The 103,397-nt window shown below is 46.2% G+C and overlaps 2 protein-coding genes and 1 pseudogene across 4 annotated transcripts; 1 reads left to right on the forward strand and 2 right to left on the reverse strand.

Moving 5' to 3' along the window:
• Positions 1-24,820: 24,820 nt before the first annotated feature.
• Positions 24,821-94,624, forward strand: DNAJC11 (DnaJ heat shock protein family (Hsp40) member C11). The gene is made up of 16 exons (XM_061185043.1): positions 24,821-24,906; positions 50,457-50,586; positions 52,611-52,684; positions 61,388-61,489; positions 81,325-81,453; positions 82,387-82,509; positions 83,397-83,470; positions 86,127-86,316; positions 86,855-86,940; positions 87,247-87,363; positions 89,696-89,851; positions 90,947-91,016; positions 91,748-91,805; positions 91,936-92,078; positions 92,772-92,901; positions 93,312-94,624. The coding sequence occupies exons 1-16, from the start codon at positions 24,835-24,837 to the stop codon at positions 93,335-93,337; spliced, it is 1,680 nt and encodes a 559-aa protein (XP_061041026.1). The 5' UTR covers positions 24,821-24,834; the 3' UTR covers positions 93,338-94,624.
• LOC133088984 (protein tyrosine phosphatase type IVA 1-like) lies at positions 56,128-56,647 on the reverse strand (annotated as a pseudogene).
• Positions 94,625-95,010: 386 nt separating the features above from the next.
• THAP3 (THAP domain containing 3) lies at positions 95,011-101,547 on the reverse strand. 3 transcript variants are annotated; one of them, XM_061185046.1, is made up of 6 exons: positions 101,424-101,500; positions 100,967-101,032; positions 98,659-98,851; positions 96,402-96,464; positions 95,951-96,055; positions 95,011-95,716 (listed from the first exon to the last, which is right to left on the reverse strand). In XM_061185046.1, exons 2-6 carry the CDS (start codon positions 100,981-100,983, stop codon positions 95,456-95,458), a joined length of 639 nt encoding a protein of 212 aa, XP_061041029.1. In that variant the 5' UTR covers positions 100,984-101,032; positions 101,424-101,500; the 3' UTR covers positions 95,011-95,455. The 3 variants fall into 3 exon arrangements, with proteins under 3 accessions (XP_061041029.1, XP_061041028.1, XP_061041027.1); XM_061185045.1 differs by lacking the exon at positions 100,967-101,032 and having other exon boundaries at positions 101,424-101,547; XM_061185044.1 differs by lacking the exon at positions 100,967-101,032 and having other exon boundaries at positions 95,011-96,055; positions 101,424-101,547.
• Between the last annotated feature and the right edge of the window lie 1,850 nt (positions 101,548-103,397).

The following is a 103,397-nucleotide window of genomic DNA, read 5'->3' on the forward strand; positions in this document are numbered from 1 at the left end:
CACAACATTGTAAATCAACTATATTTTGCTATTTAAAAAAAGAGAAACTATAGGGCTGAGAGAAGAGGGCCGTTAATGTTCAAAGTTGAAGTTTAAACATGGCAACAGAGAAAGAAGTCAGAGAGGCCACACTGGGTCTTGTGCAAATGAAGTGATGAGGGAGAAGAAAGCGTGGATAAGCAGAAACCGTAGAGGAGAGAAAAGATGTTGACTAAAGGGTGAGAAGCACGAGAGGGTAACAGAGAGGCCCTGAGTGGCCTGGCTGACTCATGTTAATGGCAGTAACCAGAGTAAAACCTACAAACTACTGCTCCTGAGATCCCTAGGGCAGCCCTGGGTCAGAACGCCCCGCTCTCTGCTGGAATTCCTGAGTCTGAGTACCCAGCTTTTCCTGGGCTCCTTGCCCGGGCATAGCCCTCTCCTTCCTCTCCCACCCCCATTCTTTGAGTGTTTTTGTTTTTCCTTACCACCAAAGGAGCCCTGTCTCAAACAAGAAATCTTAGATTTAACTGTACTTGTCAGCTGAGTGAGAGGCAAGAAATACATGAAAATAGCCATTCATTCATTCATTCTTTCTTTCTTTCTTTCCTTCATTCATTCATACTGAGAACCCTATACTCCAAGCTACTCCACCAGACTTTGAGGACATCGGCAATGAACTGCGGTCCTTCTCAGGGACATCACAGTCGGGTTGGGGGAAGGGAGAAGAAGGCAGACAGGTAAACAAGTAATTATGCTGTGATGTGATGGGCATGATCAGGAGAGGAAGGAAATGATGGAAACGGTCCCGAGAACTCAGCCACCTCAGAGGGAAGTGTGTCCAAAGCTTAAACCACATTCGAAATTTATGCTCTGAGTGAAGATGAGATGTAAATGTCTTTTTTTTATTTGTTTGTTTTTTAATTTTATTTATTTTTGGCTGCATTGGGTCTTCGTTGCTGCCCGCGGGCTTTCTCTAGCTGCGGCGAGCGGAGGCTACTCTTCGTTGCGGTGCGCGGGCTTCTCATCGCGGTGGCTTCTCTTGTTGTGGAACACAGGCTCTAGGCACACGGGCTTCAGTAGCTGTGGCTCGCGGGCTCAGTAGTTGTGGAGCACGGGCTTAGTTGCTCCGCGGCACGTGGGATCTTCCCGGACCAGGGATCGAGCACTTGTCCCCTGCATTGGCAGGCGGATTCTTAACCACCGGACCAGTGGGGAAGTCAAGATGCAAATGTTTGACAATAAACAAGCATATGGCAGATTTGTCTCAGTTCCCCTCCCCACTGTTTCCCCTGGATCTGTAATCCTTCCACTCCCATGAAAAAGAAAACAAACAAACCAGGTTTATCCTGAGAGGTTTGCACAGATTAGTTCTTACAGTGGGTTGAAGCCCACAGAAGTACAGCTTGTAGTTACTAAGAACTGTGATAACCAGAGCCATATTCATGGTAACTGATCAGAAACATAGGAAATCTATGGCATAGGAATCCCTGATGAAACAGAGTAATCGGAATAGATGATACTGACATAAATCTAGTTATGGAATTTTATGAGGAAAAGAATTATACCTGCAGAGAGAAGGAAGTGGTACACATATCAACATAACATCCATCTGCGTCAGAACAAATAACTAAACCTTGATTCCAAGGGAATTGTCCTTTTCTCTGAAAAAGTCCAGGGATCTGAGACTCAAAAGCTGTGTGTTGATTGGTAGGGTGGGGTAGGGGAGCAGAGAACAAGGGAAAACTTGTGTATATCTCTGGGGGGAGGGGGAAGATATAGCCACATTTTCCTGACTCATTCCATGGGCATTCAATAAATCTACTGCAGATTCACAGATTGACACTTCATATTAAAAGGCTACTTTAAGAAAGCATTAAGTCCAGGACTTCCCTGGTGGTCCAGTGGTTAAGACTCCATGCTTCCATTGCAGGGGGCATGAGTTCAATCCCTGGTCGGGGAACTAAGATCCCACATGCCATGCAGCGTGGCCAAAAAATTAAATTAAATTTAATTTAATTTAAAAAAGAAAAAAAGAAAGCATTAAGTCCTATGGGTAGGAAATCTTCTGGCCAGGTCTCTGAAGCAAAAAGGTTCAAGGACCTTGTTGTTTAACCATTCTATATATACTAATTTGCATCTGCTAATCCCAAGCTCCCAACAAGGTCCTACTGTATAGCAAAGGGAATTATATTCAATATCTTGTGATAAACCAGAATGGAAAAGAATAGGAAAAAGTATATATGTATAACTGAATCACTTTTCTGTACGGCAGAAATTAACACAACATTGTAAGTCAATAAAAATTTTTTTTTTAAAGCAAAAAAAAAGAAAAAAAAGGTCGAAGGAAATTTGCTCTAAACTTTGGAGAAGGACCTTAGCTTAATGCTCAGAGAGAAATAATTATAGACCATCCCTTCCCTGCCTCATTGGGACCTCACTAACCTACAAGATGTGCCATTAACTTCTGAAAGAAATAGCACTGGATAAATCATAAAGACTGAAATTTAATTTTTATATTACAACAGAGAAAAGCAAGCTAAGAAGAGGGCCCTAAGGTCAGCTGAAGGGAACAGAAATTGATTTCTTCATGAAGCCATCATGCCACAAACCCCTGGCCAGATGTGACCTGGCCAGTGTCCACATCTGTATCAGAGAATCCAAACTGCCCTCCTTTCGTACTTAGAAAATAGATTAATAACACTGCAAGCCGTGATTGCATTAACGGTGTCACAGCTGCCTGTCTGATGAATTGCAACGGGCAGTAGTATATATGGAAGTTACATTTTCGGAGTCAATGAGTTTTGATAATTGAGTTTATCCCTCGCAATGAGTACAGTTCTAGGAACTCTAGATAAAAGCGTTACAGGCTTTGTTCGCTTAAGTATTTCCTGAGCAAGGACCACTAGCTTCCTATGACTTTTTTGGACATTTTGTTGTCATTACATCCTGGATAGGATTTTCAGCAGAGCTCTCCAGCATCGTTTCCACCCCACAGAACGGTTTTTGAATAATATATGGAAAAACAAACAAATCACACAGGAAGAAGTCAGCCAACTCTGTTCAGTGGATGCCAAGGAGAGCCTGGCCTTTATCCCCTTGTCATCCCCCCTTACACACAGAGTAGCCCCTGAGAGAGGGTCCTGGGGGGCACAATTTGAAAACCACTGCACGATCCACGATAAACCTCCATGTCTCTTTCTTAGTTAATAGAACGTCACTGAAGCTTCAGGGAAGGGTTGGACTTGGGTTGGCCTTGGTTTGGGTCTTCATGGCTGGACGAGGTGAGCACTGCCCAGGAAGAGAATGCGCTTAGGCAAGGGGCAGGGATGGGAGGGAATCTGGGATGGGAGGAGCCTGGGAGTCGACCAGATGGGGGGACAGGAGGATAGGGACAGGACAGGAAGAAGACAGACTGGGAAATGGGATGGGACAAGGACACACAGGGTCTCAAATATCAAGAACTTTGGCCGTTGTCTTGTGACTAGTTGACTGTATTGCTTTGTTTGGGCCGCCATAACAAAGACCACAGACTGGGTGGCTTAAACCACAGAAATTTATTTTGCCACATTTCTGGAAGCTGGAAGTCCAAGATCAAGATGTTGGCAGGTTGATTTCTTCTGAGGCTTCTCTCCTTGGCTTATAGATGGCCGTCTTCTCCCTATGTCTCCACGTGGTCTTCCCTGTGTGTGTGTGTGAGACTCTGTGTGTGTGTGTGTGTGTGTGTGTGTCTTAATCTCCTCTTCTTAAGGACACCAATCATATTGGATTAGGGCCCACCCCAATGACCTCTTTTTAGATGAATTACCTCTTTAAAGACCCCATCTTAAATACAGTCACATTTTTAGGTACAAGGGGTTAAGACTTCAACATACGAACTTGGAAGGGACACATTTCAGCCCATAACAATGAGATTTATATTTGTATTATGTATGTATAAATACATATTTGGGGGGCTTTTTAAAAAATCATCTGGCAATAGGGCACAATAAATTGGTTGGCTCCAGGTATAGTGCAGAAGTGGAGAGAGTGAGACATACCTCTGCAGAGCTGTAAAATAGTGCACATGCAATAAGTAGGGAATAAAAGGCAGTTGTAATTAAATGCTGCCTGGGATGGTGCAGTCCAATCCATAAGTACCACAGGAGTTCAGGGGAGGGCAGAAAGTGTGGCAGGGGGCTTATGGATGGCTCACACCTCTAATGGTGAGTGGGTTTCGGAGAGAATTGAGGGAGGGTCTGCCTTAAAAAGGAGGTGAAGGCAGAACCACAAGTACGGCCTTTGCAACTGGAACCAGCTTGTAGACCTCCATCTGTAAGGTCTGGACAAGACTGCATTGCTGGGGGCTTCTCAGCCAAATTTATTACATTAGGAAGCTGCTGCTCAGAGCATGATATTTAAATATGAAGGACTTTGCCCTTGCATCTTAACTGATCCTGAAGAGATGCCCAGAGTTAATGCTGAAGGAGAACTTGCTTCCTTCAGTGGTTTGGGTTTTTGCCTTTTATTTCCTGTTGGAATATACTAGGCGACCTCTCAGGGCCTCCAAATCCCAGCTAGGCACGAACAGCAACCCCCAACGGAGGATGGGGGAGAGGCACCTCCCATCTGAGCAAGTCACACGGAACCTAACATCCCCCATCATGTGTGTGTTTCAATGGGACTGATTTTTATAAAAGAATTTTTAGACAAGCTCAAATAACAATCTCAAAAATCCAGACTCTAGAGAACAATGAGAAAATGTAGAGAAGCCAAATATAAAAACACCGGCACACGTAGAAGAAAAGAAAAGAAAAATCAATTCACTTCCACAGATTACAACTGGTAATTCCCAGAGGGACAGGTAGATTTTGGAAGAGAAAAAGAGATTACATTTTATGGGAAGAGATACAATAACCATTCTCTTCCCATAAAGCAAGTGATGGAAGATTGTCTCTGCTGTATAGATACACACTGCACATTTTCGGGATAATACTAACAGGAAATCAATAGGATCTTTTATATGTGAAAAGACATTATCTCTCTGGAATCCCAGCCTGGTTAATCGGGCTACAGAAGGTCTTCACAAAAGCTTGCCATTCACCATTAATCTTTGTCCTGGGATAGTAAGTAGCCTTTAAATCCAGACCTTTGTTTATTTAAAAATTATCCCCATTTTTTTTTTTTTTAGAAGTAATCATATCCAAAGCCTTACCCTTCCTTAGAGCCAAAGAGCCTTTAGATCACGCTCCATAAGTGTCTCCACGGTGGGCCAGATGCTCTCCAGAAAGCCCCCTCCCGCCCACGTCCATGCCAGGTGAAGAGCCGTAAAGTTAGCCACTAGAAGTTTTACCAGGGTGTAATGTGGCAGCTATGCCCCAAGCACAGTGGGATTTATGGGATCTCCTGGTTTTTACCTCCATGGATCTGAAAGAGAACCAAAGTTAATATTAACAAAAAACCCTTTGTGCTGGGGTAATTTTCCCAGGAAAGGCTTTGGTGGCTGGTGGGTTTGAACACGTATTATACACGCCCTTGGTCAGGCGTCTCATAATACCCAAGAGACTGGACATCCTTGTCTCTCCTGCCTCAGGAGGATGTAACCCCCATCCTGGCAAAGACTCTCATTTTTCCAAAAACTAATTTGATTGTCACAGGGTATAGACCCCATTCACATCAAGTTTGGATTTAGCATTGGGTCTGCCCTTGTAGTAGTTTCCTAGGGCTGCCCTAACAAAGTACCAAAAACTGGATATTTTAAAACAACAGAAATTTGGGTGGAGGCTAGAACTCCAAAATCAAGGTGTCAGCAGGGCCATGACCTCCCTGTGGGAGGATCCTTCCTGGCCTCTTCCACCTTGGGAGGCTGCGACAATCCCTGGCATTCCTTGACTTGTAGCTGCATCACATTTCCAAAGAAGGTCACCTTGTGAGATACTAGGGTTTAGGACTTTAACATATCTTTTTTAGAGCACACGATTCAAGCTGTAACAGCCCTCAAGGAACTTACCTCTTAATAAATGCAGACTAAATAACTCCTAACATGGTTAGGTTAAATCAGGGTTTCTCAACCTTGGCGTAAATGACATTTTGTCAGGATAAGTCTTCACTGTGGGGAGGACGTTTAGCAAGCTCTCTGGCCTCTACTAACTAGGGATGCCAGAACACCCCTCCTCCCCCTTGTGTCTCTAGATATTGCCAAAAGTCCCCTGACTGGGCAAAATTGCCCCTGGTTGAGAATCACTGGCTTAAATGAAATGAAAGCCAAACTCATAAAGACGCTTCAAGTAGACTGAACACGTATAAAGAGGTTGGGTTGGTTATGCATCAATCAAAGAAGGTTTCCTAAAAGAGATGGACCCTGAGTTACTCCCTTAACGTCTGGATTCTTTCATTAAGTTAACAAATATTTATTGCGTGCCAACTATATATTGGGTGCTGATCTGACCACTGTGAGAAAAGCAGAGAACCACATTGATTTGAAACCTCTGCCTTAAACATCATGTATTTCAAGGAATTCCCTGGCGGTCCAGTGGTTAAGACTCCGTGCTTCCACTGCAGGGGGCACGGGTTTGATTCCTGGTAGGAGAACTAAGATCTCACAAGCTATCGGTCTATTTCAGTGGGGAAGACCGAAAATAAACAAGGTAAATAAAATATACACAGTTGACCCTCGAGCAACACAGGTTTGAACTGCATCCAACTACATGCAGATTTTTTCAATAGTAAATACTACAGTACTACACGAGTCCCAGTCGGTTGAATCTGTGGATGCCCAAGCGGGGATACAGAGGGACCGTGTGTACCAGAGGGCCAACCATAAGTTACATGTGGAATTTGCAAGGAGGGTTGGCAACCCCCAACCCCTACACTTTTCAAGGGTCAAATGTAGTATCATAGATAGTAATTCATGTGAGTGCAAAAAAAACTAAAGCTGGCAAGGAAGATAGGAAGTGTTGGGAGGATGCTGAAATTTCCAGAGTGGCCTGGGAAGGGCTCACTGAGACATGGATGCAAGCCTTAGAAATGGGGGGCCAGCCATGCAGATCTGCGTGAGGATCATCTCAGGCAGACAGGACAGCAGGGGCAAAGGCCCTGAGGCAGGGACATTCCTGAGGTGTCTGGACAACAGGAGGCCTGGGGACAACAGAGAGAGCAGTGGGAGATAACTTCAGGGAGGTAACGGCGGGGGGACAGATGATGCAGTGTTTGCGGTTCATAGTAAAGACATGCTGTCACTCCGAGTGATGGGAAAAGTCAATGGAGGGCTTCCCTGGTAGCGCAGAGGTTGCGAGTTTGCCTGCCAATTCAGGGGACACGGGTTCAAGCCCTGGTCCAGGAAGATCCCACAGGCCACGGAGCAACCAAGCCTGTGTACCACAACTACTGAGCCTGTGCTCTAGAGCCCGTGAGCCACAACTACTGAGCCCGTGCACCACAAATACTGAAGCCCACGCACCTAGAGCCCATGCTCCGCAACAAGAGAAGCCACCGCAATGAGAAGCCCGCGCACCACAACCAAGAGTACCCCCACTCGCCGCAACTAGAGAAAGCCCGCACGCAGCAACGAAGACCCAATGCAGCCAAAAATAAATAAATAAATAAATTTATTAAAAAAAAAAAGTCAGTGGAGATGTGTGTGGAGGGATGATCCATGGACCAGCATGTTGGGTGATGTGAGATGTGGTGAGATTCCAAATGCATGTGTTTGAAGGTAGAGCCGAGAAGACTTACTGATGTGCTGAACGTGGGCTGAGAAAGATTCTGTCTTTGGCTTCAACAAATGGAAAAATAGAGTTGGTATTAATTGAGATGGGAAGTCTGCAGAAGGAGAAGGTTCGGAGGGAGTATCAGAGGATTAGGGTCTTTTAATGTGGTAAATATACATAACAAAATGTACCATTTTAACCATTTTAAAGTATACAGTTTGGTAGCGTTTCATTCATTCATTGTTGTACAACCATCACCACCATCCATTTCTGGAACTTTTATATCTTCCCCAACTGATACTTTCTACCCAATAACCCCCCTTCTCCCCAGCCCCTAGCAATCACCATTCTACTTTGTCTCTATGAATTTGACTAGTCTAGGAATCTCACATAAGAGGAATCATACAGTATTTGTCCTTTTGTGACCAGCTTATTTCACTTAGCATAATGTCTTCAAGGTTCAGCCACATTGTAGCGTGTCAACATTTCCTTCTGTTTCCAGGTTGAATGATATTCCACTGTGGGTAAGTACCGCATTTTGTTTATCCACTCATCCACCTGTGGACACTTGGGCTGCTTCCACCTTTCGGATATTGTGAATAACGCTGCTATGAACTTGGGCGTACAAACATGTTTGAGTCCCTGTTTTCAGGTCTTTTGGATATACATTTCGGAGTAGAATTACTGAATCATATGGTAATTCTCTTTAAGTTTTCAAAGAACGGTCCTGCTATTTACCACGGCAGCTGCACCATTTTACATTCCTCTAAGCAATGCACAAGGGTTCCAATTTCTCCGCATCCTCAGTCTGGATTTTAGCAGAGTGGTTGGGCCCGCTAGACCAATTTGGGAATCAGGGCCTACAGATGGTTGTAAAGCTATGACACTGGAACTTCCCTGGTGGCCCAGTGGGTAAGACTCTGCACTCCCAATGCAGGGGGCCAGGGTTCGATCCCTGGTCGGGGAACTAGATCCCACATGCCGCAACGAAGGGTCCGCATGCCACAACAAAGAGCTCATATGCCGCAACGAAGACCTCTTGTGCCACAACTGAGACCCAACACAGCCACAATAAATAAGTATTAAAATGTTTTTAAAAAGAATAAAGAGGGAAAACTTAAAAAAACAAAACAAAACTGTGACACTGGGTGAAATCATCTAGTCCGTGTCATGCAGTACAGGAGCCTCTAGCCACATATGGTCATTTACCTTTCTACTAGTTAAAATTAAATAAAATTTTAATTTTAATTCCTTAGCCACACTAGCCACATTTCAAGTACTCAGTAGCCACATGTGACTAGTGGCTATTGTATTGGACAGCACAGATACAGAACATTTCCATCATCGCAGAAAATTCCACTGGACAGCACTGGTGTAGGAATATGGAAGATATAAAAAAGAAACATCCAAGCCCGGAGTCCCAAGGGTACTTCAACACTGAGATCTGTAGTGGAGCTAAATACACGTCAGCCTAAAGCTGGTCACCCTCTTCCCCAGGGACAGTCTAAGCTGTGCTCATGGTCCTGGTATAATTAATAGTGGCTCCTTTCACTCTGAAAAGTGCTCCAGTGTGGGTGATAATATGGTCACCCCACCTACTCTGAAGTAAGAATTACCAGGAGGTGTCTCCTGTACAGGAAGGATGCAGAGCTGCAGTGACTCAGAATCCCCACCTGGGCTGCCCCACCAGGTGCTCATCTCATTACTGGGAGCTATTTAGAGGATTGGTTAAGGTCTGCTTCTCCCTATGACTAAACCATCTTGGAGAAATCGGTGCACGTCAAAGGCTGTGCCTTGGACTTCCCTGGTGGTGCAGTGGTTAGGAATCCGCCTGCCAATGCAGGGGACACAGGTTTGAGCCCTGGTCTGGGAAGATCTCACATGCCGCAGAGCAACTAAGTCCGTGCACCACAACTACTGAGCCTGCGCTCTAGAGCCCGCGAGCCACAACTACTGAGCCCACGCGCCGCAACTACTGAAGCCCGCGTGCCTAGAGCCTGTGCTCTTCAACAAGAAAAGCCACCACAGTGAGAAGCCCGCGCACCACAACAAAGAGTAGCCCCCCACTCGCCGCAACTAGAGAAAGCCCGCGCGCAGCAACAAAGACCCAATGCGGCCAAAAGTAAATAAATAAAATAAATTTATAAAAAGAAAAAAGGCTGTGCCTTTGGTGCTGCAAGAAGCGGGTGTGAACTCTGGGCCCCTGTCCTCAGGGTTAACGAGGGCAAGCACATAGCCTTGGGTCCTCTCTCCTCTCCTGCTCACTGGTTCTGATGCACTGACACAGGATGAGTTTAGACTGGTAAAGGCTTTGCCTCTGATATCTCCTGCTAGAATTTTCATCTCACCCACAGCCTACCCTGGGGGGACCATCTGCTTATTTACAGCAAATCTCTCCTCACCTGTTGACATTTACATGCACATGCCAAAACTAAAAGAAAGCCTGAAGAATGAGGGCCATGAAGATCTGGGGTGTTTCCATGCCACTCCATGCTTCCTTAGCTAGATGGGCTGGAATATGGTAGAAAAGCAGGAAGTTAGGGGTATGCATTCCAAAACCCCCTATGACATCTTCAGAATGAATGAAACTCCATGGTAGGCAAAAACAATAGCCCTTGTTTAATTCTGAAGTTTACATGCACATTCTATCTCAACCTTTCATTTCCATGGAAACCATTTATGATGCTACAAAAAGAGGATTCTGACCAGAGTGAGAAAGGAGCAGTAGCAATGAAACTAGCTTTCAGATAAGCTTCTGGTAAAGGGAAGGACAGGAAAAAACCAAGGAGCTGTACCTAAAGCTACTGTTAGGGAGAATGATGGTCTCAAGACACCCAGGATGAGAAGTTGTAGCCCAAGCAGAGCCCGCGGACCCCAGAATTGATTCTGATGATCTAGATGGTTTGGTGGTTCATCCAAAACTGCTTTATATTTTTGTTTTCTTTTCTTAAGAAAAAAATATGTTCTTCAGTCAATGGCAAGGAGCTCTCTGCTATAACTCAAGCATGGAAAGTCATAGGATGGGAGAACAGAAGTCATCCACGGTATTAGTTTCCTGTGACTGCCATACAAAGTGTCACAAACTGGGTGGCTTAAAAAGCAGACATTTATTCTCTCACAGTTCTGGAAGCCAGAAGTCTGAAATCTGAGTGTCAGCAGAACCACAGTCCCTCTGAAGGTCTAGGGAAGGATCCTCCCTGGCCTCTGCCAACTTCTGGTGTCTCCTGGCATCCATTGGCTTATGGCAGCATCACTCCAACCTCTGCCTCTGTGTTCACATGGACGCCTTCCCTCTGTGTCTGTGTCTCGAATCTCAAATCTCAAATCTCCCTCTGCCGTCTTCTCATTAGAGTTAGGCCCCAACCAAAATCCAGGATAATATCATCTTGAGATCCTTAATTATATATGCAAAGACCCTTTTCCCAGATAAGGTCACATTCACATGTTCCAGAGATTAGGACTTGAACATATCTTTTTGGGGGACCACTATTCTACCCACTACACCCACATCCCAGGAAACTTTGCCCGGGGTGCTGCAAAAATTCATTCTCTGCACCAGCTGGGTGACGCTGTGAGTCTTGAGGCTTTGGTCAGTTTCAGAGGAATGGCAAGACCAGTTCCTATCATTCTGAGACCGGGGCACAGCAGGGAATCTGAAGTGTTGCCATGGTGATTCCAAACCTTGAAACTTTGGTCCTTTTGTATTGTTTGCAAGGAACTAATTGCTCTAACATCACATGGCACTCATGAATCAAATAAGTGGGCTGTTTCTGGAGGAAAATTGTTGCTCAGAGTGGGAAATTTCGTCTTCATCGAACAAACAGAATCTGTGACATTCTTTGGATTTTTTCCCAAAGGACCATTGTCCTAGACTTAGCAACAACCTTAAACTCAAAACGTAATCAGACACATTTGGTAGAAGGGGAAAGAAGTGCTTCCAATACTCACCTCCCTCCACCACTCCAATTCAGAAGAGATTTTGAAAATGCTGGTCCCTACAGAAATGCTGGTGGTAACACAGACAGGAAAGGAAAAGCCTCTGTATAAATAGCTTATCATGATGGATATGGCTCTGCCAGGCACAGAACTCATTACAAGGAGCTGGCAGAGGGGCCAGGCAGCAGGTGGAAGCCTAGTTCTCCAGGATACTTAACAAACTTGGAGAAACCCTGGCTTTCGTTCACCTTCCTGGGATTTTCATGCAGATAAGCATGTAAAAGGGAAGATTTTAGTAAATGCATCAGAGTCTCAGCCTGGACAGAATTTTGGCTAAAGGTTCTGTGGGTGATTTCCTGCTCCATGAATAAAGACAGCTGTGACTGCTCTCTTTCGATACATCCATCACCTTGTGGATTCAGCACCCTGCCTTGGTAGCGTGCTGGGGCCTGAACACATGGCCTTACATGGCAGTCATGGCACAGAGCCCCCGAGAACCTACCCAAAAGGAAGATGAAGAGGAAACCCCCTCCTTCTTAATAGTATTTCACAGCAGAAACAGTTTTTGCTCCTATCACCTTACAGACTGAGATCAGCTTCAAAATGAAACGTCAGGAATAGGAAAACAAAGCTAAGGTGGTCTTCAAACTTCAGGTTCTCTTTATGGAAGGAGGTTGTGCATTTTTAAAAGAATAGGACAATTAAATATATTATCTACAAAAATATAAAAAAGACCCCACCTCTGGACAAGGAAGTGACGCAGGTACCATTTTCCTGAAGCCTTTCCCCCTCTCTGTTCCAAACCTTCAAGAACAATTTGCTTTGCCCACTTCTGTCGATTGGGACCACAGGTCTGCCCTCTGCTGGCTAAGGGACATTTGAGCATTATTACAACCGGGAAGGGGATGGATGTTGGGTCCCTTCACCAGCTGCCTTGCCACGGATGCAGAAATGTACTTAATGTCCTAATTCATAGAGACTTTTTAAAATATAATTTTTATTGCAGAATAGTTGATTTACAGTGTTGTGTTAGTTTCAGGTGTACAGCAAAGTGAATCAGTTATATATACACATATATCCACTCTTTTTTAGATTCTTTTCCCATATAGGCCATTACAGAGTATTGAGTGGAGTCCCCTGTGCTTTACAGCAGGTTCTTAATAGCTACTTATTTTATATATAGTAGTGTGTTTATGTCAATCCCAATCTCCCAATTTACCCCTCCCCCTCTAATTCGTCCAGACTTTATCTCGGAGTCAGAGCTATTGAGCGGGCAATAGAATATTCCCTGCCTTTGTGGGTGACTGATAACATCTTTACACACCACATATCTGAAACATCATTATATAAATTAATCTGAAAGAGAAACAAACATAAAGGCAGTCATAAAAGGAGTCAGACCTTCGTTGGAACCCTGGCTTCGCTATTTACTTGCTCCATGAGTTGGGAAAAAGCACCTAACTTCTCCAGACCCAGTTTCCTTATCTGTAAAGTGAGGTTACTAATACTTACATCAGAGAGTTTTCCGAAAGATTCAATGAGGTAAAGAATTGGTTGCCATAGTGTCTGGAACACAGTCAATGTTCCACAAATGGTAACGTAAATATTTTTCTTTTCTCTGCAGTAGAAGCCAATGTCGGAGAAGAAAAGTGGGCATTGAGATCCTTGTGGTTTGTGAATAACATCGTCACCTCCAGCCTAACAGTTCTCGACCTGGGCGATCGTGTTCCCCAGGGGATTTTCGGCAATGTCTGGAGATGTTTTTGGTTGTCCCAACTGGGGAATGGTACCACTGGCATCTGGTGGGTGGAGGCCAGGATGCTGCTAAGCCTCCCACAGTGCACAGGACAGACCCACAGCAAACACTTAGCCAGAACCAAATGTTATTAGCACTGAGGTTGGAAGCTGCTCCAGCCTTTCTAGAAGTGTCTTTAGCTTTAACACTGAAGAACAAAGGCCTCAGCCAGCCACTGTCTACAACGGAAGCTCAAGTTGAAAACTCATTCAGAGATGTAAGCTACAAGCCCTCACTATGTGTCAGGTGTGGCCTCAAGCAGAAGTGACTCTCTGCTGAGTTCTGGAACTTTCAATACCTAATGGATGGGTAGCATTTCTGCTTACCGCTCAGCTTCCTAGATGACACTGAGATCAGGAGCAAGGCCTCTGGATTCAAAAGCCACCCAAAGTCAAGAGGTCAAGACTCCCAATATGTATATATTATTTTACTTTTAAAAATTGTGATAAATATACATAACATACAATTACCACCTTAACCACGTTTAAGTGTATTGTTCTGTAGTGTTAAGTACATTCACATTGTGTGCGACCCATCTTGAGAACCCTTTCCATCTAGTGACCCTGAAACTCTGTCTTCAATAAACAACAATTCCTCATTCCCTTCCCTCCAAGGACTTCCAGTATTTTTGTAAGATAAAATACTCATCTTTTTAAACTGACCTTTGGCAGCCATCTGGGTACCATAAGAGCATCCAGTCTAAGCAGACACGATTCCCAAGACCGGAAAGAGGCAACGTGGAAGGAACCTCCCTCCTTGATGATGTAGTGGAGTGGCTGACCCATCTACTTCCTGAACTGCCTGGCTTTGGGCTGCCTGCTATGTAGGATAATAAACTTCTTACCACTGGGGCAGGGCGGGGGGGGAATGTAAAAACAAATTAAAACAAAACAAAAAACTGACAAAAAACCCCAGAGGTTTTTCTTTGAAGTTGGCACTTCATTTAAAAGGAGCCATTTCTTCAATCCTGGCCTGACTCTGTGGTCAAGGCCGGTGCCCACTCAACCACCCTCAGTGCCAAAGCCCCCCTGGCCTGCCTCTTCTTAGGATTCCCACTGGAAGGGAAGGGAGATGGATAGCGACCGAATTGCAGAGCCATGCACTTCCTGAGATCAGGGATGCTGGGGAGAGAGCTGGTCTACCCCAATTCGGAGGGACTGAGGGCTTTCCTTGGCATTGTTCAGCTCCCGGGGGTCCTTGACACTCCCACCTGAACTCTGTTCCTCTCTCAGTGGATGAAAACATCGCTCTGCTTCTCCATCTCCATCACCTTTTGTTTCCAGCTCCTCCACTCCTCCTAGTTTTAGCAAAGCTTAAATACATGCATGTGCCTGAAGCACTTCTTATATGCCAAGTACACAATACTGTTGGAGATGTTGACACAAAATACACTTGCCTCGAGGAGCTTAGAGTCTATAGAGGAAATAAATGCGTAAATGATGGAAATTTGTCAGTGGAATATAAGTGGTACACATGGGGAAATACCATAACATTTTTTCGTACAAGGGGACTTAGATGAAAACTGAGAGAACACATGTAGAAGTCTGTCTTTGCTCCCTCCAGAAATCCCAGTAAAATGATAATAAACGAATTAAACAGGTACAAATGCATATGGACAAAATGAATGGGAGAGGAGGTGACATCAGACAAAAGATGTCAACAAAATTTTGGAAAATGGAACCTGGAGGGACCCTTGGAAATGACTTAGGCTACAGCTGTCTCCACTCTGCTAAATGCCCATGGGGTATGGGAAGACAACTGGAAAGTGGGCTGGTTTGTGCTGGAAAGGATCCAGAAGTGGTTCATGAATTGGAGACTGGACAGGGCTGTTGATAGTGTATATAAAGAATAGTTAATAACCCCAGATCCCCCTCCCCAATCTAACCAGCCAGGCAACGATAGCACCCCTACCCCTATTGGAGATTTATTATCGGTAAGAAAAGGCTTTGGGGTCTAGATACCGGAGCACAAGTAGACACCAGATGTTGTACTAAAAAATGGAAATTTTGTGAATGTCTAGGCACTGAAATGCTATTCCTGGCCCCTTCCTCTGTAGGGCTTTTACCTATCCCAGGCAGGAGAAAGGAGGACTCCTCTCTGGGAAAACCAATCCACCTAAGAGAGAAAGCCTACAGATCTGACATCTGGGGGACCTTACCTGACAACTCTCCAATAGGCCCACCAGAAGACTAGCCTTGAACATGTAAATGGAGCTCCCATCAAGAGACAGGCAAGGATCATCAGAGTTATGAGGGAAGCAACCCCTCTCCGCCCCCCCCCAAAAAAAACAGGAAAAAAATAACTGGGAGGAGATAGAAGCAGTGAGGGAATGGAATAAAACTAGGTACATCCTCAGAGATATGAGGAGACAACTATTGCATCCACGAAACTATTATAAAGAAAAAAATCAGAGAAAAAGAAAGAACTCTAGAAAATCAAAAAATGTTATTACAGACATTTAAAAAAATCAGTGAAAGTAATGGTATTGTTGAGATCTCCAATAAAGACTAGAAGGGAAAGAATGGAGATTAAAAAAAGAAAAATACATTAGGAAATCAGTCCAAGAGGTCCAACATCACAATAAACTGAGTTCCAGTAAGAACAAACCAAGAAAATCAATGGAATTAAGTTATCAAACAATCAAATGAAAATTTCCAGAAGTGATGGATAGAAGTTTCCTGGTTAAGAGAGCCCACTGAGTGTGTGGCACAATAATTTTTTTTTTTTTTAATTCTTGGTTTTTTCCGGCATGTACTCCAAATTTATTTATTTATTTATTTATTTTTGGCTGTGTTGGATTTTCGTTTCTGTGCGAGGGCTTTCTCTAGTTGCGGCAAGCGGGGGCCACTCTTCATCGCGGTGCACGGGCCTCTCATTATCGTGGCCTCTCTTGTTGCGGAGCACAGGCTCCAGACGCGCAGGCTCAGTAGTTGTGGCTGATGGGCCTAGTTGCTCCGCGGCATGTGGGATCTTCCCAGACCAGGGCTCGAACCCGTGTCCCCTGCATTGGCAGGCAGATTCTCAACCACTGCGCCACCAGGGAAGCCCCACAATAATTTTTTAAAGACCCAGACAAGGTATATCATCATGGAATTTCAGAACACCAGGAATAAAAACAATATATCCAAAGGAAAAAAAAGAGAGTTACAAAGCCTCAGGAATGAAAAAGAATCAGTGCCGTTGCCAGCAATACTGGGAACTGAAGATGGTAAAACAATGCCTTCAAAATTCTGAGGAAACATTTTTACAACATAGACTTTTATACCCAGCCAAACTATCTACCTATCAAATTAGCCATCAAATATAAAGGTAGGATAAGGGCATCCAAGTTCTCAAAAAAAAAAAAAAAAACTGTGGGAGCAAGATTTGCTGCATCAAACCAATGGAATAAAACAAAAATAGGAAACAGGGCATTGGGAAACAGGGGTACCAACACTGAAGAGAGGAAAAGGGTCTTCCTGCAGTGATAGTATAGGGAAGATACAGGATGATAGCTTCGGAGCAGATTGTATGATTCCACATATAAAATTCTAGAAAATGCAAACTAATCTATAATGATAGATAGTGGATTTGTGTTTGCCTGGAGATAGGAGTAAAGAGAGGGATAGATTATAAAAGGGTATGAGGAAACTTTTGGAGGTGATGAAAATATTTAGTATTTTAATTATAGTAATGGATTTATCTGTGTATATATGTGTCAAAACTCATTAAATTGTTCACTTTAAATATATGCATTACATTTGCAACAACATGGATGAACCTAGAGATTATCATACTAAGTGAAGTAAGCCAGACAAAGAAAGACAAATGTCATATGATATCGCTTATATGTGGAATCTAAAAAAAAAAAAAAAAAAAAGTGATACAAATGAACTTATATACGAAACAGAAGTAGACCCAGAGACACAGAAAACAAAATTATGGTTACCAAAGGAGAAAGGAGGGGAAGGGATAAATTAGGAGTTTTGGATTAACAGATACACACTACTATACATAAAATACATAACCAACAAGGACCTACTGTATAGCACAAGGAACTGTACTCAATATTTTGTAATAACCTATAAGGGAAAAGAATCTGAAAAAGAATAGATATATAAATGAATCACTTTGCTGAACACCTGAAACTAACACAACATTGTAAATCAATTATACTTTAATTAAAAAAGAAAAAGTATATACATTATACTGGACCTAAACTATACTCAATAAAGTAGTTTTAAAAATTTAGGGAAAAAAATTTAAGAAAATGAGAGAATTAGTGAAGTGGAAGATTGGTCAGAGGGAGCAATCCACAAAGAAGCCATAGCGATAAAAAGAAGGAAGACAACAGAATAGAGAGAATACACTGAGACGGTGTGATTGGAGTCCCCAAAAGAGAAAAGAGAAACACTTCACAACAGCAATAGCAAAAGCCTAAAGGAAGTGAAATGATATTGCCAAAGTGCTGGAAATCAAAATAACTGCCAAACTAAGCTTCTCTACCCTGAGAAAACATCCTTCAATATTAATGACGTCACATAGAGAGATTTTCAGAAGAACAAACGCCAAGAGAGTTCTCAACAACAAACCCACACTCAAAGCAATTCCACAGGGACTTCCCTGGTGGCGCAGTGGTTAAGCATCCACCTGCCAATGCAGGAGACACAGGTTCGAGCCCTGGTCTGGGAAGATCCCACATGCCGTGGAGCAACTAAGCCTGTGTGCCACAACTACTGAGCCCACGTGCCACAACTACTGAAGCCCACACGCCTAGAGCCCATGCTCCACAACAAGAGAAGCCACCGCAATGAGAAGCCGGCGCACCGCAGCAAAGAGTAACCCCCGCTCACCGCAACTAGAGAACGCCCGCACGCAGCAACGAAGACCCAACACAGCCAAAAATAAATTTAAAATAAATAAATAAATTTTAAAATTTAAAAAAAAAAAAAAAGCAATTCCATAGGGTGTTTTTTTAGACTAAGGGTCACTGACCCTACATGGAAGCTCAGAGATGCAGCAAAGGCAAAGAGCAAAGAAGTTCAATATTTTTTTTTCTGGCTAGAACCAAGGATCCATGAAGGAAAGTCAGGAGGTGGAAGGCTGAAAGATCCATGAACCCAGAACACAAAGGTCCTGAATCCCAGGTGGGAGGAAGAAGAAAGGGAGATCAACACAGAAATATGGAAGTTAAGCGAGAGGAAAAGTCAAGCCTTCAAGGACGGAGGGAAAAGTTACAACAAAGAAGGTGGGTAACATTGAAATACTGGCTAGAGTCCAGACAGACAGTGATTCAACAAAAGCCATTGGGTTTGGGGTTCAAGAAGCCATAGGAATCTCTGAGAAGAGAATTTTAAGGAAATGATGGGGATGAGAGCCTGATTGCATAAATGAAAGCGTGAACAGTAAAGGAAGCAGAAATAGCAGGTGCCATTTCCACGGGGAGACCTAACAAAGACCTACTTCCCCTAAATAGAACTCTTGGTTCCTCCCCTTCCAAGCCTGCCTCTTCCATAGTCTTCCATACATGGCCTTACTACCCAGTAGCTCAAGCCAAAATGCAGGCATAACCGTTCATTCCTCTCTTTCCCCCATACCCCAGCCCCAACCAATCAGCAATTCCTGCTGACTGAGGTCCAACTTGCATTCTACACCTGACCATCCCATCGCTTAGTCCAAGTCCGAGTCTACCATCTTCTCTTCCCGGAATAACCTTGAACAGGATAGGGGTGAGGGGATGCTTCCATTCCTGCCCCCTCTAACCCAGTCTCCCTAAAGTGATCCTTTGGGGGGGAAAATCAGACCATGTCTCTTCCCTGCTTAAAATCCTTCAATGCTCCCCATTGTGGTCAGAATAAAGCTTAAATTCCTGACCACCGCCCTCCCCTCCATGAGCCCCCCCAACCCCGCCCGACTGAGCCTCTCCATCTCTTCCGACTGTCCTCCCCCACCTGCACCAGCTTCGTGCTCGCTGGCTCTCTCTCCCCATCCCTGGAGCACACCAAACTTGTTCTTGTCTCCAAGCCTTTGCACTGGAAGTTTCTTCCTCTGGATCTTGCAAAGCCAGATCCTCCTTGTCATTTGGTTCAAAATTACCTCCCCAGATAAATCTTCCATAACCAGCCCACTTCACATGACCTCCCTCCACCTGAGACGTTCCAGTATCACGTCACTGTGTTTTATTTTACTCATAGTACTTAGCATCTGTAGTCATCTTGCTGATCAACTAACTTGTTTATTGTCTGCGTCCCTCCCCCACATATTGGAGTGTTAATTCCACTAGAACAGAAATCACTTCCCTCTTGCAAATTGCAGAAAGGCCAATGCCCATTCCTGCATATTGTCTCAAACTTAAAGATAAGCTGAATAGACACTGTGGGGGAAGGTACAGGGTATTATAAGAGATGAGTATAATAGGACTGCCAAGTAACACTGGGGGCCAGTTAAAGTCAGATAATGAAACCGAGCAGGACCCCGTGGGGCTCCTGGGCACGGGAGCCTTTCTGTTCAGCCTCGAGGACCTTCCCTGAGTTCCAAAAGGCAGATTCAAACAATTGCTCATCAGGAAAGGGAGGGGATGCAGAGACAAGGGAGGAGCAGCCTTGGGGCAGGGTCCTGGGTCCCCCTCAAGGGATGCACAAGACAATATCTTTGAACCCTTTATAGAACTAAAACCCCCAACAAATGGAAGATGTCTGCAATTCTTCATTCCAGAGAAGACCACCTGAGGCCAGATTAAAGGAACCAGAGAAGTTTATCAAGAGATTACCTGAAAAAAAATAAAATAAAATAAAAGAGATTACCTGAGACCAGATTAAAGCAGTACAGGTCCCTGCACACACCCTAATCCTTATCAGTAACCCCACCCTTGAACCATTGCTATAAAACTCCACACCAAGAATGCTTTGAGGTCATTTAGATTGTTTTTAAAACTGCTTGGTCCTTACATGAAAAAAAAAAAAACGTGTTATGACTTCGTGGTGCTAAGGATTGATGTTGAAGGTTTATTCAGTCTACAGTCAGGTGATACTAAATTTTATTTTGGGATGTTGGCATTTTAGGAAGATTTAAAGTTGAGGTAAAAATCTTTAGCAGACAAAATAGCAAACCCTCCTTATTCATGTAAAATTTTGAATACTTGTATCCTCTACTATTTTAATTATTGGTCAGAGTTAGGCCAGATTATTCCATTCTAAATGAAAATTAAGCACTTTGGCCATTTGTTTTCTTAACAAATGCTAATCAAGTGAAAGAATAAGTATGACTAATATAGTGTATCTATCGAATGTTTATGCTGTTTTATACATTTTGTGAGAAATTTTTGTTAATACCGCAATTAGGGAAATAAAGATTTAGTAAATTCTTATAAAAAAAAAAAAAAAACTCCTCACCAAATCCTCCCAGGTTGGGACATGCTGTTTTGAGAGGCACGAGCCCGCTGTGTCCCCCTTTGCCTGGCAAAGCAATAAAGCTGTTCTTTGCTACTTCACCCAAAACTCTGTCTCCAAGATTTGATTCGACACCGGTGCACAGAGGTCGAGCTTTCGGCATCAATAAGCATCAACTTTGCATCTTCCAAGACTTTCCTCAGCTACTCTCGACAGCCTGGGAGGAGTGTGGAAAGGTAGATAAGAGAGACAAACTAAACTGGGAATGGATGTGATGGCCAGAGCCAAAGGCCAAAGAATTATGACATCACTGAACGGCCGAGAAAGCAGATTGGAATGGGACCCCGGCTGGGAGCTGACGGATTAGGATAGATGAACACATAGGGACCACGGACGTGAAGTTGCAAACAGCCGGAAAAACCAGTAAGTACACGGGCACAACAAATGGATGACATCGTAGGTGGAATGTTGAGTTGCAAAGGCAGAAGATCTGAATTGGAGATTTTGGAGACGCGTACTTTGACAGGAATGGCAAGGTCTAAAACGGGTGAGTCCCGAGGCCTCCAGTCTATCCCTGAACTGCTGCCTGCACCTCCTGCCACGCTGCCCTATCTCACTCAAGCAGGTGTGGATCTTCCTCTGGGTGACTCGACCCTCCTGCAATTATCATCTTGGCTAAAGAGGACAATGACCAGTCACTGAAATGCTAAGGGAAGAGATAACATCAAGAATATTTAATTCTTGAGTGCCTGCAGATTCTCCCTTCTTTTCTTTAGCTAAGGTTTTTTTTTTTTTTTTTTCTTAACTCCTCTTAACAGGGTTATCAGAGCTCACGAGGGGAGAGGGAGAGCAAGGCTATGAATGGCTGGCAAGCAAGCATGACAGCCCAATCTGGGCTCAGTGACAAGAGAATAAGAAAAAGATTATAGGTGACTTTTCCTCCTGAATTACAGAGAAGGGGGTGTGGATTCAGGCTGCTCACCTCATCTCTCCGTAGCATCATTCAAGAAAAGGGGAAGGATTGTAGGGTTTCTAGTTGAGGCTGCCAGATGCAGGACATATAAAAATACAGGACACTCAGTTAAACTTGAACTTCAGATAAACAATGAATTTTTTTTTAGTATATGTGTATGCCCCATGCAATATTACTAGCAATTACTCATTGTTTATCTGGAATTCAAATTTAATGGGCATCCTGTATTTACTCTGGGAACCCTAACCCTACATGCTAGACGGGAGGGCCCAGGGTCGAGCCCTTAAACAGAGGAAACTTCCTGGGTGGCTGTGCTGAGAGGCCAGATGTTCTGGGGTCATTCTGAACATGATGATGGTAGAGGTGAATGTCCTTATACTTACTGTTTAACAATGAGAGAATTCAATAACAATTATGAAACCGCACAACTCAGGTTGGGACTTGAACCCAGGCAAAACTCGGGTTTTGGACTTGAACCCACTGTCTTTTAAGTAAGATCACACACCTGGTGTCAGGACTTAATGAAGCTCAGGTTCTTTATGTCTCAGAGTAGAAGGAATTCAGTGCAAGGCGAAGTGGTAGGTAAGAAGTGGATTTATTTAGAGACATACACATTCCAGAAACAGAATGCAGTCCACCTCAAAAGGCAAGAGCAGCCCTGGGAGAAACACGCTCTACAGAGTTTGAGCCATCTCAGACGTCGAGAGGCCCCCAAATATGGGGTAGTTAGTTTTTATGAGCTGGGTAATTTCATAGGCTAATGAGTGCAAGGATTATTCCAACTATTTTGGGGAAGGGGTGGGGATTTCCAGGAATTGGGCATCGCCCACTTTTGGCCTTTTATGGTTGGCCTCAGAACTGTCATGGCACCTGTGGGTGTGTCACTTAGCATATGTTAAGGTATTATAATGAGCAGATAATGAGGCTCAAGGTCCACTGGAAGTTGGATCTTCCGCCATCTTGGACCTAATCAGTTCCAAGCAATTTTTGTGATATCCTCAACGACTATGTTATTCTTTTAAAGGTTGTGCCCTGCCCCCTTCCCTCCTGTTTCAATTATATATACATGTATAATACATACACACGTACATATACTTATATGAATGTATTACATATTAGGCTTTGCAGCTAAGTGACAAATTGCTTTGCGGCTTTACCCAATAAAAAGAAAACAAAAGTGCAAGGAAGTGAGTTAACGTGGCTGAGTTTTGTCACTTGCTCTGGTGTGAGTAGTTTGTTGGACGTGTGTGTTAACTTAGAAATTTGTACTGCTCCTGGTTTTCATTATCTTGCCCACCATAGATTAGGGTTTTGGAAGGGAGAAACAAGAGAGCCAACCTCCAAAGTAAATATGTTCTCAAGCCTGTGGGGTATCTAAGTTTATTTCCCATTTTTCACAACCACTTTCCAAGTAACCATAATACAAAATACTGTGGGCCCAAGAGAGGACAAAAACTCAGAGCATCCCTGAGTCACTATTTATTTTGTTAGAGTGGTGACAAAAACCAGGTCATTCTCAATCATAGCAACACAGACCTGGGCGTTCTGAGACATATGTTACGTTCCGTTCACGTAATTCCTAGAGGCAGTGTTTTCCAAAGCAGAGGGAAGATGGCAAAGGACTTCTCTGCCCAGCTGAGCATTATGGCCCAATTAATGTCTACAAACCTGAGGAAAAAAGGAATACCATAACCTTGTAGTTTTCCCCCCAGCCTCTCGGTAAGAAATTCTTAAAAACCAGCAAATGTCAGCGTGCAGTTTAGCCCTCATCACTGCTCTGCAACGGAGAAAAAAGGAAAAACCATAAAAAAAAAAAATTGCTGGAATAGCTGATGGAATATGAGTGTCTGTGAAAGAAAGCTGTTGTGAGGAAACCTCACGCAGATAAAGAAAAAGCTCTTAATTTACAACCTGGGCTGACAGTCTGTTCCACACTGACTCAACACTCTTGAATAACCAGTCTCAGCACACCTAAGTGTCTCACGCCAGAAGATCCTTAAGAGGGCTGGGCAACTTGGAAGGGACCATACACAGGCCCAGATGGTGCACATCTGGTCAAAAATTAGCAAGAGAAAGAAATCAACTTCTCAAATCCACAGACAGCTGTTTGGGGCTTCCCAGGAGACCTGCTTAGGAAGGGCAGCAGGGATGGTTCTAAATCGATGGTTTACAAACCTTACTGAGAATTAATGAAGAATTGGTACAGGGCAGCAGGAACCAAACCGGTGACAAGACCACGGGAGCTCTCCTGTCCACCTCCTCTTGATAACTGCATCATGTAACCGAGACATCTTTAACAACGCACCAGGCAGCAGGCACCAGACTGAAATCAATCAGGCTCCAACGCTAAATTATAAGATAGAAATTTACAAGAGAACAGCTCTGTGATAGGGTCTGTAGGTATATAAGCCGGCCAGAGACAATTATAGTGGGAACTCAATGGCTACTGCCTCCTCATGTAAGCAGCAGAAAAATGGCCAGGTGCCCCTAAATATAGGGCAATAATAAAAAGTGAAAATGAGGAGGCCTGTCCTCTGGGCAGGGTTCCGGGTGGTCAAGAGAAAAGGCGAAGACCACTGAGGCAGGAACACATGACATTCTGGAAGTTTCCTGTGACAAGTCAGCAAGTGGGGCCTGGAGTAGCCTCCCGCGGGGGGTTGGGGGGCGGTGCTGGCGAAGCGGCCCAGGTGGGGCTATATTTGGGATCCGGATGCGCCCCGCCCTGGGGGCCGGCGGGGGAGACAGGGGGTGTAGCAGGGGCCTATCTCCCCGGCGCCCAGACGGTGACGACCCCCGGGTGTGACCGCAAAGTCGTCCTCTCTAGCCCGGGCACAGCCCCAGGGCACCCTGGCTGGGCTTTAGATCCGCGCGCAGCACGTGGAAGGGCCCGAAGCGCCGCGTCCCGCCCCCGGCCGCGCGGGGGCGCAGGGCGCAGGGCGCAGGCGCGCTTCTTCCGGGCTGGGCGGTGGCGGCGCGACTCCGGGCCGCCAGGGGCCGCTGTGGAGCGGTCTCACGGGCCCACGCTGTCTGGACAGCGAACGGCCGGTCCCTCTTGAGCACGGCCTTGCCGGTTTGGCGGGGTGAAAGGTTGCGAAGATGGCGACGGCCTTGAGCGAGGAGGAGCTGGACAATGAAGACTATTACTCGTTGCTGAACGTGCGCAGGGAGGTGAGGCCTGCGGTGGGCCGCCGTCGGGGCTGAGGCTGGGCCGGGTCGCTCAGGGGGGGCCGGGCTGGCGGCGACCGCCCCGTTCCCGCCTCGGGCGGCCGGAGCCTGGCGGGGAGGCCGCGTGACCCCGGCTGACGTCCGCGATCGCCGGCCGGCCGGCCGGACTGTCCCCACCGCCCCGATCCTTGCGCCGGGGATGTCCTGGCCGGCCTCTGCCCCAGCTCTCCGCGGCCGGTGCGCCGCGTGCGCTGTGTCAGGGCAAGGCCAGAGGCCCCCGCGCCCCCAGGAGGGAACAGGGTCCCCGAGGTGGAGGTGGAGTGGGGGTCCAAGTCCTCCGGGACCCGGTGCCACGCTCGGCTCACACACCCACCCAGGCCCAGGGGCTGTGTCATCGCCCCCAGCCCGCAGCGTGGGAAACCGAGTCTCAGGCACCAAGGTCAAGGCTACCCGGGAACCTCCCCAGGACTCTGTCCGGTCCCTGAGTCTTCCATGGGGACATCCCGCCTCTGAAGTGAGTCCAGGTTCAGAGGCAGGTGTCTTGCGTCCTCCTTTTGTGCAGCTGTCCAGAAATTCAAGGAAGAGTCTCCCGGACAAATAGCCTCATTTCGGAGGCCCAGGTTAGGAATAAACTCAGGAATAAGCTAGGAAACAAGTGATGCCCCAAGCACGTCCTCCGCATGTGCGCCCGTTTCCTCACCGGATAAAAGATAACACGAGAGAGCCTCACACTGTGTCTGGCACTTAGTAGGGGCCCAGTAAGTTTCCTTTCTTGTTGATTCTACATTTGAGGTCAGCGTGAAGGGCAGGGAGGCTTCCAAGGTCGGGTCATGAGGTGGATTATTTCTCTCTAAACTGCTGGGTTGGGTCTTCCCAGCCCTGCCAGAGAACCTCTGATTTGGGCTTAGGTTTTCCAGTGATCCGAAGTAGCCAAGTCTGGTCTATTCAAGCTTGCGTTGAGTAGACTAGAGCTGGTCAAGTCTGTGTTGTCAGTATGTCTGCATGATGTTAATAATAGCTAACATTTTGTGAGGGCTTACTTTGTGCAGGGGCAGGGTGCTGAATGGACACTTTATGTTTTTGCACTTAATTCTCATATCAGACCTTAAAGTAGGCATTCAGATAATTCTTGATTTAAAGCTGAGGAAATGAAGCATAGAGGGATTAAGTAACTTGCCCAAAGCCACACCACTAGAAATCAAGAGAGTCTGGATTCAGCCCTGGGCAGTCTGACTCTGGAATCCCAGTTCTTGACCTCTATGCTGTACTGTCACCCTAGCTTACCAGTCCTCAGACTACAGAGCTGCCGGACTCCTTGGGCACCCCTCATAAGAATCCCTTAAGTGTGTTAGTCACTACTTACTATGGAAACGCCCAAAGAAATATTTTTGGGAATTGCAGATCTTGTTAGGCTGCCATAGGGCCATCTGGAGATTCTTGTAACTAATCAACGGTAAGCCTTTGGCCTTCATTTTTTTCCCTTTGAATGGAGCTATCGGGCTGGTTATTCTTTTTGTTCTCTGTTTTGTTTTGTTTGGCCATGCTGCGCGGCTTGTGGCATCTTAGTTCCCGGACCAGGGATCAAACTCTTGCCCCCTGCAGTGGAAGCACAGAGTCCCAACCACTGGACTGCCAGGGAATTCCCTGGGCTAGTTATTCTTTTTCTCCAGTTCTTAGAAGCAAAGCGGTAAATGAAACCGGCTTTTCTGAAATCAGCCTTTTTTTCCACTCATTTATAGTTAGTCTGGTTGTCAGTAATTGAGCAGCCATTTACCTGTTTACCAGGCTTACTGAACCTTAGGCCGCTGCACATGATCAAAAAGATCTAAAATAATAGGCTTGGCCAGAGTCCTAGGTAAACATTTGTCAGAGCTATAAAACTACCAGAGTGTTGGGACCCGTCATTGTTATTGGACTGATGGGTGGAAGCCAAAGAAATATTTCTTTAAATAAAAAAAAATTTTTACTTCTCGGGATGAGTGAAGGCACCTCCACATTTATGGCTGTGGGTGAACCCCCTATGAAACATGTACTCTTGCTTATCATCTTGTGTTGCCGTTGTCAACAAGCTCAGTGTAAAACACCATCCCCTCTGGTGTGGAGATTTTCCCTCTCAGGGTTCCACTAGAAGAGAAGCTCTGAAGGTGATCTCTGGACTTGATATTTACTAGGATTTTTTGTGAAATTAGAAATCAGCCTGAAGTTGAAATACCATGATTTAGCTGAAGAATGAGCGAAAAAATAGAAGTAATCTTTATTCTTACCTGTGTGGTCAAAAGAAGATAATAACCCCTTGATGTGTTGATGTGTTCGCATTCGGGTCTACGGCTTGATGACACTGAAGTGTAACTAGGAGGCGAGGTCCTCTTCCCACCAGCGCTCCAGAGCACCTTCAGAACTCTCGTGTTCAGGAAGTTCAGAGACTTTCCGCCAGGAATCTCAGATGGAAGCAAGCTGACACAAAACCAGGGAACTCTGTTTAAAAGTTTCAGTTTTACAGGCATAATACATGATAATAACAAATGGAGTAATACAGAAATGTCAAAAATCAGCTTAAGAATCTCCCATGCCCATGTTTTAAACTTTAAAATATCCCCTTAAATTGTATCCCAGAGAGTGAAGCAGGCAGCTAGACAGGACTTCCATGACCTTTAATCATTCCCTTTCTCTTAAAAAAGAAAAAAAAAAACTCCCTTTCTCTAGTGTTCTGGATTTCCTGTTTGCGGAGTGGAGCCGTTGTCTGCCTGCCACACATTGAGGGGAAGGAGTAGTTTATCATTAACTGGGCACATTGAAACCAGATTGGCATCTCTGGTTTAGGTAGTCAGATGCATCGTCAGCGGCCTGAAATCTAACTGATTTGAGATTTCTGAGATGATTTGCCAAAATTTATTTGGAGAAAGGATTCCTGACGAGTAAGAGTGAAATTTTCTTGATCTCTATGCTTTTTATAGATGTTATAATTGACACATTTTAAACCTGATTTATTCCTAAATACTTGAGTTTAATTCCTACTTAACCAATGTTGTAGTTGAAAGCGTTTCATTTTTATGCATGTCTGCAATGTTTATAACCTGTTTTAAGATCTCCGGTCCCAGTGGATTGAGCCTTAAAGGAGCCAGTCTCCTTTTCAACTTTTAAACACTTTTGAAAAAAAACACAGTCGTTAAATAAAAAATGAACTTAAGTAAAAATGTATTTTCTTGTAGTCCAGATATGGAGGTCAGTCTTCAGGGATCTTTATCCTTCCATGACAGCCGTGAAACTAGAAGCGTAAAATCAAAACCTAAATAAAAAATGCATTTTCATTCCTTCCCTGCTATAGGGTCTATTGTTCTTTCCACAGTTTTTGGTTGTCTGGGTTTCTCTGGCTGCAGGTTACAGTCACAGAGTGGGGCTAAAACTTCGAGTTTGGACTGCAGATGGGAGGAAAAGGCTAGAGCACTAGAGAAAGGTCTGCTGGTCACAGCCAGGATTGACCTGGGGGACAGAGTCACCCAGCCCGCCCAACCAGAATGGCAGGGCCATCCGCAGAAACTGAATGTAAAAGCGTTGGCTAAGCCAGGTGCACACTTCGGTGCCTAAAGCAGTGAGGTGCTGTGTGTTTGTTCGTTCGTTGCTTATCTAACCTGATGGGCAGATAATTTAGTCTTATTGAGGGATGCAAAGGTGGGTCTAAGAAGGTCATTCCTTCAATGAGTTTCCCATCTGCTGCATTAGGTTGGATGTTCACAACAGTGACCCTGCTTAAAACGAGTGTGCTGGGCAAGTAGCGTGAGCCTTGGTTGTCCAAAAACCTACCTTACCCGGATGGTAAGGCGTCCTGTCAGTGAGCATGGTCCTTAGGAGCCGGACTCGCAGGCCGCCCTGCCACCCAGGTAGGCTTGAGCGCGTCATTCAGCCTCAGAGTCTCCTGTACTGGCCTGCAGCGCACCTCATGGAGGAGGCTCACCGTGGGGCTCTGCAGCCAGACGGCCCGTATTCAAAGCCCAGTTTTACGCCTGGGAGGTTTGTGCCTCTAGGCTAGGAGTTGAACCTTTTTGCTCCCTGTTTTCCTGGATGTTGAGATGTAGGTAACAGGTGAAAATGTATTAAGCACTCACTCTGAGCCAGGATGTTGTGTATTGGAGCACGAGGGCATGTATAACGTACCTGGCGAAAGTAGGTGTTCGCTTAATAATGGTTATTGTTGCTACTTCTTGGATTTTGATAAACATGAGGTTTCGCTAATTTTAAAAAGACATGCATGTACATAGAAGGCTTTGGTATGCCTCATCCTGGCTAAATCTGCTACTGTAATAATTAAAAAAATAGTGCCAGAATTTATGAATTAGGTTATGAATTCCCAAAGCGTTCTTCGTTCTTTCTGTTCAAAATACTGAGTTTATTCTCTTCAAAAGACGGTTTTCTCTCTGAACGCTTCCTGCAAGGTCATGAGTGTGACTTGGGTGGCGGGCGCAGTGGTTCCCAGAAGCTGGGGTTAAGCATGGGAGTGGAGTGCAGAGCCAAGGGATGATCCAGAAAGACGGTGTCTGGAGTAGAGGCAGAGTGGGACCCACAGATAAACTTGTTGTGAGCTATCAGCTTTGAAGAGGCCAGGCAGAGAGGGGAGGACCTGGCAGAGGCAGAGGTTCTGCTCCAGCAACAGCAAGACAGCACTGGCGGTCAGGAGGGTTCCCGGGTGGAGCTCAGAGAGGCTTCTGGGGGTCTCCCTGCAGGTGGGGAGGGGGCCGTCAGGGTGTCCCGCTAGTTCCAGTGTCATCTCATAATGGGATTAGCAGACACCAGGAGGTTGAATTTTCAAATTGTTTTCTTCAGTAAACCATAAGCTAGTTACTACCTTTCTGCTTTGGACATTTCAAACAATTGCATCTTGAAATTTTAATACCCCAGTTCTGCATTATCTACCAAAATACCTCTTTCTTCTTTTTTTTTCTTTCTTTCTTAAAGAGAATTCAATTGAAAGCTTTTATATTTGCTGTGAGGTCAGTAATAAAACCATGGAGAAGAGAATATGGGACACACAAGCCGCACGTTTTGCTTGGCTATGGAATTTTAGTGTTTACTTCTATTAAACTTACATTTTAATTTTACTTATGTGTTTTATTTATACCCTACTTTGTTCAAGAGAGGATTTAAGACAGCTAACAGAGATGAAAAAATAAAATAGCATAAATGTTTAAAAGGGGGTACCAAAAACACACAAAAAGGCCATTGGGAATACTGCTGCTTTATTGCCACCATCGTGGCCCATGGGTTATACAGGTCGCGCTCCCTTGGAGAAGCTCGTGGCCTGATGGCTCTTGGACATTTGGAACCACTTCTGCTTGCAGTGAGTGCACAGTGTTCCCTCCCGGGTTTGCTGGAGCCAGAACATTCTTCAGTAGTAAAATGCCAACAGACATCAAACCACAAGAATCCTGCACGAGTGGGCAGGATGTAACAGATGCACACGGACGAGAAGGAAAAAATAAGCCAAACTCTGGATGTAAAGAGAGGATCCGAACCATCATTTTTGACCCAGAAAGGAACTTGAGTTCGTTCCACTCAGATGCTGGCCTTTTTATTTACTGTCATGTCTCAAAGGCCCCAAATAAACATGGACATGACTAGGAAGAGAAATGAAAACAAAGTTGTACAATGGTAGGAAAGTCTTTTCTAAGCCCTTGGAATGACCTCTAATCAGGAATCAGAATTTCTGCTCATTTGGCCCATTTGTTCTCGTGTGCTGTTGTCAGCAAGGGGTGTGCCTGGAGGACGGGACTCCCCATCGGCCCCGCAAACCTTAAAGGTGATGTGGGCCCTGCCTTTTTTCTTTTTTTAGTATTTACAGAGTTCTGTCCTTACCTATTGCCTAGTCCTTTTTTTTTTTTTTTTTTTTTTTTTAGTATTTATTTATTTATTGGGCTGCGCCTGGTCTTAGCTGTGGCATGCGGTATCTTTAGTTGCGGCGTGCAGGATCCAGCACCCTGACCAGGGATCGAACCCAGGCCCCCTGCATTGGGAGCACAGAGTCTTAACCACTGGACTACCAAGGAAGTCCCACCTAGTCCTTTCTTGAACTTATAATGCCATCTTGGGGATAATGTGTTCTATAAATTTTGTAAGTTTTTTTCCTTCTATGTTAAGTAGAACTTAAGTTTTCTAAGGTAATTCCTAGCTGTAGAAACTTGGAATTGTTTGATCAATCTCCTGTTTAGCTTTTCTGACATATTCACGATTTGATTGTTTCTCTCTTAAGCCCACCTTTTCAAAATGAAGAGTCCTAAAGTGGTGGTAGAAGGCCAACCTCCAAAATCATGAGAAATATAGTGTGTACGTGTGACCTCTATACTCAACACAGGCGGGTTTTAGGGAAGGACAGCTGAGATCACTTAGCCCAGTACCTGGCATTTTGGGCACCTGTGAGCATGTTGATGATGGTGTGAAAAGGCCAAAGCTGGAGGTGGAGCTTCGGAAGAGGTCAGTGGCTTAAAGAGCACAGCCTTTGAAGTCAAGTCCGAGTTTGACTCTCTAGCCCCCTGATATGGGGCAAGTTACTTAACCTCTCTGAGCCTGTTTCTTCATCCATAAAATCCAGACAGTAATTTTACTGTCATAGGGCTGTTGGGAGAATTAAGCGAGAATGCACGTAAGTGCTTAGCATAGAAATGGGCATATTATTAATGTAAAATAAATGCCAGTATATTTTTATTAGTATCATGAGCATAAAAGTTAATAAGAAATGCTCTTACTGATTTGTAGGAATTCTTTATAGAATTTGAGTGAGTCCTTTGTCTGATAGATCAGTATAAATATCTGTCCCCTCTCTGTAGTTTGCCTTTCACTCTCGTAAATGTTCATGAACCGAAGATCGGTTTGAGCCAGGCCACACAAGTTATAATTTCTAGCCAGCTTTTGGGTCAGGGGTACATAATCAGATAAACTTCTCCATCTCAGACAAGTCATTTAGTTAACCTTTTTGATCTTCACTGTTTTTATCTGTAAAATGGGGGTTCTAATACCAATCTCAAGACATTTTATGAGTCTTCAAGTGTTAAATGAGGAAATATCGGTGAAAGTACTTTATTAGCTTTAAGTCTGTGCAAATGCGTTTGTGACACCACTGACAGCCTCGAAATCCCCTTCAGCTTTTGCGATGCTCTCCTTGCCCTCCTTTCTCACATTGCCAGTTGCTCATTTCCTGTCTTCCTTAGAATTTCCCCAGGTTCAGTCCTCACCAGCTCGGCTGGTTTAAAGTGCTCTGCTTGGGCCCCGCATCTCTGCCTTCTGGCCATTATTGCTTACGTGTTAGATTCACCTGCCTCTCAAGCCTGGCTGCCTCCCAGGTTCTCCCGAACCCATGCATCCCAGTCAAAACCCCGGATGCTCTTTGGCTTTTCTTCTCCATATAGTATTGAGCCCCTTCTCGACTGTCCTGTAAGCCACTCAGTCTGTGAACCCCCTCTACTCCAGCCGACTTTGACCCCTTCATTTCTGTTTCAACTTCTAGGCTGCCAGCCAGCCAGCCCTCATAACCTCAGCCCTACATTTCTGCTGTAGTTTTCTTCAGGTCTCTCTGGTTTGCCTTTTGTCAGCTTTAGTCAAGCCGTACAAGTTAATATTAACGCACAGTACTGATCACATTTCTCTAGCCAGGAAGCTTTTGTGGCTTCCTATTGTTTATTGGGTAAGGGTCAAACTCTTGGCTCCATTTTTAAAGCCCCTTACAAATTAGATGTTTTCTATATTTTCTGTCTACTTTGTGGTGATGTTCTGCTTTCTTCCACTGCAAAGCAAGCTCCATGTGGTCAGGGACCGTAGTTGTCTGGTTCGCCATCAGGTCCCTAACAGTGTGGGCACATGACACCTACTTACCAGATGTTTGCCGCATGAATGAGCAGGTGGGTGGATGTCCACATTAATTTGTTACCTACTTCCTGCCTTCTTCTGCGCTTCTACTCTGACCAGTTTGTCAGTGTTCTGTCTCTCCTGGTTCCTCGGGGCATTCTCTTCCCCTGAAATGCCCCAGCCTGTTGTTGGTACCAAAGCAAATTGAATCCACCTTTTGCATTCCCATTCAGACCCCACTGCCTCCACGAAGTTTTCTCTGCATTCTGACAGCCCTGAACTTATGTCTTTATCATTAATATTAGCATTTTTGTTATATATTGTTTAGTTAAATCCATGTGTCTGGGGTTTTAGGGAACACACACACACACACACTTCCCGCTAGTTTATGATCTCCTTGAGGGCAGGGATGACATATTTCTTCTGTACCTCCTGTGGTACTTAGAGTAGGGTTGACATTCAGTAAATATGCTGGCTTGAAATGATGAATATTTGCTAACACCATACTCACCTTGTCCGGGTGCATTTTACTTTGTGGAATACCTGTATTGAGGAACACATTGCACTTTTGGCAATAAATCATTCTAGAGGAGTTTGCTGGAAGGAGTTTATCAACTATCAGTTTGGTAAATCTAAACTGTCACTTATGAAAATTGTTTAAAGTCAGGTACCAGAGGATGAGAGCAAATTCAAACACATGCCTTTATGCTCGGGCCCCAGTGTAAGCCAAGGCCCGTGCAGACTAAGTTCGAGGCTGAATACCATGTGAGAAGAGGAAAGAACGCCTTTCCCTTGTCCTTTCTCATCTGGCAGATATTGATTATCTTCCTCTTATGTTTCTTTTTTGCAGTGAGAAAAGGTTACTTGTTTATCATGTTTTGTACTAGCACCAATAATATTTGTAAAAGTAAATAGCTTCAGATGGATTAGATTTATTTTTGTACAGTTCTTTTTCCTTTTGTCAGTTAAATGGAGCTGAATTTTTACAGTCGGCACAGATTAGTTTCCGTTGAAATCCTGTTCTATTTGTGATGCTCCTTACAAAGATGAGTCAGGCAGAATGATTTGGTACAGTCTGCATCATACTTGACGTTGAGGGTGAGTCCACATACATTGTTGGGGTCTGTTATGTTTGTGCATGAACCCCATGTGCAGGAACTTATTTCCACATCCTCCAAAGATGTTTCCACATGTAAATGAAAAGGGTAGAAGACTGTGTTGAGCAGGGGAAATGGCATCAGAAGAGGGTAGGGCTGTGTATGAGAGCAGCTTTATTGTCTGAAGCTTCAGACTGTGTAGCGGGAACCTTTACAAAAACTGGTCGCTTAGTATAATCAGTATCTACTCAGTGACACCAAATAATCTGTGACACCCTTTCTCTTCATGAAGCAGCTCTTGCTCAGCAGAAAATACCCATGCTGTCTTGGTGTTAATTAGCTCTGAAATCTGCTTTTTCCTTTAAATCATATGAGCACCAAGTATCATAAAAAATTACAGCCTTTTATTAGCTGATGCAGTTTATTTCAGTCAGATTGTCTTGGAACATATGGACAGTCATGAATCTTCAATTGTGGTAATTAGGCAAACCCCCCAAAATCCAATAGAATATAGTTTGTTGAGACTTTGTTGCTGAGATGCACTAATATAGATACAGCCTGGAAGTTTGAACTTGAAACTTACAGGCTTCAGCAACAAAAAGCCTGGTGACTTTACTTTTCTTAAAGTGAAGGTATGAGGTATAATTTAGTTGTTACTTGCATACTCTTATTAGGTCTTCAAAGTATTGAATTAAATATCATTGTAGGGACTTCCCTGGTGGTCCAGTGGCTAAGACTCTGTGCTCCCAATGCAGGGGACCCAGGTTCGATCCCTGGTCAGGGAACTAGATCCCGCATGCCACAACTAAAGATTCCGCATGCCACAACTAAGACCCGGCGCAGCCAAATAAATAAATAAATAAATTTTAAATAAATAAATATCATTGTAGTAGTTAGATGTGCTCTACACCAAACATTACTGGCTCTTAACTAGCGAGGGGGCTGCACTTCCTAGTCCCCTAGCGGTTGGGTGGGGTCACATGACCCTTTCTAAACAGTGGTGTGAGTGGAAGTAATGTGTGTCCTGCTCAGGCTGAGGTACTTCAAGGCCAGGCCAGCCGGAGAGTCTCATGCTCTTCCCTCTGCCTCCATGACTGGCAGGGTTCCAAAGGGTGTCTGTCTTGTCCACCTGGGACCTGAGGACATTGCCAAGCAGAGAACTAGCTGACCTGAGATGGACATGTAATGTGAGGGAGAAATAAACCTTTGGAATTTTTGGATGGTTTGTTAACCACGGTATCACCAACCCAGCAGTTCTCAAACTTTTTGCTGTCAGGGCCTCTTTACATTCTTAAATTATTGAGGTTCCCAAAGAGCTTTTGTTTATGTGGGTTATAACTATCAATATTTAATAATAAGACACAGAGTGTACTTACGTCTTGTATTTCAGTACAGGCACAAGGAAGACTTAAGGATTTCAAAATAACTATGTATTCCACAACAATGAGGTTACAGATACACAGATAGCATAGCAGATATAACGAAAGATATTAAGTATGCAGTAAAAGAACTTAGAATCAGTTGAGTTAATCTCTGAAAACTCACGTGTTTATACCATAAAGTTACCACCTTAGAAATTTCTAGAAAACAGGAAAGTATACAAGTACACAATTCATTAACCATCAGAACAATGATGTCATACATCATGTAGCCTCAAGAAAATCCCACTATACTCTCATGAGAGAATGAGAAAAAGGCAAATAAAATCTTAGTATTATTATGAAAATAGTTTTGACCTGTGGACCCCCTGAAAGGGTCTCAGGGACTCCCAGGGGACCCCACACCACACTTAAGAACCATTGACCCAGCCCATCCTGACGGATACAGTCATGGTTCAGACATACTGATGTTCCTCACATGCTGTAGCTTACTTTGCTAAATGAAGGTAGAAAATAAAAGCAGAGTGGCTGTATACTCTGAATATGTGCACCTTGATTGCAGAGATGGTCTCCATCAACTAGAAATTAAATAAGTGAAAATGTAGCAGTGTCTTCAATTGCCTAATTATCTAAGGGAAGCAAATACAATGAAATTGTCGTCAGGAGACTTTTCTAAGCATGAAACCACAGCAGAAATCAGAAAAGAGAGAATTGATAGGTTTTATTTTGTAAAAATGAGAAATATCTGTGTTTATTAAAGGAAAATAACTAAAGCCTAAAAAAAATTATAAACACAGTTAACAGAATCAAAAGGAATCTAATATATTTGATAAAAATTCATATTTTTAATATATATAAGGAACTCTTGGAATCAAAAAGAAAAAGATGAATACCCTAATAGGAAAACAGTACAAAGGAAACAAATAGAAGAAATCTAAAATGCAAATAAGGGACTTCCCTGGCGGTCCAGTGGTTAAGACTTCGCCTTCCAATACAGGGGGTGAGGGTTTGATCCCTGGTCAGGGAGCTAAGATCCCACATGCCTCGCGGCCAAAAAACCAAAGCAGAAGCAATATTGTAACAAATTCAATAAAGACTTTTAAAATGGCCCACATCAAAAAAAAAAAATCTAAAAAAATAAAATAAAATGCAAATAAGTGTATGGAAAAAATGTCACCCTCACTAGTAAAAAAACAAATGCAAGTTAAAACAAGGCTTTTTTTTGTTTGTTTTGTTTTTTCTCTACCAGATTGACAAAGATTTTTTTTTCTTTTTAATGATAGTATTGAGCTCTGATAAGATGGAAATCCGTTAGCCCACCCAGCCAGGAGGCAGGAGGATTCTCCTTTGGAGAAGTTGAGCCAGAGAGACTCTGGAGCCTGGACATAGACAGTAAAGGGTGAGAGTGGCACCCTAACAAAGGCAGGGGGGTGCATTAGTGTTTGCATGGGGAGACTTCTGGCTTTTCTTCCTGTGTCCTCTGGTCTCTCCCCTGAAGGAACTAACCCATCAAAAAGAAAAGACTGCCAAATGAAACTTCTAGGTTCCCTCCCAGGCATTTCACAGAGAAGCTCATCAGATGACAAGACCTGTTCACACATACAGAGCTTCCAAATAGCTTCTTAGTATCTTACTATGAAGTGTAAGTCAAGTGCCAAAGAATGTCAGATGTTTGAGGGAAGGCTCCAACGTGAAATTCTGAGATCATGCAGACAGCAAGGAGAAACTAGAAGGAAGCAGACAATGCAGGGAGTTTGGAAACTAGATCATCTTCAGATAGATAAGATACTACATGTAAGAAATAAGAACAAGGTGATATATCAAAGAGCAATACTGTATAAAAAGAGAAGGAGCTCTTGGAAATTAAAAATAAGATAACAAATAAAAATTCTATGGAAGGATTGGAAGATAAAGATGAGGAAATATGCACAAAAGTAAAACTTAAAAACTAGAAGATCAGTTCTTAGCCATGAAATAAAGTAAAATGAGGGGGAAGACATTACGAAACAATTAATATGAGAATATTTCTCAAAAGATAGGAGACAATAGGTTAAAAAGGGCCATTCAGATAACTAGCATAGTGGATGGAGGAGAAAAGGACCCCCATACTAAAGGAAATCATAGGTTAAAGAGAGAGTCCTAAAAGTTTCCAAACAGGTCGCAAACAAAGGACTGGAATTGGAAAGACATTAGGTATCTCACCAGTAGTACTGTAAACTAGAAGACAGTGGAGCAATGTCATAAAAATCCTGAGGGAAAGTTATTTCCAAGCTAGAATTCTATACCCAGCCAACTATTCATTAAGTATAAAGGCAGATTATAAGAACATTCTGAGATATACAAAGCCTAAAAAATTTTTCCTCTCAACCAATCTTTTATTTCTGTTATCTAATTTTTAATTTCCAAGAGCTCCTTCTTCTTTTGAGAATATCTGTAAAGGAAACTACTGGAGATTGAGCTCCACCAAAATGAAGAAGAAAACTAAGAAAGAGAAAGGCATAGGATACAGAAAAGAGATACCAACACAGGAAAGATACCCAGGAAGATGGTGACAGGAAGTCCTAAGATGAAGCTTGTTTAGCAAGCCTAACAACCAGAACAGGGCAGAGAGCTCTTGGAGGAATGCCTCTTAGAGGGGAAAAAAAAAAATCAAAGTGATGTGCTATTTGATATTTTCATATTGAGAGGAATATTAGAAGTCTTTAAGAAGTATACTGTGAAGAGTTGGAGAAGAATCGTAACAGAGCCATAGAAAGCTAAAGCAAATGAAAAAGATGAGGCAATTGTTAACTCCAGGAAAAATAAAAAGTAGTTCAAGAAAAGAAATGTAATCATAGTATACTGTTTGATTCAGCTTTGAACTATATTTACAGTCATAATTAAAACTAAACTAATTAAAAAGAAAAACTGTGCATTGATTTGAACCAAAGTTGTGATAATTACATAGAAAGGAGGGGAAAGATACGCACAAGAAAGTGGAAGAGAACTAAATTCTCTTAAGTCTAAAATTTTAAAATTAAGGATATGAGTATATTTAGAAATAAAATGAGAAAAATGCTAAAAGATTTAGAAGTGCTTGCATCTGAAGAGTGGGAGTGAATGCTGTTTTGGGTTATAAGTCTAGTAGTTTTATTTATAAACTGTTTACATAGTCCTTGGATAAAATTAAATTTTTTAATTTAAAATAATTAAATGGTAAATACTTTCTGGAGATCAGTTCAGAAGACTAAAATGGAAGTCTTATACCCTTTTATCCAACAATTTTAGAAACTTATTTTCAAAAAGATAATCATGCATACACACAAAGTTTTAGCTATAGGGATGTCCACTGCAGCCTTTTTAAAACAAATGAAAATTGTTAATAGAAGATTGTTATATAAACTGTAATAACGGCATTTAAAATGGTGTAGAAAACACTTAAATGACCAATAAAACCCAAAAAACCAAAACTCCACAAGACCTTTAACTGAAAAAACAGGTTATACAATTATATTGTAGAAGAAATACAATTTTATTTTTAAATATATTTTTCTTACCTGTATTTTCAATTTTATCTATGATGAATATATTTTTCTAATAAGAAAAAAATATTTTTAAGGTAATTCAGTTAGGAAAAAACTAGCATTTGACTCATTTCTTTAACCTCTTTAACCAAAGGAATTGATGCCATTTTTGTAATCTATGCTTATGACAAAGTTGCTCTTCATATTTTTGAAAATGAAGTTTATTTTTGCTCCACATCCTCACCAACACTTAATATTCTCAGTCTTTTTCATTTTAGTCATTCTAGTGGTTGCTAATAGTATCTCGTGTTTTTAATTTGCATTTCCCTAATGACTAACAGTGTTGAATGTCTTTTCATGTACTTGTTCACCATTCCTATGTCATCTTTTGTTGACGTTTCTGTTTACATCTTTTACTCGTTATCGTATCAGGTTGTTTATCTTCTTCAGTTGTGAGAGCTCATTGTATATTCCAAATACAAATCTATGAGACAGATATTTTACAAATATTTTTCTTTTATTATCCTATATAGGAAATCTTTAACTCGAAGTTACAAAGATTATCTCCTATGTTGTCTTTTAGAAGCTTTACAGTTTTAGCTTTCACATTTGTGTCTTTTTTTCAATTCTCAGGTTTTGTTGGGTTTTTGGTTTTTTCAATTTTTTAACTTGTAAGATACATATAACATAAAATTTACCATCTTAGCCATTTTTAAGTATACAGTTCAGTGATATTAAATGCTTACATATTGTTGTGCATCTGCCACCACCATTTATATCTCCTGAACTCGTTTCATCTTGTAAAACTCAAACTCTATACCTGTTAAACAGTATATACCTGTTAAACAGTAAGTAAAATTATACAGTATTTCTCTTTTTGTGACTGGCTTATTTCACTTAATATAATGTTCTCAAGGTTCATCCATGTTGCAGCACATGTCAGAATTCCCTGCCTTTTTAAGGCTGAATTATATTCAATTGTATTTATATACCATATTTTGCTTATCCATTCATCTGTTGATGGGTACTTGGGCTGCTTCCACATTTTAGCTGTTGTGAATAATGCTGCTCTGAACATGAGTGTACAAATATCTGTTCAAAACCCTGCTTTCAGTTCTTTTGGGTATTTACCCAGAAGTGGAATTGCTGGATTGTATGGTAAATCTGTTTTTAATTTTTTTGAGGAACTGCCATACTACTTCCCATAAAAGCTCTACCATTTTACATTCCTACCAACAATGCACGTGAGTTCCAATTTCTCCACATCTTTGCCAGCACTTGTTTGTTTTTTTGTTTATAGTAGCCAGCCTAATGGGTGTGGAGTGGTATCTCATTGTGGCTTTGACTTGTATTTCCCTAATGGTTAGTGATATGGAGCATCTTTCCATGTGCTTTTGGCCATTCATATATGTTCTTTGATATATGAATGTCTGTTTAAGTCCTTTGCCATATTTGAATCAGATTGTTTTTGTTGAGTTTTAGGAATTCTTTATATATTCTAGATATTAATCTCTTATCAGATATACTATTTGCAAATATTTTCTCCCATTCAGTAGGTTGTTTTTTCACTTTCTTGATGGTACCCTTTGATTCATAAAAGTTCTTGATTTTGGTGAAGTCCAATTTGTCCATTTTTTCTATTGTTGTATGTGCCTTTGGTGTTGTATCCAAGAAATCATTGCCAAATCCAATGTCATGAAGCTGTTGCTCTATATTTTCTTCTAAGAGTTTTATAGTTTCAGCTCTTATGTTTAGGTCTTTGATCCATTTTGGGTGGATAAACTAATAAACGGATTCAGCAAAAGTTGCAGGATACAAAGTCAACACACAAAAATCAGTCGCATTAGTTTTTGTACATGGTGTTAGGTAAGGGTCTTCATTCTTTTCATGGGGCTGTTCAGTTATCCCAGTACCATTTGTTGAAAAGACTATCCTTTCGCTATTGAATAGTCTTGGCATGCTTGTCAAAAATAATTTGACAGTTTGTGTGAGGGTTTACTTCTGGGCTCTCTATTCTATTCCATTGGTCTATATGTCTGTCTTTACGCCGATATCAATCTGTTTTGATTACTGTAGCTTTGTTGTAAATTTTAAAATACAGAAGTGTGAGTCCCCCATCTTTGTCCTTTTTCAAGATTGTTTTGGCTTTTGGGATCCCTTGAGATTCCATGTGAATTTTAGAAGGGACTTTTCTATTTCTGTGAAAAATGTCATTGGGATTTTAATAGGGATTGAATTGATTCTGTTAGTTGCTTTGCATAGTAGTGACATTTTAATAATATTAAGTCTTCCAATCCATTAATATAAAGTATCTTTCTGTTTATTTATGTCATCTTAATTTCTTTATGTAAGTCTTTTAAGTTTAAGTTAATTCTTAAGTTTTTTGTTTCTTTGTTTTTGATGCTATTGGAAATGGAACTGTTTTCTTCATTTCCTTTTCAGATTGTTTATTGTTCATGTATAGAAATGCAGCTAATTTTTGTGTGTTGACTTTGTATCTTGCAACTTTGCTGAACTCATTTGTTAGTCCTAACAAGGTTTTGTGTATGTGTGGAATTCTTATAGAGTTTTCTACATATAAGATAATATCATCTGAAAACAGAGATAATTTTATTTCTTTTCCAATTGGATACCTTTTATTTCTTTTTTTACCTAATTGCTCTGGCTAGGACTTCCAGTGCAATGTTGAATAGAAGTGGTGAGAACAGACATTCATACCTTGTTCCTGATCTTAGAGGAGAAGCTTTCAGTCTTTCACCACTGAGTATGATGTTTGCTTTGAATTTGTCTTCTTCAGTTGTAAGAGCTCTTCGTGGCTTTTAGTTTCTTTTAGTCTCCTTCTGTTGCTAGTTTGCTGAGTGTTTTTATGATGAAGGTGTGTTGAACTTTGTCAGTGCTTTTTCTGCAACAGTTGAGATGATCATGGTTTCTATGAATATGGTATATTATATTGATCAATTTTCATACATGGAACTATCGTTGCATTCCAAGAATAAATCCCGCTTGGTCGTAATGTATATCCTTTTAATATGCTGCTGAACTCTGCTGATATTTTGTTGAGGATTTCTGCATCTATGTTCATAAGGGATATTGGTCTATAATTTTCTTTTTTGCATGGTGTCTTTGTCTGGCTTTGGCATCAGGGTAATAGTGGCCTCATAGGATGAGTTTGGAAGTGTTCCCTCTTCAATATTTTGGAAAAGTTTGAGGATTGATATTAGTTCTTCTTTAAATGTCTGGAAGAATTCACCAGTGAATCCATCAGGTCCAGGGCATTTCTTTGTCAAGAGGTTTTTGATTACTAATTCAATCTCTTTACTAGTTATAGGTCTATTCAGATTTCCTATTAGATCATGATTCAGTCTTGGTAGATTTTGTATTTCTAGTAATTTGTCCATTTCATCTAAGTTTTCCAATTTTTCTATTTCTGTAGAATCAGTAGTAATATCTCCATTTTCATTTCTGATTTTAGTAATTTGAGTCTTCTTTCTTTTTTTCCTTAAGTTAGTCTAGCCAAAGGTTTGTCGATTGTGTTGTCTTTCTGAAGAACCAACTTTTTTTTCACTAATTCTTTCTATTGTTTATCTGTTCTCTATTTATCTCTGCTCTAATCTCTATGATTTCCTTCTCCTGCCAGCTTCGAGTTTAGTTTTTCTTCTTTTTCTAGTTTCTTTTTTTTCTTTTATTTATTTTTTAATTAATTTTTATTAGAGTATAGTTGATTTACAAAGTTGGATTAGTTTCTGCTATACAGCAAAGTGAATCAGTCATACATATACAGATATCCACACTTTTGTAGATTCTATTCCCATATAAGTCATTACAGAATATTGAATAGAGTTCCCTGTGATATACAGTAGGTTCTTATTGGCTATTTTATATATAGTAGTGTGTATATGTCAATCCCAATCTCCCAATTTATCCCTCCCCCTCACCCCTTTGCCTCTTGGTAACCATAATTTTGTTCTCTACATCCGTGGCTCTATTTCTGTTTTGTAAATAGGTTCATTTGTACCATTTTTTTTAGATTCCACATATAAGCAAAATATATTTGTCTTTCTCTGTCTGACTTACTTCACTCGGTATGACAATCTCTAGGTCCATCCATGTCGCTGCAAATGACATTATTTCGTTCTTTTCTAGTTTCTTAAAAGTTGTAAAGTTAGGGACTTCCCTGGTGGTGCAGTGGTTAAGAATCCACCTGCCAGTTCAGGGGATACGGGTTCGAGCCCTGGTGCAGGAAGATCCCACATGCCGCGGAGCAGCTAAGCCCGTGCACCACAGCGACTGAGCCTGTGCTCTAGAGCCCGCGAGCCACAACTGCTGAGCCCACGTGCCACAACTACTGAAGCCCGTGCGCCTAGAGCCCATGCTTCGCAACAAGAGAAGCCACCACGATGAAGAGTAGCCCCCGCTCACCACAACTAGCGAAAGCCCACACGCAGCAACGAAGACCCAACACAGCCAAAAAAAAAAAAAGTTGGAAAGTTAGTTGTTGATTTGATATTTCCTTTTTCCATGCTGCGCAGCTTGTGGGATTTTAGTTCCCTGACCAGGGATTGAAACCGGGCCCTTGGCAGTGAGAGTGTAGAGTCCTAACCACTGGACTGCCAGGGAATTGAGATTTCCTTTTTTTTAATGTAAACATTTATAGCTATAAACTTCCCCCTTAGCACTGCATCCCATAAGTTTTGGTATGTTGTGTTTCGTTTTCATTCATCTCTAAGTATTTTCTAATTTCCCTTGTGATTTTTTTTCTTTGATCTGTTGGTCATTTAAGAGTGTATTGTTTGTCACAAATTTGTGTCTTTTCCAGTTTTCCTTATGTAATTGATTTCTAATTTCATCCCATTGTGGTTGGAGAGGATACTTTGTATGATATCTTTTTTTTTTTAATAAATTTATTTATTTTATTTATTTATTTTTGGCTGCGTTGGGTCTTCGTTACTGCACGCAGGCTTTCTCTAGTTGAGGTAAGCGGGGGCTACTCTTCATTGCGGTGCACGGGCTTCTCATTGCGGTGGCTTCTCTTGTTGCGGAGCACGGGCTCTAGGCACACGGGCTTCAGTAGTTGTGGCCCACGGGCTCAGTAGTTGTGGCTCGCGGGCTCTAGAGCGCAGGTTCAGTAGTTGTGGTGCACAGGTTTAGCTGCTCCATGGCATGTGGGATCTTCCCAGACCAGGGCTCAAACCCGTGTCCGCTGCATTGGCAGGTGGATTCTTAACCACTGCACCACCAGGGAAGCCCCGTTGTATGATATCTATCTTTTAAAATCTGTTGAGACTTAAATTGTGGCCTACCAAATGGTCAATCCTGGAAAATGTCCCATGTACACTTGAGAAGAATGTGTTTCTGTTGTTGGGTAGAATATTCTGTATGTGTCTGTTAGATCTAGTTGGTTCATTGTGTTGTTCAAGTCCTCTATTGCCTTACTTATCTTTTGTCTGGTTATTCACAGGATGTTGAAGTCTCCACCTATTACTGTGAAACTCTATTTCTCTCCCTTCGGTTCTGTCAATTTTTGCTTTATGTATTTGATGGTCTGTCATTAGGTATATAAGTTTATAGTTATTCTGTCTTCTTGCTGTATGAACCTTTTATTAATATGTAATGTCTTTCTTTGTGTCTTATAACCTTTTTTAAATTTATTTATTTTGGCTGTGTTGGGTCTGTTGCTGCGCGCAGCTTTCTCTAGTTGCAGCGAGCAGGGGCTAGTCTTCATTGCAGTGCGTGGGCTTCCCATTGCAGTGGCTTCTCTTTGTTGAGGAGCACGGGCTCTTTGCACGCGGGCTCAGTAGTTGTGGCTCGTGGGCTCTAGAGTACAGGCTCAGTAGTTGTGGTGCACGGGCTTAGTTGCTCTGCAGCATGTGGGATCTTCCTGGACCAGGGCTCAAACCCATGTCCCTTTCATTGGCAGGCAGATTCTTAACCACTGTGCCACCAGGGAAGTCCCTTATAACCTTTTTTGATTTAATGTCTGTTCTGTCTGATATTAGTATAGCCACCCATGCTCTATTTTGGTTACTATTTGCAAGGGATGTCTCTTTCCATCCTTTCACTTTCAACCTGTTTGTGTCTTTAAATCTCAATTGAGTCTTTTGTTGATAACATATAGTGTGATCATGTGTTTTCATCCATTCTGCCAGTCTCTGTCATTTGATTAAGGAATTTAATCTATTGACATTTAAAGTAATTACTGATAAGAGGGACTATTTCTGTCACTTTGCTATTTGTTTTTTGTTTTTTTTGTTTTTTTTGTTTTTTTATTTTTGGCTGTGTTGGGTCTTCGTTTCTGTGCGAGGGCTTTCTCTAGTTGTGGCAAGCGGGGGCCACTCTTCATCGCGGTGCGCGGGCCTCTCACTGTCGCGGCCTCTCCTGTTGCGGAGCACAGGCTCCAGACGTGCAGGCTCAGTAGTTGTGGCTCACAGGCCCAGCTGCTCCACGGCATGTGGGATCTTCCCAGACCAGGGCTCGAACCCATGTCCCCTGCATTGGCAGGCGGATTCTCAACCACCGCACCACCAGGGAAGCCCTGCTATTTGTTTTCTGTGGGCCGTTTTGTTTGTCCCTCATGTCCCACATAACTGTCTTTTGTGTTTAGCTGATTTTTTGTAGTGAAATGTTTTAATTCACCTCTCGTTTCCTTTTATGTATATTCTATAACTATTTCCTTTGTGGTCACATTTAACACCTCAAATTGCATTTAACATCCTAAAGTTGTAACAGTCTAATTTGAATTTATACCAGCTTAACTTCAATAATGTACCAAAACTCTGTTCTTTTACAGCTCTGTCCCACCTCTTTCAGTTATTGATGTCATAAAATTGCATTTTTATATATTGTATGTCTAAAAAATAAACTAATGATCATTTTTTATAATACGTTAGTCTCTTAAATTATGTAGAAACAAAATGTGAAATTACAAGCCAGAGTTATAAGACGAGCTTTTAGATTAATCTTTTTTTTTTTTTAATGTGTTAGTCTCTTAAATCATTGAGAAAACAAGATGTGGAGTTATAAACCATTTTTATAATAACTCTAGCTTTTATAATTGCCCATGTATTTGCCTTTACTGAGATCTTTATTTCTTCATGTGGCTTTGAGTTACTGTCTGGTGTCCTTTCATTTCACCTGGCAGGACTCCCTTGAGCATTTCTTGCAGGCAGGTCTAGTATCTCACAGTAAGGGTCAAGGTTTATATTTTTGCGTATGAATATTCCCTTCTTCTAGCATCATTCATTGAAGAACTATCTTTTCCCCATTGCACTACCTTATATTGCACACCTTTGTCAAAAATCAACTGACAATATATATATAGGAGTCTATTTGTAGACTCACTTCTGTTCCACTGATTTGTATATCTGTTCTTTTACTGGTACCACCCTGTCTTGATTACCATAGCCATATAATAAATCTTTTCTTTTTTTATTTTTTATAAATTTATTTATTTTATTATTTATTTTTATTTTTGGCTGCGTTGGGTCTTCAGTGCTCTGCGTGGACTTTAGTTACGGCGAGCGGGGGCTACTCTTCGTTGCAGTACGCGGGCTTCTCATTGCGGTTGCTTCTCTTGTTGGGAGCACGGGCTCTAGGCTCGCAGGCTGCAGTAGTTGTGGCATGTGGGCTCAGTAGTTGTGGCTTGTGGACTCTAGAGCGCAGGCTCAGTAGTTGTGGCGCATGGGCTTAGTTACTCCGCAGCATGTGGGATCTTCCCGGGTCGGGGCTCGAACCCATGTCCCTTGCATTGATAGGCAGATTCTTAACCACTGCGCCACCAGGGAGGCCCCCATATGATAAATCTTAAAGTCCAGTAATGTGAGTCCTCCAGTTCTTCTTCAAAGTTATTTTGGTTAGTAAAATAACTAGGAAAGTAAAATTTCTTTTTGCTGCATATCATTTTTCCATATAAATTTTAGAATTGGCTTGTCAGTTTCTACCAAAAAAAGCTGGGATTTTCACTGGATTGCATTGAATCTATAGGTTGCTTTGGGGAAATCTAACATCTGAACAATACTGAATCTGCTGATGCATGAAGGCAGCTTATCTCTCCATTATTTTTGGTCTTCTTTAATTTCTTTCAGCAGTGCATTGTAGTTTTCAGTGTATGGGTCTTGCAGTTGTTAAATTTATCCCTAAGTAGTTCATGTTTGTTAATGATACTTTAAATGGTATTGTCCTTTTAAGTTTCAATTTTTAGTATATAGAAATAAATTGATGTTTGCCTGTTGATCCTGTATCCCATGACCTTGCTAAAATCACTTACTAGGTTTTTTTTGTAGATTCTTTATGATTTTCTACATAGACAACATCTGCATATACAGATATTTTTATTTTTTAATATGTTTGCCTTGAATTTCTTTTTTGTGCTTTATTGCATTTTTGTATTGTATAGCATCTAATCCAACAGCTTTAACAGACCACTAAACTCTACAGGTCTCTAGGGACCTTTTCACTATGAATCTTATGATACATAAAGGTTAAATTTATAATAAATTTACTTTCCATTGAAATTATAACCAGGTGATTGAGATGATGAAACTTTTCACGCTTAAAGCACAATACATCTCTTAATTTTACAATGAATTTTAGAAACAAGTACGTAACTTTAGGCATCATTTTTAATGATATCACATATTTTGAAATGATATCAGTGTTTTTACGATAGTGAAAGAGTTTATCATTTATGAAATATCGAACCAGTGACCTTAGCTATTCAGTTATGATAAAAGGCCCAATCTAACCTTTCATTGAATGTGATATTTATTAAAAATGAAACTTCTCGTTTCTGTTACTTAATCAGTAGCACGTTAAGTCATTTATTAATATGATTAAAGAAGGTATTGCAGACTAGACACTCTACTCGCTTGTCATCTGGTTTACTTTTAACAACCAGGAAATAGCAGTCTAACCTAAAGTCAGTCAAGTCTATCTAATCCTGCACTTGTAATTTTTATGAGATGCTGGACAGAGCAATTAAAATTTGCAGAAAGAGTATAATTTGTAATGGCTACTCAGGAAGGAACAAGCCCCTTTTACATCGTTACACAAGTAAACCTATCTGGAGAAGACACATTTAATTTGCCATTAGTTAATTATTCTTTATTTGCTTAAAACAATGGGATTTGGCACTGGTGGCATATTGGTAAGTGTGGCAGGGAATGCGTTGCATAATTGACGTGAGCGTGGAAAGAAGCCTACGGTAGGAGAAAGAAAAGGGAACCACAGAGATCCCAGAGATGGGAACGTTTAGTCTTGTGTTTTTATTGAAATAGAATACATGTATAGAAAAGTGCACATCATAAGCATGCAGGTCAGTGAATTTTCACAAACGTGGGCCCCTTCATGAATGAATGTTCCTATCATCCTCACACCAGGGCTGTGCCTTCTCTCTGAATTGTCCCAGTTTCAGTATTCATGCTGCCAAAAGGATATCAAAGTTGAATTGTGACAGTAATGATAGCTACAGTGATTAAATTCCTCATGTGTGCAAGGCATTGTTAAGAGCTTGTATGCGTATTAGCTCATTTACTCCTCAAAGGAAGTGTGAGAGGGGTACTGTTGTCTTCAGTTTCAAGATGAGAAAACAAAGAAAAGGTTCTAGAAGAGCGGCAGTGAGTAGGTGTTTGCTGTGTGCTGGGCGCTGTAGGGAGCACTGTGTGGTCACTGTCTCATCTCACTTCCACGCCGCCCCCAGCATACTTGTCAGCCCCGTCAGCAGGTGAGAAAGCCGAGGGTCGGAACGCTCATTAGCCCGAAGCCTGCGTTCTTAACCACCACCGGAAGGCTGGTGTGTGACACCAGAGGAAATCCCACGGACGGCCAGATGCAGAGAAAGGGGGAGGACGGCCATCTACAAACTGTTCAGGAGTGTGATTCCCAAAGGCTACACCAAAGAGGAGATGGAGAAAGAGATTAGTGCTGGCACGGGGCAGACGTCTGCCTAATCCTTGGAGGCAAAAGGATGCTCAGTCAACAAGGTCCTTGACCATTTTCCAGTGAAGTAGTTAATGGAAACCGTCAAGAAGCTGCTGATTAAAAACACTGATGTGCGCCTGTGCCTATAGTCGAACCGCGAGGGTCCTGACTGCGTTAAAGGACAGCTGAGTGGCCCGGGTCTAGCAGAGCTTTTCTCATGACAGAGCCACGTCCAGTTAGAGCTGGGAAGGCCCGCAGAGGTCATCCACCCAACCACCCACTCCTCGGACGGAGAAAGTGGCCCGAGAGTGGCACCTGGGTCCTCACAGCCTCTCCTCCCGGGCACGTGGGACTGACACATGTAACGTTCCAGTAACGGTTATTGTCTTCCTGTTGGGAGTTCTGCAGAATTCCTTGTTTAAGATCTCTGGTAAACTTGCACAGATTTCCTGGCATCAGAATAACTTGGCCCTATAGAAAATATCTAAATTTCAGACCAAAAATTATCACTGAAGTAAGGTTTTGCCTTTTTTCATTGGTCAAAGCATTCATTACTCCTGGAATTGGAAGATATTGAAAAATTGTGGACATTAAAGAAAAATACAGTTTAACGTCTTCCCTCATAACCTTGATGCCTTGAGTAATCGTGTCCCTGTGACCACTCTCCTGTGTACCCGTGTTCCCGGACCTGATCCCAGAGCACCATCCATCCTCAGCTTCCTCAGTGGGGACCTGGTCCCATTCCTCTACCCAGGGAGCTGGCTTTTCAGGCCCCTCTGGCATGTTTGTCAGTGACCCAGAATTTGCTTCTGTTGTCAAAACGGTGGGGTTGCCTCGCAGAATAAAATGTTATTTACTTGAGAAATCATCTGGACATAGCTGTCCATTTGGCATCACCTCTGACAGACCAAAATGGTCCCTGGGGTTGGTATAATATCAGACATAGTACTTCCCCAAAACACACCTGAGGGCCCTGCCAGGGAGATGGCACAGCGTTCCTAGAGCCTCTGACGAAGTCTGTTTCTGAGAACTTGGCGGCTGAGAGGCAGGCGAAGTAGAAAGTGGATTTCTGTCATCCCTCTTCCTTCCTCCCTTCTGTGCAGTTAAAACACACCCAGAGCCCATTTCACTCTTTGTGTCATCTGTGCTCTTCTTATGGTGCATTTTCCCCTCCAGTTGATTACTTACAAGAATTGGAGAGGTGTATGTTTTGGGTAGTGACCCTTTGGGTGCTGGGGGTGGGAAGGCTTTTTACTGTAGGATAGTAAAGCATTTTCGCCTGCTTTATGTGCTACCTTTTAGAATTAGAGGTTGAATAGAAATGTGTGTTGATTTGACAATTCTATGTCTTTGATTTTTTAAGGGTGAATATTCATTGAGTTTCCTTTGTCAGAAAACGGATTAAACGCATGGCATTTCTGTCTAATGGTATATAGCTTTTTTCCTTTCTGAACAAATTCTTTGTTGAGAGTACCTTGGCAGGATTGACTTTAAATAACTCAGGTAAAAGAGCAAGCAGGTCTCTGTGACGTTTCTCATTTCCGCTCAGAGCACAGAGAACCAGGGTAGGGACACAAGCTTTCATTTCATCTGATAGCAGCATTTCCCAGCAAAACACAATTGCTATCGATGTACATAATTGATCACTTTATTAACTGTGGAAAAAAGGGGCCTTATTGAAGTAATAAAGCATAACTTCATTATGTCCTATATGTAGAGAGCAAACATGTTGGAAAGTGGCTGACAGCTTCCCATTTCAAGGCTGATTCTGACCATGATAATATTTAAGTAGCATTGATTGTTCTCTAATTGGATTTTTCCTTCTGTAGGCCACTTCCGAAGAGCTGAAAGCGGCCTACCGCAGGCTGTGTATGCTTTACCATCCTGACAAGCACAGAGACCCGGAGCTCAAATTGCAGGCGGAGCGACTGTTTAACCTTGTTCACCAGGCTTATGAAGGTCAGTGCGGGGCTTGGCTCTATAGAAACACCCTGGTAGCAGACACTCAATTTTTAAGAGGCTTGATTTGTAGAGGATAGAAAAAGAGAGTCCTTAGAGGTGTATAAAAGAGGTGGTTAGTTTAGTGCTTTTTACTGACAGGGACCTTTGAAAGAGTAGTATTTTGCTTTGGAAATCAATACGTGTCTAGTAAGTAGAAAATGAGGCTGCAGGTGAAGTAATAGCCCAGCGTCTGAATTGCAAGGGAATACTCCAGCTTTAAATCATTTACTGGTTTTCTTCTAAAGGGAACTCTTAGAGGTAAAAGGCTGATCACTACAGACAAGCTCTCTTTGTTCTCTTTTTTTTGTGAGAAGATACAAAGAACATTTTTTCCATCTGAAAGTGATTTTATTGGTTCTGTAGCGTTCAGTTAAGGAAAGGTACTAACAAAAGGAAGAAAATGGTGTTAAGAAGCCTAACAGGAAATGAAATCAAGTAATTCAGATTTTTATATTTATATCTTATGTATTTCAGAAAAAGTTTTGTAATATATTTGTTTATGAAATATTAGAATCACTAATAGGTACAGTTTCTGTTTGAGATGATGAAAAAGTTCTAGAAATAGATTGTGGTGATGGTTACACAACACTGCAAATTTATTTAACACCACTGAATTGTACACTTAAACATGATTAAAATGACCAATTTTATATTGTGTGTATTATACCACTATTTTTAAAATTAAAATTAAAAAAATATGAAATCACTCTTAGGATCTATGCCAAGTAAAGTAAGTTATTCATTCCAGAGCCATTTGGTGATTTGCTCCTTAATTAGGTAGACCGAAAATTAGATTTTCTTTACAAAATAAAGACTTCTCATTGTGGACGTAAAGGCGTATTGCTGTATTCACTATAATTTTACCAGAAAGTTAGATTTCAATGAACAGTAAAACTGAGACTGTGGCACATATGTGTGTACAGTCAGCCTGTGTCTTCACCAAATGTAACTTTTCAGGCTACTTATCTGGTCTGAATAAAGCTTGACCAAAAACTCGTTCCTTTTATTGTGTTTGGTTGTCTGAATTACCCACATACTGGATTGTATTGTTTTGGAGATTTGGGGAAGAGTTAACAGAAAAACCCTACCAGTGCTTGTGAAAATGCTGCAGCAGCAGACCTGGCCCCAGTGTTTGGCCTAAAGGGAGACTGAGATGGTGAATAAATAATTCCTTATTAAATCCTAGAGATCAGCTCAAGAAGTTTGGCTCCCAAGTTTTCCGGTGGGCCGCATTTCTTTCTTCCTCATTAGATTTGAATATGGATAGAGTCATTTACATCATTTTTAATTAGACCTAAAAATATATGGGAAATCTCAGGCAGGAAAAGATTCAAAGGTCTTGAACAGAAGTTGGCCCAGCAGAGGAGGGAGGTAACGACTGTTTGCTGTACGGATGTTCAGGTTCGGTTTGGAGGTCCTTTGAACAGCTCTCGCCCTCACTGAACAGTCTTTTTCTGATGTACTTTAGGTGACATGGCCGACACCATAGGGAGAGGTGTTTGTGTCTTTTAAAAATGATTTACAAATAAAGAAGAGAGGCACCCAAAAACAAACAAACAAACCCCTACATAATAATGTCAGATTTTTCTGGTCAGAGCCTGTCCCTAGTTTTACATTAGGCTCTGTTAGAAACTGGAATTCATACTCTTAAGCCAAGGTACTTTATAGACTGTGGCGGAAACTCACTAGGTGCTTTTAAAAACAACTGTCCTTTAGAGACGCAGGGTCAGTGCACCTCACGACGAAGAGTAGCTGGGACTCGAAAAATCCGATGTTTCTCAGTTGTAGCCACCTTTAAACATGTCCTCGCTTGGATCTGGGGAACGATTAGGAGGAAAGACACATCGGGAATGAGGGGGTCTCTGGGAAGATGTGGCTGGAAAGAGAAGAACAAAAAGAGGTGGCCTTGCCTGGTGGTACTGTGGTCAGGACTGAAAGGTGAATTTTGTGCTTTGTAAACATGTTTGGTGTTTAACTTGCAGTGCTCAGTGACCCCCAAACCAGGGCCATCTACGATATCTATGGCAAGAGAGGACTGGAAATGGAAGGATGGGAGGTAAGAGAAACTTTGTGTCTCGTGTCCCAGGAACGTCACTCAACAGCTACAGAACAACAGCCCCCAAACCCCGCAACCTGCAGTGATGCCTTTGAGAATATGTGAAGACATCAGAGTCCTCTTCTCGCCTTTATATTTTGGTTTAAGGAATTGGGTTCTACACTTGGCTTTGCCACTTTGTAACTCTGTGAACTTGGGACAGTTAGTCATCCAACTTGTCCTCCGTTTCCTAACCCATCAGGTGAATAGGAAGAGGGATGGACTAGACCAGTAATTTTTAACCCAGGGGAGGGAGCAGGCCGGTCAGGGGGTGATGGTAGATGGTTTCTGCAAGGGCACAGTTTCTACACGTACCCTCCTTCCACACGTATACTTCCTTCCCCCCTCCATGGCCCTGAGCCCCTCTTTCCACCCTAGGTTACAACTGAATCTAGGAAGTGTTTGTTGGCGCTGTGTTGTGCGTGTGAACAAAACGGAAGCACGGAAAAGTTGAGAACTACTGGATTAAATTGTCTATAATGACCCTTCCAGCTCTAATGGGCTGTACTATTAGAATGTTATAAATATAGTGAGTAAAACAAAATAAATAGCAGGTATCTATGAAATAGGTTACCTGGACAGCCATACCATGTGGGACCTATCACTAAAATTCAAAAGGTTCTGTTTTCTTTCACTCTGCCACTGAGTAGTCTTAGAGCCTTGGGCAAGTCGTTTGACTGCTTTGTACTTCCGTGTTATGACCTAAAAAATAATGATATGCGGATCAAGTAGAAGAATTAATATGAAAATTTGTTGTAAAACTCTGTATTGCTGTAAGAACATATAGGTGTTATTACTTAATTTCATTACAGAAACTTGGTTCTGATGCCCAAGAAATTCTGGTAGGCTGTTAACGTTAAATTAACTATCATTGAGTTATTTTTTCATCGTCATGTAAGCTTTCCCTTGAAGTTCTTTTGGTATTTGCTCTCGCGCGTGCATGACTGTCTATTCTAATTTTAGGATGAAAACCTTCTAAAGGCCTTTGGATACGGACTGGAACAGAAGTGAAATGGGGTTCTGTTGCCATTTTCACCACTGCTTGATATTGGTGGCTTATGGGCCATTTCCAACCTATAGCCACGTTTTGGTTGCCCACAGAGTGAATTGTAGTTGCTGACATTTGAAACTTAGGAGGCTTTGCAGGAAAATCCAGTCTCTTATCTTCTCTGGAAAAATCAGAAGACCTGGTAACGCTGTGTCTAAATTCCCCTCTGAGGCAGCAGTCACCAGGTCTGAGGAGCCCCTGCCGTTGGACTGGACCGTGCCGCCCAGTTTGCCCCAGCCCCTGCCGCTCCCTCCACCCGTCCGCACGCCCCGCCTGGCTCCCAGCGGGCATTTGGCTTCTGGCCTTTGGCTCAGTGGAAATAGAAGTGCATCATGTCACATTAGTTCATGGTAGCAAAGCGTTGGGTCTAGTGGCTTAGAATTTTTTTCATCAAAAAAGGAAAATAGAATCCTGTTGAATTTACTAAGCTTCTCCTCGTGCCCCAGGTTAAAGCTCCCTTGTGTTTTGAAGCCGTGGGTTGGTTACAGTTTTTCACGGCAGCAGTCAGGGCCGCTGAAATGCTGTAGGCCTCTCTTATGTATCCCCTCTTCAGAGTCTAGGTTTTTATTCCCGCTCAGTGGAGCAGCGGGGTAACGTCTTCCTGGCAGAATGTCGCATGGTTTCCTATCACCAAACCAAATTATCTCCCCATTAGAAACAGAGGAAAACCATACACACTGTCGTGATTATAAAAGTACGCAGGCAGTCATGGGCGGTGACTGGGTAAGCTTTTATATTCACATTTTTTAGTAGACGACTTTAAGGGAATCAAGTTCTCATCGATCAGAATTGGCTTTTTTTTTTTTTTTTTGCATCAATACTAAGCCTTCACTGATGATAAAAATGCCTTGAGGCTTCCCTGGTGGCGCAGTGGTTGAGAATCTGCCTGCCAGTGCAGGGGACACGGGTTCGAGCCCTGGTCTGGGAGGATCCCACATGCCGCGGAGCGACTAGGCCCGTGAGCCACAATTACTGAGCCTGCGCGTCTGGAGCCTGTGCTCCGCAACAAGAGAGGCCGCGACAGTGAGAGGCCCGCGCACCACGATGAAGAGTGGCCCCCGCTTGCCACAACTAGAGACAGCCCTCGCACAGAAACGAAGACCCAACACAGCCAAAAATAAATTAATTAAAAAAAAAAAATGTCTTGAAGGAAAACTACAGGAAGGTACCTCCTCAGATACTTACTGAGAAGAGATGTATGGGTGCCTAACGTGTAATAGGAGAACTGAGCCCACTGTGAAGGAAAAGTCTCGCTGAACTCGAGCACTTTGTGGAGGTGGCGTCGCCGTTCCCTTGAGGAATTCTGCAGCTGGTGGCTTTTTCAGTATGAGGGTTCTCTCGTTTCAGTCACAGCCTCCACCCCAGGGAGGAAGCTGTGTTCCCTTCACGCTGTTGCTAGTATTTTTAGACTATTAAACTTTTCCACTTGCTGACCGGTGTCCATCTGCCACGTGTCTGTCAGTCTAAACCCACGGGTAGTCAGGGAGGGATGGAGGACACGGGTGAAGCCTGTAGTGTTTGGGACGCCTTTAATCCAAAACTGCCAAAGCAGCCACAGACGTGGCGGTCACTCCTGTCCCAGCTCTGGCATCATCCCCTTCTGCTGGTGGAAGCTGGGGATGAAATTGAGCGTTTATAGGTTGCATCAAATGTTGACCCTGTTTTCAGGCACTAGGTAGGTTTTTAGTCTTTGTCTATTCTCTTTTTTTTAACCTCCAAGAGACTTCGTCATGCTCTGGCAGGATTCCAAAGGAATGAGATGCAACCATTCCCAGCTCGTAACACCAGCCTTTTGATTTCTTAAAGTCGCAGTGTTTGTGCGGATACCTATGTTTCAAACGAAGTTGGCCTCTTCAGAATGGCAAAAATCCAGCTTTGAGCGGTGAATGTTCAGACAGTATTGAGTCTGGTAACAGCTGGCAAGTGGAGTGGAAACCATACAAGTCGGAGGGGGCTTGCAGACGTCAGATTACATTTAGAGGAGCAGCCTTTGGCCCGGATCATCCACACTTTAGTATTTGTCTGCAGTCCTTTACCTTTATCCATATCTCACTTTTCCCTGCCTCTTTGACATCATTCTTTTTTTTTTTTCCAGGAAAGGTCAATTGGTACAAACGATAAGCCCATTTTAAATGCTGAACAGCAAGAATCCTTTGCTAAGTGTCCAAGTAGGTTGATCATAACCCAAACATAGAGGTTGCAATTCTGCCAGCTTTGTGGCCTGGTAAAACTGCTTTTCAACACTCCTATGGAAGCTTCATCAGACTTTACCAAGCCAACGTGCTGGCTAACATGTACGACAAATTCCGTCCTGTCTAGGTTCCACTTCCAAGCAATGGCATCAGGCACCCCAGTTTTATTGACTGCGACAGTTGTTTCTATGACCATTGGAGTCTTTAAAGTGCAGCCGCATTTTAGGACAATACTTCTCCAAATACAAAAGCTTGCTGTTAAAAGCTCCACGCTGCTTTTGTCTTATGAACTGTACTGCATCTTCATATTTCATTCCACCTTCAATTAACGCTAGGGCGACAAGCACTGGACCTCTCCCAAGGCCTGCAACACAATGAACAGCAATTGCAACAACCAGGGTCTTCACAAAACTTAATTTTCGCAAGACTTAACCAGTCATCAACAGTCTGGTTAGATGGTGGTACGCCATCATCAGAAGGCCAATCAAGAACATGGATGCGTTCTTTCTCCACAAGAGTAGTGTCATAAATTGCTTCACATACTCTTACTATTGTGGTAACTCTATACTTCTTAAGTTCCTCTATACATTTGTTTAAGGTCGCATTAGTTGGATTGTGTGTAATAAGAAATCTCATGTTCTCGTAAGTGATTTCCACAGGAGCTGGGCGGTTCATTCGATCCATGTTAATTGAGTTAAAAAACGCTCAATAGGGTTATGAAAGAATTTTAAAAATTGAATACAGAGATGGTGCAAAGAAGCTGAGTCTACTTCAATACACTCCACTTGAAATTCTCAGTGGTTTTGAATATGAAGTTGGGAGTAATGGGAAATGAAATGAACCTCCTGACAAGAAGCAGCAATTCTTCAATCCAGTAATACTGAGGCAATAGAAAGGAAGTGCACTGAGGTTTACCCTGTCTAGGTCAGAACTCTTGTAAAAAATGCACTGTGGATTTCAATTCAACACTTCTGTGTCCAGGTTCACCACTCTTATGGGGGCTTCTTGGTGGAGTAGTAATGAAGTTATACAGTTCACTTGTCTGCATAGAGGTTGTGCTGTGTCTGGCAGTAATCTCCACTGCCCTTCAGAAACTCCATAAATGTGTGACCAAGAACACCACAGAACTGAGGAATATATCTACTCATTGAAGATTGTGGCCTAATCATACAGCCGGTCCCGAGGCGGCAGTGACACGGGCAGCGGTGGCAGGACAGGGGCGGCGGCTTCGCGGGCCGCAGCGGGGGAACCGGACTCGATCTGCCTGACATCATTCTTATAGTGTCTAGGAAAGTCAGCCTGCATTAAGAGCTGTAATATGGTCAAGGTCATGAAAACGAAGACAGAAACTCCCACAGATGGGAGGAGACTAACAAGACATGTGACTAAATACAATCCTGGGTCCTGGATCAGATCCTAGGGCATAACAGCGACGTTCGCGGAAAGACTCGTGAAATCCCAGAAGTCTGGGTTTAGTTAGTAGTAATGTACTAATCTTGGTTTCCTAGATTTGACAGATGTTTGTTCCATGGTTCTGTTAGACGTTAACATTTGGGGGAGGCTCGGTGAAGGGTAGACAAGAACTTTCTGTACTATCTTTGTAACTTCTCTAAAGTTCTAAATAATTTTCTAAAATTATTCCAAAATAAAAAGTTGACTCACTAGAATCATAGAATTTTCAAACCAGACAGCACCTCAGGAATCGTGTAGTTTTAATCCCCCTCATTTATAGGAGGAAACTGAAGCTTAGAGAGTGAAGTGACTCACCTGAGGTCTCCCAGGAGGTTCAGGTGGTGTCAGAGAGCCTAGGTCTCTGTCCTCTTCCCACTGTGCCACCTGCTTTTACAGGTCTCTCTACAGAGACCTCATCTACAGAGTAAGTCATCCTAACTAGCACAGGGTAGACCTAGTTGGTAAATGATCAAGGTGTACAGTACAGGTATATGGATACATGGGCGGCATATGATACACTCTGTTGACGAAAAACATTGAAATTGTCTATGGTCAACTAATCTATGACAAAGGAGGCAAGGATATACAATGGAGAAAAGACGGTCTCTTCAATAAGTGGTGCTGGGAAAACTGGACAGCTACATGTAAAAGAATGAAATTAAAACACTCCCTAACACCATACACAAAAATAAACTCAAAGTGGATTAGAGACCTAAATGTAAGACGGGGCACTATAAAACTCTTAGAGGAAAACATAGGAAGAACACTCTTTGACATAAATCACAGCAAGATATTTTTTGATCCATCTCCTAGAGTAATGGAAATAAAAACAAGAATAAACAAATGGGACCTAATGAAACTTCAAAGCTTTTGCACAGCAAAGGAAACCATAAACAAGACGAAAAGACAACCCTCAGAATGGGAGAAAATATTTGCAAACGAATCAACGGGCAAAGGATTAATGTCCAAAATATATAAACAGCTCATGCAGCTCAATATTAAAAAAACAAACAACCCAATCCAAAAATGGGCAGAAGACCTAAATAGACATTTCTCCAAAGAAGACATACAGATGGCCAAGAGGCACATGAAAAGCTGATCAACATCACTAATTGTTAGAGAAATGCAAATCAAAACTACTATGAGATATCACCTCACACCGGTTAGAATATCACCTCATACCGGTTAGAATGGGTATCATCAGAAAATCTACAAACAACAAATGCTGGAGAGGGTGTGGACAAAAGGGAACCCTCTTGCACTGTTGGTGGGAATGTAAATTGATACATCCACTATGGAGAACAGTATGGAGGTTCCTTAAAAAACTAAAAATAGAATTACCATATGACCCAGCAATCCCACTACTGGGCATATACCCAGAGAAAACCATAATTCAAAAAGACACATGCACCCCAGTGTTCATTGCAGCACTATTTACAATAGCCAGGTCATGGAAGCAACCTAAATGCCCATCGACAGACGAATGGATAAAGAAGTTGTGGTACATATATACAATGGAATATTACTCAGCCGTAAAAAGGAACGAAATTGGGTCATTTGTAGAGACGTGAATGAATCTAGAGACTGTCATACAGAGTGAAGTAAGTCAGAAAGAGAAAAACAAATATCGTATATTAATGCATATATGTGGAACCTAGAAAATGGTCCAGATGAACCGGTTTGCAGAGCAGAAATTGAGACACAGAAGTAGAGAAAAAACATATGGACACCAAGGGGGGAAGGGGGTGGGGGGGGTAGTGTGATGAATTGGGAGATTGGGATTGACATACATACACTAATGTGTATAAAATGGATAACTAAGAAGAACCTGCTGTATAAATAAATAAATAAAATAAAATTTAAAAAAAAGAAAAGAAAATGTCTAGTACTTTCCAACCGTAATGCAGTTTTGGGGTGCAGATGTCTGAGGGTTACCGAAGGGGGAAAAAGTGACTTGCAGCTGGCTTAGCTTTCTTCCATTCTCCACCATTCTTACACGTACCCTGTGTAAAGAAAGTATAAATAGTAAAGGCCGTCAGGGCCTGTGGGAGCTAGAATGAGATGCCTGGCCAAGTTCTTCACGGCTTCAGAGGGGCCAGCCATTTTGACTTTGCAGTTAGCTCTGATTATGTACCAGCTGTTTGCAGAACTTCTGTAAAATACGACTAGAAATGGGATGCCTTAACACCTTTGGAATATTTGCCTCTTCATCTGTCACAGAGCGTGGCAGAGAGAAAGTCATTTGCAAAGGTCCAACAGCTAGAATTCCTGAAAGCAAATCTTGTTCTGCTCTGGGCCCCATGGAGGAAGCACCCCATCAGTCCAAGATGGGGTAACTTTGGGGAAGCGAAAGCACCATAAATAGGTGCACACAGGGACTTCCCTGGTGGTCCAGTGGTTAGGACTCTGCGCCTCCACTGCCGGGGGCCCGGGTTCGATCCCTGGTGCGGGAACTAAGATCCCGCAAGCTGCGCGGAGCAGCCAAAAAAAAAAAAAAAAAAAGATGCACACAGCTCAGTATTTTTAAGAACTAGCAAGAGTGAGTGTGCCACATTGGTTAAATATAACTGAGAATGTTTTTGTGAGGTCACAGAGCAATCGTCGTCGTGCCATTTGGACTTTCAGTTTGTTCTTGGATTATTTTAACAGTGTTTTTATTTTAAAACTTCCTTTAAAAGAAACACCTCCCCCTTTTTGGTAATTAACAATTTATATGGGAGAGGAGAAAATGTTTTTGTTATTTTTCTCTGCGTACTTGCTGAAAGTGATAGTGAACAGATTTCTCAGTTTTTTTGGATAGGCCAGTTCTTGTATTTATTTTTCTGTAATGCTGAATAATAAAATTAAGTTGCACAAAACCCCATTTACTGTAATATATATACATACATACATATGCATAGGTTTTTAGGAAGACACATAAAAAATTAAATGTTAGCCTGTGAGGAGGAAGAGTGTGGGTGAGGGGGAATTGTACTTTTTGCTTCATATCTTTCTGTACTATTTTGATTTTTTGCTATAAGCATGCATTTTTTTGAATAATTTTTAAAACTTCTTATTTCCAAGATAGATTTTTCTCACCTCACCTACCTTTGTAGGTGTTCTCTGAGCAGCCTCTTAGGACTCCCCGGTATTTCTCCCACTAATACAGGGTCAGTGCTGTTTGGCCTTTTCCCCCATCATGCATCCAGTGACTTCGGTCATGTTTGTCCTGCTCCCACTCTCTGTGTTTCTCACAGGCCGTAGCGTTCGGGGCCCTTGGAAATGACGTGGTCTGCTTTCCTCTCTCACGGGCATGGTACCCGAGGCCCCCGTGGCCCTTCCCTGCCTGTTTGAAATCTCAACTGGGCTGTCTTGCTTTTGTGATGAGCTCAGAAAGGCTGATGTTGGATGCCTTACCTCTTCACAGATCTGACATCCCTCTGCATCCCCAAGGGCTAGCGTGGTCTGCCGGTTGGTACCTGAGTATTGGAAGAGTCCCCTGATTCTAAAACACCCAGACCTCATGGCTTAAGGTCCCTTGGTCCAGGATGCTCAAGGGGCACCTCTGGTGGTGGCCCCAGCACACGAGGGAGACGTGCCAGTGCCATTGTGGATGACCTCGCCTCCATCTTGACACTTTTCAGCATGTGTTACCTGGGGCTCATTAGGAAATCTAAACTGTGACACTTAAGGTGATGTTTTCTTTGTAAGATTCCTGCAGCCTTGGAGATAAGTGACTAAAATGAAGACAATAATGCTTCAGTCTCTGGAGAGCTGAGGGAAAGCACGACCTTGGGACTGAGCGGGTGTGACGGGGAACCTGGCTTCACCAGGGACCGGGCCGTCGGAAGGGAGAATCCCCACGGTCTCACTGGCGGCTCTTAACCATCCTGGGGGAAAGGAACGGCGGGACACGGTTAATGACGCCGGCTCTTGTGTGTTTTCCTCGCTTTCTGGGTCCTTTGCTGACTGTCCTCCCGATTCTGCCTGCAGGTTGTGGAAAGGAGGAGGACACCAGCCGAAATCAGAGAAGAGTTTGAGCGGCTGCAGAGAGAAAGGGAAGAGAGGCGGCTGCAGCAGCGAACCAACCCCAAGGTGAGCCGGGCCTGTTCTGGAGGGAAGGGTTGCGAAGCGCGATTCCCAGACGGCAGATCTAAAATAATTAGTGCTGGTGGCCTTTTATCGTAATAACGTACAGAATCGGGTGGAACAGCATTTTGCTTACTGAGTCTCAAGAGTAGGATCTGCCTGGAAAGCTATCAGCAGAGCTGCTGGTGATGAGCCGTAGTGAAGGCAACACCAATCCCCTGGTTTTCCCGGAAGCCAGGAGACTTCCTGAGCAGAAACGCAGGCTAGCTGTCTGAGACCTTTCCCTGTAATCCTGCTGCCCAAGCCCTTGACACGTGAAAATCAGGCAGAGGTCCGTGTCAGGAAAGGACAGCCACCTACCCACGCATATGAGGCAACAGGATTCCTTGCAGACCAGTTACGAGGCAGAGAGCCAGAGAACGCAGAGGGCTGGGGGTGTTTCCAGACGCCGTGAAGTGAGGGGCGTGCTTCCATCACCCCAGGACGACGGTGCCGTGAATAGCAGTCACCCGGCTGTTTCCGCAGCCACAGGGTGACCACCTTTAACCATCAGTCAAGTCCCCGATGAAGTCGGAGTCGTGTACCCCAGGGACACACCTGAGTCTGAAAGTTACTTTTCAGTCCTGTATGATCTCCTTTCCCTTGGATGTGTTGGGAGGCAAATTGTTCTGTGTGCGTGCCACAGTCCTGTGGCAAAAGGAGAGCTCGGTCGGTTTGAGGTGCCGGTCACGCTGAAGGGCTAACTGAACGTGGCTCGGTGTTCCTGTTCAGCCGTGTTTTATGAGGGGCTCAGCAGCCAGACTCTGTCATTGTGGCTGGGGTAGCCCGGCAGGCAGCCTGAAAATCTTCTAAAGAAAAAGAACAAATGCTAGCTTACAACTGGGAAGCATGATGTTAGGAGCTTCTGATCAAATACGTTCTAGAAAATGGATTTTTCTAAGACCCCTACAACATTTAAAGGTCCAGAGACTCAGAAGACTCCCATCTCTTTGAATCCTGCATTTCAAAGTACACTTGTAAGCGCCAACGCCTCTCCTTCCCTCCTGCCATCCCCTTTAGCGGAGGACAGCTTCAGGAATGTAGTTAACTTTGGGTCAGTGGAGGTAGAGACTTGAAACACCCGTTGAACCAAGTCAGGGGGTGTGAGATGCTGAGAGAGCTGAAAATCTCCGAGGTGCCCTGAACTGTGCTAACGGATTCCCTTCTCGGGTATCCCAGCCAGCGCACTGGAGGAGGTCTGCGTAAAGGTCAGCCTTGGCATGTGGAGCTCAGGGTCGGGGAGCTGGGGTGGGAGCCTGGCAGGGGCAGGCTGATGCTGTGCTGTCTGTGATTTGCTGGCTGAAGTTTTGCTGCATTCAGAACAGTGAGGAGGAAAGACAACATCACAGTAGCCTGAGCCTCTGTGTCCCGTGATAAAAGTGGCCATCTGGGTGTGTGCGGTGATTGCTTACTGGGATTGTATGGAAATGTGTCTCCAGGCCATGTTTCTGTGAAATGAGGGAGCACAGCTGTGACCATTTCACACATGCCTGCAAGGTATTGTATGATTCCCAATACTTTGCTACTTCCAGAAAGTGCTACCAAAGAAATAAGACATTTTCTAACCAGAAATACTGAGTGAAAACCAGATGCCGGCTCTGTGGCATTTTGAGGAGAGGTTTTGAGCTGGATCTTTTATTCCATTTCTGAGTGTTTTTGCTTTGCAAGATGAGCAGAAAGATTTAGAATGTTCTCATCCTAAGACGAAAGGGGTGATCTCCTTTAAGAAGACCACAGGGAGGACTTCCCTGGTGGCGCAGTGGTTAAGAATCTACCTGCCAATGCAGCAGACACGGGTTCGAGCCCTGGTCCGGGAAGATCCCACATGCCACGGAGCAACGAAGCCCGTGCGCCACAACTACTGAGCCTGTGCTCTAGAGCCCACAAGCCACAACTACTGAGCCCACGAGCCACAACTACTGAGGCCCACGCGCCTAGAGCCCATGCTGTGCAATAAGAGAAGCCGCCGCAATCAGAAGCCCGCGCACCGCAACGAAGAGTAGCCCCCGCTCGCCGCAACTAGAGAAAGCCCGCGTGCAACAACAAAGACCCAACGCAGCCAAAAATAAATAAATAACTTAGTTAATTAATTAATTTTAAAAAAGAAGAAGAAGAAGAAGACCACAGGGAGAAGGACACCTTTGATGACCTTGGGGCTTGGTATGGCCTGTCACCCAGACCTGCACTGAGGATCACAGCTTGTAGGGGATGGACAGACTGGGACAGTACCATTCATGGTACTGCCGTCTGAAACTTGCACGGGTACTTTTCCATTTTCACCAATAAGAGTTCATTGGGCAGGAGTTTTCCAGGGGAGTATGTACCAAGAACAGACAAAAGGGTCAAGTGGAGAAACCCGTAGGTTGGAAATACTGGCTCTGACACAGCGATACAGGACGCAGAGCTCGCCCTTTGACCTGTGTGCAGTTTTCTCATTTGGAGGATGAGGATACGTCCCCTGACCACCATGCCAAGTTGTTAAATGATTGAAAAAATATGAAATAGATGTTAATTTATTAGAGAAAGACAAGCCTGCTATGTAAGTGCAAAGTGGTACGTGTACCAAGGTGAGATTAAGAACTAAATTTTGCTTCAGCGTCTCATTCGGCACCGTGTGGGAAACACTTGGCTTGGTCGGGTAGTTCATTGCCCCTGGTGGCTGGCTGGGTTTGGGTGGGGTCTGTCAGTTGGGTTCTGGAAATGGCCCTCTGCTGATACCCTCCACCTGCTCCTGTGGCCGAGGCCCAGTGGCTTCAGTATGGCCAGTCACCTGTGAGTCTTGGCTTGCGTGAAGGTGCCCTGGACAGCACTGCGGGGCCGGAAGGAGTGAGTGCCGTGCCCAGCTCCGGTGTGCATCCCCTTTCCCTCCCCACCCTCCGGTCAACAGGGCACGTGAGCTCCACGTATGCTGGGGGCAGCGTGGGAGAACCTTGCACTTGGCGTCAAGAGCTCTGGCTTCGGATTCCACCCCCAGCCCCAGTTCTGCACCCCGGGTCCAGCCACTTCTCCAGTCTTAGCTCAGTTTCTCCCTGTGTGAAATGAGAGGTTTGCCATGAGGCCCAGTGCTTGGGGTCAAATCCTCAGACCCTAGAGTCCTTAGCTTAATTGCTTCTGTTTTCTGTCTTTAGGGCCACGTGGGAATAAATTCCTCTGTCTGTATTTCCTGCTGGAAAACACCAAGCTCAGGTTGCTGGGGTCCTGGGGCCTCCAGGGCCCTGCACATTGAGCCAGCATGGGGGTGAGGGGAGTTTATGACCAGACAGACGATGAGGTTCGTCTGCATCTCGAGGGCTGTGTGTGACTGGAGTCTTGACTGGACCCCCCTGGCCTTCCTCCCTCCGTTTTGAAGATCCCTGTTTTACTTGCATAATCCACCTCCATTTCTTGCCTTTTAGAGACTTGAGATCGTACGATAGGCTTGTTCTGTGCCATGTTCACATCATATTGATTATTGTCATTCCTTTCTTTTATTAATACCCATAAATCTTCCCTCTCTGTGGACAGCAGCCAGTTTGGGAGTCAGACTTTTCACTGCCTTCCTAATGAGCTTGTCCAGACCCCATAGGAAGCGGGGCATTAAGTCAGGATTGTTTAGGGGGCTTCATTGTCTGACTCTGAGAGTATCAAGTCCTTTCTTTTGGACGCTGTTACAGAAGAGTTTCGTGGAGATTGTTACTGTATTCCCTGGACCATTCATTTTCCTTTCTCCTTCTGCTATTACAGAAGTTGACATAAACTCCCTGGTAAGACCTTCTTTCTGGTTTTAGAAAGGCCATCTTATCAGTGGTTCCTATAATAGCTGAAAAACAAAATTTAGCTTTATCAGGAAAAAAAATGTTAAATAATGTATCAAGGAAGACATGTAACCATAATCCCAAAAAGATGTAAAGATGTATGAGTACAGGGTTTCCCTGGTGGCACAGTGGTTAAGAATCCGCCTGCCAATGCAGGGGACACGGGTTCGAGCCCTGGCCTGGGAAGATCCCACATGCCGCGGAGCACCTAAGCCTGTGCGCCACAACTACTGAACCTGCGCTCTAGAGCCCGAGAGCCACAACTACTGAAGCCCGCGTGCCTAGAGCCCATGCTCCGCAACAAGAGAAGCCACCGTGATGAGAAGCCCACGCACCGCAACGAAGAGTAGCCCCTACTCGCTACAACTAGAGAACGCCCGCACGCAGCAATGAAGACCCAACGCAGCCATAAATAAATAGAAAGATAGATAGATAGATAGGTAAATTTATTTTTTTTAAAAAAAAGACGTATGAGTACATTACTCAATTATTATTATTATTATTTTTTTTAAGGGCTTTCTCTAGTTGTGGCAAGTGGGGGCCACTCTTCATCGCGGTGCGCGGGCCTCTCACTATCGCGGCCTCTCCTGTTGCGGAGCACAGGCTCCAGACACGCAGGCTCAGCAATTGTGGCTCACGGGCCCAGCTGTTCTGTGGCACGTGGGATCTTCCCAGACCAGGGCTCGAACCCGCGTCTCCTGCACTGGCAGGCAGACTCCCAACCACTGTGCCACCAGGGAAGCCCTACTCAATTATTTTTAAAGGATTTTTTACAAGGTTTGTTTTGGTTGCCGTGGCTAATGATCATAGCCGTCGGAATGAGCCCGTGGTTACGGCTTCAGTCTGTTCTGTGGAGGTGATTCTGATGTCATAAACTGAATCGGCTTGGCTGACAGGATAATCGTGCAGAAGAAAAGTTGTTTGAACCCATACGTTTGTCGTGCTCAGTGGCAGAAAGGGGCTGCTATTGAAATTGAAGAAGTTGGACGGCGTCCCTTAAGGAGGAGGGACCAAGTCTGGGAAAGCGCTGAGCTAGAAAGCAGGTCTTTGGAGGAGAGGAGGGAGGTGGCCGACTGTGGCGAGGCATAGAGGAGGCTACTTGAGTGGGTCGCAGCTGCACCCGCATCCTGCCAGCGTGACCACTTACATAAGCAGGGTGTCAGGGTAAAGTCCACGGGGCAGAGGTCTGGGGCAGGGGGAGTGGCTGGGACCGAATCGCTCTTAGAAGCCCTGGTAAATTTGAGTTTGCTTCTCCATGACAGTGGAGAGTACAGGCTCCAACTTCGATCTCAGACAAAACAGTCCCATGGAGACAGTCTCACAAGAGCCACCACGGGTTCATCGGCTATAAAACGGGCAAATTTCGCATCCCCTCTTACCGTGATAGCCTCTTCCGGTGGAATTTTCAATTAGTAAATAGTTACTATCGAGACTGCATTTGACAGAAATTTCTCACATTATCCTTGTGGCCAGATAAAGAAATATAAACACAAAAATATTCAGAATGACCTACCATATGACCCAGCAATCCCACTCCTGGGCATATACCCAGAGAAAACCATAATTCCAAAAGATACGTGCCCCCCAGTGTTCATTGCAGCACTATTTACAATAGCCAGGACATGGAAACAACCTGAATGTCCATCAACAGAGGAATGGATAAAGAAGATGTGGTACATATATACAATGGAATATCACTCAGCCATAAGAAGGAATGAAATTGTGCCATTTGCAGAGATGTGGATGGACCTAGAGACTGTCATACAGAGTGAAGCAAGTCAGAAAGAGAAAAACAAGTATCATATAGTAACTCATATATGTGGAATCTAGAAAAATGGTACAGATGAACCTATTTGCAAAGCAGAAATAGAGGCATAGACGTAGAGGACAAACATACGGACATCAAGGGGGGACGGGGGGGGATGGGATGAATTGGGAGATTGGGATTGACATATATACACTGTTGATACTATGTATAAAATAGATAACTAATGAGAACCGACTGTATAGCACAGGGAACTCTCCTCGATGCTCTGTGGTGACCTAAATGGGAAGGAAATCCAAAAAGGAGGGGAGATACGTATACCTAGAGCTGATTCACTTTGCTGTACAGCAGAAACTAACACAACATTGTAAAGCAACTATACTCCAGTAAAACCTTTTTTTTTAATTAAAATAAATAAATAAAAATATTCAGGATGGAACATTGCTGGCCAAATGAACAACTGATTCTACTCAAAGAGGGTTGATTAAGGTATCGTTTCCAACCTGGTGACAAGCTTCTCATTGTGGGAGAAAGGCTCTAACTTGACACGCTCAGAACTTCTGGGAGTGATGTCAGTGAGGATGTGTGTGTCACATTCACAGGTGACCCAAGGTGGAAGGACAAAGCCAAGATTCTCAAAGATCCCAGTAAACTAGAATGGAAGGGATAAATGTGCTGGCTGAGAGAAGGGGAGACAGGGAAATGATGGTCTTTAATTGACTCCCTGGCTTAAGATCAGCAACAAGGAACAGAACCGACAGCGGGAAGATGATTTGGGCTTGGTATAAGGAACATTGAACAAGGCAGCCTGCTGGGGATTAATGGAAACTGCACTTTTATCCACACAGTGTGGCAGCGGGCTGGGTGGGGTATATAATGAAGATAAAAATATTGGGTTGGCCAAAAAGTTCGTTTGGTGTTCTGTAAGGTGGCTCTAGTAGTGCTTAGTTGTCTTTAACTTCATTGAAAACAATTTTGTTAGATTGTATTGTGATAGCTGTCCTATCAGCATGCATTTTTTTAAAAACTTATCAAAATTGATGAATTTTTATGGAGCCATTTTAATATTGAAAAGAAACATTTTCGGCATATTATGCTTTATTATTTCAAGAAAGGTAAAAACGCAGCTGAAACACAAAAAAAAAGATTTGTGCAGTGTGTGGAGAAGGTGCTGTGACTGATCGAATGTGTCAGAAGCGGTTTGCGAAGTTTCGTGCTGGAGATTTCTCGCTGGACCATGCTCCACGGTCGCTAGACCAGTTGAAGTTGATAGCGATAAAATCGAGACACTAATTGAGAAGAATCAATGTTACACCACGTGAGAAATAGCCGACATACTCAAAATATCCAAATCAAGCGTTGAAAATCATTGGCACCAGCTTGGTTATGTTAATCGTTTTGATGTTTGGGTTCCACGTAAGTTAAGCGAAAAAAACCTTGATTGTATTTCTGCATGTGATTCTCTACTAAAACGTAACGAAAACATTGCATTTTTAAAACAAATTGTGACAGGCAGTGAAAAGTGGATACTGTACAATAATGTGGAACAGAAGAGATCGTGGGGCAAGCGAAATGAACCGCCACCAACCACACCAAAGGCTGGTCTTCATCCAAAGAAGGTGATGTTGTGTATATGGTGGGATTGCAAGGGAGTCCTCTATTATGAGCTCCTTCTGGAAAACCAAACGATTACTTCTGACAAGGACTGCTCCCAGTTAAACCAACTGAAAGCAGCACTTGACAAAAAGCATCCGGAATTAGTCAACAGAAAATGCATAATCTTCCATCAGGATAATGCAAGACTGCATGTTTCTTTGATGACCAGGCAGAAAAGCTTGGCTGGGAAGTTCCGATTTCTCTGTCATATTCACCAGACATTGCACCTTCGGATTTCCATTTATTTTCGGATTTCCATTTATTTTGGTCTTTATAAAATTCTCTTAGTGGAAAAAATTTTCAATTCCCTAGAAGACTGTAAAAGGCACCTGGAACACTTCTTTGCTCAAAAAGATAAAAAGTTTTGGGAAGATGGATTATGAAGTTGCCTGAAAAATGGCAGAAGGTAGTGGAACAGAACGGTGAATACGTTGTTCACTAAAGTTCTTGGTGCAAATGAAAAATGTGTCTTATTTTTACTTAAAAACCAAAGGAACTTTTTGGTCAACCCAGTAAGTTATCCAGGCTGTTCACAGAGCCGGTGTGGGAGTGGATCCCCGGCCGGCAGGTAGTGCTCCGGTCTCGGCGTGAGTTCCTTTGGGTCAGGAGTGGCTGAGCCTTTGATGCTGATGCCGTCTGATGGCCTCTGGGAAAGGACTGGGCCCCATCTCTCCCAACTCCAGGCCCAGCCTGTGGGCGGTGGTGTCATTTGGTTATGTTGGGCCCTCCTGATCAAGGAACATCTGAGACTTATGGGCACAAGAGGTCTATTAGGTTTTTTTGGGGTTTTTTTAATAATTTCTTAAATTTTTTTAAAACTTTTTTTTTTTTTTTTTTTGCTGCGTTGGGTCTTCGTTGGTGCGCGCGGGCTTTCTCCAGTTGCGGCAGTTGGGGGCTACTCTTCGTTGAGATGTGCGGGCTTCTCATTGCGGTGGCTTCTCTTGTTGCAGAGCACAGGCTCTAGACGCTCAGGCTTCAGTAGTTGTGGCACGCGAGCTTAGTTGCTCCGCGGCATGTAGGATCTTCCTGGACCAGGGGTCAAACCCGTGTCCCCTGCATTGGCAGGCAGATTCTTAACCACTGCGCCACTAGGGAAGTCCTTTACTAGTTTTTAAATATGCATATCAGACCTTCTTGAGATATTCATCATTTTTAAGTAGCCCCTAGTTTCGAAGTCTAAAGTGTGGCAGTTTTTTTTTCGTGTGTGTGTGTGTATCTAAATAATATGTGTAAGTAGTTTAGAAAGTCAGATAGTTACTAGGCTTTTTTTTTTTTTAAATGTTGCCCCCCCACCTTGTGGACTCCTGACTCCTTTTCCCCACTCCTCCCTTCTGAGCTCTTTTCTCTGACATTTCCTACTACTTCTAAGTTGCATATTTACTCTGTTCTCTGTTTTTTTCAGTTTTAGTAATTATCTATTGACCTCCTGCCAGAAAAGATAAGGATATAGTTCCCCCAGACAACACGTCTTTTTCAGTTCATCCAATGTAATTATAATACCCGTTAGGGTTAAATGAATATTCACTGTACGAATACTCAGTTGAACCTGATAGTATACTATGATTACCTGACTTCTCTTAATACACTTTTTACTCCGTGGTGTTAGTAGTTGTCCAATTTGGTTCCTTTGATTAGTTTCCTATAAATCTGTCAGACACCTTGTGTGTTCTGTCTCTCTCCTTTTGCTCCTGGTAGCATCCCTCTGGAGCTCTCCTCCGTCATCCGCCATCCCAGTCCAGACTAGACTCTGCTTTCTAGGCCTGCTGTCCGGCTGTGACCTCAGGACTTTCCTCTCCAACTTCCTAGGACTGCCTTTGTGTTCATTCATTCAACAAATGGGCCTTGAGTGCCGGCCGAGAGAGGCACTGTTAGACACTCGGCAAAGCAGCCCCTTCCCTCGTGGAGTTTGGATTCCCTCCAACCCTTTCCTTGGTTGGCTCCCACACCTTCCCCTTTTGGGTTTATCTCTTTGTGGAGGAAACACATTCTCCAGTTGCTCCTTTACACAAGATGCCTAAAAGTCAAATTTCTTTTCCGTTTCATTCCCATTCAAGTGTCTTTTAAAAGAAAAGATAATTTATATATAATCGTATGTATGTATGTAATTATATATACATACATACATAGAAGAGATATGTGTAATATTATAAAATATAACATAGTAATAAACACCTAGTACCCACTGCCTGACCCAAAAACAAGAATATTGCCCATAACTTGCATTCATTTCCACATTTCTCTCCTTTTCCATCTCCCTGCCAGAAGGAAACACGATCCGAAAGGATCCAATATGTGAATAAAAGGAATGTATCAATAGAAAGAAAGAAAGGGAGAATGAATATAAAAGAAATAATATGAGAAATTTCCCAGAACTGAACGACTCAACTTTCCAGGTGGGAAGGGTCCACTCCACTCCCAGCACAAGCAAGAAACTCACACGGTCCCCATTCTGTTGCTTTTTAAATTTTGTTACAAATTGGATGTATGCTTAAGCAATATAGTGTTTCATTTTTATTGTTTTTGAGCTTTGTAAAAATGGTACCATGCTATAAGTATTCTTTTGGGACTTGCTTTCTCCCCACCACTCATACTCTTCCAAAATTCTGTATGTTTCATGAAGCTGTGGCTCACTCATTTTCATTGCTGGGTACCACGGCTTATCTGTTCTCCTGCTGGTGGATATTTTGATTGTCTCCAGGTTTTTGCTGTTAGGAACGATGCTGCTGTGAACATTCCTGTGCATGTTTCCTGGTGCACATGTGCAAGGCTGTCTCTTGAGTGTGTGTGTGTGTATGTGTTTGCACATATGCACGTACACCCATATACCGCACACACCTAGATATGAAATTTATGGGTCATAATATATGCAGATGTTGCCATATTATTTCCCAGAGGTAAAACATTGACTTTGCATAACTCAAAATCAACTTTATACTTGATGCTAAGTACTATAAAGCATATATCTTTATACTCTGTGATATATATGTGTGTGTAGATAGATACACTTGTAAAGTGTATGTATCTGTAACTTAATACTTGGTTATTCCTCTATATTTAATAATAGGTACTGCTTGTTTTTGTCTATTTAGGCCTAAAAATTGGCAGTTTTATATAATTTGACTGGATATTAAATTCCGGTTTGGAAATCATTTTTCCTCCGAGGCCTCAGAAGACCTTGTTCCAAGGCTTCTAGCTTACAGGGTTGCTGTTGAGAAGACTAGTTCTAATCCCTGATTCTTGTGTGTGATGTTCTTTTCCCCCTTTGATAACCCTTAGGGTCTTTCTCTCTGGGTTTTCACAACGGAGAATCTTGGGGTGACTTTCTCCCACCTGGAAAATTGAGTGGTCTTCAGTTCGGAGACATTTTCTAGTATTTTTTTTCCCCTCCTTTCTCTCTTTCCAGATTCCTTTTATTCACATATTGGACCCTTTGGACTAATAATTTCATCTTCTTTTTTCTCCCTCTCCATTTTGCATATTTTTCATTTAGTTCTACTTTTTTGGAGATTTTTTTTTTCCTAGATTATTTTCCAACCTTTCTATTTAAAGAATATAGAAAATTTTTAAATTTTTCTATAATGTTTTTAATTTCTTAGACTTTCTTATTCTCAGATTTGTTGTTTCTTTCATGGGAAGTAACGGGGTAGGAATTTGGCATTTAAAGATACCCCAGGTTCAAATCCTGTCTCTGACACTTATCACCTGTGACCTTGCGCAAGAGACCGCACCTCTGTGCTCCTCAGTTTCTTCATCTGAAATGGAGAAAATAGTGCCTCCTCACTGTTGATAAGAAGATTAAATGAAAGAGTTCCTGGCACATAGTAAGCGTTCATAAATGTTTTTTATTATCAATGCAATATCTCTTATTTTTCTAAGGATATTACCTACAGATTTCTTGCCATTTTCTTTGGCATTTGTATTCTGTGCTTCTTTCTGGTTCTTTCTGATCTTTACTTGGTTTCAGACTTTTGTGTTGGAGGTTTTCCTCAAATGTCTGGTAATCCTTGGCTGTCTGCCGTGAAGAGTGAGGCGGTGAGGCTGAGCAGACACTGCATGTACTTGGCCGGGCTCGTCCCCGATGGGCTTAACTCTGGGGTGTTCGGGTGGAGCACCCGCACACACACACACCCCACCCAACCCCGCCAAAGGTTCGTGTCCAAAGGCTTCCTCTCGTTAGCAGATGGTTTTCCTCTTGAGAAGAAGCCTCCAGTCTCCTGCCTGGCGGCCAGCAGTCTCATAGCTGAGTGGGGTAGGAAGTTGAGGACGGGGCCATTCAGCGTTTAGTCCATCTCACCCTATTTCCAGTACGGGCCCCACTCCCCCACTGCTGTGCCTGGAATGCCTTCGTGTGACTTCTCCAAAGAACAAGCCTCTGGCACTTGGCTCCTTGGGCGAGTGGGCAGGGGTCCACATTTCCACGACTCGTGAGGTGCGTGGTCCCTCCAGCTCCTGACCAGCAACACTTAGGTTTCAGTTTTCTCTGCAGAATCAGTTGCCATCTCTTCATCCTTTTCCAGTTTCTAAAAATTGGTTAACACCTCTTATCTGTCACCTTTAGTTATCCTGTTCTTTTTGTCTTTGGCTTTGTCATTCCTTTATTGTTATTTTGGGAGGGAGGAGGGTTTCAGGAGGACACTGAGATAAAAGTGTGTGTGTTTTTAATCCCATTGGTTTAACCCATCCAAATTAATTTATTGGCGATAATTGCATTAGAAAAGACTGTTATTTATCCATAATCATGAATGAGATAGAGGAACAAGAACTCTGTCAGCTGCAGCTTCTTCATTTAAAAAAATGATCTGGTAGCCAGAGGTTGGGGAAAGGGGGAGGAGGGGAGGGAGGAGGAGGTGGATGCAGTTACAAAAGGGCAACCAGAGCGATCCTTGTGGCAATGGAAGTGTTCTGTATCTTGACCGTAGTGCTGGATACATGAACCCACATAGGTGATTAAGTGGTATAGAATTAAATATACAACCACAAAGGAAAAAATAAAAATAAATAAAACTGAGGCGCTCCGAATAAGGTTGGTGGGCTGTATCAATGTGACTATCCGATTTGTGATAGTTTGCTGTAGTTTTGCAAGTTTTACCACTGTGGAAGGCAGTACTCAGCGTCTCTTACTATTTCTTACAACTGCATGTGAATCTACAATGATCTAAATAAAATATTCAGTTATAAAAAAAGACCCCAAAGCTAGTAAGTTAACTCAGCTACATCACAATATGTTCACTTGCTAAAAATTCAGATTCTCAGGCTCTGCCTCAGAGCAAATAAATAGGAGTCTATCAGTCTGCCACCTGGGAATCTGTATTTATACAAGTCCCCACCCCAGAATTTCAGATGCGTGGCTGAATTTGAGAAGTATTGCAGTAGTCTGCAGATGAGAGAACAAACAGGTATCTTTTTTACAGTGTTTTGTTAACAGTTAAAGAAAAAAAGGGTTGACTTATGAATGGAGTATTTGGTAGTCCAGGAAGATGGTGATCCAGTGGGGTTGTAGTTTACAGGTTAGAATGGGTGCTTACAAGTAGCATTCAGCTACTTCCCCTTGTGTTTAGCTCCTTAAACCTTTGAATCTTATCAGTTTGTGATTTTCATTGAGTAGCTCAAAACTTGAGGAACTAAGTAAATAGATTCTTTTGACAACCTGTGTTATACTCGAATGACTGTGACCTGATTGAAGATAGTAGGAAACTGGGGGGGGGTGTTCCACGTGGAGTCTGTTAGCTCTGCTGATTGGTGGGAGGGGTGACTGTCCCATGCTGTAGATGGAATCTTTGAGCTCCAAAAAAAGTCTCAAAGGTCTCAGTTGAAAATCTGCAGCTGCTGGCTATCCCACTGACAGTTTTTCATCCTTGTATGGAAAGGGCTGTATGGAGCTAAATGATATGAAACTCAAATTTCAGTGTCCATAAATAAAGTTTTATCGGAACACAGCAAAGCTTATCCATTTACAGATTACCTATGGCTGTTTTGCACTACAGCAGCAGAGTTGAGCGGTTTCCACAGCAGTTGCCCACAGAGCCTTAAGTACTACCCGGCTCTTTACAGAAAACGTTCGACTACCCTGCTCTAGAAGAATAAGGTGAAATGTGCTTGTAGCAGGGGAAACAAATAAACAAAATGCTTTAAAAGTTTTGTGGTTTGCACTTAATAGCAAAGACTACCTAAAAGTATTTTCCTTTGTAAACTTTTTATTTGAAAAAATGTGATTTAGTAACGATTTAATAATAAAAGGATATAAACGTGCATATATTGAGCTAGAAGCTGTTAGAAAAAATCTAACCCATTAATTTATCCAGAGTTAGAGTTTATCTTTTCTTTTTTTTCTTTTTCTCGATCCTTTTTGATCCTCTGTTAAAATTCAGATCCGACTCTCATTCCTCTCTAAGTCATGACATCTCATTGTACGAAAAGCATATTATGTTGAAAGTGAAAATGAATTGTAAGTGCAGCCAAACCCCTGTTTGGCTCATAGAGAAGAAGTCTATCTAGTTCTGGTGCTGTGACCAGTCCATTTTCAAAAGGTCGTTTCCTGGAAATGGAAGAAGAGCAGATGGCAGGCATCTGAACCACTCTCTGAAATAGTAAAAGGTGATCAGTCCCTCTCTGGGGTGGCTCTTCAGGTGTGGCTGGCGCTTGAGCCTTACATTCTCTGGGTCATTTTCTTTCTTTTTTTTGGGGGGGGGTGTCATTTTCCATAGACTTGGATCAACACCAAAGGCCACTGAGTCACAAAAGTCACTGGCTCATTGAAGTTTTCCACTGTTTTGGCCTTGTTTAAAGAAACAACAAAATAGTTGAGAAAGTGATGCCTTCAGCACTATTTTTAAACTTCTAAAGTCTACTCTACCCTCTGGTGAATCCATTGATTGTCAGTATGGAGTTAACACAAATGTTTATCATTTCAAAGGTTTTCTTTGGGGAAGGAAAGAAAACCGTATTTAACGTTATTCTGGAAGTTTTAGCCAATACAATTAGACAAATAACAAGAGAGATAAAAATATTGAAAGGGTTTTCATTGTTTGCATATGGTATCATTGCCTGTCTTTAAAGAACCAACTGAAAACTGTCAGGGCTTGTGAGTTGAATGAGGTGGCTGAGGACGAAACCCACATACGTAAGTCAGTGGCTCGTGATACTGCTGCCATCGTGACCCTGCCTCCCTCCTCACCCCAGCACAGAGCCAGGGGGAGCCTGCAGGTCAGACCCGGTGGCTCTGCTCTGCTCTCTGGGGGCTTACGTCACTCATGGTCAGCCAGCATCCTGACGGTGACCTGTAGGCGGGGTGACCATGTCATTCAACATCCAAATCAGGACATTTTTTGAGAGTGAAAAGGGGTGTTCAGAAGAAAGTAGCAGAAGCGGAATCATTATTTTTGGCATACACTTAACATACTTTAATCGGTTTATATCCTTCTCTGATATTTTGTGTTCTGGTTACGTGCTGCTGCATGACGAACCTCTCCAAAGCTTAGCGGCTTGTGAGAACGATTTGATTTTCTCCTCGCTCCTGTGGAGTGACTGGACTCGGCGGATGGTTCTTGCCTGGGGTCTCCCCATGCAGCCCAGTGGTAGCTGGGTCATGTTGAAGATGGCATCTACACGCCTGTGCCTCTCCTACACTGCAGCTGTGGTGGCCAGGGGTGGCCTGCCATCTCTCCCAGGCGGCCTCTACCCCAGCTACCTTGACTCCCAGCCTGGCAGTCTCACGGTAGTTGGGTTGTTTCACGGTAGCTAGCTTCCCCCGGGGCCTAGACGAAGCTGCAAGGTTCCTTGTGACCTAGCCTTGGAGTCTGCGCCATCCCATCCCCTGCATCCTCTTGGGCAAAAGCAAGTCCTGGGTCACTGCAAATCGAGGAGGGGGCTCTGTGCAGGGCTGCAATCCCAGCAGGCATGCCTTTGTGGGAGGCCTTCCTGGGATTCTCGAGTCTACACTGTGTCACCGCTGTTTTTCTTTTTTTTTTTAAATAAATTTATTTATTTTATTTATTTATTTTTGGCTATGTTGGGTCTTCGCTGCTGCACACAGGCTTTCTCTAGTTGCGGCGAGCGGGGGCTACTCTTCATTACAGTGCGCGGGCTTCTCATTGTGGAGCACGGGCTCTAGGCTCGCGGGCTTCAGTAGTTGTGGCACGCGGGCTCAGTAGTTGTGGCTCGTGGGCTCTAGAGCGCAGGCTCGGTAGTTGTGGCGCATGGGCTTAGTTGCTCCGCGGCATGTGGGATCTTCCTGGCCCAGGGCTCGAACCCATGTCCCCTGCATTGGCAGGCGGATTCTTAACCACTGCGCCACCAGGGAAGTCCCCCACCGCTGTTTTTCTGAAGAATGTCCTTTCGGTGTCTCTGTTTTTTATTCCTTCATAACATTGCCTACCATATTCATACAAGGAGCAAATTTATTTAGTAAATTTGAAATTTTTGGCATATTTGATTCTTCTCTGTATACTGCAGTATTCTTTTTTTTTTGGTCTTTCTTTGACTTATTTCACTTAGCATCTTTTTTTTTAATTGAGGCATAATTAATTTATAATATTATATGAGTTTCAGGTGTACAACTTAATGATTCAAAATTTTTATAGACTCTGCTCTATTTATAGTTAGTATAAAATATTGGCTATATTTCCTGTGTGTCCTTGTAGCTTATTTATTTTATACATAGTAGTTTGTAACTCTTAATCCCCTACCCTTATCATTCCCCTTCCTCCTTCCCCCTCCCCACTGCTAACCACTAGTTTGTTCTCTATGAGTCTGTTTCTTTTTTCTTATATTCACTAGATTGTTTGATTTTTTTATCCCACATATAAGTGATAACATACTGTATTTCTCTTTCTCTGTCTGAATTATTTCACTAGGGATAATACCCTCCAGATCTATCTATGTTGTTGCAGATGGCAAACTTTCATTCTTTTTTTTTTTTCCTCCTAACATTTATTTATTTATTTGGCTGTGCCGGGTCTTAGTTGCAGCATGTGGGATCTAGTTCCCTGACCAGGTATCGAACCTGGGCCACCTACATTGGGAGTGTGGAGTCTTAGCCACTGGACCACCAGGGAAGTCCCAAACTTTCATTCTTTTTTATGGCTGAGTAATATTCCATTGTGTGTGTGTGTGTGTGTGTGTGTGTGTGTGTGTGGCATCTTTATCCATCTGTTGATGGACAGTTAGGTTGCTTCCATATCTTGCCTGTTGTAAATAATGCTGCTATGAACATTGGGGTGCATGTATCTTTTTGAATTAGTGTTTTCGTTTTCTTTGGATATATAACCAAGAGTGGGATTGCTGGATCATATGGTAGTTCTATTTTTAGTTTTTTGAGGAACCTCCATATTGTTTTCCACAGTGGCTGCACCAGTTTACATTCCCACCAACAGTGTACCAGGGTTCCCTTTTCTCCACATCCATTTATGATCTTTTGAATGCTTCATCAAGTTTAGATGTCACAAAACTATAGGCAGACCTTGTCAATTTCATTCCATTTCAGGAGAGGATATAAATTTAACCAATTAAAAATGACAGCTCCACCAGAAGATTCCTACCAAAAATTGAGATATTCTAAAATGCCATTATGGAATTTCAAAATGAAATAAACAGAGCTCTTATTTTATTTGTTCAGTTTTTCCTTCCTCAAGAGATCAATTTCAGAGTATTCTTGGTTACACGCTTTTCAGTGATTGCAATTTCTTAAATATTTTAAAAGTTGCAGGATTTATATTTAAAGGTTTTTAAAAAGGAGTTCTACAAAGGTTCATACTTTCCAAATTAACAATTTTTAACATACTACCATGCTGCAATTTTTTGTATTCAGAATCAGCTTCACAAAAACAATTCTGTTACTCTGTGAATATACAAAAATATTTGTACGTTTTCGACAGCTTTAGCTTTATTTTCCATAGGCGGAATATCACAGCTCGTTTTGACAAAATTATGCATTGTGTACACCATAACTAATTCTAAGACTATTTCTGCTCTGTGAGTTTCTTGATTTAATTAAAATGCGTTTACCGTGAGGCTGTACCTTCACCAAAATTGGTGTTTGAGTATCACCACAGAAACAAACCATTTTACATTCACTGTGGAACTTTTGACTGAGTTTACAGTAACATTTATAATAATGTCAGGTGTTTCACCTTCAACAAAGCACACAATTATTAAGGATTAACTTAAGTGATTTTTTTGTTTGAAGCATCTGGTTGACACTGATGTGAAAGTGGTATCATTAGTTGTGAGGTTCTTCTGCTAATAGAACCAGCTTATAAACGGCTGTTGCTTTACCTTCGTGTGTGCGTTACAAACCTTAGAATGGAAAAATGAGTAAAATTAACATAGAGGAACTACCATTTGATCTAAATCAAAAGTCATTTTTCACAGCTATTTGTAAATACACCTGCCGGTACAGCCTCACTTTGGGCAGCAGTCTTTAAAGAATGACTCACTGTTGAGGAAGATGCTAAGACTTGATTTTCATATGGTTGGAGTGGATGATCAGTGTTCATCAACTTTCTGAGAAAGTGGAAATTTAGTCCTAATTTTTTTTTCATTGAACATACACTATGTTTAATCTCATTCCTTCTTGAAGAGTTTATCAAAAATGAAAGCATTACCCCCTGTCCCATCCCCAGAAAAAAAAAAGAAAAGAAAGAAACCTTGCAGATTTATATCAGGAGTTGCCAGGTTTGGCCCACTGCTTCTTTTTGTGTGACCTATGAGGTAAGAATGGTTTTTATATTTTTAAATGGTCGGGGAAAAAAATCAAAAGAAGAATAGTGTTTTGAGATGTGAAAATTATCTGAAATTCAGATTTCAGTGTCAATAAACAAAGTTTTACTGGAACACAGTCAGGCCCAGTGCTTTGCTGGATAGTCTGACTGCTTTCCCCACGACAGACGCGAATTGCAGCAGAGACCGTGTGGCCCACGACGCCTGAAGTATGTCCTGTGGCCCTTCCCAGCCAGCGTGCCGGCTCCTGGTTTACACCATTCAGGAGACGCGGGAGAACGCCAGCAGCGGTGCTGACACTGCTCTCTGGTACCTTCTCCTGCAGGACTAGCCCACCTCTGCTTCCCACGCGTTCACATACACCTGGAGTTGCCCCTGGACATAGCCGACCGGTGGCTTGACAGCTTCACGCATGTCACAGGCCCAGGCACTGGCCACCTGCCTGATGTGCCAAACGGGCAGCAGCCTCTAATAGTTCTCCCGCCGCCAGGCGCGGCTGGGAGGAGTGGGCTGCGTCCAGCCACCGTCTCAGGGAGCACCTGTGCGCAGTCCTGGAGTGGGAAGTGCTGGTCACGCCACCCGGAAGGAGACGGGTGCAGAGTGATGGGTTAGCCTTGTCACCTCCTGAAGTCTCCCTGCATCCCACACACCTAGCTGAGACGGTGGCCGATGCTAGAGGCACAGAGTGAAGGCTGCCACCAAACCCACTCTGGCTGCTTAGATTCGGACAACTGTTGACGACGATAATGCTGTTGGTGATGAAAATACTATTGGTGGTGATGTCACTTTGTTTAAAGATGAACATCTGGGATAATTGCTAAACCAACCAAAACATCAAGGTTAAACTGGTGTTATCCCGGGTGAACCCCGCCCGTAACGTTCTGCTACGTGAATAGTCACACCCAGCACCCCCAGTCCCGCCTCCCTCCCTCCGCTCCAGCCCCAGCGGCCTCCCTGCTCATCCCTTGTTTCCCTCTCATACCCAGCTCACGAGTCCCCTTCTCGGGGAGAGAACACGTCCTCCCAAGCTACTTTTGGGGTGATAGAAGTGTCCTGTATCGTGATTTTGGAGGTGGTTTCACAAGTGTACACACCTGTCAAAACTCATTAAATTGTACACTTCAAACGGGAGTGGTTTATATTGTTACATGTAAATTAAACCTCAATGAAGTTTGTTGTTTTTTTTAATGGGCTGCAGGGAATTTAATAAAAATGTGTGTGGGGTCATGTCTTTATATGTTGGATTAAGGTATCTGCCCATTTGTAAGGTCTTATGACGGTAAAAGAAAATAATAAACATTGATTTTCTGAGTAAAGAGCATTTTTATCAGCAGAATTTTAGCTTATTATTTCTTGAGAGAATGGGGTTCTGTTTCTCATAATTTAAGTCTCAAATTAATTTTAGGAGGTAGAACAATTTTTAAATCTGCCGTTCTTAATTTATTTGGTTTGCACTTCTTTGTCTTTGAAGGCATTTCTATATTTTAGAGACTCTTAAGGTACTTTTGTGACATAAGAGTGTTTAGAATTGAATGTTAAAAGCGTTTAATCCATGTAGCTAGTTTCTAGGTTGTTTTCTGCGTTTGTGGGTTACACCCGGAGATGAGCAATTCAGAGCCATGAAAGAGGTCAGTCTTCTTTTCCTACCACTTGTCCTGGGTGAGTCATCCGCCTGCGGACATGCCTGGCTTTCTGACTCTACGAGTCGGTGGTGCTCGACCCCTGTTCGGGTTTGAACCGTGGCATTTGTGCTCCGTGGGCTCGTGGAGTCCCACGCCCCCAGTGACCCACGTGGCTGCTGAAGTATGGAGTATTGTCTTTCATCCCACAAATCCCAAGCCTGGTGCTGACCGCTTGTTTTTCTGCCCCAGGGGACCATCAGCGTTGGCATCGACGCCACTGACCTTTTTGATCGCTACGAGGAGGAGTACGAAGATGTGTCCGGAAGTGGCTTTCCGCAGATTGAAATTAACAAGATGCACATATCCCAGTCCATTGAGGTGAAGCGCACAGATGCCTCCCCTAGCGCAGGGGGGCTCAGCGAGGGCACTCGGGTTAACGAGGGGCTGCGAGGTGTGCAGCTGGGATGAGAGAGTCAGCGCAGGGTTTTCTCATCTTCATTTATGAAAGGATGCAGTTAGCCACTTAAAAGAAGAAGAGCTCCAGTCACGACCTTGTTCATACTGCTTTGCCAGCATGTCAGCAGCAAGAGTGCCAGGGGTGCGTAGCTTCAGAGTCTCAGGGCTCTCCAGCAGGAAACTTTCGCTCATGCTCTAGAAGGGGGAGCCAAGGTCATGACGATTTTAGGAGAGAAAGCAGCCCTCCGTGGGAAATTCCAAGAACCGGCCTTAGTTTTAAGGCACACTCTCCTGCGTGCTGAGCCCTGGGGTCGCTAAATGTCATCTTTCTGCCCGCTGTTTGGGTGTGGCAGTGTGAGGCCATCCCGCTGACAGTTAGGGTGGGTCTCTGCCCCCCAGACTCGTTCACTTATTCTCCGGTACATCAGCCTAGAGCGTGAAGTCCTAACTCAGGGAAACCTGCCCCCCTCTTGGGGCTTCCAGAGTCAGTCACTGCAGCCATGGGGAGGACTGGGAAGTCCCAGACGTCCTGCGTGGGGAGGCACGGGGTGAAGTTACCGTGCAGTCTGATGGCACTGGGACACCGAGAACCAGCATCTAGCCCTGCGTCTCCCCTGGTTTTTTGAAATTCGCCCATTAAAGCTTTTCCAAAACCTGACCTTGGTGGCCACGTGCAGTTCGGATGCCAGGGTGAGAGAGAAGTGAGGCAGGTGAGGCAGTTCTGCATCCCTGCACGCTTGAACCATGGACTCACCTGTACTTGTGGCCTTGCACTTAGGGTGTATTCGTCAGGCTCTGTCCTTGGCGCTTCCTGTTGCTTTGATTAATTTATTACCAGCAGGTATCATTTCTTAGGCACCCTTGACAGCTTCAGACACGGCCATCCTCTCTGGAAGCCTCTCAACCCAGAATGGGAACGGAGGGGGTTCCGTTAACTTCGCGCTCAGACGAGTCACTTCTGCGAAGGGCTGGGGAGAGGTAAGAATGCCAACGGGGGGGATCGTGTTGTCCACTGCACAGCCTACCCTCAGAATGACCTCAATTGGCCACATCACTGTGTAAGAGTGCCAGCTGTCACACTTGCATAAGTTGGCTGTCCCCAAGAGAAAACTGGGTCTCATATCTGAGGACTGCTCTCAGTCTGCCGGGCAGCTCAAAGTTAGGATAGAACAACAAGATTTCCCCCTGATGCCAACCTCCGGAAATCCCACGTCTAGAAACTCAGCATCTCTGTTCCCTGAAGCAAAAGCCTGTAGGCTGTTCCCTTCTCCTGCACAGTGCGGAAGGCCGGTGCCTCCATCTCAGCGCTCTGGTCCACTGCTTGGCAGTCATTAAGCAGCCAGTTCTGCCGAGCAAATTGAGCTGCATCAAATTAACATTGAGGAGTTGCCTTGAAAGTCACCCAGACTAGTAATGAGGCAGCCAAACCGGCTGGACTTCACGACTGCGAGTGCAGAGCTGCTGGTGGGTTTAACATCAGCCCCCTGAGCGCCGTCTCCGCTCACCTGTGAGACCTGCCGGCGGTGCAGCGGAGCAGATGGAAGTGCCCCTGTGCGGCGCGAGGGCGGCCGCCCCTGACTGCAGCGGGCACCGTGCAGATGGCCTGAGCTAGGGAGGCGGGGACCCGGGGCCAGCAGCGCTCTCTTCGGAGGGGCTCAGGCCTCCTTGGGTCTGTGGAGACAGTAATCTCCCTTTGGCAAAGGTTAAGATGAGATATTAAGACTCTTCCACCCCTACTTTTAGAGCCCTGGCGAGGGCCGATGGCATTGAATTAAATGAGGGAATTATAACCAGAGGTGCTTACCTGAGACTGGGGTTACTGCTGTGAGATAAAACACCATTAATTCTTTTTCTTCTTTTAACAGTTAGAATTTGGAGCTGGGGACCTGCAGGGGCCTTTATTTGGCCTAAAGTTGTTCCGTAATCTCACACCAAGATGGTAAATATAAAGAGATAAATGCCCTTTGGTGGTCCTTGTGGATTTAGGAGACCAGAACCTGTGTATTCTTTTTGTCAGAATCATCTGCAGTTACCTCGTCTGTCCTGCAAGGTCACTGAGGGCAGACCCTGCAGCTGGCATGGCGCCTAGGCACTGTGCTCGTTGCAGAGAGCACTGGATCGGGGGTGAGGGAGGTCTGCTTCTTGTCCCAGCCCAGGGCCAGGCTTCCGCTCCTCTGAGGATGCGGCTCCTGCCCTGCCTGGTCACCGTGGGCCGTGAGGACCATGATACACTGGAGGGAAAGCACTTCATAGGGCAGTGGGTCAGGGTCTGAAATATGTATGGGCTTGCGGGTCATTTCTTTGTCACAGAGATGGCGTTTTAGGCTCAGAGAGGGGCTTTAGTAAGCAGTGAGGCAGCCTGATCATTAGGCACACGCGTGTCATGCCAGAGCCGTAAACCCCACCACCTCTGCTCTCCTTCGTCTTTGCTTTGGCAGTGATGAAGGACTGTCCCTTCTAGAAAACAGAGGTGTCCTTATTCCCCATTGAGCTCAGATTAAAGAATTGGGTGGAAGGTAAACAGCTCTTTGGGGGATAAAATACAGCTAAAGGAGTTCTGGAGCGGAGCACGTGTTTGCAAAGAAAGGTGTCTCGCCTCCAGCTCGATGTGCGTCTGCATGCCTGCAGGGCAAGACTGGTAAAGGCCAGTGTGCAGGGCCGTCCCACGCAGAGTAAGAAGTGTCGTGAGAGAGAGAAGCTGTGGCTTCTCGACGGGTGCAGATGAGCACAGCCCGAGCAGAGCTCCGAGAGCGGGGCTTCCAGGCAGAGAGCGAGGGGTAGACTAGACACCCCAGCACGGGGGTCACCCACGTGCTGGTTAGAACACGGCTTCTCGGGCCTCCGCTCTGGGACTCGGACCCAGCAGGTCTGGGAGGGGGACAAGGGTGAGGCTTTTAACCAGAACTCGAGGTGGGCAGTATATGTACGTGTCAGCATTGTCCTAAGCTTGTCTGCTTGGGATCGTCCCCTCCGATGCTGCTGACAGAAAGCACAGGTTCCTGCCCCCACCGCCAGACCTCTCTCAGGTCCTCTGAGACGGGGGCCTGGGATCCATAGTTTTATCAAGCACCCCAGGTCATTCTGAAGACTAGACACGTTTAGGAGGCACTCACTGAGGAAAATCTGTGGGCTGTTTCGTTCTGGTTGAGCCTCAAAGTGTCTGTCCGTTAAGTGGTCACCCGAGTCTAGGTGTGGCTGGTCATCAGCTTTTGCAGGTCTGGAAATTGAATTTCATCATAGTACCCGGTTTATCAGACTTGAGAATGCAGATTTATAAAAAGGATGCCAGATTGTTAATGTACAGTGTCTCCTCCTCCGGGTGCCCTAGTCCCTGGGTCAAGTTACTTTCAAGTCCAAACTGGTGACGAGAAGGTTCTTAGTTGGTGGGTGTGGGTGAGCCTGGAGAAAGGCAGGCGGCCAGTGGGGAGTTCTCCGTCTCCCAGGGCGGTGCCTGACTTGCTGCTCTGGCCCCAGAGTCTGTCTCTCTCTCTCTCTAGGACACGCTCTAGAAAAATACGAAATCGTATTACTTTGATTAAACAGAGATCTCATTGTTTATGTTTTGATTCTTTTAAAAGTCACAGGGTGACTTTTATCTCTCCTCTCCCTGCTTGCCTCCCCCGAATGACCCCAGTGTGGCTAGAGGGGAAGAATGTGGCTGCCGTCCGGTGTGGCTGGAGTGTCAGATAAAGCGGACAAGGTCGGGTTGGGGGCCTTTGCACAGCAAGGAGTTGATTCCTCATTCGTGTGGCCTTGGGAAGAGGTCTGCGAGCACAGGAGCAAATGTCATCAGAGTTACCACGTGTATTATTATTTTAGGGGCACAAGCGAGGCCTCCAGAGCATAGGAAGGAAACAGGCATCTAGTGTATGACGGCTGTTCGCTGGAGGCAAGCTGTTTGCTCGTCTTTGAGCGGCTTGAGTGAAGTGCTGTGAGTTCCTTTGCTGTTGAAGTGACATACCCCTTTTTATCCAGAAGATGGGGCTGACTCCCTCGGAAATCAACTTCAGAGACCTTTCGGGGGATGGTTTGCTAGCTTCTCAAGTAGCTTTCGGTCAATACTTTGCAGCCCTGGGTACACATCAGGATGGAAGGGCAGCTTTGAAAACTGCACTGATGCCTGGGCCTCCACCCAAAAAGAATGACTTCATTGGTCTGGGGTGAGCCCTGGATAAGGGCTTCTCAAGCCTGGCTGCACGTTTGCGTCACCTGGCTAGCTTTTCCCACACCAGGTCTATAAATCAGCACACCTGGGGGCAGGAGCCGACCATCGGTGTTTTCAGATTCACCAGGTGAGTCCAGCGTGCAGCCAAGCTTGGGAACCTCCGCAGGTGGCTCTGACTTGCGACAGGATTGGATCTGCTGGTTTAGGAGCGCAGACATGCAGGTGCCTCTTTGGCTGTAGCTGAAGTTGGAATGGGATGGGGGTGGGGAGTGCCACTCGGCGGGTGGATAACGGGACAGATTCCCTGGATTGCGGGCGGGGAGCCGTGGGAGTGATGGCGAGCAGGGTGTGGGCTGGCGGAGAGGACGGGGCCAAGCACGGCTGCGGCCACTGTCATCCAGGACCCTTTCCCTCTGTGTGTCCCCCCCAGCTTTGTGACGACAAACTGTGCTCTGCAGTTTTCGTCCCGTGGCATCCGGCCTGGCCTCACCACTGTCCTGGCCCGGAACCTGGACAAGAACACGGTGGGCTACCTGCAGTGGCGCTGGGGCATCCAGTCGGCCATGAACACCAGCATCGTCCGGGACACCAAGACCAGCCACTTCACTGTGGCCCTGCAGGTGAGGACAGCTCCAGGGGGACCCTCCTCCAGCCCCTCTGTGGGCCCCTGACCGCCCTCCCCCTGCTCACCCCCAAATCCAGCGCCCGCAGGGCCGAAGGGCGGGTTCTGTCCACCCACACTCAGGAGTTGAAACACTGTTGTTCTCAGGCCCCCGCGGGAGCTGTGTTCCAACTGCCCTAAAGCAAAAGGCCTTTTTCACCTTTCCGGTGAGAGAAGCCCACAGAATCGGGGTGGGAGCGAGCCGTGGTCAGTAAGTGGCCCCCCAGCAGAGTCGTGTGCTCAGGGGCCACGGTGGCCGGGCGGGAGCGCGGGGAGTGAGTAGCCGCCCCTTGGCGGGCAGCCGCTGCCCCGTGAGAACGCAGGCTCGGTGTGCAGGAGTTTTTATTTTTCATGGGAAGTCAGAAAACGGTTTTTATTTGATATCTCCCAGTTTTTAAACATTGGCTACTGGCAAATTTTCACACACTTTGTGGGACAGGGCAACCCTGCTTACTTCAGTCTCAGCTGCCTTCTTTCTTCCCTCTGTGTCTCCCCAGCTTGGAATCCCTCACTCCTTCGCGCTGATCAGCTATCAGCACAAATTCCAGGATGACGATCAGACTCGCGTGAAAGGATCCCTTAAGTGAGTCCCGGCCGGGCTGACGCGGGCACGCGCTTGATCTGTGTAGGGGTTTCTGGCAGTGGCGCTGGTTGCAGTAAGGTGCCTGCAGTCGCGCCCAGGGCCCGGTGTCCTGACTCTCTTCTGTTCACTGACCCAGGGGTCGGTGGTGAACGTCCTCCCTGTGGGTGGCTGGGAGGGCAAGAGAGAGTTGGGGGTAGGGGCCCCGGCCTGTGGCTGAGTGGCAGTTGCCCGTGGTGACCGGGAGGGACCCGGGAGGGATCAGAAGCGGAGGGGCCCTCGCTCCCTCACTGCGATCTGCTCCCGCAGGGCAGGCTTCTTCGGGACGGTGGTGGAGTACGGAGCAGAGAGGAAGATCTCCAGGCACAGTGTTTTAGGTGCAGCTGTCAGCGTTGGAGTCCCACAGGGCGTTTCTCTCAAAGTCAAGTATGTTGAACTCAAGTCTTTCTGGCCAGGGATTATCTGGCACCTTGTAACTCACCTGGGCTTCACCTACATTAAGGAAGAAAGAGACTTTGCTTTGTAATTCTGGTCTTAGAGATGCGGTCACTTCTGTCTGGGGTGTGTAAGCAGATGTCGAGGAGTCCAGAAGCCTGACGTTCGCTCAGTGAGGTCTGAGTCTCTGCCTCAGAGAACCTCCCTGTGCCCCCCGGCCCGTCTTCCGCCCCGCCTGTCTCTTACTACCCTCTGCCTCCCCGATGGTCCGGTGCGGGCCCCGCACGCCCGCTCACCCACCCGGCTGTGGCCCTCACTGTGTGACGTGTACCGTGTGGTCACCGGCGCAGCAGCTTCGGGTTCTCTCTGCCAGATCCTTCCCACCTGCACACGGACCCTGTCTCCCCCTGCCTGCCTGCCTTGCTGAGCTGCCTCTGGCTTCACCTGTCTGGCTGGTTGCCTCTCAGCAGAGGCCCCGCTGTCGGGCCCTGGTCGGCCTAGACTCACCCGCTGGCGGTCTGATCCGGCGTCCTGGCTTCAGTAGCCTCGGGCTCCGGGGACGCTCACAATTCTAGCTCCAGCTTGGCCCTCCCCACAGACCTCCAGCTCATAGATCCCTCGTCCTTTCCCAGATCTCTCCTCAGATACCTCAACGGCATCCCCGTGTCACATCTCCAGTCCCGGTCCTCCCCCCCTGCCCTCGGTCACACGTGCCCTTCAAAGCCTGCTGTGTCTGGAGTCTCCCCACCTCAGTGCTCCGTGCTCCGTGCTCCGTGCTCCATCTTTCCACTGGTTCTGTCCAGAACCCTGGAGCTCACCTTCACCACCCTTTCCCCACACTCCGAACTGAATGTATCGGAATTCTCTTGGCTCTCGTCTGAAAGCACATCCTCAGTCTGACCATTTCTCACAACCTCTGCGGCCACCGTCTCGTGGAATTACTAGATCCTCCTGACCGATCTCCTTCACCCTTGGGACACTGCTCTCCACACAGACAGTCTTTTAAAATCTAAGCCAGTGTATGTCAGCCTTCTGCTTAAAGCCCTCAGCGACTCCCTCAACTCAGGGCAAAAGCCAGAATCCTCAGGACCCTCCGCAGTCTGGCCTCTCACTCTCCTCTCTGCCCCCTGGTCACCCCACTCCAGCCACACTGGCTGCCCCGGGACCACACCGAGCCTGCTTCTGCTTCTGGGCTTAGCGTCTGCCGTTCTGCAGTCCCCAGTAACCACGTGGCTGGTTCCTTCAGTGCCCTCCGGTCTCTGCGCATGTCACCTAATTGCCCTCATCTCACCCCAGACGGTCCACTTCCCCTTCGTCCTGTTTGTTGTCCTCCGTTGCACCCGTCTCCATCTGACAGGCCATCCATCCCCCGCTGCCCCTCATCAGAAGCACTTTAACTTAGTCTGTTCCGTTATTCTCTGTACTCCTGCCGCCTGGAACACAGCCTGGCACTGAAGAGGGACTTGGTGAGCGAGAGGAAGCAGACCACGTCTTAGCTGCGGAGCTGAGGCCAGAGCTGGCATCAGGCACCTCTCCTCTCAGATGAGATTTGAGGACACCCGAGATTTAATAAAGGGCACAGGGAGCCATCAGGTCCCCTGCATCCCAGCCCCTTCTCCTCCCTCACCCCCATGTTGGGACCACCGACGAGGCACAGTTCTCTGGAGACCTGTGGCACATTTATACACAGAACCTGGGACTCCCCACCTGGGACTTTCCTTTTGGGGGACCCCCTCTTCCCAGCTGCAATGGTTGCCCCAAACTCTGAGGTCTGGTTCTTCAGTCCAATAGGACTGCAGATGTCTTTCCAGTTTTAATCATCCATATGGTACAGACTAAGAATTGCCCTCAGGCTAAAAGCTGTTTTTAAAAAAATATCAGGAAATTCACCAGTGCCGTTCCATTCTTCTGCCCTTGGTTGCTATCCAGTCCCTGAAGGTGTTTGTTATGTGTGATCCAGAGTTTACAGTTGATGTCTGCGGGATGACTGGTCCAGTAGGAACTACTCAGCCATCGCTGAAAGCAGAAAGGACCCCTGGAGGAGCGGCCACTCCTGTCTCCTCAGGCCGCGGTTACTTTGGTCGGGCGTTAGTCTGTTGCTTGTGGTCAGCAAGTAGTGAGACCTTTCTTCCGTCACTCACATCAGATCCAGCGGCTAAACCTTGGGACAGGGGACCACCCGGGAGTGGACTTTGGAGCATCAGACCTCTCCTCCTCCTCCTGGAGTCCTGTGTATGGAGAGGTTCTCTTCCTGGGGCTGAGACCCCATTCCCTCCCCTGGGAACCTGACTCATGTGGGCGTTCGGCTTTGTTCTGTTTTCAGGTTAAACAGGGCCAGTCAGACCTACTTCTTCCCCATTCACCTGACGGACCAGCTGCTCCCCAGCGCTGTGTTCTACGCCACCGTGGGGCCCCTCGTGCTCTACTTCGCTCTGCACCGCCTGGTCATCAAACCCTACCTCAGGGCTCAGAAGGAGAAGTGAGTTCACGGCACGTGGCGGGGACACCACTGACCGCACTGTGCTCCGCTTCCTCCTCTGTAACGTGGCGATGATAGAACCCACCCCACAGGGAGGGCTGTTAGGGAAATGACATGCGTTAATCCGTGTACAGCGCTTATTACCATGGTGTCTGGTCCGTAACACGTCCTCAGTAAATGTTAACTAGTTCTTGTCGTTAGTTCATAGCAGTACTACTGTTAACCCACATTTCCTACTTTCAGAAAGAATTAGAGTTAGTTTACAAAACTGTTGGGACTATAAACCATGACCACAGAAATGAAAAGTTTTCCTTTCTCTCATTCTAACCATTTCTTTTCCTGGCACTGAATTCAAGAAGATTGGGTTCTGAGTTCTTACATACAAGGCATGCGTTAACTATAGTCTTAGAAGTCATCGAGATATAATTTATTTTGCAGTTTCTTGTAGATAATCCATTAGCATAACATTAAATCTGAGAGGTGGTTTAGATGTGTTACTTTATAATGATCTAATTTAATAACTCGTTGAGCTTAGAGGATCTGGGAGAAAGGCATGACTCTCCTCTTGGGGCCCCTCTAGCCTTTGACTCATTAGAGCTCAGGGTCCTAATGCCCCGGGAGACTTCAGGCTTGGAGCAGAGAATGTGCTGGGTCAAGTCTGATGGGACAGGCGTGTGCTGCCCTGGCAAAGGACATGGATGTATCTAAGGTAGTATGCAGTGTCCCTGTCAAAAGGGTCATGTGATGATGCCAGGTTGGTGGCATCTCCTGTGATTCTCACCTTCTCCCCGACCCCTTTCCTGCGATTCTTGCCGTGTGGAGCGCCCCACCCCCCACCCCCCCCACAGTGCTGGGTTTCCTGTGTGCTCCGCGGAAGAGGGCGGGGAGAGCCGTCTGGGGACAACAGGGAAGCCGCACAGGCCTGGGATGAACACATTTACTTGAGCTCGTCTTGGAAATATTGTTTAAAGTTCTAGAACGGGGAGCGCAGTAAGATCACAGGCTGTTTGCAGGCGCAGGTCCAGCCAGGGGCCCTGTTGTCTCCCTGCCGCTAACGCCACGCTCCTCGCGTGTGGCTTCTTTTTCTCGCATTAGGGAGCTGGAGAAGCAAAGGGAAAGCACAGCCACGAACATCCTGCAGAAGAAACAAGAGGCAGAAGCTGCTGTAAGTGCTGCATCACCGTCACCCTGCAGGTCCTTTGCTCCGTGGTGGCATCTGGGACTGTTCTGCCCGTCGTGCAGAGCACAGGCCGCTCTTCTCTAGCCCACGCTTCTTAAGCCAGGGCTGTGGGGGGAAGTGCTTCACACCCTGTATGCTGGTCTCAGGGGCCTCAGGTCTCAGGCTTTTCTTCCCCAACAACTTCCTTGGTCATTTAGTCTTTTTTTTTTTTTTTTTTTTGGCTGCGTTGGGTCTTCGTTGCTGCACGCGGGCTTTCTCTAGTTGCGGCGAGCGGGGGCTACTCTTCATTGCGGTGCACGGGCTTCTCATTGCGGTGGCTTCTCTTGTTGCGGAGCACGGGCTCTAGGCACGTGGGCTCAGTAGTTGTGGCTCGTGGGCTCTAGAGCGCAGGCTCAGTAGTTGTGGCGCACGGGCTTAGTTGCTCCGCGGCATGTGGGATCTTCCGGGACCAGGGCTGGAACCCACGTCCCCTGCATTGGCAGGCGGGTTCTTAACCACTGTGCCACCAGGGAAGTCCCATAAGAGGGTTTTCTTAAGTGGTGGGGATTGTCCTCTTTCTTCCCTTTGAGTGAATTGTTTTTCCATGACCTATGATAGCAGCGATGTCCAGGAGAAGTGGATGGGGCAGGGCTGACAGGCACCGGGCACGCAGCCGTGGCTCTCAACAGAGGTGGAGCCCAGGGAGGCCCTGAGGGTGGCATCCTTGTTCTTTGCAGGTTCAGCTGATGCAGGAATCTGTCCGAAGAATAATTGAGGCCGAAGAGTCCAGAATGGGTGAGGAGGCCTGGCCTCTTTGGGGACGGGGTGGGCGCTGGGGTCTCACAGGAGCGTGTGGTCCCTGCAGCCCGGCTGCGCAGGGGGCCGCCTGCCATGGCCGCCCCACCCTGACCGAGCCCGTCCTCAGGGCTCATCATCGTCAACGCCTGGTACGGGAAATTTGTCAACGACAAGAGCAAGAAGAGCGAGAAGGTGAAGGTGATTGACGTGACTGTGCCCCTGCAGTGCCTGGTGAAGGACTCCAAGCTCATCCTCACGGAGGCCTCCAAGGTGGGCGCTCGGGGGCCCCGGGGTTCAGACAGGAAGGGCGTCTGGGGAAGAGGGACGGACGGCGGCCCCTCGAAGGGGCCGTTTCTCTGCAGCGGAACCTCGCGTGCTGCCGCACTCACTGTGGGGCGCTGCCCAGCACCCAAGTTACAGCCACACTGGAGCCGTTGACTTCATTTGTTCATCTCTTCGTTGCCAGGTATCACTGAGCCCCTACCGTGTGCCAGGTACACCAGCAAGCAAAGCGTACCTCCTGCCCCCGGGAGCACACACTCTGCTTATGCCTTGCCTCGTTTCAGAAGGAGCGTGAGGTCGCCCGTAGCACGTTTGAGGCTCACGGTGGGGCCCGGGGCGTGGGTGATGGAGGCGAGTTACAGCACAGAGGAGCTCAGGCCAAAGTGCCCTCGTTCCCTCAACAGGCTGCTAGGCTCCCCACCTCGGCGGGGCTTCTGTGAAGACGGAGGTGCCCTTAGTGTGGCAGAAGGGGGCCTATTGGGAGCGCGACGTCTAGGATTCAACAGGCAGCTTTTTGAAATTCTCGTTTCTTTTCCTCAAGCTCCCAAGTTTGCATCTTCCGTGGGCCGCTGCCGAGGGCAAGTCCAGGCCCTTCCACGCTGCTCCTCCAGGTGGCGGCAGACGGCAGTGCTGCTGGGCTTTAAACCACCGCCTGAGTGAGAATCTGTCTGCTCGTTACAGGCCGGGCTGCCTGGGTTCTATGACCCGTGTGTGGGCGAAGAGAAGCACCTGAAAGTGCTTTACCAGTTCCGAGGTGTCCTGCATCAGGTGATGGCGCTCGACAGCGAGACGCTCCGGATACCAAAGCAGTGTGAGTAGCTGCCCCTCGTCACCCGCCCTGTGCCCGGGCCTCGGGAGGCCCTCGGGGAGCTCCGAGTGAGGGGCGACAGCCGCCTCCCCTCTGTCCTCTGCCGGGGAGCAGCAGGCTGGGCACCGCGACCTGCTCGGAGCCGGGAAGCGACGCCCCGAGGGAGGGGTCAGCCCTCTCCCAGGTGGAATCAGAGTGAGCTCTGTGCTTGGAAACTGCAGCTCGGGTGGCTGCGTGGGAAGCAGACGCAGCTGCTCGTTTGTGCGCCTGAACCAGGCGATTCTCAGCAGCTTGTACTCTGCTCGGCTGCAGGCCGGCAGCCTCTGGTCTGGTGATGGCCAAACCCCCGAAGTGGAAAGAAGGCATGGAAGCAGTTGCCTTCAGACGCCCGGAGTTTGTCTTTTCTTTTACAGCTCACAGAATTGATACCGATGGATAAACTGCTTGAGAAACCAGATTTAAATGAGGCTACAAAAAAACCTTTCCCTGGGAGTCTACAAACTTGGAAGCAGGAAAAAACTCCAGATGTCAGATGTGTTTATTATGTATTTCTGTAGAAGGTGGCACTGTATCAATTATGTGAAGGGACCCGCAGGCACCCCGCTTTCCCGGTGCTGTAGGTAGGACTGAGGCAGCCCCACCCGGGCCGGAACCACAGCACGGCCCGTGTCTGTTCCCAAGGATCGTGTCCTGCCAGGAAGCGCCCTGGGCCCCTGGAGCCTCCGGGTCCCTCCACAGGTTCGTCAGCACGCGTGCCGGCTGCAACCCCCCAGTAGCTCTTGGTCTGCCGTGAGGTACTTATGAACACCTTGCCCTCACGCATACGACTGTGAACTGCTTTTCCTGAAATCCACACTGAACGTGGAAAACGAAATGGAAGGAAGGAGTCCCCACGAGCAGAATCTCCCGATCAAGTGAGCATCTGTTCGGTCAGCTTCCTGAAAACCACCTTTTCCTGCTGAAATATCACTAAGTGAATCTGGAGAGGATTGTGTGGGTTTATAAATCTGCTTTTTATCTGAGAACAAATGGTTTTGGAAATTAGTCTCTTTTTTTCCCCTCCCAGAACTCAAGCCGTTCCACAGGCACCTGGCTTGGGACAGAGGGTGGAACTCCGGGTCCCAGGAGCCACCCGTGTCCTCGCAGGAAAATGCGGTGCCTCCCGCCCCACCCCACACAGCTCAGCCCCACTAGAGCGCAGAGTTCAGGAGGAGAAGGGGACGCGGGGCTCCGGCAGGCGGCGCAGCTGCTCCCACGCCTGGCCAGTCCAGCTCTTCCTCACCAGGACCCCTTTTTGGGTGTCTGCTCCCAGGACCCCCCTCCTTCACTTGCCTCTTTTGTGGATGCAGAATATTTCAGGACCAGGAGCCTCCTGCACAGCCTGGCCTGTGAAGTTACCGGGGGAGCAGAGGCCTGGCTGCTGGTGGCTCTGACAGCCTCTCCGCAGCTACTGTCAAAATCAGGCTTCACTCCCGACGCTGGTACCGGAGAAATCACTCATAACCCCCTTCCTCCACTTTTAAAACTCAGTTCAGGTTGTCCAATTCTGTACTATTTATCTCCACTTTAAAAAGGTTTCCTGCGAGCTGCCGCTCTGAATGTACATCATGCAATAACCGTCGCGTTAGCGGAGTCCGACCTCGGCCGCAGCCTGTGTCCCTGCCCGGCGGGCAGGTCACTGTACAGGGGACACTCTCTTACCACAATAAACCTTTCCTGAAAGCCAGGGGCAGTGTTCCCATGCGTCTGTGTTCACTTCAGGAGTGAGCGGAATGAGGGATGCGCCCCTCCTCACAGGCCTCGTTCCGCCCTTTATGCCTACGGTTCAAACCACATTTTGAACCACGAGGCTTAACTTGAAGCTGCAGATCAGTTTTCTGTGTCACACATTTGCCTGAGAAACGGAGTCCAAGTTAGGAGGTCACATAGGCTACGATTCCTGTTTTCTTTAACTAAAGGCACCTTTTGTTGGTAGTCAAAGGTGGTCATGCCCTGCTGGCTCTGCAACAGGAAGCAGGCAGGCAGGCAGTGTCAGAAGCGGCCAGGCACGGCAGGAGAGGGAACCTCCAACCAGCGCGCCCTTGTTTTTAAATAAAGGAGGAAACGCGCAGCGCGGTGTAGGAAGACACTTTATTACGCTGCTCACTCACACCTGGCCGGGCAGGGAGGCGCTCCTAGGACAGAAGCCAGCCTCAGCCACTTGGAGAGCCGGCCGTCCAGGCGACAGGGGGCCACTCGCTGCCTCGGAGAGTGCCGGCGCCCCTGGGCCCAGCTGCCCCTCGAGGAGACGCATTCCGTCCCCTCTGGGGAGGGTCAGCCACGCTGGCCCAGGACGGCTCCTCAGGCTGCGGTTCCCAGGATGCTCGCCCAGCTTGTGCTGGAGGGAGGACCAGGCGTAGTGCTCACGGCCCCGCCCCTCCCAGCCCGAGGCCACACTTCACACGAGGTGGTGCGGGCCCAATGTCAGGGCAGGACCGAAAGGTCCGCCCACGGCCAGAGCCCCGAGACCACTGCCCCTCCTCCCGGTGGCTTGGCGGAGAAGGCCCAGCTGGCGGGCTCAGCTCTGCTGCCCCGGCCACAGCCTGGCCTGGAGTCCCGGCTGCCCCACGCCGCAGGCACGCAGGCGACTGGACATCTTCCTCATCACCAGCCTCTGGGCCTTCAGGCGCCTGCGGAGCTTTTCATTTTCCTTCAGTGTCAGGAAGAGTTTTTTTTTCAGAGCGTCTAAGTCCAAAAGGGCGTAGCTGTGATCGGACGGCTGTGTGGGGCTGGCCGGCTGACCAGGGACCCCAGTGGCTTCCGGTCTGTGGGGCGGGACCTGAGGACAGAGGTCAGTGAGAGACAAGCAGAGGCCAGGGCGGCAGGACGCACTTCCCCAAGCCCTCCCGAAGCCCAGAGCTGCCCAGTCGCAGCTAAGTTCACGGGTGAGGTCTGAATCCAGGCTACACGTCCTGGTGCTCTGGTTCAGGCACGTTTTCTTCCTTCTGTTTGAAGCAAATCCCCTCGAGCTGAGACCAGCCACATGCTGCCTTCGCACCTGGCCCGGCCTCACCTGTGCTCCGGGGCCTCCAGCGTCCGGGGGCAGCTGCAGCACTTCAAGCGTCGCGTCCACCTTCCTCCCTGGGCCACCCTCCCCGGCCCCCGTCTCAGGGAGGACCTGGGAACGACAGGGCAGAGGAGGCCACTGACTGGCACAGAAGCGGATCCTCCCCGGCTGTTACTTGTCTGTCCCGCCAGTGGTCCCCTCACACCACCCGGGGGCAGCCGGGGCGCCTGCAGAACAGCCAGCCTCCTCCACGGCCTGGGGTCAGACCCTTAGACACGGAGCAGGAGCCGGACGTGACCAGCTGCCACTGCTTGATATTGAACAGGAAGAAGGCGGCACGGGAGGCTTTGGCTGTCCCTTTTCTAGGAAACAAGAGAATCCAAACCCAGCAGGCCAGCCTGGCGGGCAGGTGCAGCGGCTCAGTCCGAGCGCTCGGTGTCCAGCAGGGCAGACTCACCTTTCCCTTCTCAGAGGCAGCATCTCCACTCGGGCCGGCAGGGTCTGTGTTCTCCCTCACCAGCTGCAAGAGACACGGAGCTGCTGCAGACGGGCCCCGGGGTACGGGCAGGAGATCCGCGCCCCGAGAGTCCGCACCAGGCCTCGTGTGTCTTTGTCCTCACGCTCCACCGGATGAGGCTCAAGTAAACTGCGCCCTGAACCCAGCCCAGCTCTCCTCTCACCATCCCCGGCTCCCTTCCTTCTCCGAAGATGTTCCCAATCTCGGGTCAGAGGCCCAGTGAAGCCAGGGACCTGTCTGATTTGTACGTGTTGCCCCAGGGCCTGGCACTCTTCAAGGCGCACAGTAGGTGACTCAGAGTGGCAGCCGCGTAGTGGGAAACATCCAGCTCAGAACCTGCAGCCCCCAGGGCCTCGTCAGAGCTGAGCTGGGGCCACGGGGGCCAGAACCAACTCTCCCCACCCCCAGGCACCGGAGGCGCTAAGGAGCAGGACCACAAACACCCCCCCAGTTGTTAACCTGTAATCGCTGACTTCGGGGCAAGCAATTTACCACAGAGGTGTGCAAGTAATCACACTGACTGAACGGGATGGGGTGCGGGGTTCCTAACCAGTGGACATAAGTTTCAGGTCAGCAAAATGAGTAAGTTCTAGAGCCCCGTGGTACGACATCTGTGCCTACAGTCAACGATACTGTAGTGCACTGTGTTGTGCACTTAAAAGTGTGTTAAGAGAACAGATCTCATGTTAAGTGTTCTTACCACAATGAAATGTATATATAAAATGAAAGGCCTTCCATGTTTAAAAGAAAAAACCAAAAACTCCTGCATTAAGCACCTACTCGGTGCCAGGCAACGTTCTGGACGCTGGCAATAAAAGCAGCGGAGCAGAGCCCGGCCCGCACGGAGCCTCCACTGGGGCAGGTGCTCACAGGTACCAGAGAAAGCGAGGGGCAGGACAGGAAGGACGGCAGTGGGGGCTCCTACAGGCACTGGGAGCCTGGACTTGGGGAGGGGGAGGCCGAGAGACCGGGCAAAGGGAAGATCGAGGGCAGGGCGCTCCGGGCGTGTCTGCTGGCAAGTGGCAAACGGCCGCCTGCCCCTCCCCGCACCCTGGAACTCAGGGTTCCCATCAGCTCCCTCCCTCTCGTTCCCAATAAAAACAAAGCAGCACGGGTACCTGCGGGCCCTGTGTGTGTCCTACTGCTACTCTGCCTCCCAGGCTCCAGTGGGTGCCCCGCTCGGGCCCTCCCTCTGAGACTGCGTGCACGGTAAGGATTTACTATGATTCACTATGATCGCCTCACGGCTTCGAGCTCCCGCTGTCCTGCCGTGAGCCCTCCTGAGCCAAACCCGCACATCCTGCCCCACCAGACACGTCCGCCTCGGCGTCCACGACCGTTTCCTCAGGGCATCTGGAACCCCCGGTCCCCAGGGGCCCAGAGCCCTGCTCTCCCGGACCACCTCCCTCTCAGCCCACCAGGTCTGCAAAGTCAGCCCGCTCCATCCCCCTCCCATCACAGCACCCACCTTTGGCTCAGGCCACTGTGACTGCCCTCACCTGCGATGCCACAGTGGCCTCCGAACCAGCTGCCAGCCAGAAGGACCTTCCAAAGCCATGTCCCTGCCCACGGGCCTCCCCCAAAAACCTACCACCTGTGCAAGCCCGTCACCAACTGGCCCCTGCGCCCTCCAACCAGCCTGAGCTGCTCCTGAGTGCGCCCAAATCCCCGCCACCGCCAAGCCTCTGCCCCGCTGTCCCTGTCCCCTCCAGCGCTCCGCCTGCCACCACCATCGTCCTCCTGTGCCCTGCACGGGGCTCTGAGCCGGCACGGAGCAGCCACAGGAGGACCTTAGCGGGGACCTGCCAGGTGGCAGTGGCCCAGCCTCCGGCTCCTCGGCCACAGGCCCCCGAGCCCGGGCTGGCAACGAGCAAGAGGCGGACGAGGTCTGAGTGCGGCGCGGCCGGGAAGGCCTTCGCCGCCCTCGAGCCCACGTGAGGCCAAAGTGAAACACAGGAAAGACCGAGCTCTCGGCACCCTCGCCCGTCAGCTGCTTCCACAGCATCTGTTGTGAAGCGCGACATTTTTGAAGCAGCTTTAAATTGCGAATTCCCTGAAGCGCAGGGCAGGGCCTGCTGGGCTCCCGACGCCGAGGCCTGCCAGCGCTGCCCTGGCTGCAGTCCTCGGCCTCCGCTGTCCCCGCAAACGACGCCTGCGCCCTGCGCCCAGCCCACCGCCGGGCCCGCGCCGCGCGCACCTGTGACGGGCCCTGGAAGGCGAACACCGTGGGCACTGCGTTGTGCTTCAGGTTCTTGCGGTTCCCAAAGGCGCTGAAGCACTCGGGCCGGAAGTGCTCGGAGCAGATGACCGTGTGCTGCTTGGGCTCGAAGTCGCCCCGGCCGATGTTCAGCACCCATTCCTTCAGCAGCTCCGGGCGGCTGAACGGGAACCTGGGGGCACAGCCAGGAGGCGCGAGGGATTCGCAGGGCTGAACGCAGCCCTTCAGGGTCCCAGGGGCCTTTCACATCCCCACACGGCATTTTACTGGACAGCCTGGAAAATTCAGTAGCCTCGTCCTGTTAAACCACATCTACTTTGGGAAGCTTCCGTCGTGGCTGTCGGCGGCATCCTGAGACCGTGAACGTGGCCAAAGAGCCCAAGCAAGCTGCTCCCCGAGCCACATCTGCCAGGTAGGCCGCCAGGTGGGCCTCCATTCCGGCTCCGGTGCCGGGGAAGCAGGAGTGGAAGAGACAGCCCCACCCTCACGGAGCCTACATTCTAGGACAGGGAGACAGCCGGTACACCAGACAGACACGGACTGTGCAGGAATAAGCAGTAGGAAGTGGTCGGGGAAGGCCAGCTGAGGGGTGACATCGGAGCAGAGGCTGCAGGGAGCGGGACAGAGGGCCGCGCGGTGTTGGGAGGAAGAGCAAGCGCGAAGGCCCGGCAGGTGTGAGGGGGCGTCGCGGGCAGGTCTGGCTGGGACAGAGCAAGAGGAGGTCGCGGGCCTCGGGCAGAAGGGTCTTTCCCAGAGGCTCTGGCAGAGGGTGACGGGTGAGTCCGCGCCCCAGGTGGCTGGGACCAGGGTGTCGGCAGGAGGGCGTGCTAAGCGGGCAGATCTGGGAGGTACTGTGAAAACCAGGCAGTAAGGTTTGCCTGTGGGCCGCGAAGCAGAGAAGGAGGGAGTTTCACGTACTAAGACTGTGGGGGAGTGGGAGGGGCAGCTTTGGGGGGTCAGCACTTTGGTTTTATATGTTAGATGTTAAACTTGAGGTGCCTTTTACATGTCCGAGTGCTGAACAAGTGGCAGGTGGACATGCGTGTCTGGAGATGTCACTGTGGGCCCGTGCCCAGGTAAGGGTGGCAGAGCCATGAGCCTGAGTGAGATGGGCACCCTGGGGAGCGAGTATGGACAGGGACCAGACAGGGGCATGGCCCAAGCCCTGAAGTGCTCCAGCGTCTGTCTGGTGTTGGAAATGAGCAGGATCCAGCCAAGGGGACTCTGAAGGGACACTGTGACAAAGAAAGAGGCCGAGAGGTGTCCTAGAAGCCAGGTGGGAGGGGGTCTCAAGGCATCAGCCGTCAGTTGTGTCACAGGCTGCAGAGAGATCAATTCAGATGAGGAGGCACCACTGCACGTGGCATCATAAGGGCCACTGGGGACATGACAGAGCTCATTCGTGGGAGTGGTGGGGGTGAGAGTCCGACTGGAACGGGAGAAAACCAGAGGCAACGCCACCCCCAGGTACACACCCGACTGACACGTATGGATACAGGTGCTGTAAGGCAATACCCAGCAACAATGCCCAGAGCCATGTGCCCGTAATGGGCAAAGAAGAGAGGCACCCAAATGCCCTTCAACTGTAGAACAAGTCAATTCTGGTAAACACCTTGCTAAAACACTATGCAGCAATGAAATGGATAAGCTGCTGCCGCCGGCAACATGGAGGGCTCACAGGCACAACGTGAGCAAAGCAGAGGAAAAAGTGCAGCCTGTGGTTCCATTCAGCGAGGTTCCAGACAAGCCAAAGCAGTCCGCCTTACCCTTGGGCACTGGGAGGATGAGGGGCTGGAAGGGGGAGCGGTCGGGGTCTCGTGGGGGCTGTGATGTTCTAAATTCACGGCAGTCACACGGGCTGTTCACTTTGTTAAACTGGTTTGGCTGTGCGCTCATGATTTGTGCACTTTTCCGTCTGTGTGTTACATCTCAAGAGACACATTCACTTCGAAAAAGAAAATGCTAATAGGAGGAGAGCAAGTGGAGACAGGAGAGCGGCAGCCCTTTGGAGTCCCGCTCTGAACAGGACAGAGGAAGGCGCCGTGGCTGGAACCTAAAAGAAAGCGTGCGACACTCGACCGATGGGCAGGCGGCCGTTCACTCGGCCGGTCCGGCATGCGGGGCGCGCCGGTCGCGCAGGGACTGACTCCAAAAGCTCCGCCGTCCTCCCGGGGCTCCCGCAGAGCCCGAGGTCCCAGCCCCGCGCGCCCACCCGCTGGAACGTTCTCATTCCTCCTCCCCACCCTTCCTTCCCGGCATGAAGCCCGGAGATGCGAGCACCGCACACCTGAGAGACGTCAGCATCGCTCATCACGCAGCAAATACTGAACACCTACTACGTTCCGGGCAGCATCTGAGAACGAGATACAGTCCCCGGGCCGCGGAGGGGACGCACGCCAAGTAACCGCAGGGGCGCAGCGCTGAGCGCGCCCCAGGCCCGCCACGGCCTCCCCCGCGCGCGGCTCCCCGGACCAGCGGGAGGCTGTGTGCCGGCGGGCAGGTTCCTCAGCCTCTCCAACCGTCTCCCCGCGCGCCCAGGCGGCCGAGGTGGCGCCGGGCTTCTCGGGCCGGGACCTCGCCGGTCCCCGGGCCGCCGCCCCTCCGCGAAGGGCTTGGCCGCACGCCCTCGGGCCTCCCAGGGGCCGGGCAGCGGCCCCGGCGTCCCCACCCGCCGCGCGCCAGGCCTGGGGCTCCGGCGGGGGCCGCGGCCGCCGGCCCGGGCGAGGCGGGCCCCCGCCCCTCACCGGTGGAAGGTGAGCTGCTTCCTGCGATTGCTGTAGCGGTTGCAGCACTGCCGGGCCGCGCACGACTTCGGCATCGCCAAACACCAGGCCCGGCTGCCCCTAACAAAGATGGCGGCGGCGGGGCCTGCGGGACGGGCAGGGACACCAGGAGGGGCGGGGTCGTGAGACGGGGCGGGACTGGCCAGTGGAGGTGGAGCGAGCGGTTGGGGCGGGGCCTGCCGGGCGCGGCAGCGCCTCGAACGGGGCGCGGCCAGTAGGAGAGGAGGGGCCTGCGGGAGGGGCGGGGTGGGGAGGGGAGGGGAGGGGCGGGGCGGGGCGGGGAGGGGCGGGGAGGGGCGGGGCCAACAAGGAGGCTGGCGAGTGAAGGCGAGCCGGCCTCTGCTCCGCGGCCAGCGTCTCGCGCGGTGCCCGCGACCCGCGTCAAGGGGTGCTTCTGGGCCCAACTCGGGCCCAACACCCCCAACTGGGCTGGCCGGTGCAGGTTTCACCCCAGTTCGCTGAAGCCCGTCACCCTCACCTCCTTGCTTTGGAGCCTCACACCCACCCACAGTCTTGGACAAGGCTCACCACCCACTTAGGCCAGTATGTTCAAGATTTTAAGAGGTGTTGATTCACACATTTTGGCAGCTCCGATGTCACAGGAGGAGGTACTCGCTGACCACTAGCTGGTACCAGATTCGTTAGGCAGACGCAGCTGACTGACTGAACTGGCTCAGCCACTTGGGACCCCCAAATGTAAAGGGCAGAAGGAGCACCCGGGGCGGGGGGCGGGGGATACGCTAATCCCGCTCGCAGAACCTGAGGAGGCTGCAGCTTTTACAATGCAGGGTAACCACTCACTGGGATTTAAGCTAATGCACAATGGGATGAAGAAACTGTGAAAGCTATTCCTGTCATTCCTACTGCGGTTTGTTTCTGGAGAATTTACTAGAAAAGTATATTAAGGGCTGTGAGCATTTTCCATCCTGCTAAACCAAACTCAGACTCTGACTTCCCAAGTCTTCACTTCACTAATCATGGTTTGGGGGTGGTGATGAACAGTCTTTCAACAGAAACACCTGAAGCTAGACATGAACCTCAAAGTAGCAATATATTTATTTACAAAATATACAGTTTCACAGAAACAGCTTCGCTTTATACACATAAGCTTTATAATTACGGAGAACTATGTAAACGATGTTAAGTGTCTGGCCTGGCCAAAGTCAACGGGAGGGGCCTACTTTTGGGGTGACAACTTTCCCTCCCCCTACTCCATTAGCCTCCAACCAGGAGCCCCTAGATGGGCCGTATCTAATTTGCATAAAGCTGATTGCAGCTGCCCAGCTCAATCTAACAGAAAAACCAAGGTGTCTTGACTTCTTAGACACCAGCCACAGGGGTAAACCTGTCAAAAGAACAAAAAGGAAATGAAGGAAACAGAAATGGAGATGAATATCAAATGCCTTCCAGAGGCGTCACCAGGAATTGAATCTTCTAAGAGCAATATGGCAATTGCCAGGGTTGGCAGTTCCACTCTAAAATCACACCTATTCTTAAACACACTTTTAAAACTTTACGGAGTTTTGTTTTTTTCTTTAAAGAGAGAAACACTTTGAAACTTTGGCTACTCTCATGGTGAAGACACAGGACAGGCAATGTCATGGGGCAGATCTTTGGCAAATTCCTCTCCAGCTTTTCCTGGACGTTTGCCCTAGTCAGAGCCAGACAGTTGTCTGAGGAGAAGGTTGTTTCTAAGCCAGCTTCTTACTATTTTTCTCTACAGCAGAACTTCTCCCTTGGGGATCTTCACAATAAAATGGGTTTCAGAAACTCTCTCTCTCTATTTTTGTGTTAATAGAAGCAACAAAATTAAAAATACAACAAAAAGGCAGTTGGCTGGTCAACCATGAAAGATACTAGGACAAAATATAGGCTCTGATTAGCCAGTTACAGTTCAACCCCCCTGGTGCTTCAGTGAGAGAATGTGGACCAAGT

Source organism: Eubalaena glacialis, chromosome 3, assembly GCF_028564815.1.
Source record: "Eubalaena glacialis isolate mEubGla1 chromosome 3, mEubGla1.1.hap2.+ XY, whole genome shotgun sequence".
NCBI lineage: Eukaryota > Metazoa > Chordata > Mammalia > Artiodactyla > Balaenidae > Eubalaena > Eubalaena glacialis.

Bases quoted from the DNA above. Each gene is read 5' to 3' on its own strand.
- DNAJC11 (XM_061185043.1), top strand. From the start codon at position 24,835: ATGGCGACGGCCTTGAGCGAGGAGGAGCTGGACAATGAAGACTATTAC. The intron at 61,490-81,324 runs GTGAGCCGGGCC...TTTCTGCCCCAG, and splicing joins AGCAGCGAACCAACCCCAAG to GGGACCATCAGCGTTGGCAT. The intron at 91,017-91,747 runs GTAAGTGCTGCA...TGTTCTTTGCAG, and splicing joins AACAAGAGGCAGAAGCTGCT to GTTCAGCTGATGCAGGAATC.
- THAP3 (XM_061185044.1), bottom strand. From the start codon at position 101,497: ATGCCGAAGTCGTGCGCGGCCCGGCAGTGCTGCAACCGCTACAGCAAT. The intron at 98,852-101,423 runs GTGAGGGGCGGG...CTGTGCCCCCAG, and splicing joins AAGCAGCTCACCTTCCACCG to GTTCCCGTTCAGCCGCCCGG. The intron at 96,465-98,658 runs GTGCGCGCGGCG...TGTCTCTTGCAG, and splicing joins CCTTCCAGGGCCCGTCACAG to CTGGTGAGGGAGAACACAGA.